At 44.8% G+C, this 125,494-nt stretch overlaps 1 protein-coding gene across 1 annotated transcript; it reads right to left on the reverse strand.

Annotated features, from left to right (window-relative positions):
• Window positions 1–37,308: 37,308 nt before the first annotated feature.
• Window positions 37,309–104,116, reverse strand: SLC6A5 (solute carrier family 6 member 5). The gene is made up of 18 exons (XM_064289448.1): window positions 104,005–104,116; window positions 103,336–103,635; window positions 102,401–102,657; window positions 99,185–99,718; window positions 96,450–96,588; window positions 93,584–93,715; window positions 93,051–93,224; window positions 81,535–81,676; window positions 79,446–79,578; window positions 72,274–72,408; window positions 69,752–69,855; window positions 66,797–66,921; window positions 60,354–60,466; window positions 59,469–59,600; window positions 58,168–58,267; window positions 49,527–49,627; window positions 44,590–44,757; window positions 37,309–42,307 (listed from the first exon to the last, which is right to left on the reverse strand). Exons 1-18 carry the CDS (start codon window positions 104,114–104,116, stop codon window positions 42,152–42,154), a joined length of 3,057 nt encoding a protein of 1,018 aa, XP_064145518.1. The 3' UTR covers window positions 37,309–42,151.
• Between the last annotated feature and the right edge of the window lie 21,378 nt (window positions 104,117–125,494).

A 125,494-nucleotide genomic window follows, 5' to 3' on the forward strand; every position in this document is an offset into this window, starting at 1 on the left:
CAGCCCTTGTTATTATTAGTCACAATAAAACATCATCTTGAGCGAGACAACCATAAATCTCCTCCTTGAAAGATGCAAGCCTAGCACATAGCTGATGCTAAATAAAGCCAATATTCCTTTCTCCTCAGAACCATTTGGCTCTTCATTCCTCTCATCCCACTGGAGCATCATACTCTAGAGTCTGGAGAAGTAGCCAAGACTCTAGATTAAAAAAATCACGGCACAGAAACCCAATTGCAAGACTAACAATAAATTTTCCAGGAGACAAAACTCCTAGATTATTCTGATGAAATGTTTGCATTTTGGTGCACGTTTGACATCATTACACAACAAATAAAACCATGCAATTGACTTCATGGACTATCATGTTTCAGGCAGTTAAAGTTCTTTCCTTCTTTCGGGGGAAGGAGCATTGCTTCATTTTGGAGTATGGAGTGGTATATTTTAGAATATGCAGGGAGAAGGAAAGGAAATCTCCCCACCAAAGTAGAACTTTAAACATGACTCTTCAGCCATATTAGGAGGGGCACCTAATTTCCGCTAGACCAAAGGTTCTTAACCCTGACTGGCAATTCGAGTCAGAAATGGAGCTTTTACAAGACTATCAAAGCCTTGGGCCCTATATTAGATCAAATCATAATTTCTAAAGGTGGGTGTCTTCTCTAGAGCAGCGAAACCAGCGAAGCATAGAGAGAGAGAGATTTGCACAGTTGTAGAGGCTGGAAAGTCCCAAGTCCGTGGGTCAGGTTGGAGGATTCTTCTGACTCACATAGCTGCAGGGCTGGTGAACCCAAGAACAGCAGATCAGACAGCAGGGCTCTGGCTCACAGGCTGTGGAGGCCGACAAATCCTAAGATCAGAAGGTAGTTCAAGTCTCAAGAACCGGAGGTCATATGAGGATCCAGACTGAGCAAAAGTCAGTGAGTTTTGCCAAAAAGTCCACATATATTGGATGCAGGTCACACCCTCAAGGAAACTCCCTTTCAACTGATTTGCTGATCACAGCAGACTCATCATGGAGGTGATTACATCATTATATAGCTACCGAATTATATCATAACTGCCAAACCACTGAGAATCATGGCCCAGCCAAGTTGGCACACAACCTTAAGCATCACAGTTGGTCCTTAGCATCACTATTTTTTCAAGTTTCCCAAGTGATTCTAATATGGAACCAGGGCCAAGACAGGAAGCCCTTTAAGAACAGGGACCATGACTGCCTTCTTCAAAGCTGTATCCCTGGCACCTAGCATTGTGCCTAGCATTTCGCTGATGCTAAATAATGGATCTGTTAAGTAAATAAAAGAACACCAAGTGATTGAACACTGACCCTGAACAAGCCTCCCCATCTCCTTGCTGGTTTCTCACCACATGCTGTTTCATCTTTTAGGCATTCTGGAACTTTTTCTCTAGAGCTACGCTGGCCCATATGGTAGCCACTAGTCACATGTGACTACTTAATTTAAATTTAAAATCATTAAAATTAGATAAAATTTATTATTCAGTTCCTCAGTCACACTAAGCATAGTTCAACTACTCAATAGCCCCATGTGGCTTGTGGCTACAGTATTAGACAGTGTTGATACAAGAATATTCCCATCATCACAGAAAGTTCTATTGGAAAAAGCAGTTCTAGAATAATCAATTCCATTTTTAAGAGCTGCGAGTGACTTTGGTGATCTAACCCAACCACCTCCCTTTATGGCTGGTAATGAAATGTAATGATAATGAACATAAGGACAGGAACATGCATCCAGAAACTCAACTGCATAAGATCAAGAAGGGAGAAGTCAGAGTTCAGCAAGTGGAAAAAAAAAAAAAAAACTACTGTGAGGCGTTGATTCCAGTAAGTTTATTATCAATTAGTACTGTGATGGGGCTGCCAAAAGACCAATTCAGCAACCAACTTAATTAACAGAAACAAAGGAACCTGAATAAGGAGAAGATTCTCTGCTGTGTCCTGGTCAGATCATATTGGAAGCACCATGTTCAGTTCAAGACATCAAACATCATTACAAACATAGACAAATGGCCAGGTACTCAAATGAGAGAACATGATGGAAGGATTCAAAATGGTGTCCTACCAGGAAACATTAAAAAAAAAAAAAAAAAAAAAACCAGGAAACATTAGGCAACCAGAAATGTTTAGCACCGAGAAAGGAAGGTAGGGAGACTGTGAGAGCTATCTGCAAATATCTGAAAGGGTATCTCATGGGAAAAGGGGTTTGAATTTCTTCTTTGTGGTCATAAGTTCTTCTTTAAATCATTTTTTATTCATTATCTAAACAAATATTTATGGAATGTCAACCGTTAAGTGCCAGGCACTGTGTTGGGTACTGATTTACAGTGAAGAATCAAAGAAGTAGAGTCTCTGCCTTCATGGAGTTATTTATGATCTACTGGAGGAGAAAAAATTAACAAAAACAAAAATAAATATGTAATTTCAGTCTGTGACAAGAACTCTGAGGAATTTAATAACAAGAAGAAGTGACTGATAACAAAATGGGGACCCTCAAAAGTACGGTGGACAGGGAAGACCTTGCAGAAGCGAGATTTAAGCAAAAACCAGAGGATGAATAAAAGCCAGATGGAAAGTGCAAGAACAGGGAGATCTTCCAGGCAAAAGGCAAGTAGGAATGAGGACCTGGGTCAGGGAAAATCTTGAGGTTTCAAGCAGCCAAAAGGCAGCCAATGTGGCTGCAGTGATTAAGGTGAGACCAATAAAAGGACCTTGCATTAAACCAAAATTTGTCTTTCTTTAAATTCTTCTTAACAGAGTAGTCCAAAAATATAATATGAGCTTCCTCATAAAGTAGTAGTATCTCTATCACTGAGAGTAATGAAGCATAGAATTAGACTAATGGATTGTTGGACAATTAAGAATCCCCTTAGAGAATCTTCTCTATGCTGAGGTATGTATTTTAAGAATTCAAGAACCCTTGAGCCCAAGAATTCTACTCCTAGGTATTTTGCCTTGAGAAACTTTCATGTACCTGGGCACAAAGGCATGCATAAAGATGTCTCCTGTAGCCCTGTTTGTCAAAAATCTGAACCAAGTCAAGTTTCCATCAACAGGGAACGTATGAACACATAGTGGTGTCATGCAGCAGTTCAAACTAATAAACTAGATCTACATGTCGTCAAAAAATACTGTTCAGTAAAATGATGAATTTCAGAATGCTCCACACCGTATGATACCATTTATGTAAGTTTTTTTAAACTACACAAAGCAACATCTAACATTCGCTGAATGCTTATTATATGCCCAACACTGTTTTAATATAGTATATGAGTCAACTCACATAGCCCACAGAACAATCCTATTAAATACATGCTTTATTATCCCCATAGTACAAACGAGGAAAGTTAGGCACAGAGAGGTTAAGGGACTTGTCCCAGGTTATACATCTAGTAAGGGTCAGAGCTGGGATCTGAACCCAAGTAGTTTGGCTCCAGAAGCTGTTCACTTAACCACTACATGTACACTCTCTCTGCTATACACTGTATTATATATGGATATATATAAATATCGTAAAAATATAAGCACATAGACCGAATACTCATCAACCAAGTTAGTAATAGCCTCTAGGGAGGTCAAAAAAGGAAAGGAACTGGGAGGGAAACATAGAGATTTCACTTATTCTCTAATATTTTATTTATTTTTAAAAGGGGGAGCTCTAAGCAAATATATCAAAATGTTAACATTTGTTAATTCTGGGGGACAGCTACAAGGTTGTTGCTTATATCATCCTTTGTGCTTGTCTGTACTGTTCTTTGTCAAGCTGAAGAGTCTATGACTTGGTAGGCCCAGAGAAGTTAAGTGACATACCCAGGGGCCAACGGCAAAAGAGCCCAGGCTAGAACCCAGGTCCCCAGGCACATGGCTCCACGCCTGCTCTACTACCCAAGCTGCCAGGCGGTCTGCGTGCCTTATTTTTTAACAGACTGTAAGCATGAGGGCTGAGCCAGCCTAGCTTATCAGTATATCTTGGCTCCACTTCATGCACGGGCTGCATCCATGAAAAGTTGTATTTAAATAAAATATTTGCATATCAAATCATATTTTTTCTACTGATTTACATTCTAATTTTGGAGCTGTGTTCCCACAGAAAAGAATACAGTCCCACTATGTTAAAATAAATCCCAATTAAGAATCACAGCATTCATCAAAGAACACTGCAGTCTAGGCAGATTTAATTTTTCCACAATGCTCTCTCAAGAAAACTGTTATCCAACGGCCAGAGTCTACATTTCAAATGGGTACATATTAAAGTGTAGAAAAGTGTAGGCCCATGATTAATTCTGTTTTTCTTGCACGTTCTCTTTAAAACACATTACCAGGTATTCAAGTCCAGGTACGCAGCAGACCCCGCCAAGTGGAAGAATCATGAAAATTCTATTAAATGGAATTCACCAACTGACAAGACAACCATCTGTCCTAGTTGATTTAAATACCTGCTAAAAGGTATCTTAGCAGATGTTCTTTGCTGCCTCTTTAGAGAAGCTATATCTCTACCACATTGCAATTATTTATGCATTCACACTGTCAGGAAGTAGACAAACACAACCAGGAGCTAGAGTGGGACTAAGACATGGATTCTGCAGGCACAGACTCCTGGGTTCAAATCTTGTATCTGCCACTACAGCCAGTGATCAAAGATGAGTTACTAGACCTCTCTGGATCTCAGTTTTCTCATCTATAAAATGAGTATGAAAATAATATATACAGAGAGGACTGGTAGAATGATGAAATGGCAAGTGAATTTTAGGTACTTGATAGAATTTGTCTTTTTAAATTCTGTTCAGACAACAGTTATCCACTCTCTTTAGGAAATAACTACAGTAGGTAATTGCAAATACACGCTCCTTGATGGAAAAACAAAATAGAATATTTTTCCCAAACTTAAATACACGAATTTTTTAAAGTTATATAAACATACTTTGGAGCCCTGGTGGCGCAGTAGCTAAAAGCTACGGCAAACTACTGCTGCTAACCAAAATGTCAGCAGTTTGAGCCCACCAGCCATTCCTTGGAAACCCTATGGGGCAGTTCTACTCTGCCCTATGGAGTCGCTATGAGTCGGAATCAACTTGACGACAATAGGTTTGGTTGGGGTTTTTTTTTTGTTTGTTTTGGTTTAAACGTACTTTACACTTAGTTATTTACTTGCTTATTGTCTGTCTCGCTATGGGAACAGGACTTTGCTGATTTGCTCACTGCTATTTTTTTATATCCCCTCATGCCTTGAAAGAGTGCCTAGTACATAGTTGTCATTCAATCAATTCCTCCTCGTGATAACCCCATGTGTTACAGAGTAGAACTGTTCCACAGGGTTTTCCTGGTTGTAACCCTAATGGAAGCAGATCACCAGGCCTTTTCTTCCACACTACCACTGGCTGGGTTCAAACCACCAACCTCTAGGTTAACGGTTAAGCATAAATCGTTTGCACCACTTCAGGAACTTCTAGTACATAGTAGGCAATGTCTAAATATTTATTTAATGAAAAAAATGTATATTTTCCAAATAAATACTCAATAATTACATTAATTAAAATTTCAATTCTTATCACTTACAATAAATGTGCATTATCTAAATTAATCCTTAGGGGCCTGGGTGGTACAAACAGTTTGTGTTCGATTACTAACCTAAAGGTTGGCAGTCTGAACCCACCCAGTGGTGCCGTGGAAGAAAGGCCTGGCAACCCACTTCTGTGAAGATTATAGCAAAGAAAATCTTACAGAGCAGTTCTACTGTATGAGATTGCCATGAGTTGGAATCACCTCCTTATGAGCATCTTGTATTATTACTCAGTGTCAGAAGAGGAAACAAACCCCAAGAGCTAAAGTAATTTGCTCAAGGTCAATCTGTTAGTATGCAATTGGCTCATATTCTACTAGTTTCAAAAAGAATTCTTAACTTTTTGCATTCTCTCCTCTCTCCCCCTCTCTGCTTTCCTTAATGTACTATTTGGTGGGAGAAGGAGTATGACTGAAAGAATAGATTTCAGTGCAGACGTGAGAAGGATGCAGATTTGGGGGATAAATACAGTTATTTGCTCTATGATACACATTTAGTCACATAACCATTTAACAATTCTTCTACAATAAACCAATGCAGGTGTTAATTTGCCCCAGAGAGGGATTTAAAAACCCACTCCACTCCTGCAGCTTACTTGAGATTTTACTTCAGCAAGAACAAAAATGACTATATTTGGGAGATGCCCGTATGTAAATTGAATCCACTAATTGATTAAATGCGAAGTTATACTAAATCACTCCACTTAAAGTGAGGTTGACTTGTAAGGGCTCCCAGAGGTAATTAGGGACTAGGCGCATCCAATCAACAGAAAAAACAATTCAGACTTGGGCAAGAGCGGGTGGCAAGAAATCTGGAAGATTGGCATTAAGCAAACCCTTTGGGTAACTCCATCTTACTCACATTTTCTAAGTATTAAAAGCTATAGCTCAAGCCTCAAGCACTGTTTTGTGAAAACGATTACACAAGGGCAGTGCTCCTGTGATACAGAAACCACGTTATCTATCCTGTCCACCTTTCAAGGACTGGTTCAGGCACCACCTTCCCAGGTCTCACCTCCTCCCCCAGTGAGAAGGAATTTCTCTCTTGAATATTCTCAGGACTTTATCCACACCTCTCTACAATGCTTCTTCTCTTCTCTGCATTAAAGTTTCTGGGGACATGTTGTGTTTGCCCTTCTAGACTGTAACCGCACTGAGGCCAGGATGTTTGCCTTATTCTTCTGCATCTTCCACAGCATCCACCTCAAAGCCCAGAATGCAAGTAGGTACTAGATGCCCGGATGTTCTTCTCCAAGTAGCCTGTACTAGCCCTTGTTGAATCCCGACGCATAAAGCAAGCTACTTGACAGATACTACCTATTCTTTCTTTAGAAACTCCTCTGGAACAGAATTCCTGAACGGTGGCACTTTCCCGGCAAGAAAAAAAGCAACACATTAAAGAATTTCTGCTCATGCATATTCTAATTCACTCTTATAAATGAAACACCAGTGGACACATCCTCCTAACTACTTAACACTAAGACATTGTCAGTCAGGGTGAAGTACAGTTTCAAACTCTCAGATCTTCTCTGAGTCCCATTCAAAGCAAGGCAGAGGTATTCCAAAATGATGTTCGAAAATCCAATGCTGGTTTTTAGCTTACAGAGGATCTATGCCCGTCTTATACATAGCCACTCATCCCTAATAAAAATACCATTTCTTTCAGGCAAGGAGAGAATAAAAATCTTGCTTACTCAATTATTTGTCATTTGCACTAAACAAGGACATCAGTGACAAAGATAACCCTAAAAAGCTAGGCTTTAGAGTTAGTACTGTAGGAATGTTTCCAATTAAGTGAGCTTTCTATTTAATTCATCAATATTACTAACAGACTAGCATTGAGATGAAGGTTTTCACTCCCTGAGCACATATCACCTCACAGCTGGACTTAGAATGGTGAAACATGAGAAGAAATGAAAATAAATGAAGGAAAGAACAACAAACTTGTTTTTTACACTTTTCAAGGTGCTTTCCCATACATTATGCCATTTAATTCTTACAACCAGTCTGAGTATTCTTCCCATTTCCAGACAAGGAAACTGAGGCTTAAAGACATTGAAACACATGCCCAATGACAGTCCTAAGTGATACGACCTGCCCCCAGCCCTCATTTCCTGCACCCCACCCAATCCTCCACTTGTCCCACTATTCTACTCTACCTCTGGAGGTTAAAATACGCCATCAGTAATACACAGGCAGACAATGCAGATAGGGAGGAAAAGCCATGGTTATACCCCATGGAAGAAACGTCTGGTGATCTGCTTCTAAAAACCAGCCAGTGAAAACCCTATGGATCACAACTGATCGTGTGACTGGCACAGGACAGGGCAGCGCTTAGTTCCATTGTGCACAGGGTCACCATGAGTCTGGGACTGACTAAACGGTAGCTAACAATAAGCACACACCCCATTTTAAAGAGAGCTCACCATGTACCAAGCACAGTCCTAGCACTTCATATGTATGAAATTATTTCATCCTTCCTACAACCACATAACGTAGGCACTATTATTATTACCCCATTTTATCAATGAGTAAATGGAGGCACTTCGAGGCAGAGAGTGTAAGTGGCTTTCTAGTGACTACTGTGCATTAACCTTGAAGGACAGGATTTTGCAGCCTGTTCCTATTAACTGAGCTGGAGTGAACAGTAAAATCTCTCAGTCTCTCTAGACCTGTGTTGTTCAGTATGGTAGTCCCTAACCATATATGGCAATTGAGCACTTAAAATGTGGTATGCTTGAGTGAGAAACTGAATTCTTATTTTTTTTATTTTAATTAATTTAAATTTAAAGTGAATATTCAATAATACAGTTTTCAAGACAATGAACATCAGTCAGTGAAAAGCAATGATCCTTGAGAGATGGGAAACAAAAGAGATGAGCCCCATAAGTACACCATCTGCCCTGAGAAAGTTTCCAGGGGGATCAGGTAAAAACCAGCAGTCTCCTTAAGTTGAGGAGAGGGAGCTGGGAGTCTGGGAGACCAAGGCAGCTAGATTTCACAGGACAGAAGACATAAGAGGAGACAGCAGCACAGAGAAATATAGATCTTCCCTAAGTGCTCATCTGGGAACTGATCAAGGCAGGAATGTGAGGGAGCTACACAAGACCCAAAAGTCCACAGTGTCCAGCATACACACAAGGCCAGGAAGAGTACCTATTCTCACCAGCCAGACTAGAAAATCTCCCGATTCATAGGATACTGGGTAGAATATGCAGAAGGGTCTTACCTCAGCAACAGGAAACAATTAGCACTACTCTAGTGCTATCTAATAAATCTGAAACACAAGATTCAAAAGATTAAATTGTTCCCCAGTAACTTGACTATGTCCTAGAGCAAGCCTCAAGAATATTTATAACAATACAACAATATCCAGCACCTAGCAAGGTAAAATTTACAATGTCTGGTATTTAATCAAAAAATTACAAGACATATACTTGTGTGCCAGTGTTCAGTGTAGCATTACTCACAACAGCAAAATGTGGGAATACCCAATGTGTCCATCAACAGATAGATAGAGGAACTAAATTTGGTATATAAAGACAACGGAATATTATTTGGTCGTAAAGAGAAATGAAGTTCTGTTATATGCTATGACATGAATGAACCTCAAAAATACTGTGCTAAGTGAAACAAGTCAGACACAAAAATACAAATATTGTATGATCCCACTTACATGGAAATATCTAAAATAGGAAAACGCATTGAGACAAAAGTTTACTAGTCGTTACCAGGGATGGAGGAAAGGGTTATTGCTTAGTAGCTGTTGAGTTTCTGTTTAGGCTGATTAAAAACCTTAGAGATGCAGATGTGATGGTTGTACGTGATGACTGTAATTAATGTCACTGAATTGTACACTTAAAAATGGTTAAAATGCTCAAATCATTCCCAAAGCCAGCTCTTCAGACAAAGACTAGACTGGACTATAAGACACAAAATGATGCTGGTGAGGAGTGTGCTTCTTAGCTCAAGTAGACACATGAGACTATGTGGGCAGCTTCTGTCTGGAGGTGAGATGAGAAGGCAGAAGGGAACAGAAGCCAGTTGAATGGACATGGGAAATACAGGGTGGAGAGAAGGAGTGTGCTGTCACATTGTAAAGAGAACAATTAGGGTCACATAACAACATGTGTACAAGTTTTTGTATGAGAAACTGACTTGAATTGTAAACTTTCACTTTAAGCATGATTTTAAAAAATGGTTAAAACGGCAAAATTTTTGTTATATATATTTTGCCACAATAATTTTTTTTTAATTACCAGACATGTAAGGAAGTAGTAACATACCACCCATAATGAATAGAAAAATTAACCAATAAAACTGACCCAGAGGATAATTTTGAGGCCCTGAATCCCAACAGATTTTGCCCTGCTAGATTTCAAAATACCTTGGTATTGGTGACTCTTTTTTCCTTTCATTTTCTCCCTTTTTGAAGGGAAATGTCAATAACTAGTACCCTATACCCATACCACCATTGTATTTTGGGAGCAGATAACTTCTTTCCTAATTTCACAAGTCCGCAAACAAAGATGATTTTTTTCCCCAAAATGGGTAATACCCAAAGTCTTGTCCATACCTTATTTAAATGATGAGATTTGGAATTTTTGAACCGGTAAGATTTTGGACTTTACCAGCTGATGTTATAATGGGTTAAGATTTTTGAATATGTTGAAATGCAGTAAATGCATTTCGCACACGAAATGGGCGTGAATCTTTGGGGGCCAGAAGGCAGACTGTGGTAGCAAGAATAAATTTGCAATTTTTAGAAGCCATCTGCTTCTGAAAGACAACCACAGGTGCCCTGGTGGCACAGTGGTTAAGCACTTGGCTGCTAACCGAAAGGTCAGCAGTTTGAACCCACATGCAGCTCCACGAGACAAAGATGTGGCAGTATGCTGCCATGAAGATCACAGCCTGGGAAACCTTATGGGACAGTTCTAACCTGTCCTACAAGATCGCTATGAGTTGGAATCAACTCAACAGCAATGGGTTTGGACGGTTTTCTTTTAAAGACGTCCACAGAGTCTGTGGGTGGCACAAACAGTTAAACACTCAACTACTAACCAAAAGGTTGGTGGTTCACACCCATCCAGAAGCACCTTGGAAGAAAAGGCCTGGCTCTCTGCTTCTGAACGGTCACAGCGTTGAAAACCCTACAGAGCACAGCTCTTCTCTGCAACAGTGGGGTTACCATTAGTTACAATCAACTCGACAGCAACTGGTTTTTTTTTTTTTTTTTAAAGATGTCCACACCCTAATCCCCAGAGTCTGTGAGTACATTACTTTAGATGGTAAAAGGGACTTTGCAGATGTGATTAAATTACAAAATTTGAGATGGGGAGATTATCCTGGATTGCCTAGATGGGCCCGATGTAACCATAAGGGTTCTTATAAGGGAAAGACATCCTCAGCTCAAACTCCCATAATAAAGTTACTCCACCCACTAAGAAAGTTTAATATCCCTCCCCATTGTTGGAGCCTGGCAGATGTCCCAGAGGCAGCTGCCGGAACACAAAACACACAGATTAGAGAACAGAGTTACAGCCCAGGGAGCCCAAACGTGTGGAAAAAGTGAATGAGTGAATGAATGGCGAGTAAAGCACACAGCAAGCCTTCTACAAAGGAAAATTCAAAAATGTTTATTAATTACCTGCTATGTGGAAACCCTGGTGGCGTAGTGGTTAAGAGCTATGGCTGCTAACCAAAAGGTCTACAGTTCGAATCCACCAGGGCGCTCCTTGGAAATTCTATGGGGTAATTCCCTGTTCTATAGGGTCGCTATGAGTAGGAATTGACTTGACGGCAACGGGTTTGTTTTGTTTGTTTTTTAATGTGCCATGCACACTGCTTGGCTCTGGGGATCTAGGTGTGATCTAGATAGGCACCACTCCTGCCTTTGTGAAGCTTACAGACCAGCCAAGCTTCTACAGCAACATTGTTGACAAAGTATCAGCAGTCTTGCTCAGATTAAGAACTGCATGGAGAGTAGCAGGAGCCAGGGTTAGGGAACCATGGTTTCAGAGGACAACTAGGTCAATTGGCAGAATAAAATCTATTAAGAAAACATTCTGCAGCCACTTTGGTGAGCGGTGTCCGGGGTCTTAAACACTAGCAAGCAGCCATCTAAGATGCATCAATTGGTCTCGATCCACCTGGAGCAAAGGAGAATGAAGAACACCAAAGACACAAGGTAATTATGAGCCCAAGAGACAGAAAGGGCCACATTAATCAGAGACTACAACAGCCTGAGACCAGAAGAACTAGATGGTGCCCGGCTACCACCAATGACTGCCCTGACAGGGAACACAACAGAGAATCCCTGATGGAGCAGGAAAACAGTGAGATGCAGGCCTCAAGTTCTCATAAAAAGACCAGACTTAATGGTCTCACTGAGACTAGAAAGACCCCAGAGGTCATGGTCCCCAGACTTTCTGTTAGCCCAAGACTGGAACCATTCCCAAAGCCAACTCTCCAGACAGGGATTGGACTGGACTATAAGATAGAAAATGATACTGGTGAGGAGTGGGCTTTCTGGCTCAAGTAGACACATGAGACTATGCGGGCAGCTCTGTCTCGAGGGGAGATGACAGGGCAGAAGGGGACAGAAGCTAGCTGAATGGACACGGGGACTACAGGGTGGAGAGAAGGAGTGTGCTGTCTCATTAGCGAGAGAGCAACTAGGAGTACATAGCAAGGTGTATATAAATTTTTGGATGGGAGACTGACTTGATTTGTAAACTTTCACTTAAAGCACAGTAAAAATAAAAATAGAAAAGCTGCATGGACACTCAACAATGACCGAGCAGAAACAAAGAGAAAGGTAATCTAGACTGTATTATCTTAACCATGCCCAGTTTACAAACTTCACCAATTCCTTAGTAAGGAGTAAAGTGTTTTTGCTATATATAGTTTTGCTATATATCATTATATAGTATCTGTAGATGTGCAATACTGTATATCCTTAACTAGGTTTCAGTTAGGAGTCCCTGGGTGGCACAAACAATTAAGCGCTTGAATGGCCAAAAGGTTGGTAGTTTGACCCCCACCCAGAGGTGCCTCAAAGACAGGCATGGCGAGCTGTTACCGAAAGATCACGGAGCAATTCTACTTTGTACACTGGGGCTGCCATGAGTCAGGATTGACTAGATGGCAACTAACAACAACAGGCTTAAGTTATCTACATAGTAAATATGTAAATCTCATCCCATAATGTTGGTTCAGTCTTTCTAAAGCAATCTTTTTGTTATCTTCATAAGAACCCTGCCAGGCATTTTCATAGAGGAATATCCGGGCTGCTTTACTACTGTATCCGATGAGGTCACTCCCCCCCCGCTTAAACCTTCACAACGGCCCCCACTGCTCTGAGAGTAAAGCGCAAAACCATTCACATGGTTAACAGAAAACCAACCAAACTCATTGCCATCTACTAGATTTGGACTCAGAGCAACCCTATAGGTCAGAGTAGAACTGCCCCATACAGTTTCCAAGGAGCAGCTTGTAGATTCAAACTGTTGACCTTTTGGGTAGCAGCCAAGCTCTTAACCACTGCGCCACCAGGGCCCCACGTGGCTGACAGGCAGGGGTAATATTTACAATAGTTAACAATAAGTTCATGCCACCCACCTATCAGAATGGACACTGGTCATAAATCATCAGTACACCCAAACCTGCGCGCTCCAGCTGAGTATCACTTCTACCTATAGAGTTCTATATACCCTAGCCCTTGCCTGCCTCTCCAGCCACTCGCGACCCTTCAGCCATGCTGGATATCTCTCCGTTGGTTTCTGCCTTAAGACCTTTACCCGTACGATTTCCTCTGCCTGGAATTCTACAAGCCCTCCCACCCCCATCCCACCCCTTCCTATACCCAGCTTTCTATTCAGTTTTTCAAGCCTCTGCAAACATACCACTTTTTCAGGGTAGCTGTTCCCTGACCATCACCGTCTCCCTACCCCAGTTAAACCAGATGTCACAGTATGACCCTTATTTGGCAGCCTGTATATAACTTCATTAAGTATAGCAATTGCAATTCAATAATTATTTGTGTAATGATCCTCTAAATCTTGTAACAGTCCTGTAAGGTAGGTACTATTATTATAGATAAGGACACGAGGCACAGTCAGGCTAAATAATGACCCAAAGCCTCAAAGCCAATCAGGGACAGGGCTACAATTCAATCCCAGACAATCAGGCTCTGGACCCCATGTTTTCAGAACAAGTTAAAGGCTACATTGCCTTTATAAATGCTTGTTGAATGTTTTAATGAGTTGTAGTCAAGTTTCTGGTGGGCAAAATCAAGTAAGCTACATCCCTGAGAGAATGCAACCATAATATATCCCCTGTCTTTATGGTCTACCCATTAGATGAGATGTAGATACAGCTATAGACACAGAAAATACCTGAAGAAATATTCTGTAAAACTAATACAACAGTCAATGGTTTTCAAGGGCTTGGCAATTTCATTTCACTCATACTGTCACCAAAATCCCCAAGGTAATATTTCACTGCCAAACCAGATATTTTACCACCTTGTCTTCCGGTGTCCGCTGTATCCCTGTGAACACTCCCCGTGTATCTCAACATGCTCCACATTTCTGAGCACTTCTCACAGCAATAATGTAAGAGAAGGAGAAGAGATGGTCCCAACAAGCACACACCATATAAACACTCCCCAGACAGCCATGCCTCCCCAGCCAGCACCCCCATTCAAAGGAACAGGTGCCTTTACCTTGAAACAAAAATGCTTTGGTGGCATTATGCAGTCCGGACACCTGAGTGACTCCAAGGGTGGTGTTCACAAGGTCCAGTTCAGTGATAATATCCATCTGAAGGTCAGGGTCCATCCCAAAGCCTACCACTGCAAAGGGACAAACAGCTGTTTCAGCTTAAAATGCAAACCGACAGCAGCTAACAACAAGAACAAGCAGCGGCAACATGGAGCAGAGGCTACAGAGACAGGGCGCATGCAGCAGGGAAGAAATACAGGGAAGTCTGTGATGAGAGCTTGGAGACCCTCTCCCAGGAGGGGAAGGAAAAACAGCTCTTCACTTTATCAGCCCACTGATAATGTAGTTTCTTTGCGCCTTTCACTGCCCCTGTGCCCCACTGGAGCCCTGATGGTGCAGTGATTAAGTGATACGCCTGCTAACCAAAAGGCAGGCAGTTCAAATCCACTGGTTGCTCCTTGGAAACCATATGGGGCCATTTTACTCTGTCCTCCAGGGTTGCTATGGGTTGGCATCGACTCAACGGCACCGGGTTTTTTTTTTTTTTTCTTTAAATTCCCCATTACAGGTCCATAAATGGGTTATTCAAAATTCTTGGGGCCAAATATATTTTAGAATTCAGAATGCATCACATGCCTTCAAAAAGGTAATATGGCCTATATGCTACATTTGGTGTGACACCCTCATAATCAAACACATTCGTATTTCTGGAGCAAAAAGTATGATGTTTTCATCTAAATTGGGTTAAAGACTATAAATAGCCTCGTAACAGCTTAGGTCAAGTTTTCCGCCACCAAATGAGTTCAGCTCAGGGTACACTTTGCTGTCAGGTGAGTTATGAAGAAACTCTGGGCTTCCGGGCTTTTTTGGATTTGAGGTCTGTGGATACAGGATTGTGGCCTTGCTTTCCTTGATTCACAGACCGATGCACTAAGGAAACCTGATGCCAGCACCACAAGTAACTACTTCCCCTGAGCCTTTCCTATTAATCAGGTCTCAACCACCTATGATACAGAGGAAGGAAATGCAGAGAAGCAGCAGAGGGACTGGACAGGAAGACAAATTCCTGGAATAATGGCTGTTTATTTCCATCCAAGGGGATTCCTGGATGGAAAGGTAGATACCCTGACAACTGTGGTGGCAGAATCTTGGCACAAGGCATGTCCCCAAGCCTCCTATTTCCTTGTCTGAGAAAGGCAAATCCCTAAGGCTGTCTCTCACTCATGGGGTGTTTTGTGGAATGATTCACTCATGATTGCAAAGTGGTTTCCAACTACATATGTATATTAATACTGCTAGAGATGGCTCTAAGGGACTATGCTAAGCCATTCATAAAGGCTGTGTCTCTCAACACTTAGCATCTCAATAGTGCAATTCTGATTGCACGGTTGGAAATGTTTTAATCAGCAACAGCTGTCAGCTCCTGCCTGATGGTAATGCAATCGCTGAGGCAAGATTTGGAGACCTCATACCCAATTTGTCCCAGAGAGATTGCGTAAATGATCACCGGGACTTAATGAGCTATCACAACCTCAGCCAGCCTTCCACCTTCACCCCCTGACCTTTTGGGTTTGGGCAGAAAATCTACCCACTTCTTACTCTTTTCTTACCAAGAAACAGGAACCACTGCAGCAATCTAGGCTTCTCTCAAGAGAAGTCATCCTGCCCAAGGCAGACAAAAGATTATATTAAAGGCACAGTGGAGTTTTACAAGTACCTTCTCAGTTTTTGTCAGGCTTCCTACCCTCTCTCTCTCTTCTGAACTAAAGGGATACGTTTTCCCCTTCCAAATACAACCAGCTACGGGACCAGTTTACCCAAAGACCTTCCATTTACTCTGCATCAATTCATCCAGCATTTTTTCACTGGACATTATTGCACACTTGCTAGGTAACGTACACGTCGCTAGGAGACACAGGACACATCTATGTCCTTATGGAGCTTGCATTCCTGGGGGCATTCCTCAACGATTAGAGGAAGGTCTCAGGGAATGGGGAGAAGCTTTCTGGGCACAGGGAGCAGTGGCTGCAAACAAGGAACACACCTGGACTATGCAAGGAATAGAGACAAGGCTAGTGTGGCTGGAACAGCACAGGCAAGGGAGGGAACGGTAAAATAGGGGTCCGAAAGGCAAGCAAGAGCCAGATCATGTAAGGCCTTATGATGCACAACAAGGAGCCTAGATATTATTATCCTCGCAATGGGCCATCAATGGAGGGTTTTAAGGCGTGTGTTTTGGGGGGAAGAGAGGTGGGATATGCTCTAACTTATATTGAAATATGATCCAACTTAAATTTCCATCCTACCTGCCCGAAACTGCTGATCCCACACACAGACTCAATTCACAAACCCTGAGCAAATGACTACTCTGTGCAAAGACGCACTGAGGTAGATGGACTTCTATCAGCTCAAGTCATAGCACTAGCAGTCCTGTTGAGACTCATGATGTTTTGCTCCAAGTGAGCTTAGACATCGGCAGTTCTGTAATTCACCTTGAAAAGACAGGAAAGGAACTAATATTTCAATTTAATCTATAGTGTTCTACACCTATAGGGCAGAAATTAAATCAAGGGTGATCTTAGAGAACCTCCAAGCTATTCCTTCTCTGGTCAGGAATTTGGAAAGTAGTCTGGGCAATGTGTCTTTCAGCTCCAAAGAACTTTCCCTGACACAGTGGAAGGAAGCACTCCAGTAGCCCCAGTGCCTTGCACAGGACCTGACCTATTAAGTGGTTAACTGATTAGTGGATGCACGATTACGCTTTGGTTGCAATGACCTCAGAGCAATCTGCACATCTAGGGATAGCATGAGAGGATAGGATGGCATGTGAGCCAGGAAACTTTCTAAAGGGACCGTGGTTGACTGAATTATTGACCTCAATTCTTTACTCCTCCCTCCCGTATCCACAGCTTTTGTCATGTGGCTTTGCAGTTCCTTCCGCTAGAGTTGGAGTAAACCTCCCCATCCCTTGGCTTTGAGCTCAGCCATGTAACTTGTTTTGGCCACTGGGATGTTAGCAACATAAAACAAGCAGAGGCTTGAAACGTGCTCGTGCGATGGGGTTTGTCCTCTTGTACTTCACAATAAGAAGAACATGGCCTTGCTACCTCATTGGTCCAAGGAGGATGGGACACATAGAACAGACACCTTACCTGAGTTTGGGACCAAGCCCAGGCAAACCTAGTCTAGATCAGCCAAGCCCAAACCAACCTAAAGGCACCTAAACCAGAATAAATGATTGTGGCTTTAAACCACTGAGTTTTGCAGCGGTTGTTATGCAGTGTCACTGTGGCAATAACTGAGTGACACAGGGTCTGAAGACTTACTGGGATGGCCATCCTTAAGATACCCAAATCTCTCAGGCTAGGGACTCTGCAAGTGGACAATCCTAAAAGGCACCAAAAGAGACACTGCAGAACACCCAATGGTGAACTTGGGTTCCCACCCCCAAGTGAGCATAAAGCACCCTCAACCCAGAAAGTGTTGTAGGAAGAGCACTAAACTAGCCAGTTTCAGTCTTGTCTCTTCCCTCTACTAACTCTATACCCTTAGAAAAAAAATCTCACTTCTCAGAGCCTCAGTTTCCCCATCTGTAATATGGGGCTGATAATGCCTGCCTTTCCCAGGCTCATGAGGTTTCAGTGACAACTATGTGAGAACTTTTTGCGGTCCTATCTGGCACAGACCTCGTACCCAGCCAAGGTTTGCTGCATCTGTCTTTCATTAAGACCAGCTTTCCCGACACTTTGAGAGCTGTGGTCCCCAACTCCACTGGAATTATACAAAAGGTACAAAAGGCCCACCTCTTCCCAATTTCTCCTCAAGTCCAACTGACCTAGAAAGCGTTCTCACCCTGAGTTTGCTTTGTGAAATCTACATACGTAATGTATACTCTCTGCCCCTTCCTTCCTCATGACCTGCAAATGCAGGGGCCTCCCTGGCTTAAAGATAGCCGTATTACTCTTATTATGAAAACATGCCATAAAAACAGAGCAAGAGTAAAGAAATCAATTAGGCTTCCAGAGATACTTTTCTCTCCACCTTTAATCGGTCCCCTTCCAGATGAAAATGCCACGTGCCACTAGCAGGATGTTGTAAAGGACAGCACTTTGTGCACTGCGTGGGGTATCAGAAAACCTATAGATAAGGCAGGTTTACATGGCCTCTCCTGAACCTCATGTAATGTAAGAATGTTGGTTCCATTAATTTTTTTTTTTTTTTTTTAGTGTTTCTGCTTCTTGTCCAAGCATGGCACACCTTCCCTTTCTAGGGAAACTCTACTAAAATTTTCTACTTCGGACATAACTGCTCTACAAATGGCTGAAGCTGGCAACTGGAATTAAGCAAGATGAAAAGCTTCTGGGGAGGGAAAACAAAAACCCCTGGAAAGCAGCAAAAGCAGTGTCACAGAGACACTTGAGGCCAGGCTCTGGGATTCAGAACCTCCTCTCTAATCTCCCAGGACACCTGCTGCTGCTGCTGCTGCTGTTGCTCCTGGCTCTTCCCCAGCCCTGCCCAGGGAGCACTCAGGTCCAATGCCCAATAGGTCTACCTTCTGGATCCGAGGCCTAAGCTCCAGGGCAAATGCTCCTGAACCTGGCTCACTTCAAATCTAATCTATCTCATTGTCCATGGAGGCAGCTGTTTTCCCCAGTCCATGCAGTATAAAATGACACTGGAAAGGTGCTCCAAGGCCTCATTTAACAGCAGGATTTCACAACCACTTGATAGGATTTGGAGCCCTGTTGGCACAGTGGTTAAGCGTTCATCTGCTAACCAAAATGTCAGCAGTTCAAATCCACCAGGCACTCCCTGGAAACACTATGAGGCAGTTCTACCCTGTCCTATAGGGTTGCTATGAGACAGAATCAATTCAGCCACAGTGGGTTTTGATTTGGGTCTGGGTGGGATCCTTGGGCTCCTACAAAGTTTCTTAATATCTTAATATCCCAAAATATGCTCTATACGTCCTCCAAGTTGGCCAATATTTTACATGATCACTCGAGACTAGGGACTCACATTGACAGCTCTATTACTTAATTCACAATTAATGGACTGAAGGGTGCTTTAAAAAGAAAATCTTTCCTTTCCAGCAGGTGGCAGCAAAAGGCATTCGCTTGTCATCTAGGGGCTTTGCTGCTACAGTGACTCCCCCTCCCCCTGTCCTGACCACCAAAACAAACTGGAAAACTATGGGGGAATGATCATTGAGTTTTATATCACTCACACTTCCAAGCCCTTGGAGAAAACTCATGACACAGTTTGTTATCATTGTAGCCTTCTAAAATTTCATTATTAGTGATATACCTGAGAATGCAAAATTATTTTTCACCTAAAAAGAACTGGAAAACAGCGCCTCCTACCTTGACTCCACTTTACACTCTAAAGCAAGTTCCCTGAACAATGAGCAATTTAAGCTGCAGTGTTTCCTGGTGACACCTGTCATTAGATCTTTTCGTATGTAACTACTACTGCACTGCAGTCCTGCTTTAATTAAAATGTGCCTGATATCATCTATTCATTTCCATTAAAAGGTGGTGATATCTGAGCAGCTCGCTAAATGAAAGTGAAGCACATGTTTATTTCATCTTGGACTGCTAACAGCCCAGACAACAAATGTGACACTTGACAAATAAACTTTGCAAGGAGATGTTTGGATCCTGATAAACTAATCACCAGCCAGCCTTTGCCACCTAAGGAGAGGTCAGATGTGTGATGGTGGGACTGTGGTTTCTACACAAAAGCAAAGGGACTGCCCCCACAAAGCTGTTGATCATACTCCCTCCAGCTACAAGAAGTTATAAATGAAAGAACTGAATTATAATCCCCCTTGGTCTCTCTGATTCTTCTGACCATTTCTATGGAAGAAATATGTGGCTTCTGGTGCTCAAATTGTGACAAGTGGCAGAGAAAACTCAAGCTCCCTAAGTAACAGTTACAACCAATGGGTCAGACCCTTTCGGGCCTGCCTGCCTTTGCAAAAGCTGTTTCCTCTGCCTAGAATGCCCTCCTCAATTTGTCTACCTGGAAAACACCATTGAAAACTTTGTTTCATCTGGCAAGACACAACTCTCAAAAGGCACCTCCTAAATAAATTCTTCCCGGACCATCACCATCTGCTCCTCTGTATTTCCTTAATGCAAACTTCCGTTCTGACCCCTGCAACCCTCATCATGCTGTAGAGTAAAAATGCTTTCCAGTTTCCAGCTAGAGTCTCAGGTAAGCTGTAAGTTTTAGAAATCGAGGACCACATCATTTCCTCTTTGCAAAAACAATCCGCGCACCCAGGAAGACACTCAACTGTTTGTTGAATGACTGGATAGATACATGAATGAATCTTCTTTGTGGGAGAAAGATGTGGCAGTCTGCTTCCCTAAGGATTTACAGCCTTAAAAGCCCTATGGGGCAGGTGTACTCTGTCCTTACAGGGTCGCTAAAAGTCGGAATGGACTAGATGGCAATGGATTTGCTTTTTCGGTTTGGGGGGCTGGGAATGGGAAGCAGCCTGTGCTCTTAAAAAACTCCTCCACAAGCAATGCGCCTGGAGACTGTTCATTCCCGGATGGAAGCACTTTGGGACGACTTTTCAGGAGCATTGAGAACAAAGGATTTGGGCATGTTGGGTCATGACCTGCACTTGGAGGTGTGAAATGGTCGATAGCCTGCCCCCTCCCTCGTCAAGTTTCTGTCTTCTGTTCCTCTGTAAGCTGGATGCATCACTAGATGCTCCCTCCCAGTGCCGGCCGGTAGCCCATCCTCTGCACTAGCCTCGCCTGTCCTGGTCTTCCTGGGATGCTGTCCTTCCAGCGTGTTCTTGGTTTTAAAAAGATTAACCCATCCCTATGTACATGAACTAATGAAACAACTATTCTAGACTGAACTGAGCCTTGGCGTCTCCGCAGCCTGGGCAGCTCGGATGGAGACACAGCGAAGGGAGGAGATTTCCTTTTGTCCCTCGGAGAAGTCCACACCCCTACGCTCTCCGAAGCAAAAGGGAAAGCCGCTGCCCACTCAGTCCTGGGGAAATGAGAAAGGCCGGCAAGAAGCTCCTAGACGCCCAACTCTCGTATTGTCAAACTGACTACCAAAGAGGGAAGCCTGGGGCACAAGCCGAGGGAACTTTTGAGCCGACCAAGCTCCGAAGCCCCTCCCCAGCGGTCCCGGGATAAACTTGCTCCTGAGCCTGGGATCCAGAGAATGCCTCTCGAGAAGGGAAATGAAGGCGTAAAGGAGGACAGGATGTCGACACATCGCTTCTAGGGTGCAAAGAGGGCAGCATGCGCTGAGGGTGGCTGGCATTGGAGACCCCATCGGCGGTCCCAATTTTTGCAATTTCCTCTCATCCTCCCCGCATATCTCAGCCCACCGCAGAAGGCTGCTGCGAGCCGGCCTCCCGAGCCCCAGGAGACACCGGGGGTGTAGGTGGACGGGAGATGAAAGAGATGCGCTTTGAGTCCCCAAAACTGGGTTTTCGGCGGCAAAACGAAGTAGGGACTTCAGACAATTATGCTAGTTATCCTTGCTCCCCCTTCCGAGCCCCCAACCTGCGATTATACCAAGAAAGAGCTGGCTTGGAGCTTGAGAAAATCCACCCGGATTGTCTCCACTGCTCCAATTCCCCGGAGAATTGTTCGCGCAACCCTTGGGGGCCGACGGGGAAGAATATTCCCGTGGTTCCCCCGGGTAGAGTCGGGAGATGAGAAGAAACCGCTGAATCCTGGGGTTCGTCCCCAGCCGTCACCCCACGCAGCGCTGGCCCTGGCCCGGGTCGCGCCCGCCGGCCGGAAGCGCACCCTCTGCGGTTGCGTCTCCCGGGGCTGCCCCTTCCCGGCCCGGCGGGGCGCGGCCAAAGCGGTTCCAACACACCTCCCAAGTTCACAGCTGCGGGGCTCGCGGGCCCGCCCAGCTTCAGGTTTCCACTACCCGGGACCCGGAAGCCGGTTACAAGCAGCACGAGGGTGCGCCCGTTCGGCCGCGCCCCTTGCTCGTGCGTCCGCTGCGCCGCGTCCCCTGGCAAGGGGCACTCGTCGGGGACATCTTCCAGCCCGTGAGCTCCGCTTCTCACCCTTTTCCCCGAGCCGGGCCGAGAGACCCGAGGGACCAGACCACGCTGCACCGCCCTCCCACAGGGCAGCGCAGAGCTCGGCTCCAGGTCTTCCGACTCCCGTGTGGGCGCTTGGCACGCCTGCGGGGCTCCCCCTTTCCCCGAATCCCGACCCAGCCGTGCTTACCTGTCCTGGCGGTGAATACACAGAACCACACAACTAAGATCACATCCAACGGCATCGTTCCCGAAGGTCCCCGCTAAGCCGGGAGCGTCGAAGCCTGAAGGAAACAAATGCGCCTGGATCCTGAGGCGCGCGGGGCTCGGAGCCGACAAACTTGCTAGCGGGCGGCGGGGGAGGTGGCTTGGCAGCGCCGGCTGTTGCGCTCGGGGATCGCGCCCAGGAAAGCGGCCCTGGCCGCCCCGCCCCCAGCCCGCCCCCCACCGCGGGCGGCGGCGGCGACGGGCTCTGACCCGGGTCCGCGCTGCGGCTGCGCTCGCGTTGGGGCTGAGGCTGGAGCGCCGGGCTCGACCACTCCGGCAGGTTGTGCTCGGCGCTCGAAGCCAGTTGGATTCACCTCTTTTGCCCACTGAGCGGCGAGGACCGGAGTAGCAGGCGCGGCAGCCGCTACCACCGGGAGCACCGAAGCGGGAGTCCCGGGACCTGCGACCCAAAGGGAGGAGCTGGAGGCGCGCGGCGTCCCCGCGGCCTCACGCGATCCAGCCCTGCCGACTTGCCACCCCTCCTATTGCGGTCTCTGCCTCGGCGTTGCTCTGGGGGCTGCCGAAGTTGGCACAGCTCATCCTGGCTGAGTCCACGAGCCGCTGAACCCTAGCGAGTGGGTCTTTTTTGTCAGGAACCCAGACCCAGGCGGCACCACCAAGTGCACCCGGCCCCTCCCTGGAAAACAATTACTTAGGATTCGCCCTGGCAATTGGGTGGGGTGAGGTGGGTGCGGACCTGCGGGGGGGTGGTGGCTGAGGCCCAGTTCACCACCTGTGCCTTCTGCCTCCTCTCTCCGTGTGAACCCCTGTGATTGGGTCCATGCTTTTAGGGTGCATGGAAAGGGTGCTGAGGCGGGGGTGGGGGAGTGGGAGCAGAAAATGGGCTTCCCAGCAGAAGCAAGCTACAACTGAGGTTTGGGGAGTATATGCAAACCTTCCCGTTCCGCAGGGCAAATGCTGCCACATAGGGGAAATTCTTAATCATTCTTTTTTTCCTTGCATGTCTTTCTTGATGGTTTTGTCAAAAGTACCCCCTCTTCTTATATAATCACATTTTGGGCTCTACTGCAGTTCATCTGGGATGCAGCCCCTCTCCCCTGCCCCCAACACCATTCCCTGAAGAGAAAAGCTGGCCTTTGTTTTTGGGTGTGTGCCAGAAAAGAGAAGGGGTCTTATTTCCTATGAGACCCCTTCTGGATCCTGGCCTTCCATATAAAAGCTCCCAGGTTTGAGATCTCCCTCCTACTTCTTATTTGTGGTACTTTCATCCAGGAATATTATTTATAACTGGGATGCAGAGTACTGAAATCAGAGATGACAAAACCTCTGATTTATACCGGTTGAGCCCCACGTGATTTAAAGCTCCCCAGCTTGCTTGCTTGCTGGCTCTTGCTCTCTTTCCACCCGCCCCCAGCCCACTTTGGTACCGCAGTAGGGATCCCAGAGGAGGAAAGGGAAACTCCATCTAGTAGCCTTCCTTCATTTCCTGAGAACCGATTTCAACATTCCAGAATCCTCTTCACTAGTAAGGATCTGCCCTTCTCATATCTTGCACCCCTAGTTCACATATCCCAAACCCCTACATGACTTTGATCCCAGGAGCCCTGATAACCCATTGCCATGGAGTCAATTCTAACTCATAGCAACCCTATACCAAAACCAAACCCAGTGCCATTGAGTCGATTCGGACTCATAGTGACCCTATAGGGCAGCGTAGAACTGCCCCATGGAGTTTCCAAGGAGTGCCTGGCGGATTCAAACTGCTGACCCTTCGGTTAGCGGCCATAGCACTTAACCACTACGCCACCAGGGTTTCCAGCGACCCTATAAAAAAATAGAGGTCACTAAATTAGCAGCGTAGCTTATTAAGAAAGTAAGTTTTGCCTCCACGCCCTTTTTTCTGGATATTTCTACATGCAACCCTCTATTCCACTTTGCCCTTCATATCGTGGCCCCTTGGCGGGTGAAAAAGAGTGAACAAGCAGGTTAATTCCAGCTTCTTACAGCTGAGGTGGGAGAAGGGAAGTCAACAAAGAACTGGACTGTGCACTCCCGAACTTGAGCTGAAAGATGAAGAGGTAAACCGATGTCAAGGCTCAACAGATCCTCCAGCTCTACAGAGATTCAACCCAGGCCCAGAGGGGATCTGCCTGCCTTGATTCTGTGCTTTCATGACAGAGCCTGGACTTTTCCCATCTGCCTGGAGCATGTTACATGTAAAAGTAACAATAAAACCATACACATCGCAGAAAATTGGATTCCCCAAGTCTAGTTGTGGACAAGGACACAAAAACTATGTTAAGTTGTAAGAACATGCCTCTTCTCTCTTCTGCAGTTTGAAATATACCTCAGCATCATGGCTTTGAACTGTTGTTTTGAATGCCCTTTTATTGTTCTCGGAATTCCGAGAATCCCAGAAGTCACAGCAACCCCAACAAAGGGAAAAGGTGGTCTGAGTGAGAACTTTTTGTGCTCTCTATCCTAAAGTCGGTGTGCAATTCATTGGTCCTGTGGGATGGGCCTTTTAGCTTGTTCCATGATAAAATAAAGCAAGACATATGTAGTGCCATTGCTTTGCAGGGTCACATCCGTTAACAGTAACAAAAGTTAATCTAAGCAAGGTCATCAATCTTTCCCAGACAACTAAGGATTTCAATGTCCTCCTATAAGTGCTTTTTTTTTTTTTTTGCCAATTCAACTTCTTGCAGGTGTACAGTTTATTGACAGTAATTACAATAATTGGCTTGTAACCCTACCTTTAATCAATGCAATATTTCCATCACTGTTAGCCCCTCTTTCCCTTTCTCTCCCACTCCTGGTAACGACTTATAAACTTTTTTCTCTATATGTTTGCCTTTCCTGGTGTTTTTTTATAAGGGCATTTCTTGAATGGGGATTTTGAGTGTGTAGGTTTATTAGGCTAAGGTAACCTTTATAGAAAAAACCAGTTGCCATCAAGTCAATTCTGAATCAGGATGACCCCTTGTGTGTCAGAGTAGAACTGTGCTCAGTAAGGTTTTCAATGGCTAATTTTTTGGAAGTAGATTGCCAGGCCTTTCTTCTGAGGCAACTCTGGGGGGGCTCAAACGGTCACCCTTTCAGATAGCAGCAAAGTTCATTAACCGTTTACACCACCCAGTGACTCTCCTTCATAGTACAGTCCCAGCAAATTTCTGCAGTGGCAGTGGAGGGAGCACAAGGCCGTGTATGTGCTCAACGATGGGATATTGCAGTGGGACCTATGCTCAGTAGAGGCAGCAACAAGACTTGGCTCACCCATTGCCATAACCCAAGTCCACCCAGGCCTTCAGAATAGACTACATCCATAGTTTCTCCAGGAGCCATTAGCTTCCTTTGATCATCCCTCTGCCTCTTCTTCCTGATCCTTAACTACTAAAGAGCCCCACGGCTCAGCTCTCAGTCCTCTTCTCTTTCCAGCTACACCCACTCCCTACTTGTGCTCATCCAGCTGCAGGACTTCAAATACTACCTACACGCAAATAACTCTCAACTGTGTATCTCTAGCCCCAACCTCTCCTCTGAGCCCCAGTCTTACATCTCCAACTACCTCATTGACAACTTAAACGTAATAATGGCCACATCATCAAAATTTAAAACTTTTCTACTTTAAAGGACACCATGAATAAACTAAAAAGGCAACACACAGAACAGGAGAAAATGTTTGCAAATTATACATCTAATAGATACTTGTACCTAGAGTATATACTAAACTATTACAAATCAACAATAAAAGACAAAGAGCCCAATTTAAAAATAGGCAAAGGGTCTCAACAGACATTTCTCCAAAGAAGATGTACAAATGAAAACACATGAAAAGATGCTCAACACCATTAGCCATCAGGGAAAAGCAAATCAAAACCATAATGAGATACCACTGCACACTCACTAGGATGGCTATAATCACAAAGACAGATAATAGCGAGTGTTGACCAGTATGTAGAGAAATTGGAACCTTCATACGTTGCTGGTGGGAATGTAAAGTGGTGCAGCTGCTTGGGAAAATAGTCTACTAATTCCTCAAATGATTAAACATAGAGTTATCACAAAATCCAGCAATTCCACTCCTTGATATACACCCAGGAGAAGTCAAAACATATGTCCACACAAACACTTGTATATGAATGTTCATAGCAGCATTATTCACTATAGCAAAAAAGGAGACATAACACAAATGTTCATCAACTAATGAATGGATAAATGAAACATAGCGTATCCACACAATTGCATATTATTCACCAGCAAAAAAGTGTAGTACATACCACACTATGAATGAACTTTGAAAACATTATGCTAAATGAGAAAAAGCCAGTGACAAAGGACCACATATTGTACCATCGCGTATATACAATACATTGCATTGGGCAAATCTGTTGCCAAGGACCTCTTTAAAGTGTTAAAAAGCAAAGATGTTACTTTGAGGACAAAAGTACACCTGATCCAAGCCATGGTGTTTTCAGTCACCTACATGCATGCGAAAGCTGGACAATGAATGAGGAAGACAGAAGAAGAATTGACGCCTTTGAATTATGGTGTTGGCAAAGAATATTGAATATACCATAGGCTGCCAGAACGAACAAATCCGCCTTGGGAGAAGTACACCAGAATACTTCTTAGAAGCGAGGATGGACAAACTTCGTTTCACATACTTTGGACATATTATCAGGAGGGACCAATCCCTGGAGAAGGACATCATGCTTAGTAAAGTAGACTGTTAGCAAAAAAGAGGAAGACTTTTAACAAGATGGATTGACACAGCGGCTGCAACAATGGGCTCAAGCATAACAATAACTGTGAGTATGGCGCAGGACCAGGTAGTGTTTTGTTCTATTGTACACAGGGTTTCTATGAGTCAGAACCAACTCAATGGCACCTAACAACAACAACTTATACATAAAATGTCCATAATAGGTAAATTTATAGAGACAGAAAGTAGATTAGTGGCTGCCTAGGTCTGTTCCCAAGGAGCCCTGGTGGCACAGTGGTTAAAGTGTTCAGCTGCTAACTGAAAGGTCAGTGGTTCAAACCCACCAGCTGCACCAGGGGAGAAAGATGTGGCAGTCTGCTTTCGTAAAGATTTACAGCCTTGAAAGCCCTCTTGGGCAGTTTTACTCCATCCTATGGGGTCATTGGAAACCCTGGTGGCGTAGTGGTTAACTGCTACGGCTGCTAACCAAGAGGTCAGTAGTTTGAATCCACCAGGTGCCCCTTGGAAACTCTATCGGGCAGTTCTACTCTGTCCTATAGGGTCACTATGAGTCGGAATTGACTGAACGGCAGTGGGTTTCATTTTTTGTTTGTTTGTTTGTTTATGGGGTCACTATAAGCTGGAATTGACTCGAGGGAATAATGGGTTTGGTTTGGGTTTTAGGTCTGTCCCCACCCTTTTCCAATCCACCATAATTTCTTCCCTGAGCTATAGGCTCGTAAGAGTTCTCTCTGCCTCCACTCTTGTCCCTGACAATCAGTCTCCTCCTAGCAGCCATAATCCAGTTTTTAAAACATGTATCAGATCATGTTCCTTGCTCAGAAATCCTCCCTTCACATTATGTAAAAATCCAAACATCTTATAAGACCCCTGTCCATCTTCCCAACTCTCTCCCCACTCTCCCCCTTGCTCACTCCAGACCAGCTTTCTTGCTGTTTCTCAAACATTCCAAGCTGATACCCTTCTTATGTTCTTTGTACTTGCTGGCCCCTGTGTCTGGAACACTCTTTCTATGAATCTTTGTATGGTTTACTCTTCATATGACTCAAGTCTCTGCTCAAATGCTGGCTCTTCAGAGAAGCCCTACCTTAAGAAGCTTCTCGTTTCACCCTCCTCTCTGCCCCTCTCCTCTGCTTTATTTTTATAGTGCTTGTTATTGTCTGAAATTATGTGATTTGTTCCTTTATTTAGTTATTGTCTGTCTCCCCCATTATAAGGTAAGCTCAACAAGGATAGGGATTTTGGCTTTCTTGTTCACCACTGTATCTCTCCATCTAGAACCGTGCCTGGCACATGTTAGTAGCTCAATAAGTACTTGTTGAATGAACAAACCAGTGAATGCTCTTTCAAGAAGCAGCATGGGGAGCTTGGCCTTGGTCGTCACCAAGGAAACAATCAGGACTGTATTATCCCACTGGACCACAGAGCTGCTCTACTTGAGGCAGCCAATCACACAAGGAAGATGCAGAAAGACTCCTTTTTATTATCCAAACTAACTCCATGAGCTAGAGGCAAGTCCAACCTGTCCCATATAAACCAGTTGCCGTCAAGTCAACTTTTGACTCATGGAGACCCATGTGTGTCAGAGTAGAACTGTGCTCCATAGGGTTTCCAATAGTTGATTTTTCTGAAGTAAAAGGACTGCCAGGCCTTTCTTCTGAGGTGTCCCTGGGCGTACTCAGACCCTCAACATTTTGATTAATGGCTAAACACGTTAACAGTTTGCACCACCACCCCCCCGCCCCCCACCCCGCAAGCCACTCTTCTTTGTCCAAACAGCCATTCAACTACTTCATGTTTATAGAGTTTGTGGGCACATAACAAATTTCCTTGTAAAACTGGAGAAAATGAGAGGAGAATGCCAATTTGCTGACAGCCTTGAAAAGTACAAAAACACCCAAGTTGCCTTCACAAATCTAGCAGCCCCAATGCTTTCTGCAACTGTGCAAGCCTGACTTGGGTAGATATTTTCATTTCCTAAAATTCAAGTGCAATCATAAAGAGTAGTTGAGGGAATGCATTTTTGCACATACCTCTGTTTCTATATAAATAAAAATGTATTCTCTACTCTAATTACTATAATCGACTTCAATGGCATCCAAATTAGAGGGACCCATACCCATATTTTTTTTTCCTCTTCTCTTAAAGCTTTTTTTTTTTAAATAATTTTTATTATGGTTTAAGTGAAAGTTTACAAATCAAGTCAGTCTCTCACATATAAACTTATATACACCTTACTTCGTACTCCCATTTACTCTCCCCCTAATGAGTCAGCCTGCTTCCTCCTTCCAGTCTCTCCTTTCATGACCATTTTGCCAGTTTCTAACCCCTCTACCCTCCCACCTCCCCTCGAGACAGGAGATGCCAACATAGTCTCAAGTGTCCACCTGATGCAAGTAGCTCACTCCTCATCAGCATCTCTCTCCAACCCACTGTCCAGTCCAATCCATGTCTGACGAGTTGGCTTTGGGAATGTTTCCTGTCCTGGACCAACAGAAGGTTTGAGGACCATGACCACCGGGGTGCTTCTAGTCTCAGTCAGACCATTAAGTCTGGTCTTCTTATGAGAATTTGGGGTCTGCATCCCACTGTTCTCCTGCTCCCTCAGGGGTTCTCTGTTGTGTTCCCTGCCAGGGCGGTCATCGGTTGTAGTCGGGCACCATCTAGTTCTTCTGGTCTCAGGATGACATCGTCTCTAGTTCATGCGGCCCTTTCTGTCTCTTGGGCTTATAATTACCTTGTGGAGGGACCCATATTTTGTTAGTTAACTATTATTCTGCCCTGCAACTTCAAATATTTTTTCAGAACAAAGCTAGGTATAAATCAGTAGGACGATAGGTAGAAAAATCTATAGACAGACATATAAAGGCATCACATAATTCTTTGGATGGATGGAACCTCTCTAATCTATAACGTCAATAATCTTGGATGAGTTTCAAGTTTTTCTGATGACAAGAACCAAAACGTGCACATATCCAGGTTTTCAAACATGCTAAGTAGGCACATGTTGTTCATTCCAACAGACCAGGAAAAAGAAGGCAAGCTACCATCTAACAGGCCCTAGAATCAGGCCTAGCCCCAAACCTACACAGAGCGATAATGGTGAAGTATTGTGCATACATCAACTCATTATTCCTCAAAACAACCCAATTACATAGGTAGGATTAGAATCCCTATTTTACAGATATGAAAACTAAGTCATTTGCCAAGGAAGTGGCTGATTCAAGATTCAAACCCAGACAGTATGACTGCAGAATCTGTGCACGTGATCATCAAGCTCTACTGCTTCTCCTGGGGATAAAACTGTGAATTGAATCTCCTTATTGAAGTCTGGTCAGAGACCAATAAAGAGCAGTCCTTTTCTCTGCCTGAGCTCTGAATCAGTTGAGAAATAAGACGAAAGGGTCAGCCGGAGGCCAGAATATCCCCTTTATTAATATAGAGACAATGTTGGAAGAGCATAGGCTGATGTACAAGCCAAAATGGACTGGCCATCTGTCCTCCCTCCAGGCTGAACCTTGGCACAGCCATCTGCTCCCACCGACCTGGATGAAGAGAGAAAGAGACCTCATTGAGAAATGAGGACCAATGGTTGTCACCCTCCTCTATGGGGGATGGGGGTAAAAGGCCAGGAGTGTTTAAGGAAAATCCCTCACCATGGAAACCAAAAGTATAGGGAAGAGACAATGCCCTTGATGAGCTTTTAAACCTGGATCAGCTCCTTCTATCCTCCAGCGGTCTTGGGTTGCCCACAAAGAGCTCACCCAAGTCTTCTTTTCTAGGCTTTAAAATGATTCTTTATTCTTATGAGAAGTCCCATGTGTTCAGTGCTGTTACCACTGCTTGACTGGAAAATCTGGAGGAAGGTGTCCTTTTAAACTCACACCAACATGGGAAAGATAAATCATTCCTTTTTTAGAGCATGCCTTTCACAAGCAGACAGCCTGACCCAAAACACTGAACATCTGACTGGTCAAATTTCAGGCCACAGGATGCTGCAGTGGGAGAGAGATTTTTGAGCAGAGAAAACCTACTCCAGTTACTTTAGGTAACACCCTACTGTGAGACTGGCCCTGCCCATCCACTTAAAACAGAAATGGTCATTTCCAATGTTTTAAGACTGTTTTCCAGTCACAGGCCAGAAAAATTCTCCTAGAGAGGCTCCCTGGGTCTCCTTCTGGGGCAGTTCATTAGCTATCTGCCTCAGTAAGGATTCTATCTGGTTTCCTCTAACAAGCAAATGAAAGTAACTTAAATAAGATAAATGTTTAACACTCTCTAATGTTAAAAAAAAAAAAAAAAATCCCTGGTGGCACAGTAGTTAAACACTTGGCCACTAGCTGAAATGTCACAGTTTGAACCCACCAACCACTCCATGGCAGAAAGGTGTGGCAGTCTGCTTCCATAAAGATTACAGTCTTGGAAACCCTGTAGGGCAGTTCTACTCTGTCCAGTAAGGTCACTATGAGTCGGAATCAACCTGACAACAATGGGTTTTTGGTTGGGTTATACAAAAGAATTCTAGAATTGGATAGTCCGGGGTAAGCTTGGTGGCTCCATGAAATCCTCAAGTACCCAGGATCCTTTTAGATCTTTGCTCCACCATCCCTGGAATGTAGTTCTTAACCTTATGGTTCAATATGGCTACTGGTACTCCAGCCGTTACTTCCACATTCCAGGCAGGAAAATATGGAAGGAAATAAAGATAAAGAAAAGAACATGCTTAGGAGTTCCACACATCATTTCCACTTACATTTGGGGAAAACCTATTCACGCGGCCATTCCTTATGTCTCTGTTAGCTATTGCTATGTAACAAACAACTACAAAGTGTTAGTGGCATACAGCATTAAGCATTTATTCTCATATATCTGCAGGTTGGCCGGGGTTCAGCTCATTCAGGCTGGCCTCAGCTGTGCTGTTCTATTTCAGGCTGCAGTGGCTGGGCTGATTCTACTTTGCACTGCACTGATAGCCATTTGTGTCAGTCAAATGGCCCTGTCTTTCATCTCCCTTAGGCCAGTGGGCTACCCAAGACACATTCTTCCCACGGGAGCCACAGAAGCACCAAAGATTGAGTAGAAATAGGCAAGGTGTCTTAAGGCCTAGACTCAGAACTGGCACACTGTCACTTTTGCTCCTGTGCCATTGGCCAGAGCACAGATGCAAGGCCAAACTCAAAGTCAAGCAACAAGAAGTACAGCAGTCTGACCACAATGAGTATATGGCAAGGGTGCAGATTCAGGAAGGGGTGAAGAAATAGGACCAGTAGTCAATCTACCATACCTGGCTGCAGGAGAACTGGGAAATGTCACCTTTTGGCTTCAGGGTAATGTGCCTGGTTAAAACCAGAGATGCTATTTAAGAAAAGGAGAACAGAAATTAGGAGGCTATTACCAGTCTTTGCCACATTCCCTAACATGGTACCAGCTTTGCAAAATACCAATGCTGACTTAGTGCAAATTCTTACCCTCGGCACAAAATACTGCTCTTTCTACCCTCAATTCAAGATCCTGTGTGTGTGGAATTATGAAGCACTCACACAAAGGCAAGAAAACAGAGGGAAGAGGTGTGTTGAGATTGTCATGTGCTCAGCAATGCTTTCTCCTGCCAAGCAGGTGGGCCAGAGTGATTTTTCCTTAGTATGGGCTATCTCAAAAGCCCGTCAAGAAAGTGCAAATTCAAGCAGCCTTAAAAAGTAGGGCCCAAACCTCTCTCTCTGCATCTCTCCTAAACATGAGCAGGAGGTACCATGTGTTCAAAATGACCAGCTGATTACACAAATGAGCATCTCTCACAAATATCCCCAGAATTCCTCAGCCTCGATTTCCTAAGTGAGAGGAGAAGACAAGAGGAACCCAGTTATGGATTAAAAATATTCAGCTTCCTAGAGATCCCAAGCCTCTCTCCCAATGCCCCCAGATGTCCCAGCAGCTCCCCTGGACTCTCCAACTTCATGACGTAGCAAGTGACATGGTAACACCTGGCAGGGCCAGAGGCTTCAGGACCCTGCTATGACCTCACTGCCATGTCTGTGCCTATTGGTTAGTGTCACCCCCATGCTTCTTGCTAAAAAATTTTAATATCCCCCTGTTGGTCCCCATCACTTGAGTTAGAAAGATTCCTTGCCAAAGGCCCCCTGTATTTCTAGATTTGTGACATGATGTCTTGGAGTTCACTCTAAATGGGGTGAAAAAGCTGGTTTCTTGCACAGTCAAACCAGTGCTGTTGACTTATCTCCCTCCTCTGTCCAATCCATTCTTGACACATTGACCAGGTTAATTTTCCAAACTCATTCTGCGGATCTGACTCTAACTATAAACACCCAACATTTACGTGGGGTATTACTATTCGGAAAACAATTTCGCCTGTAACTTATAATTAAATCCTCATAGTAACTACGGAGGAGTCCCTGAGTGACAAAAACAGTTAAGTGCTTAACTACTAGCTGAAAGCTTGGCTGTTAGACCCACCCAGAGGCACCTCAGGAGAAAAGCCTGGAGATCTGCTTCTGGAAAGTCACAGCCTTGAAAACCCTATGAAGAGTTCTACTTTGCACCCATGGCGTCTCCATGAATCAGAATCAACTCAACAGCAACTAACAACGAACGACACCAACTATGTGAGACGGCTATAAGTTTTCCAAGTTTACAAATGAGAAAGCCGAGGCTCTGTTACTAAGGGACAGAGCTGACATGTGAACCCAGGGTAGTGCGTTTCCCCTGTTCATAGCTGCTTCTGTCGGGAAACACCTCTCCACTAGTCAATAACCTTTAATGGTTCCCTGTGGCCTGTCAAACAGCATCTGAACTCTTTCTGTTGGCATTGAAGGCCCTAGATTGTCAAGTCCTAAACTACATTTTCAGCCAGAGTCCTCACTTCCCTCCAGCATATACTAAATTTTCCATTTCATCTATCACTCGTTCGTGAAATGGTCTGTCTTACTCCATGCCATCACTTACTTGCTTTCATCTACTGGGAAAGCCCATCCCAACACCCTCCTCCTGGCCAAAATCCTCTCCATGTACCAAGGCTGTGTTTCACCAAGACCTGCCTAATCATTTCAACCAGAATTTTTTTTTTTACTCTGTATCTTCTCAATATGTTCTTGTCCTAAGTCTTTTTGTGACATTTGGTACTTTCCACTGGGTTACAGCAATGTCTCCACATGTCTTAAATCCCTGCTCACTCTGAGTAAACTGGAGGGAGAGACCCAGTCTTACTCAGGCTTTGTATTGTTGTTTTGTATTGTTTGCCATTCTAACACTCAGCTCTGTTCTTTGGACAGAGCCAATACTATTTGCTTATTTAATTTAAAAAAAATGTATTTATGCTCTACCGTGTGCCACAAAGTGTTATCCTGGGAATATGTAAATAATGAAGACACTGAGTTTAGTGTGGAAATAAATAAATGAGTGAATGAATCAATGAATGAGGAAAATGTAATGCTGTTTCAATGTCAAGCTACATTGTATTCTGGCCATTATTTTCTCCTAATCCTACAACTGTCTGGAGAAGTTCCCTGAAAAAGGGAATGGTAATAAGTCAAATGACTTGAAATATCAAAGTTCTCATAAAATGACAGATTAAACTAAAAGGCCAGGAAGGAGAGGCTTAAATTATGCATGGACTCTTTTTTATACAGTAGGATGGTGCCGAGAAGTAAATCCAATTTTGTTAAAGTTGAACCATTTTAAAGGCACTAAGGTAGATTTCTGTTGTAAAGCGCTCATATGGTGAATCTTTTAGACAGTGACTACTCATCCCACGGCTGTGCTTTGAAAATTCAGTTCCCACGAAACAGACGGCTATAGAGGACAGTTGTATATGAGATACGCTGGAATAAATAACCTTAGAGGTCTCATACAACTGTGGGATTCTGAATCTCTGGTTCCAGGAGAGACATCCAGGGAGAAGAGAAAGGAAGTATGAACTAAGTCAGAAAAAAATCAAAGGGAGTAAGCTGGATAAGAAAATAGCAGGGAAGTTCAGGGGGAGGAACAGTTGCCTAGCAGGTAAAGGTGAGAAGATGATAGATGGGATGGAGAAAGCCAGGATAGTTACCAGAACAGACACCAGGTTAGCTCCTTTCAGCTAGATCCTTGTACCACTTCTTTTTAACAAACCAAAGTAGATTGGCCCTGCTTTCCCACATTTTGTCCTTGTCCCCATTAAAAACCCACTACCACTGAGTCGATTCTGATTCCTAGTGACCCTATAGGACAGAGTAGAACTGCCCTATAGGGTTTCCAAGGAGCGGCTAGTGGATTTGAACTGCTGACCTTTTGGTTAGCAGCCGAGCTCTTAACCACTGTGGGAAGACTATTTAAAAGGGTTACAAAAACACAACAGAGCAGTTCCAAGTGAAATTCCACGGTATCTTAGATTTATGTTAAAACAGTCCAAATAAACAAAGTTTGGAGATTATAAAAGGGGTAGGTAAAGTAAGCTGGGACATTAGTTGATAACTGTTGAAGCTGAGTGATACGTAGATGGAGTTCATTACTCTATTCTACTTTTTTATGTATGCTTGAGGATTTTCAAAATAAAAAGTTAAAAAAAAAAGACAACTGATTTTCAAAATAAAGTTTACAAAAATGCAACTGAGCAAAGGAATCTCAGGAAGGTAATCAAGGTGATGAGCCAACTCCAAGCTTTGATACCACAGAATGGTCTCGTCCCCTTTCGAGAGCACCATTGTTGGGAATACAAGAAGTTACGCTGACTTGGGTATTTGCCGCTCTGGTACCTGCTGATGTGCAGTGCTGTGGCCAATCCTGACTGAGTGCATAAATCTCATTACCATACACCCTTTCCAGGCTGAAGCTTGACCCAGCATGGACGTGTGTGCTTTTGGCATGTGGATTTCATCATCACCTTTGAGGATGTTTCTTTTCCCACTGGGAATGACCCTGATCATCCTATTGCCTTCCAACACTGAAGCCAAAGATGGAGGCAGACTCACACTGAGTGTATCAGTTCGAGTAGGACAGAATCAAGCTTCTGGGTTGAAATGACCACACAGGAGAGACCAGAGACAGTCTCTACACATAACGGAGTTATTCTCAGAGTTCCATTTCTGAGCAGGGAACTTGGTGCCTCCACCCACTTAAAAGGGGAGGAATGGCACTTTGTATGTTTGTTTGTTTTATATGGGTAGTTTTTCTACTAGGCTCTGAGCTTCTTTTGAGATCTGGGACTGTTTTATTCAGTTTTGCCCAGCACCGCCACCCATCTCTCAGTTTATTGGGCTTGCTATGATCCTGGAAGCTATGCCACCCGGACTTCAAATACCAGTAGGGACACCCATGGTGAACAGGTTCAGTGGTGCTTCCAGACTAAGACAGACTAGGAACAAAAGTCTGGCAAGCTCCTTCAGAAAGTTAGCCAATGATAACCCTAGGGATCACAACACAACAGAATGTTGTCTGAGATAGTGCTGGAAGATGAGCCCCCCTAGGTTGGAAGGCACTTAAAATACACAGTAGCCACAATTTGGACTCAAGCATACCAACGATCATGAAGATGGCACAGGACTGGGCAACGTTTCATTCTGTTGTACATGGGGTCACCAGGAGTCAGAGCTGACTCAGTATCAACTAACAACAACACAGGGCCTGCACAATGCAAGAGCTACATAAATGTTTGGTGAATTGATATGAAGTTGAAGACTGGCAAAGTGAATATTAACACACATCCAAGGATCTAAATTGCTGAGTTCATATTCTCGTTCCTTTTCTCTCCCTCTCTCTCATCACCCAATGAAGAGTAATTAATAATTCAGCAAACAGTAGTGTATTCTAATAGGTAAGACTATAACAACTTAATTGATATTTGTTTCTGCAGCAGCACAATATCTCATTTTCTCAGGAGGGCAGTTTGCCATTGCTGTTCCAGCTTTCTAACAATAAAATGGTTCAATCCTGTGGACACCTGCAGCCATTTGTTCAGAGAGAGAGATGGCAGGTAGTGGGCCTGTGCCAGACACAATACTGTAGTCATCATGTTTTAAACACTGACATTTATTTAGGGTTTTGTGAAATCATACATTATTAGGATAAATTCTAATTTATATCAGTATATGATAGGCAAATATATAATACAATAAATTGCATTTGTACACACAAATACAAAATTTGAGGTAGGGCCTCAAGAATAATGGTTTCTTAAATGAATAATGCACAATATATAATACGTTCTCTATAAGATACATATGACGCATCGTTTGTAACATAGTATATTTTCTTTATGTATAGTTAATGAAAAAATATAAGGACCTGATTAGGGAGCATATCTTTATTCAGAGGCAACAGTACCCACATAAGATGCTTGCATTCATGACATTAGCCGAGTATACAATTTAAGAATTAACCTATTCCACAGTAGGTCCATAGTAAAGTGCAAAAAAAGAGAAAAAACAAAAGTGACAAAACAAAAAACAACATTTCCGAGTCCATTACAAAGCACCATCCTAACAACAGAATACACCTATAAGGCAAATGGTTACCTGAAGATGTATTGAATCCACGGCAAATCAAACCACTGCTTGGGTTTTGGAGGTGATGAACATCAAATCTGAAAAACACTTTCTCTTTGGCTGCAGGTTGCTCAGAGGTGACCCGAGCAGAGACCACATTTCAAAAATACTTGGCCTTTCTGGACAGTTGAAGCAAAACCTGGGAAACGCAGGAAGCTTTTGCTTTCACAGATCCTGGGGTGGCCATTTCGTGGAGAAGTAAGTATCAAAACTAAATCTCTCAAACCTTTACCCTCAGCCTGGAAATTTCTTGCATGATACCCCAGTGCAAAACAGGGAAAATGCTCATTGGCTGGCCTTGGTCCTTTGTCCCTGCAAGACATCGTGCCAGGCAGGGTACCCTCACTCAAGTCATCTACCTCAAAGACCCATGTCGCAAACTCAAATCCAGATGCCATAGCAGCAGTATGATCTTGCCATCATGCATTCAATGAGCAACAGTTGTGCAAGTCTCTGGGAAGAGGACAATGACCGATAGTCAAAGGAACAAAGAGGAAAGAAAACTCTTAATTTTCGGCATGGCAAAGCCATGCTGCCAGGTGAAGACAGGCAGGAAGCACTGAGGCACGCGTAGATAACAGAATAGGAACATCACTACAGGAAAACTCAACTCCAATGAAACATTGGCATAAAGACAACCCAAGTCTTATCCATTTAAAGGTGGCTCTGTTAAACTCCTCTTTTTAAAGTGCTGCTGTTCCTCCCGGAAATACAAGTTGATGACATTGCTTCCATATTAAAAACATAGAAATTTCAAAGAAATTGGGGTCATGTGAGATTGTGCACTGACCACAGATTTCATGCAATAAATAAGAAGAAAAAAGAAAAAGACCACAATTTGACACATTTGTATAGGATAAACACCACCTTAAAGAGATTAACAATTAGTAATTCGCATGACAAACATTTATAAGAAGCCACAACACCAAAAGTTAATAAATATACATTTTTTTTTTCTCCTTTAAGGATATTACAGGGTTACTGTTTTTGACATATGGCTTTTTTTTTTTTTTTTTCTTTTTCTCTGACTGGGTTTCTGGCATTCGTTCGTGTTACTGAAATCACCGCACAAGTGGAAAATGCTCCGTTCTTCCGCAAGATGAACCAATGAGTCTTTCCTCTGCAACTCGGGGTTTTGTTCTTTTTTTTTTTTCCTCCTTAGTTTGAATGGAAACTCTCAGGTGGCAGTTTATGACAATACTGCTCGTTTTATTTTTACTCATTCATTTTTCTTCCGCCAATTGACTACGTGTTTTAATAGCAAAGAAACATCCATTTGGTTGTGTGCATCTGAGCTCTTAGCATTCCAGCCGGGTCCACGGGAGGTGCAGCAGAGTGGACGAGCAAAGACCCAGCGCAGCCCTGCCAGGGACACCTCCACATTGGACGTGACTCTAGATGTGGAGAAACTAAGGTAACAGTTTCTGGTAAGTTCAGAACTTTCACCTGAGCGTGTCCCTTTTAGCAACTTTTACCTAATACTTGGCAACTGTAGGGAAAAAGGAGAAAACAATAACAAGAAGAAGACCAGCCACTCAGTGAGCAGTACCGGGTCTTCACTGGACAAATCCTAATTAACAGAAATGTTGCTGCTGCCAGCCGCAAAACAGACTAGCTAGCGAAGAGGGCTCCATCCCCACCATTAAATAAACTTTCAGTTTCTACAAAACAAACCCCGCAGCATCCGTGGATTTGTTTTTGTTTTTTCCTTCTTTTAATCACAACAGCAATAATCAGCGGAAGCTGGATTGGTGTCCAGCATCAGACTCAAGTTTTAGCCAAGAGGCGAGACAGGAAAGCCAGAAACCATTCGTCCTGACACAAACATAGCAGTCCCATGAGAGAATGCTAATTGATTTAAGCTCTTTTCTTCAAACTTCAAACCAGAAAGGCTACAGAAAATGTCCAGGCCTAAAGCATTCCTCCCCGCCTCTCTCGCCCCACCAGATATCAGTTGGAGAGGCTAAGTTTTGGTGCCACTATGTGACATCTGCTACAGACATGAGGGCTTCTCGTCAATATGGCTCTCTTGCGGAAATCAGTGTTAATGGCAGACAAGTCACTATAGGAGACACTGGGGCAGTTGAGGCCACAGCTCAGCTTCCCAAAGCTAAGTCTCTCAGGGCAGCTCAGGGTTCAGACTCTGTGACAGACAGCAAATTCTAGCTTCGGGAGACAGACAGGAAGTAAGAACAAGGAGGAGGAAGTACAGACATACACCACAGACAAAAGACATGAAAACCTAAAATTTAAAACCCATCTTTGTTTCCCTTTCTAAAACTTTTCACAGACTGCTCTTGAAAATTGGAAGTTCATGTCAGTGTTGGCAAATGACAGCCATATTTCCCTAGAAAAGGAAGAACTCAGTAAAATGAGTTGAGACTTTTTTTTTTAACAAATGAAGTCATTTCTTAAAAAAATGTTTACATTAAGGTCTATCGTTAGGGGTCGTTGTTGCTGAACAGGATGAAAATATCACATCAATAGACAAGATCTGAACTGAAAATGTTGCCTGAGACCCTGTAATATGAAGACAAATAAATAAAAAAAGATTGACATGGTCTCCCCTAAAGGAAAGAATTTTAGGTTTAGATATTATTACCACAAGGAAAAAAAAAAACAAAAAACCTCAGACTACACTATTCTAAACTCACTGTCTCTACAGTGGTTCATAAGGTATTAATAAGGACAGAAAATACCACTACAAGTATACACTACGTGAACACAGAGCACGTTTTTAAATTTTCATATATGCACGTTCAGGATACAAGAAAATAATAAAGGTTACAGCTTAGCCAATCTCCACAGACATGGAGATTCGTTCTCATTAGAGTGCAGTTACAATGAGTACTGCGAATAGGGAATTCTTTTAAAATTGAATTGGTTAAATATAGTCTTAAAAGCTATAGTCTTAATTGGCTCACTGGCTACTTACCTAAGCAGTTTTATCATAAATTTCTGTAAATACAATGACCTAAAATGGACTACCAGAGCAGTGACTATTATGGCTGCTTTTTATTAAACTCTCCATTTCTTTGATTTCTCTATGACCACAGCTGGCATTTACTGTAAATGAAAAAATTAAGAGTAAAAATTGAGAAGTTATCTGTCTTTTAAGAGTTTGTGTCCTATATATATGATATATAGACAGAACCAGAGTAAATCTTGTTTTCCCAAAGGTTGAAAGACAAGGAATCTACAGCTTACAGAAAGACATTTACAAGAGAAGAAAGATGGGATCATGACATTGAACCACAGTGCCAAATGCCATGTACAAATGAGAATGGAGCTCTACTGTGAACACATAAAATTAGGCACAATTATACGATGGCTTCTTGTGTAGAGGTGGGGGAAACGATCAAAAGAACTCACAAGTGTGATTATTCATAAAAAGGAAAGAAAAGATGACGAGTGGAGGAAGAGAAGCAACTCTTCACTCAGACTTGCAGAGTGCAGAGAGGGAAGCATCTGAGTCCTTGGTGCACTTGAGACAGCTGGTCCAAATGAAGAATAGATCTCCAGTTGTGAATGTAACTACTCCAACGGTGTCCACATCTATTGGCCTTGTCTTCCATCTAAAACATTTTCTAACCATAGCCGAACTTCTAAATATTCCCTGTCCTGAATGCTTTGAGTCTCAATGAGGCCATTATATTGCTCAGTCTAACTCTACAAGGCTGACAAATCCAAATTAATGGTTTTATAATTCTGCTATTCTATATACATGCCTTGGAGTCTCTGGGTGGTGCCAACCATTAACAATGCTCAACTGCCAACTGAAAGGTTGAAAGTTCAAGTTCACCCAGAAGTGCCTTAGAAGAAAGCCTGGTGATCTACTTCCAAAAAATCAGCCACTGAAAACCCTATAGGGCACACATGAGGTCACCATGAGTTGGAGTCAACTCAGTGGCAACGGTTGGTTGATACATGTCCTACCAGCACCACCCAATGACAACACACAGTGGCTATTTCTCTGCTGACCAAACCACAAACCACCCATACCTATGTGTGACTTCACTGCAAAGGCCTCACCTAGTTGATGCACCCTTGCCATAGAAAGCACGTGCTCAGGGGACCAACCCGACAAGAAACTGACATCACAGAGACAGGCACACAGCACTTCAAGTGGTCTGTCTAGCTCTTCACTACAACATGAGGTACCATGTCCTAGGTTTCTATGTAACCTCTCTCATGCACAGATGTGAACCAAAATGTGGGAATAAAGAAGAAGAAAAATGGGAGGGAAGCTGGGAAACATGTTAGGAGGAGGCAGATAGGAAAACCAGGATCAAGTCTGGACCGTCCCACGCCATCAGACTAGCATTGGGTGCCCAGTTCCAAATCCCTCACTGGCAGTTTGAGTCCCAGGGAAGAGGTTCCCAAGGGGTCAATCATGTTCTTGTAACGCTCCCCACGGTGTTGCGCTAAGAATGGGCCCCAATCAGGCTGCGGCGAGCACACCAACTTCAGCCTCTGCAAAGAAGCCAAAGACACACAGGGTTACAGAAGTCATGTACCTTCCCCATCCTCCCGAGATCCACCCATCCCCAAACTGCTTACCACCGCATTTGCTAGAGTCCCTGCTTGAGCCAAGAGGTCCCCCACCAAGAGAAGCACTTAACAAGATAAGCCCCATTAATTAACTAGGCCAGGGACGTTAAATAGAAGACTTAGTTTGCTTCATTTGAAATTATTTACAACACCCTGCCAGCAATATTACAATGTACCGCTGCTCAGTGTTTGCCCTGCACAAAATTAATCGAGATTAAAGGGCCCAGATTTTAATGATACATTTTTTTTTCCCCCTCTGAATGAAGAGAATCTGCAAGCTTCTCCCTCGGTTGCCAAACACAGTCTGCATAGGACACGTGCTCAATTACTTTTGTTCTGTAGTCTCAACAGTGGGTTGCTATGTCCAAATAATTGGATTTTGTTTAGCGTATTTCCCAAAAGTATATGTGACTGAAAAAAAAAAACCCAACCCCAAAGATACACTGCCAAGAGGGAACAAAGATTTTAATTATCTGTTAACAAAAATACACACTTCTGACTTGGTTCAGCAGTGTGAGTTCTCGCAGGCAAGCTAAAAATAATGGGAATGTCTCTAATCCTTCAACTGAACTTTTTATGGAAAATAGAACTTGACTGGAATGTTTTATAGAAAAAGGAAAGAAACCATATCTCTGACTATGTAAGAGGGAACAATTACATGTTTATCACCTATTAAGGTGAAGCTGGTTCTTATAGCTGTTAGTTTAATCTCCCCTTAATCATCAGCTTGCAACCTTTGTGTCCCAGATCAACCATAATAAATTTATAGAGCACACTCATCACTTTCGAGAATTCCAGCCTAAGACCAAAGTAGCAGAGGCTAAACCAGCTCCTGTTTAGAGGGAGCGAATGAGATTTCTGGGTCAGCGGGTAGGGAGGTTCATTTGGGTACAAGTGAGCCATCTCTGGGGGTCAGTAGGGCCATGGTAATTTACCTCAGTGGGTATAGCAATAGAATTTCTGAGACCAAAAACTGGAATACAGCCTTGGGAAGGGGGTTCCTTGGTCTCTTTTTCACCAACTCTGTCTCCATCTTTAGCCCGATGGAAACACAAGCTCCCTCCCCTTCGTGTGGGCCTTTGTGTTATGCCTTTACTCACCTGCCTTATTCTCATCCCCTTCTCCCCTACAAGCCTCAGCAGGTTGCTTCAAGGTCCTCTTCCTTTTCTCATATGGCTGACCAAGAGGAAGGCCCTAGAGCTGTTCTCTGCCTTCTACAGGCAGTTCTTTCTTTACCTTGGTCAAACCCACGCTTGTCAAACCGCAGCAAGCATCAGAGTGTTGAGTTGGCTTGTTAAACTACAAACTCCAGGGGAAGCTGAATTCCACTTTCCCATGATTCTGGTTCCGTGGATCCAGGCCAGAGCCCAAGATTTGCATTTCTAACAAGCTCCCAGGGGACGCTGATGCTGCTGGGCCCTGGACCAAACTCTGAGTAACACTGGTCTAGCCCATAATGCCAGACCCCTGGATCTCCAAGAGGAGGCTAAGCTGACTAATCCTAGTCCATCTGAGCAACTTACTGCTCATCCATAACGAAAGCCTGATCACATTTTACTGTTGGCTCAACAAGTGGCAGTACCCTTCCCGTCCCCTCTGGAGTGACGGTAGGGATTTCTCGCATTAGAAATGAGAAAGAGACCAGCAAGGGATTGATTGACAAAGCTAAGTCTCACCTTGCCCTGGCCATCTCATTACATTCTATGGGAAGGCAACATTCTAATTGGTTTAGATCCCTCAGCCATCACTCAAGATACAACAGGAAGGGGAAGTGATTTTAAATGTAACTGCAATCCCAGAAAGGAATTTGTGATGGAGGAGGCTCAGATGGAGAGTCCCAATCAGGAAAAGGGGAATCTGATACATTAAAAACAGACACTGGGATTTAAACTGTGGATGAGGGAGAGAAGGGGAAACTCCAGGGAAAGAGGAGACACCCCGATCATTTATTCCTCAGCTTTCACCGCACTGAGGAATGGCATAATAACAGCTCGCCCGAGGATCGAGGATCAGCTGAGCCCCTCCATTACAGGAATAATACATAATAAAAATGGGCTTAATAGAAACGGTGGTGACTGTAATCACTGAATCACCAAGTTCCCCTCTTGAATAAGGTTCCTGAATCTTCTGTGTTTTAACGCACAGAGCTTCCAGGGGCTCTCCCTTGGGAGGGGGTGGCAAGGGAAAGGAGCTGACAGAATTACCTCAATAAATCTGCCAGGGGCCAGATACATTTTTATCACAAACATAACTGGGATCCAGATAACGGAACAGGCGAGCATTAGCCATCCAAGTACCATGGACCAGTTGGGGTAGCGGTAAGAGCCATAGGTCATTGGCTCCCACTGGTAAAAGCTGAAGCAGAGGATGAACTGGGAAGAAAAGAGAAACACACCAGTTAGAACAGTGATGCGAATGGTTCATTCATTCAGCAGGTGTGTATTAGGCCCCTGCTATGAGTTTAATTATTTCATTTTATACCCGTAACAACCCTGAAAAGAAGATATCTCCAGTCCCATTTTCCAGATGAAGAAACTGAAACTCGAAGAAGCGAGGCTCACACACACGCAAAACTGAATCAGTTGCCGTCGAGTTGATTACGACTCTTGACAGCCCCGTGAGTGTCAGGGTAGAACTCTGCTCCACAGGGTTTTCATGACTGTGACATTTCAGAGGCAGATTGCCAGGCCTTTCTTATGAGGCACTTCTGAGTGGTTCAAACTACCAACTTTTCAGTTAGTAGCTGAGGATTTAACTGTTTGCACTATCCAGAGACACCTGAAGATCACAGACTTAGTCAATTATTGGCCCTGCACTTGCCACCCCAGGGGAACTGAACAATAAGTATGGGTGTATATAGAGTCGACAGCCTGAGAAGACAAGTTTAAGGGGTATTTATTCACCAAGGTGACTAACGAGTTGGGGGGGGATGCTAGGTGTTTTTTTGAGGAAGGGGTCTGATGTGTACTTTCTGTAGTGGATAATCAAGTTTGCAAGAAAGAAACCCATCAAGTTTATGTGTTTAAATTTTTTTTTAATGAATTGAATCCCCTTTTCTTTTCCCTTGAATGGAAAATGGCCCACATCCAGGAGTTGCCTCTAAAGCTGGCTAAGTAAGACCCAGAGGTCCCCAAGCAGTGCCAGAGCCTGAAGCACGACCCTGTAATAAGCCGTGGGGCTGACACAGTCATGCACTGCCCCCTCTCCACTGACTCCAGGTGAACAAGCATCATCACCAAATGGTGGGCCGAGAGCCCAGAGACCGGCAGGCTAACCTGGACTCTGCCACTAATGAGCCGGGGGACCGTTATGTCTCAGACTTCTCTGCTATAAAATGGATGTATTTCTCACTGCATATACAGCAAGGGGTTTTCTGGGAACAAAAGCCTGGTATTTACTGGAAAGTCATCCCTCAGCTTTAAGGGAGGTTGTGATTTATTTTCTGACCGTTGTCTCCGATCACTGTGCTCTCTGGCTGGCGGCAGCAGTGAGAATCCCTCTGAAAACTTGCTTCCTGAAGAGGACAAGGGGAACACGTGTACTGAAACCAGTTGAAAAGCCTTTGAGTCAACTCAGACTCATGGTGATGTCATGTGTCAGAATAGAACTGTGCTCTGTAGGGTTTTCATGGCTAATTTTTCTCCCAAGTAAATTGTCAGGCCTTTCTTTTGAGGCACCTCTGGGTGCACACCAGACTCCGACCTTTCAGTTAGCAGCCAGGTACATTAACTATTTGTACCACCCGGGGACTCCAGACTGAAACCAGAGGCACCCAAGAGGCTGAACAGGGTCTCGAACTGCTCTCATCAAGCCTTTGGAGGGTATTTCCCTGAGAAAATTGTGCGGTTCCTTGTATTCATCCTGCCCACGGCAGCAGCAGCCTAGAACAACTTAACTTCATAAGTCCTTTCCCCACTTTCATCCTACCTGAAGCAGTAAAATAATAGCCCAAAAATGATCGGAGGGAATTATGTCAGGAAAGACAATACATGGAAGTGTTTCGGAGCTGCGTGAAGCACTACACAAACGTTAAGTCATCTCTATTATCACTGCAAAGCCCAGGCTGCTGGGGTGAGTGATTATTTCAATGCAACAATAATTCAATAGATTGATCCTAAGCAGCACAAGCCTGAAGACAACTATTGAAAAAGAACGCTCCTCCAGGAAGAGACGTCTACTCTAGGCCTCTTTTTACACATTTACCCCAAGAGTTATAAGCTTTATTAACTAGCCTATTGACAGCGTGGCCTAATGTAATTATGGTAAGTTGCTCCATTTCGTTTGCTATATAAATAGAATCTGCTTATGTTTGTGCATAATTCAGTAACGTGATCTGACTATATATACAATAATTGCATGGAAAATATTTATAGCTCTATAAATCCCCAAAGGGACATATAAACATGATCAATTTTACTTCAGGGGCTTTAAGGGAACTTAAACCATAATCTCAGCCCATACCAGCACACCACAAATATCCATTTTACAAAAGTGCAGTTGGCAAAAGGTAAGTGTTGGATTTGGTCCTTTCACACCCATTTGCAGTTGCACAAAGCCACATCAAACCAATCTGTAAAGGCTTGTTCTTCTCCATAAACTTCCTACTGACAAATCAGCTTTGATAAAACTCTTACCCTTGGATGGGCCTGGCCATGAAGAATGATCATGGAGGCCCTGAGTCAGGTTCACCCTGGCCTTTTGTCCATGGCCCTGGACAGAGACTCAACAGTTGACAGTGATGATGAAGCTGACCACTTCTCGTTGTCCCTAGCTTCCAAACAAGAGAGCAGGGACATCTGGCTCAGGAAATTTCCTGTGACTTCTCCACAGATTTCTGATGTGAGTTTCATAGTGGAAATCAAGTAAAGCACAGCATAGTTAAGTAACTTTCTCAAAAAAACAGTTAAGTCCTTAGAATTTTCTTCTCGGACTTTCTGCCCGAGAAGCAGCTTCCCATAAAAACCCACTGCCATCGAGTTGATTCCAACTCATGGCTCCATAGGGTTTCCAAGGCTGTAATCTTTATGGAAGCAGACTGCCACATCTTTCTCCCGCAGAGCGCTGGTGGGTTTGAACCACCAACCTTTTGGTTAGCAGTCTAGCCTAACCACTGGGCCACCAGAAATTAGGACTATTTTAATCCAAGACTGACAAAATTCCACTTGGAGATGAAATCACCGGGGGTTTTAGAAATGTATTAGACCATGGGCTTACAGCCTAGACAGCCCTGGATTCAATTCTTTGATCTGCCACCTGCAAGCTTTGTGACCTTGGGCAAGTTCCTTAACTTCTCCATCTATAAAGTGGGGAGCCTTACCAGCTAGAAGGCAGGTGGTCAAGCTTTAGAGACAATGTAAAGTACCTGGCTCCTAATCAGCCTCAACAAACAGTAGTGTTGATTATTATTATGTGGTATGTTTTTGCAGAATGTAATAAAATTCTCTGAAGCTTAATGTCTCCTAGGATAGGAGGAAAAGGAAGGCAGAATCTAGAACAGATTCTGACTTTGATGGTAGCCAAGAATAAATAACATGTGGTAGTCCCTGAGTGGTATAAATGGTTAACGTGCTCAGCTGCTAACCCAAAGGTTGCAAGTTCAAGTCCACCCAGAGGTGCCTCAGAAGAAAAGCCTGGTGATCTACCCCTGAAAAATCAGTCATTGAAAACCCTACGGAGCACAGTTCTACTCTGACACACAGGGAGTCACCCTGAATCGGAATCCACTCTATGACAACTTGGTATTTGATTCTGATTTTTTTTTTCCTGGTGGCGACTCGGGCAAATGGCAAAGCTCAGCTGAGATGGGAAACACCAGAGGTGGGAGCGTCTCCGTCAATCAGGTGTTCACAAATTTTTGTTCTCACCAGTTTGGTAAACCTGAGTTCTTCACGCACACACTCAGTCCTGAATTCGGGAGACTAAAACCCTATCTTAATCCTTTTCAATTCTCATGCACCAAAATTGGTGGGCTTTTCAAACAAATTATAGCCTCTAAAATGGGGTACAGGTGTTGGCCTGAGTACAACGTTGGCCACACCAGTGTAGAGAAAGATAAACGCTGAATGGTTTTTCTGTAGAACCTTCTTACTTTTCAGAAAGAAATTGAGGTGCTTTTGCTAAAACTCACTTCTGTGACAGTAAAAGAAAGTATTTATTTTCTTTATAATTTTACTCTCATCCTGTCCGGTTTTCCTTTAGAAAAGCTCCCACTTTCTTGAGAGTGAAGCAAGGATCTTAATCTGGTTTCTAGTGCCACCTACTGGCTATAAGAGGTAATACAGTCAACTTCCTGCAGCCTTACGGAGATCATGCCCCAACCTGCCAGGAAGGAGGAGGGGGAAAGGCAAGGTCTCCATCAATCAATGACTGTGGTTGGGGATGGAGCGGGACAAGGCTGACAGTCTATGGCACATTAAAGGAGGTGACAGGATGTGAATGTAAGTCCTTGTGCTGATTTACTGACACATGAAGGGCTCTGATCTTTAAGAAGAGGAATGTCAAATGATCTCAAATGTCACCATCACACTTTGAGGATGACAAGATTGTCCTCAAAAGCAATAAAAATTAACACTAGAAATCTAATTAGTGCTATGTTAGCTGCAGAGTGGCTACATTTAGTAGTTACGAGCATGAGTTCTAGAGCCAGACTGCCTAGGTTCAAATCCAGGCTGTGCTAATTACTGGGTGTATAATTCTAGGCAAGGTACATGACTAGACTTCAGTTTCCTCATCTGTAAAATGGATATAATTATAATGCCCACCTCACAGACCTGCCATGAGGGAGAAGTGAAGCAATACATATAAAGCATGCACTTTGAACAGGGTCAGGAACATGGCTAACACGTGGTAAATGTTAGCTGTGATTGGCATCTGCTATCAGTCTATGAGGCAGCTAATAGAGTGGGAAATGTTCCCTAGGGGTGTCCCAAAGACCTGTGTGCGAGGCCCAGTTCTGCCCTTGCTAAGCACCTGAGGTGAGTCACTTCACCTCTCTGAACCTCAGTTTCCTCATTTCAAAGACAAGAATAATACCCATCCCATCAATTTCCCAGGCTCCTAACAGCCACCCGCCTCGTTCAAACATAAAACATTATATGCACATGCAAAGTTCTGTTTGCACAATAAAGCATGCAATCCTCACGGTTAAAATGGTTGGGGTAACAAATGCCCAGCAGACTTTCCAGAAAATGTTTGGCTGGAATCCAATCATCATCTCTATATCTTCACAGAATCTTTGCAAGCCTGCAAATAGACAAGCAGAAACTGAGCTTGAGGTGCAATGGCAGGGGGTGAGGCAGGGTAGGAGGCAGGGGCTAGAGGCCCTCACTCAAACAGCACTGGCTAGGGATGGTCCTAGCCTGCTATGCAGGGAACCACCAGATAAATGACTCACTGCCAGGAAGATTAGGGAAAATTGAACATTTAAATGGATATTAAATACTCTCTGCAGTGAGGTTCAAAAATGTCATTCCATGGTGACATTAGAAAAGCTCAGTTCCAGTCCAGCCTGGGCATCGTAGCACTGCCACAGCCTGACATACTCACATGTGTGGCTGTTTTCTGAGGTGGCCTTAGGTGCTTAGCTACAACCCTGGCAAAACCAATTAAGATTGTGGTCAATAAGTGGAGTGTATTATGAAAGCCTTGGGATTTAAAGAAAAAGTCACTGTACATTGGTTTCTGTCCCCCACCCTCCCAAAGACACTGTTCCAGTGAGTCAACCTCTCTCTGCCCTATGTAGGATGGTAATGGCTGGCAAAAACCAACGTAACTTCCAAGTGGCCTTTGCCCACTTCACTGGAACTCAAAGTATTGCTGTCTTCTTGGTCACCAACCGACTAAAGTAAAATGCAGAAGAGATACTTTTTCTAATGGCCCTACATAACCATCATCCCTGTACACCCTTGTTTAAGTAGGTTTTTAAACCATTCCTTGGAAAGAGATGTCACTGGGGAATGTTTAGAATTGAGTGGTTTCTCGCATTCTTTCCTGGGATTGCCGGAGCATGGCTTTCTCAAACTGTGGGATCACAGAGCCTGAAAGGCCCCCGAGGTCATTTCCTTTGTGGTCAGAAGTTATGACCAGTGGTTTAGCAGTCTTGGCCTGAACACTCATCATTTGTTCATCCTCTGGGTCATTTATTGAGAAGTGGGCACCCTGCAGGTCAAGAGAGGCTGAAGTGTTCTTCAGGAAAAGTTCCCACTTCTCTGACACCTCCTCCCAATGAGAGTAATCCCTTGTGCATCCTCCTCAGGTCTTCTAGGCCTTGGCCACTTGCTCCTCTCAATCTGGCTTTCAGCCTTCTTGGGTTTCTGGGTCCTTTGCCCTCAGCCCCAAGAGGAGCAGGTGAATTCAGCCATGGAGCACTCCTCTTCCAGGTTCACCTGTCATCTCTTCCCTTCTGCCATCTCCTCCCTGTGCACCACCTATGCCAGCTGCCTTCATGAGACCAGAGCCCTCGCCAACACCTGCTGCAGTCCAGACTTCTCCTGTCCTTTTTCCTCAAGGCCTGCTCTCTGCTACACGGAGAAAGTTCAGATGTGATAAGTGAAGGCAATCTCCTGCTGAAGCAAAAAGCAGAGGCTGTAGTATTTCTTCCAGGGAACAGAAGAGTTAACCCCAGCTCCATAAAAAAGTGGTCCTGATGATATTCTATATCTTGATCTGGGTGCTGGCTACATGAGAGTGAAAATACATTGAGTGGTATACTCAAGATGTGTGCTGTTTCTTATATGTATGTTATACTTCAATTTTAAAGTTTAATCCCCCCCCCAAAAAAATCCACTCTAGTGACCACCTCCAAAATAATGGACCCAGAAACCTCTCCATGGGCCTCAGCTCCTAACATTTGCTTCTGCTCCATGCCAAGCCCAGACCCAGAACTTTAGCCAGTCCTTATGACCATTACTGATCTCCAGGCCCCCTGACAACAGCCACCACAGAGGACAGTCAAGTCTCGGACTTGTTATGGCATAGTCCGTACTGGGAACAGTGTCAGGAACTCACCAAAGGCAACTGTTCTCAACTCATTCTAAAACTTCTTGGGTTGCAGGTGAGCTTCCTGTTCTGCTTTAAGTTAAATCTGATTGTGGCGAACCACAAATGTAGTCATGTAGAAAGAGCACTGGACCAGGAGTTAGGATCCAAGAGTTGAAGCCCAGCTCTGCCTCTAACTCGATGGGTGACCTTAGGTAAAGGCATTCCCCTTCTCTGAGCCTTTGTTGGTTCACTAGGGGGACTGGGCCAGATAAGTTCTTAGGGCCCTTCTGAAGAGTTCAGTCCATGAACACGAGAGGCTCCAGGTTGCTTCCTCGTGTCCATAAACAAGCACTCCATGCTTCCAGCAGCTGACCTGACCATCTTTGGATATTTTTGTTTCCTTTAGTGTTATCAAAGACCTTCAGATGAGCAGCCTCAGGACACTGGGCCCTCTGGGCATAAATGAGTAGAGAGAAGCAAAGAAAAAGAAGAGCTGAGGCCCTCAAAAACATAACCAAGACACTGAAAGCAGACCTCCAATCTTAGAGAGAAAAAAAAAAAAGATTCTAGAAATTTCTGTAATCAGAATCAATTCTGCTGCCCAGGCACTCTTCTCCACTCAAGAGATGGTGGCCCCAGATGGCTTGACTGGGGAAACTGAAGCTATAGCATTCAAGGTTAGACCTGAGGAAGACAGAGATAACCTCCTATGGAGAGGAAGGGTTACAGGAAAGTACTCACGTTTCCCCAGAAGGGACAGAGAGCTAGACTCAGAGCTGTAGGAAGGGACAGATGATGCGTGCTCAGTTTTTAGCAACAGACAGCTTGATGCAGAGGAGTGGTCCTGGGACTGAGAATGAGAAGGCTTAGGTTCCAGGGCCAGCTTTGACCTTGGCAAGTCATTTCCCTCTCTGGGCCTCCCAACATGAGGTCTCTGGACTGGCTGGCCTCTGGGTCCTTTGATTGTTTTTGCCTGTTCTGCCAACTTGTCACCTAGCCCTACAGATGCAGCCAGGGGCACCAGCTGGGAGTTGCCAGGCAACCATCTCCCTTCTTCCCCCTGCACATTCCCCAGTCAGACTCTCCAATCCTTCTATCATCTGCCCCATGCAGCCTCAGCCCTCACTGTACCCTGGCTCCCACCCAAACTCCCCAACTGAGTCCCTTACCCAGTCAATGGTAGTTTTCACTTTAGGCCTTGTTTATATGGCCTCACCTGCCTCCTCTGTCCTTCTCACTAATCCAAATCCTTCTTGCCTTCAAGGCCTAACTCATGATAAAGTAATTGTTTATGGAGCCTTGAGCATGTCCATAGAGACTTGCCTATTGCATGATCTTGAGCCTGGAAGGGTTAGAGAGCAAGTAGTCAGGCCCCAGAAGCGATCAGGGCAACAGCTACTCAAAAATGAGTGAAAATTAGCAGAAAAGCAGCCTTGTGGCTCATTGTGGCTACATATCTAGACTCAACAAAAGCATTTGGAGCTCAGAAATCCACCCGTAATGAACTTCACACAACCAAACAATATGGAATTGAGAAGCCAAGGACTTGCTTCAATCAACTGATGACTTTCTTTAGCCTGTGGAGCTTTGTGGCTTTTGCCTTTATAAGCCCCATCTTGCCCTTGGTGTGGATAGAGTCTTCATAGAGCCACTCTTCCCGCTGTGTAGCCAAGGCTGCCTTCCTGAGCATATAAACTGTGCAGGACACAGCAAAGTACTCAGCTCAGAAAAGGGCATCATACTTGCTTTAATGCTCTGCTGTCACGTCTTGAAATTCTTAATACTTTTTTAACAAGGGGCCCCTCATCTTCATCTTGCACTGGGTCCTGCAAATGATGAAGTTAGTCCTGTGTATGCACGTGCTGTTTTATAGACTGCTTTATGCCGTTGCTGTTGGTTGCCATCACATTGTCTGTGACTCCTATTGGCCCCATGTACAACAGAACAAAACTTTGCCTGGTCCTGCACCATCTTCACAACCACTTGTACACTTGAGTCCAATGTCGCAGCCTCTGTGTATTTTGATTGCCTTCCAACCTAGGGGGCTCATCTTTCAGCACTATATTAGACAATATTCTGCTGTGATTCATAGGGTTTTCATTGGCTAGTTTTCAGAAGTAGACTATTGGGCCTTTCTTCCTAGTCTGTCTTAGTCTAGAAGCGCCACTGAAACCTGCCCGTCATGAGTGACCCTGCTGGCATTTGAAATACCAGTGGCATAGCTTCCAGCAACACAGCCACACGCAAGCCACCACGGTACAACTGAGAGACAGGTCATGGCGGGCTCTATACATAGAGTCTCCAGGTTATTCTTTCACAATTCATCTGAAGGTCCCGTCCCTCAGAACCAAATCCTTCCGTATTCACGTAGGTTTCCTCTTTCCTGGTGGCAATAAACTCAGTTAACATTCACGAAGCCTCAGTCTTTCTTTTCTTCTCTCTCTCAGATGCCACCTTCTCAAGGCTTCCCTGACTACTCTGGTCCTCTTTTATCTCTGAGCAGCGAAAGTGCTCACAGCCAGAGCTGTGTGGTTTAGCACTTGCCTTCTTCTCAGTGTTTTAAGTGTGTTTGTTCTTCCTTCATAGCCAGTTGGCAAGTTGGTAGTTAGTTGACAAACTCCATGAACGTAGGAAATTACCCATACCCTCCCCTCTTTCCTAGGAGCTTATGGGATATACACTAAGCACTCAGTAAATACTTGTTCATTGTGTGAGTTACTAACGGACTAAAGTTTTATTCCTTCTGTTTACTGAGCCCCAGCAAATGAAACTGGGGGGGCACTGTATCCTAAAAAGAAGGTGCAAAGTGATTTCAGCCAAGGAAATAAATAAAAAGGGGGCACAGAGAAGGGGGAACATAGAGGGAAAAATTAAGCTTGAATTTGTAGAGTTTTCAGGGGGAGAGTTTTTTGGGTTTTTTTTAATTGGTTTGTTTCTTTTATATTTAAAAATCTTGATGAGTTCGGTCAGCCAGATGGGCAATGAGAACTGAAAACAGACACATTCCACCATAGGAAAGCCGTTGTTGTTGTTGTTGTTAGGTGCGGTCGGGTTGGTTCTGACTCATAGCCACCCTATGTACAACAGAACAAAACGCTGCCCCATCCTGAGCCATCCTCACAATCGTTGTTATGCTCGAGCCCAGTGTTGCAGCCACTGTGTCAATCCATCTCATTGGGGGTCTTTCTCTTTTTCACTAACCCTCTACTTTACCAAGCATGATGTCCTTCTCCAGGGACTAATCCCTCCTGATAACATGTCCAAAGTATGTGAGACCTAGTCTCGCCATCCTTGCTTCTAAAGAGCATTCCGGTTGTACAAAAGCCATTGCCAGGTGTGACTCAAACATCTTTCATAAGGATATGGGTGGAAGTGGTCTGTGGGAGGGGTGTGAAACAAATAATTGATTGAGGTGGAAAACAGAGTGCAACAATTTAACACATTGAGGCTGAGAAAAATGCACAATGTGGAGCCAGGCAATTCACAGGCAGGAAGTCTTCATGGTGGCTGTTCCATCATGTGGTTCCCCCCAGCCAGAAGGTCCTGTATTGGCTCCCAGTAAAACGCAAATCACTTTTTCAAAGTGACTCTGCTTACATAAAAGTTGTCAAAGAGATAGCTCCTAACAAGGATAGGCAAATGTAGTCTGAGACCAAAGTGGCTACCAGGGGTGGGAAATGGGAGAAGAGGGGAGCCATTGTTTAGGGAGCAGTGAGCATTTGTTGTGGTGATGAGAAATTTGGCAATGATTATGGGTGGTGATTACACAACATGATTAATGTAATTGGTATCACTAATTTGTACAGCTGAAAAACATTGAATTAGCCAGTGTGGTGTTATATATATTTTCACAACAATAAAAAAAGAGAGAGAGAGCTAGCTCTTTAACCACACTCAGGGAGTTCCATCTCTAAACGTGGATGCCCCAAACCTGGCTCTGAGCCTGTGAGGAATATTGCCTTGAGAGCCTCAATCAACTATTTCAATCTAATGATCAAACCTGAGAATTATATCCATCACATTTCAAACCTTTGAGCAACATCCTCTAGAATCTAGACATTAAAAGTAAGAAGGAAATAGAAATCTCTGCAGTTCCCTTGCTTATGTTTAAAATTCTGCAGCCATGAAGGGAATGCACCAAACTAGTCAAGTTCGTTTTTATTCTCCACAGGTTCATATCTGATTGCCTTAAACTAATCCTGCACTAGTTTTGAGCCTCATGGCCTCAGAAAAGAACGCATTTTCCTCCAGGGTGTAATTTATATACTTTTGCAGGCTTTTCCTTTCATCTCTGACAATTATGTTAGCTTATTTCAAACAGTTCTTCCTGAGATTCGCTTTTTAAAATTCCTTCATCCAGAACCAAATTAGAAATTCGCACCCACACCTGGAATTGCAGAAGTCAAGTTCAACCTGAGCTCAGCGCAGAGCTACCTGATTCTGGAGGCTGGCCCAGCCCCAGCACCCTTAGAGACCACAGGGTTTTCCTGGGTGATGCCCAGGAAAATTAGCAGAGCCCAAGGACTGAAGCACTCAGGATTTATTTTTTTTCTTCAAAACCAAGAAATGCACTACCAGCTTCATACAGTGATAGGGAGGAAATATTTTACTTCTAAAAACAGAAACGTTAGCAGGTTTCTATTGTAATAATGCTTTCAAAGCACAAGGAGTAGCTCTATTCCGCAGGACAGAGCTGTGCAAATGTGTCTTTTGTGGCAATTATCTGCGGATACAGGTAACGGTGGAGGTAATGAGATTGCTACCTGCAGCTGGGCCAGTGCTGCAAATGAAGGGCTTCCCTGCCTTTGCCAACAGACCATCTGGTGACCTCGGCTTGCATTTGGACCCACAAGGGGTAGAGTTTCCAGTGAGGGACCTCCAAGGCTTCTCCTTCCTCTCCATGGCCAGGGTTTTGGTACCTGGGCAGAAGGTTGAGATTCACTGTGGCTGGCTTCACTGGGTTTCTACCGCTCTCTGCTCAGGTAGAAATCACCCGGAAACCTCGTGTCCTAACTCTGACAGCAGGTCTTCAATGAAAGCCTTACCACAGGGACCAGGCTGTCTTAGCAGCCCAAAGTGCTAGCCATTTGGTCTCTGATCCCATTGGGGAAGCTGGCACACCTGCCCACTTCTCTTGCCTCAAACTAAACCCTCTCTGTGGTGCAAATGTGATCTCCAATCCGAGACAAATTCCCCTTCCATCAGCATCCAGAAGTGACTGCCCCATCTTCCTGTCTGTGGGTACCCAAGTTTTACATGGGAGATTTCTTTTTTACATCTTGATACCTCTCCACCTCAGTTTTAATTAGTTTTTCAGGAAAGTGAGATGCTACGGAGCAACTGTTAGGTGTGAGGCTATCAAAGATATTAAAAGCAAGATGCTCATATCAAGGACATCTGGTGGTTTGGGAGAGCTTTGCTGGACTGCCAGCTTAAAGGGCAGAGCTCTGCAGGCCCCTCTTCCTTCGGGCTCCAGATAGCATATTTGTCCCTCACTCATTTTTTTGTTCCTAGTGATACCCTGGATTTACTCTGAACTTGCAGCACATTGCTATCTCTTTTTGGTTTTGAAGTACAGTTAGATAGTCTGAACTGGAATTTTTCACCTTTGTGATATTTGTTATGGAGGCCTTATCTATATTAAAACCAATTGCCATTGCATCAACCTCAGCTCATGAAGACCCCATGTGTGTCAGAGTTAAACTGTGCTCCATAGGGTTTTCAACGGCTGATATTTTGGAAGTAAATCACCAGACCTTTCTTCCAAGGTGCCTCTGGGTGGACGCGAACCTCCAGTCTTTCAGTTAGAAGCCAGGTGTGTTAACCTTTTGCACCACCCAGAGAGAGGGAAGTCTTTGAGCAAGCTCCTAGGCACAAAGAAGCCAGCAGGGCCTTGATCAGATAGGACTCCCTTGTGCTGACTGTCCAGTGCGTACAAGGGGCCCAGGAGATCACCTGGAGAAATCTCCAAGCACAAATACTTCCGAATGAAGGGCAAAGATGGCATCTGCAAGTTCATCACTCCTGTTGTTCTTGATAATGGCGCCATTGATTATGGAATGCAGGTTGCTATGCTGATTATATAAAAAAAAAAAATCCATTGCTGTCAAGTCCATTCCAACTTACAGCGACCCTATAGGACAGAACAGAACTGCCCCATTTGGCTCCCAAGGGGTGCCTGGTGGATTCAAACTGTCAACCTTTTGGTTAGGAGCCATAGCTCTTAACCACTGTGCCACCAGGATTTCCAAGGTGATTATAGGAAGGGCTAAACTATTAGGGAACTGGAAGTTCGTTCCTGGGAAAAGCTGGGATTGAGATATTGTATCTACAGTCCCATGATGCTCATAAAGTTTCCTAAGCATCTGTGAGCCAGGGGATCACTATTCTCACTATAGTATCCCCAGACAGCCCATGAAGCTACCACTTCACCTCGAGCTACCTGCAGACTGCAGCTACCAAGACCAGGAAATAATTTCACACCTTCAAGGCAGCCCTCATCTGGCCATTGTCCATGACCATTAGCTGTTCACATGACAGATCATACCACAAGGCATGTCTGGGTCCTGGGATGCAAAGGTTTCTGAGTTTCGCTACCAACCCCCTTACGTTTCCTCCATTAAATCTGGATCACAGTGGTCCTGAGGCAAGCTTGGAAATAAAGCTTTATGTTTCCAAAACAGCCACATCTAAATCCTTTCATCATCTTATTGTATATGGAAAACCTGACAGCCATGAGTATGATATGTGATACTCCCAGTGATAACATTTTACCATAGCAGTAAGCACGATGATCCCCTTACCGTACACATAGGAGATCCCCACGAGCTCAAAAATTGCAATGATGACAAGGGCATAGGAGGCAGCATATGTGTCCACAAGCTGAAACATGTAAATTCCACCCTAATGGAAAGAGAAACAACCAACATTCAAATGTCTGGAGCTGCGCTCTCTCCCCACTGATAACAGCCAGTCCTTTCTACTCTGAAGAGAGTCAGGTGCAAGCAGGAGTTGAAGGTGCCCTCCCTCCCCTCTCCCTGACAGCAGTAAACTCACCCCAAGTCCATTCCATGAACTGCAGGCCCTGTCATGTAAACAAACCAGTTCCTAGAAAGACTCGGAGCTAATCAACAGAGCAAGCACAGAAGGGGATCTAACAACTTATTCGTAAGAGGCAAAGATCAACGTCTGAAGATGTCTATGTGAAAGCAGATGAAATGATTGCTTTGTTTTTTGCTTTAACCAATAAATGATCATTTCCATCTGTATGTCTGTACTTGATTGACCTTCATATGACCCTTAAGTGTCTCTGGGCAGTCCTCACGCATCTACTAACACATATACACGTGTGTGTGTGTATACATATATATATATAAACCTGTGGCTTATATATATATAAACCTGTGGCTATAGAGTCGATTCCAACTCATAGCGACCCTATAGGGCACAGCAGAACTGCCCCGTAGGGTTTCCAAGAAATGGGTTGTGGATTTGAACTGCTGACCTTTTGGTTAACAGCTGACTGCTTAACCACTACACCACCTGCCCACTATTCAGGATTGGTGGAGTGGTTAAGAGCTCAGCTGCTAATCAAAAAGTTGAATCTATTAGCCGCTCCTTGGAAACCCTATTGGGTAGCTCTACTCTGTCCTGTAGGATCACTAAGAGTTGGAATTGACTCAACGGCAACAGGTTTGATTTATATATATTTGTGTGTGTGTAGTATATATATATATTTACTAAGACACACAGGACTGCAAGAAAATCAGGTTGGCTGTAGACCCTTGTATATGAAAAGTAATCACCTAGAAGTTTATCTGGTCAGTAAATTTGGATTTTCATGCATTCTGTCTTCTTAAAGTAGGACACACCTGCCTCACTGGCTCAAGAAGGCTACATCTCAATTATAAAAATGCTAGAAACATCACTAGTAGCCAAGATGACATATTTCCCTCTGCAGTCAGCATCCCTGATGACCTGGTGCCATCCACATGGAAATGGCAGCTATTTGGCTACGGCTATGAGGTCTAAGAGTGAAAGGATAGACAGACATCAGCCCTCGCATTCACCCTCACCCCAAGCCTGTGACCAGCAGGCAGCTTACCTGAGTGATCATTGGAAAGCCGAAGATGAAGAAACAAATGCAGCAGCCCAGAGTAAAGACTGGCTTGTGTGTGCGCAGATACTTGGGGAACTCATCCGAGATGGAGGTCACGATGGTCTCGATGGTGGCAAACTAGAACAAGGCCAGGAAAGGAGCCTCTGAGACCAACTGCCCAACCCAGAAGTTTCCAAAAGGCCCCGTGCTCTTCCCACCAGAGAAAGTTGTACTTGCATTAGATTTGGTTTAAGGGCTCCATTCCCTTGATGGGACTAAAGGGCCTTTTGGGGGTGCCATCCCCAGGCCAGCCAGGAGAACAAGCAGGATGCGAGTTTTAGAAACTGCGCTTCTCAGACCCCACAGACAGCACTTGTACGCATCCGGACACTTTAAGTTCCACTTTGTATTCATGAGATGTAAATTCCTCTTCTCCAGTTTACCTCTCATTTGATCTCCTACAGGAGGAAAAGCCTCTTTGCACCCAGCTACTAAAACCTGAGAGCCTGTCAGCCTGATTTGTAGTCATCTCAGCCCCACAGCAATTTCCCTGAAGTTGACTTATTCTCCCTTATTTGGCCCCACAGAATTTGCTTTGGCAAAATGACACCAAAGCAGGAATTAGTACACAGGCTAAAACTTGTTAGGGAGAAAAAAGAGAGGGAGAGAGGAGAGTCACCCACAAACACAAGAATGACAGCCTGCCCCTCCAGAGGTTGATGACCCCTGGGTTATCTTGAGCCCTGGACAGGTATCTCACCATCCCTCCACTGCTCAGGGAAAATGTCAAGGTGCCTAATCCCACCCCTCTACCCCAGGCTGGGCACAGGACCCAGAGAGGTACTCTTCAGAAGGAGCCTGGGAAAGGGACCAGTCGAGTAAGAGGCTCACCATGGTGTCAAGTCCAAGAGTAAGGAGCATCAGGAAGAAGATGATGGCCCAGAATGGAGAGAGGGGCAGCCTGGTTAAGGCTTCCGGGTAAACCACAAATGCGATGCCTGGCCCTGGAAGAAACAAGACAGAGATGAGTGCGGACAGTCCAGCTAAAGGCCCCCTCTTCCAGTAAGTCCTGAGAGCCCTCTCTCCACTGAGTTATTACTTTTCATATGCTGCTTTCTACTGTTTGCTACTCTTTTACTCATCTCTGTCCATTTCCCAACTCAGGGAACTCAGAGGAGGGTCAAAAACAGTGCCAAAGCGGAGGCTTAGGGGCAACTCTACCTGACTCCAAGGCTAGGCTGTCGTATGCAAATAACATGAAAAGCCCCATCTCTGAACTGGGTGAGTTGGGAAAGAATATAATTACCCTCTAGAGCAGTGGCTCTCAACCAGAGGTGAGTGTGCCCCTTAGGAGACATCGGGCAATGTTTAGAGGCATTTTTGATTCTCACAGCTGGGATGAGGTCATTACTGACATCTAGTGGGTAGAGGCCAGGGGAGTTGCTGAATAGCCTACAATGCACAGGGCAGTCTCCCACAACAAAGAATAATCTGGAGCAAATGTCAATAGTGCTGAGGTTGAGAAACCCTGTTCTAAACGGTAAAACAGGCACAGAATAGCATTATTTCCATTTCCCCTTTCAACTACCCTTCCTCCTCTGTATCCTTCCGTGAGAAGCCATTCACAGAAAACATATCTATCTAAGCCAAAAAAACCAAACCAGCTGCTGTTGAGCTGACACCAATTCATGGTGACCCGGCGTGTGTCAGAGTGAAACTGAGCTCCACAGGGCTTTCAATGGTTGATTTTTCAGAAGTAGAGCACCAGGCCTTTCTTCCAAGAAACCTCTGGGTAGACTTGAACCTCTAACCTTTCAGTGAGCAGCCAAGCTCATAAACCCTTTGCATCGCCCAGTTATCTATCTAATGCTTTTAAAATCTTGACCTACAAAAGAGGACCCAGTGTCACTGACATCCAGGCTTGGTAAGACTAAGACTATATTAGTCCACAGGTCATTAGTACGGCTGGAGTCACAGTGAAGCTTGGTGTAGTGGTTAAGAGAATTTGGGCTATAAGAGTCAGACAGATCTGTGTCCAAATCTTGACTCCATGACTTAGCAGCTATGCAACCCTAGACAAGTTACTTAATTTCCGTCAGCCTCAATTTTGCCCATCTGTAAAATGGGGATAACAATAGCACCTCACGGGGTAGTTATGAGGAACAAATGAGAAAACACAGGTAAAGCACCAAGCCCTGTGCTTTGCACATCACTGACACTCACAGGATATCAGCTTTTATCATGAGTGGACAATGATCTCTGAAGTAAGGCGCTCTGGATTAGGTTTTCCCAAGAATACTGCATGTAGTCTTTGGTGAAAGGTGTCAGAACTGCTATACAAAAACTCTGCCAGTGCTTCTGACCTGCCTCATGACCTCGCTGGAAGATTACTGTTACCAAAGATGGCTAAAGGCTCAGCAGTTGTGAATTTCCTTGTAAGTAGTAAGGGAAAGGAAATAATAATGGCCAGAGAACATGGCACAGAGTAATCCACCGCCAGTACATATCTGGAAACGAGAAATTGCAACACCTGGAGCTTTTATAACACAAACATAATCCTACCTTTTGAAACTGGAATTTATCAAGTTATTAGTTCCTAACGTTGCCGAGGCCTCGAGGTATTTAAAAAATAAAGCCTGGTATGCCTAAGATACCAGAGCTTTATGCATTTATCAAATAGACCGTAGAGCCAGTCTCGGAAGGCTTCCTATGTGAACCATAAAAGGAAGTCTGTATTAAGCTACAGTTCAAAATAGGTCTCAAATGCAGAACACGAGGAAGACAGTTCAGGGTTCTGGCAGCAGCTGGATCCATAAAGCCGACAAGCAGGTCTTGAAATGGCCACTATTAAGGCCCTCTACTGCTTGCTTTAATAGGATTCTACCCTTTGGGCTTTACTACTTTTTTAGGAGGGGAAGAGATTTCAAAATATTAGGCCTGGTTCAATTTCAGCTGCTCCCTAAAGTACCCAGGTGAAGGCATAATTTTCAAGCTACATTACAGCAAACCCCGTTTATCCAGGGTGGCTGGGGAGCAGAGTCTTCTAGTGAGTAATATTGTTGGATTTTAAAAATACAGTTTTATAGGGTTTTGTAGAGTTCAGGTTGCTTTTCTTTTTTTTTTTTCCTCGAAAGATGGCTTTCCTGAGCCAGAGCAGGGTCCTCCCACCCCCACCCCCCCCATGAGTGTATGGGCCTGTGTGATAGGCCAGGTGCAATCTCCTTCCTCTTCCACTAGGAGGCAGTACACCTAATGGCTGGCGTGCAGGCTCCGGAACCACAGGCTTGAATACTGGCTCTGACTCTTAATAGCTGTGGGACCTTAGGCAAGTCACTTGAAACCTCTGGACCTTACTCATAAAATGGCGATAATAATAGCTCTTACCCTGGTAGGGTTGCTGTGAAATTTAAGCCCACTGATACACGTAAAGAGCTTAGAACAATGCCTGGGCATAGTAAGAACTCAATAAAACATGTTGTTGTTAGTTGTCACTGAGTCGGCTCTGACTCATGGCTACTCCATATACAACAGAATGAAATATTGCTCAGTCCCCCGTCATCTTCGTGATCATCAGTATGTTCAAGTTTATTGTTGCAGCCATTGTAGTCTCTTCCAACCTAGGGGGCTCATCTTCCAGCACTACATTGGACAATATTCTGTTGTGATCCATAGGATTTTCATTGGTTGACTTTAGGAAGTAGATTGCCAGGCCTTTCTTCCTAGTCTGTCTTAATCTGGAAGCTCCCCTGAAACCTGTCTACCATGGATGACCCTGCTGATATTTGAAATACTGGTGGCATAGCTTCCAGCATCATAGCAACACGCAAGCCATCATGGTATGACAAGCTGACAGACAGGTGGCAGTCAGTAAACATAAAAAAAATTTTTTTTTTTTTTTATTCTTTCCATAAGAGCGGCCAAGGGGACTGTGGTGTCAGCAACTTGGACAATGACAGCCTCCTTTATCCTGCTGTTGCTGCTGTTGTTAGGTGCCATCAAGTCAATTCCAACTCATAGCGATCCCACGTGACAGAGTAGAACCACTCCTTAGGGTTTCCTACGCTGTAATCTTTCCAGGAGTAGACTACCAGGTCTTTTCTCCTGCAGAGCAGCTGGCAGGTTCAAATGGAAGACCTTTTGGTTAGTAGCCGAGCACTTAACCGTGGCGCCATCAGGGCTCTTTTCCTTTACCCAAGAGAGCTACGAAGGCTAAACAAAGAGCCGTGATCAATGAAATATATCAAGGCCCACAGCACACATTAGGTATCCACTGTGTGATTGAAATGAAATTCTGGGCTCTCTGAGGACACACCACCTGAACTCCTGTGCCTTCAGGCAGAAGGCTGGGATCTAGGGAACAGATTGGTTGCAGGGATGGGGCAGGGGGGAGCCCTATTTGCAAGTATTCATTTTGATCAGTAGGGTCTCTGAACTTCTGGGGTAAGGGAATCAGGCAGTACTCCATGCGTGGTCAGGTTAACCTAGAGGCACCTCCTCTACCTGGGAACTCCCAACAGAACATACCCATGTTCTTCTACTCTGGGCCTAACCTAGTCTTTCCGCTGTTGGGTGGGCATCTTTGCAGAGCTGCAGGTCGGATCCTGAACATGTCTCTCTTCCACAGGCAGCGATGCAGATGGCCGGGAGACGCCCCTCTAAGGCTGGCTTCCCTGGAAGCTGCTCTTCTGGAGCAGATCCCTGAGAACAACCTGCACCCTTCCCTATGCCTACTGTTAAAGCAGACGACAGCTTGGCCTCATCAACAATCCCACCCTCAGCCCCCTCCCCCAAATTCTGATGGATTTGGGGTGATAATTTTGACAGAAATGCCTCCCTTAGAAGAGAGGAACAAACTAAATAGAAGAATGTTGGGTTATTGAAGCTGTTTTTGACTAAAGACCAATACTTAGTTACTAATTTTGGGTCAGCAAATATATGCTGGATGTCAATATGCCAACACTGCCCAGCAAAGAAAGGGTAGGGCTGGGATTTTAATGAGGGTCTGATCCGAATCTCTGTATTCCACAGAGCCTCTATGATGAGACAAGCCTATGAATCACATATTAGATTGTATGAAATTCCAGGTGAACAGGGAGTGCTTCCCACAGGGATCTGAGAGAAAGCCTCATGGGCCAGTCCCCTCTCTTGTGGGGAAGAAGGCTGACTGTCCCTGTGCTAGAGACGATGAGAAACCTCCAAGTATTAACACAACGGATTAGAGCCTGCTACAAGTACTTTTTCTCCTGATAAGATCAGAGGAAATAAAAAAATATATACCAAAAAGGAGAAATTAGAGAAAAACACAGGCTGCTTTTTATATGCAGGAAAAAATTCTGTTTGGGTTTCAGCGACATGTGCCCCCAAATCTCTTTCCTGGGGCAGAAAAGAGCCCAGAAAAGCTCATGTCTCTGGCAGCTCAGCTACTGTTCACAATGAGCTCAGGAATGCCACAGAAATAGCAAAATGCCTCAGATCTGCTAGAAAGTGGGCCAAAACCTACCTGTTCCAGCTGCTCTGCTGGGAGGAAATGAGGTTACGGGTCAGCTGGGGGTAGGGCTGCCACCCCTGAAGACAAAGCCTTCTGAGGAGCCCCTCACTCCTCATTCCCTCCAGAGGAAGTTGGTGGGTTCTCCACAGGGGTTGGGGGTATTCACTCAGCTCCAGGGGACCCTCCTATTTTAATGCCTTGCTTAAACCTCCCTTGGGGTTTAACATGCACCCCGGGGAGGGATAATTACACCCCTGGAACAAGCTGGCTCTTTAACTCTTTGAGGCCCCCAGTACACTGTCAGTGTGCTGAGGCTGTAAGTAATTCATTATTCTTGGGGAGACAGAAGAGATCAGGCAGCCTACCAAAGGGGTGACATTTCTTGGGCTTAGTTCTCTCCTGCGCTCAGATCTGAGCCATTATCTGAAAAATGCAGTGAGCTCCTTGAAGGATAACTGCACAAAGAGCCCTCTCCCAGGTATACACTCTGGATTATCTAGGGCTCCACACTCATGTCCCCACAGCACCTGGCAAAGCAAAGACACACAGAGGCATCCCATAAATGTCTGATTAGAGAGTATGATCATAATAACAGGTAATTAAAAAAAAAAATCAAAAATGAGTTGCCCTTGAATCAATTCCAACTCATGGAGACCTCATGCATGCAGAATAGAACTGCACTCTGTAGGGTTTGCAAGGCTATGACCTTTCAGAAACAGATCGTCAGGTGTTTCTTCCAAGGTGCCTCTGGCTGGGTTTGAACCACCAACCTTTTGGTTAATAGTTGAGTGCTTAACTGTTTGCACCACCAAGGGACTCCATTGTCTCTGGTTATAACCACAATTAAGTGTCCCGATCACCAAAAACTAATAAATGCAAGTTTTGTACAAGGCTGGGTGGCAACAGTATTAGATACAAATATTAAACACTCTCTCTGCCAAATGCTGTGCTAGAAGTATGGAATAAAAGAGAAAAATGAAAGCTCTTTGCAAACTCAAAAGTACCATACTAATGTTAGTCCTAATACAGGGCTCACTTTGCATACAGAATAACATTTATTCCACATCCTCCCACCACCACCCTTCAACCTTTCCATTCACTGGGGAGAAATTGCATGTCTGCTTTGCTAACTAAGCAGAAGGCCCTGAGAGCACATTCAACCTAAAAATCAGGAAAGTGCTTTGTAAGGAAAAGGCAACTCTGAAGTCAGTGCTCTGATTAAGCCTTAGTGCTCAGTTTCTCCAGGGCCCTCTACAAAGGATGCCGGCCTGCCAGACTGCGCCTACATCAGCTCGAGGGCACTGGTTTGCCTAATAAGTCCTCCACCTGTACCTAATAGCTATAAGCCATATTTACTCAGGCTAGAGCTGAATTAAAAGCAGCACTGATGACACTGTGGTCAAGTACTCGGCTGATAACCAAAAGGCTGGTGGTTCGAACCCACCAGCTGCTCTGTGGGAGAAAGATGTGGCAATCTGCTTCTGTAAAGATTACAGCCTTGGAAACCCTGTGGGGCAATTTTACTCTATCCTATAGGGTCACTCGTCGGAATCAACTCATGGTTAATGGGTTGAGAGCTAAATTAAGAATGGGAAGGGAAGATGGAGTAGGGGGAAGCAGGAAAGGGGGCTTTTAAAGCAATCACCCCAGGCAGGGACTAGCCAGTGCTAGCCTAACAGTGAGCTTCCCACTCAAGCCTGCCTTGGTCTGTCTGAAAAGGGGGACTTGGGCTCCCCTACCCTCCACACTGTTCCAGAAGCCCAGTGTCCCAATGTAGCATAAATTAGAAACTCATGAGGTGAGCCTGAAACCTGCCCTGCAACAGCAGGGTAACAATTGTACCTACCTTGGTCCGCCACGTTTTCAATATTGACTTTGCGTTCATTGGCCATGAAGCCGATAACAGAGAAGATGACAAAGCCGGCAAAGATGCTCGTGGCACTGTTGGTGCAGGTTACAATTAGGGTGTCCCTGGAGGAAAGGGACCAGAGTTTGCCATTAGGTTTGCTTTGTGAGTGGGAAAGGACAAGAGATAGAAGGCACAGACACGTACCTGTGTGTATGAGTGTGCATGTGTACACATGTGTACAAGTGTACACACTGTATGCATGTCCATGTGAGGGCAGAGAGCCAATTCTAAACATGCATCCACTGTGGGTTGGGCCTCATTTTCCCTTATTCACAAGGAAAGAAACAACCAGAACCCAGACTTCCTTGGGCTGATTTATAAAGCAGAGACTCAAAATGATCTGCCTTGCTGCCCTGTTTCAGAGCCTCTGGGCAAAGCTCTGGCTCCGAGAGTGTAGAATTCTGTCCCCTCTTTTCAGTGGCAGGGAAATGTCTGTCCCATAGAGCAAGAGTTGATGGGATATGGCCTTGAGTGGAGGGAGGGTCCAGGACAGGAACCACGTATGAGGGAAAGGAAGATGGTAGGACCATGAAAAGCCCCCAAGTGAGTAAGTGCTGCTGGGGTTGGCGCACACAGAGCTAAGAAGGGCAAGAGAAAAGGGAGAAAAAAGAAGACAGGTATCATCGCCTTCATCCCAGGGCCCCCTGCTGACAATATGGCTCTGAATTCCCCAGCCTGCCCTGCCCAGTCATCCCCTGGCTCCAAAGAGAGATCACAGCTAGATGGAGCCTCAGGGCTACATTGAAATTCTCTTTCTCCTGCCTGTTAGCTCTATGACCTTGAGCAAATTGCTTCCTTTCTAGTCTAGGTAAAATGACAGCATGAGCTCCCTCGTCATAGGTTGTTGTGAGGACAGAATGAGATGATGCCCACACAGCACAGAGCCTGACACGAAGTAAGTGCTCAGTAAACAATCCACCTTGTTCAACACCTTAGTTTACCAGCGAGGAAACTGAGGCCCAGAAAGGGGAAGATAACGGCCTAATTAATGATGGGTCAGGATTTGAATGCAGACACCCTGCCCCTCTGCCCTGGGTTCTTTCCACCACACCACACAGCTTTATTTCTAGTAGAGCACAGAGCAATGCTTCACCCCCTGCTGGTGTTCAGACCCATTCTTCGGTCACCAATTAGTGAGTCTTAGCCTGGCTTTCAAGGCTCTTTCCAATCTGGTCTCAACCAACTTTCAGGCTCCATTTCCTTCTACTCCTGAGTGCACAGTCCTGCTCCAATCCCATCTTTCTGCTCCCTCCACACAAACTCTGTCACAGGACATTCTCAGGCTGTTTCTGCCACCTGGAATACACTCCCTTCTCCCTTGCACCTGCTGGAATTTGACCCAGAATGAATCTCACCTCTGTGAGACCATCCCAGCAACCTAGCCCACAGCCTAGTTGCAATCTTTTCCTCTAGCTTCAGAGATGCTTGAGGGAAGTTCGAGCCTTAATCAAAGTTCTTGCAACATCAAGTGAATGAATGTATTCACTGGAGATAAACTAGGATCCCATGGTGGCTTCTGTGGATGGATTATGGATCCAAGCATGTCCCTGAGCATGTTGTAAGCTAGTCGTTAAACCAAAAAAAAAACAAAAACCAAACCCGTTGCCATAGAGTCAATTCTGACTCATAGCAACCCTACAGGACAGAGTAGAACTGCTCCATAGAGTTTCCAAGGAGCGCCTGGTGGATTCAAACCGCTGACCTTTTGGTTAGCAGCCACAACTCTTAACCACTATGCTACCAGGGTAGGACGGCTTAATGTATAACGTGTAATGTATGGGCTGCAGCTGCCCTAAAGAATGGAAGCTAGGCCACACCTCTCCAGGTACCAAGTGACCAGAAGGTATTTAAGCTGAGGGGCATCCCCTGTCTTGATGTGACCAGCACTCACATCAGCTCTCATCATCACCTTTTACTCCTAAACAGGCCCTGTGAAGTGCCTGGGACACTGGAAGCTGAGCCAGGGTGCCTGAGGCTGCCCCAGTACTGTTGCTGTGTGCACAGCTGTCTTCCACATTTCATACACATCCTTTCTTAAAGTCCAGCAAACTTGTGTTCGATAAGCCTATTGTGTCTTGTGAGGCTGAAAGACAATCTGAGCCCAAAACCCGCACCAGTCATCCTGTACCTCATCACCTAGACTGCAAGCTATCTGAGGGGAGGGATATGCTTTGAAACTCTCTGTATCTCTTTTGGTTCACAAAATATCTCATCCATTATAAAAATAACAGTGACAGTGATAGCTGTTGTTTACTGAGTACTTACTAATATATGGGCTGCAGCTGCCCTAGAGCATGGGAGCTACTATTATGGACCAAGGGTTGCACTGAGAACTTTGTATAGATCGTCTTACCCCTCAACAAAATATTAGAATCTGCATTTTATAGAAGATGAAATGGAGGCTCAGAGAACAGAAGTATGCCCTCCCTTCTCCAGTGTCTTGGGGTCTTAGTAAATGGTGACGTCATACTTTAACTGCATGTCTGTCTGACTCCAAAGTGCTCTTTCCTCTGTACAGTGCTATCTCTGCCGCGTGACGAGTGACTATACTTCCTAGGTGACTACCATCTGACTGCATCCACAGACTAGGTGGCTCACAAATGACTATCACAGCACAGAGTTGGCTGCACAGCAACCTCCAGAGAGGCTCAATCCCATTTTAGAAACAGTCACTCAGCCCCTACTATGAGTCACCATCAGTAATGCAAGGTGAGGTCCAGGCCCCCGGAAGCCAGTGGCTACACCTTAGCAGGAGGCTTCTCCTTTGCTGGAGGCAATCTCTGGCTCTCCCTCAGACGAAGTGTGAGGATGTGGATTCTCCGGCCACTGTGTGTCCCAGACCCTATTTCCTCTCACCAGCTACCTCTCAGCTTTGGAAGCCCCTCCACATACCTGTAGCAGTTGTTGTGGAATTTGTTATAGGAAGAGAGAGTGATCAGGCCTCCCCATGCAGCAGATAAAGAGAAGAAAATCTGAGTGGCAGCATCTTTCCACACCTGGGAAGCAAAAGGGGAGAAGATTCAAGGTCACTGAGAAATAGGCTCTGGGGGGAGGTCTCCCATGCGCAATGCTGCATCCCCAAGAGAAAAGCAGTCAGGGACAAGATGATTTTGGACACCAACACAAATGAGGAACATACATCATTTGCACTGGAAGCTAAAAAGGCAGCAAATTACCTGGGAGATTTTAATTCCATTGTAATCAAAGGAGAGAAGCTCAATAAACTGCAGGCACATTTCATGATTCAATTTCCTACCACACAAAGCTATTCAGATGGACCCCTGGTGGCATGATGGTTAAATACTCGGCTACGAACTGAAAGGTTGGCGGTTTGAACGCACCCAGTGGCTCCGCGGTGAAAGACCTGGCAATTTGCTCCCATGAAGATTACAGCCTAGAAAACCCTAGAGGGCAATTCTACTCTGTCACATGGGGTCACGGAGTCAAAAATCAATTCACTGGCACCCAACAACACCAAAACTCTCCAGAAGGGGAGAGCTCTTTCTTTAGGTCAGTATCTGTCAAGAACCAATTTACAACAGCAAAATAAATTCATGAGTACAAAATAAAACTCTTGTTAATTGAAAGTCCCACAGATGAAATGAACTGCTAGTAATAGAAGCCAAAGTTTATTAGTGGTTACGAGGGGCAGGTGGGAGGGGGGCATGGGGAGGTATTGCTTATGGGGGACTGTTTCTGTTAAGGGTGATGAAAAATCCTGGAAACAGTGGCGATGTTTACATGGTGAATGTCATTAATGTCACTGAATTGGACAAGTAAAAATGGTTGGCATAGCAAATGTTTTGTTACATATATTTCACCACAATTTAAAAAAAAAACCTGTTATTGAAAATATGAAACTCAGTAGTCCCTAAGGTTAGTAAGGCAATTTCTGTGCTTCAGAGGAGTGGACTTCATAGTTCCACATTGTTCTTGAACTTCTCTGACAACACCTCTTGGTTCTGTTTGAGGGTTCTTCTTAATTGTTCTCATAAAACTCCAAAGGTTTTGGAGTTTGAGCTATTGATTTATATGATGAGCCTCTCATCATTTTTATAAATTAAATCCTGTTTCTAAATTGTGCTTTAAAATGCGAAGAGAAAGCTCAAGTAACAACGCTGTAGTTTTATGTAAAGGTGGCCACACATCCAGCTAAATGGCCATCTCCCAGTCTCTAGCGGGTAGAGGGGTACAGGAAGGGAAGATAATCATATGATTTATTTTCTGGCCAGTGGTGTGAAAATTAAGTGTTATGTCGGGTTTCTCCACTTTAAAAGAGAGGGAGGGTGCCTTTTTCTATGATCACTTCCACGCTTCCTGCTATGTGGAATGCAGATGGGATGGCTGGACTGCTAGCAGCTACATGGGAGCTATTCACTGAGAATGGTGGGGCAGAATGACACCATGAGTCCGGATAACACCATGAGCCACCCAAGTGGCCCTAAACTACTTACCACTGGACTGTTTCTGCATAAGAGTTAAATAATCTTTTATCTTGTTTAAGCAGCAGTAATCAAGCGTTTTCTGTTACGTGCAGTAAAACTTAATCCTAGCTACATATTTTTAATACGCTTTAGAAAGGTATTTTTTAGAAAGGTAGATTTTTCTTTAAAGTCAGAAAACCCTCTTTTCATCTAAATAATCGCCTCCTCATATGGAGAGGTTTTTTTTTCACACTTAAATATTTATTTAAAGAAATAATTCTAAGATACTAAATTATAAAATATTTCAAACATACAGAAAATCCCTAAATATATTATTTATGTGTCCATCACCAAGAAAGAGCAGATTTTAATATTTTGCCAGACACACTATATATTTTACCTTTTGACCTTACTACCTATTTTTTTTCTTTTGAATCATTCGGAGTTTTGCGTGTGTGTGTGTATGCTTAGAATTTTAGAATGAGATATGCCGGTACCGAATGTGCAAAGAAAAAGTTCAAGTGTCTGCTGGCCCTGTGTCACCTGCCAGAAATACTCAAAGGTGTCTGAGCCCTTTAAAATAGAATTGCTGTGGTCTAAGTGCTGTTGTCTAAGTGCTGTTATTTTCCAATCAACAAAACTCTACTCCCGACAGACTATAATTAGTAACAGATAAGTGGTGTAAGGTGGCCCAAATCTGCTAAGGGGATTTCATTCTTCATTTCAGCCTCCAGAGCAACCCCAGATGTAGGACAACTAGTCCAGGAACGTGAAAACCCCTAGCTGCCCAGTTCTCATTAAAGATTTCCTCAGTGCATCACAAACCAAGATTATCATGACGTCGTAAAAGCCAACAGCCACCATCCACTCCCATGAGGTCCTCTGTGGAAGGAAGCCTGGCCCTTCCTGCCAACAGTGTCCCAGAGTGTGATGCCTCCCCCACGGGTAGCCCGTGCCTCTGTCAGGGCTATCAGTGTAATGTAGGCCCACCGTGGCATCCGTGAGCTTCTCCCACTTGGGTGTGATGAAGTACCAGATCCCAGCTCCAGCTCCGGGCAGGGTGACTCCTCGGATGAGGAGGATCACCAGCACAACATAGGGGAACGTGGCCGTGAAGTACACCACCTATAGAAACCAGAGGACAGACAGACTGGAATGAGACAGACCTGCAGAGTGTGCCCATGCAGAAGTAGCATCAGCCAGGGCAAGAGTGGGATCTGTGACCTGGGCACATGCTCCTGCCCATGAGGACATCAGGGTAGTTTTCCCCAAACTCTGCCAGGGCTGTGGATGCGGAGAGGTCAACGGAATCAAATGTGACTCAGACAGAGCCAGAAATAAGTCCTCTGGGGGAATTCAGGGCTGGGGGATACATCGGCCTACAGTGCAGAATGCTGAGGGTAGGTGTCACTCCCCTGCTCCGACCCAGCCACTGAGTGGACACTTCTCTGAGGAAGCACTGAGGGAGGTAGGCTATATACCTCCTCTCGTTCTCAGCTCCTACCCTCAATCCCCTGGTTGAAGCCCCCAAATTCCACCATTAGAGATTAATGCCTTTAGCTTAAACCTTCCATCCTATTTATATGGCTCCATAAGTGAGGCAACCTGATTCGAGAATTAAGACACATTTAGGTTTAAATGAATCACACCCTTGGCTCTTAGCAGTTGTATGACCTTGGGCAAGCTACTTAGGCACTCTGAGTCTAGTTTCTGCATCAGTAAACTGGGCATAATAGCACCTTTCCCACAAACAATCATGAGGATTAAATGAGTTATTGCAGGCATAGCACCTAGAATAGTGCCCAGTTTATTACAGATGGTCAACAAATGCAGGTAAGTTCAGCAAGCACTTATTGAGGGCCTACAATGAGCTGGGTGCTGTGCTAGGCACTAGATGCATAAAGATGAAGGGACTCATGCTAGAAGCTACAGAGACATGCCTGGATAATAAGCTAAGTGCTAAGATAAAATTACACACAAGACACTAGAAAAGTGCAGCAAAGGACACTGTGCCCAACAAAAAGATTCATGGAGATGACACTGAGCTGGATGCCAGAGGCTGTGTGCAACCTAAACAAACTGAGGCAAGATGGGAAGGTGAAGGAAGAATGTGGGGCAGGCAGATGTGTGAGAACAAAGCAGACATCACCCGCTATCAGGACAGCATAAAGTTGAGGCTAAGAGTGGTGAAGGGAAGGCTGGAGACATAGGTGGACACCACATCATGGAAGGCCTTGAATTCTAACCAAAGGATACTCTTGGGTTCTGGAAGACAGGCCATGACCAGAGTCAAGAAGCATTTGGGAGGTAACATCCGCAGAACCTGGAGACTGGTTGGATGGGGATGGGGTGAGTGGTACTTTCCTTTCTTATCTGTCAATCAAATCTCAGAGTAGAGAAAGCACCTGGGATATGACAGATGGCAGAAGGGCTCCACAGTCACACGGGCCTGAGTTCAAATCCTGACTCCATCACTTACAAGCTGTGTCATCTTAGGAAGTGACTTAACCCCCTGAGTCTAAGTGTCATCACCTGCAAGGTGATGCTAACAACAGTATATTCCACATGGACTCTTGAGACGAAACATGGCACAGGCCAAGGGGCACCAGAAACAGAAGTGCCCACTTTACAGTCTTGCCAAGGACTCAACAGTCTTAAGTTAACTAACACTGTCCACCCACAGCTCACAAGCAGGTTGCAACCCAAAAGTGCATTAAAAGATACTTGGAAGGATGAGGTTCAGCTCCCATCCTGGCCTACCAAAGCCTCTCTGACCCGTAGGGCGGGCATATGCAGAAAAATAAGCACTGCTAGCTCAGAGATGCCTCCATTTCCACCTACAGTCTTCCATCCTGGGGCACATGCACACCTGCCCACTATGGGAGGGAGACAGACACCCCCACACACTGGATGCACAGCCTCCAGGACCTGGTAGTGAGTGACAGGCACAGGGATTTCAGGGGACAAGGACAGATCTGGGGACTCAGGGGAGGGGGTTGGATAGGGGTGGGGTTGGAGTAGGGTTAGGGTGGAGATTAGGAGAGAACCTCCTCCCCTTGTAACTCCTGGGACCACTTCGTTTATTCAAACAAATATACACATATATATGCACGTACATATATATTTAGAGCACTTAATTTGTGGCGGGCTTGGTTTTAGGCCTTTGGAATACATCAGTGAACAAAACAAAGACTTCTGCCCTCCAACAGCTTACATCCTAGCTGGGCAGACAGCCAACCAACAATAATCATAATAAATGTTGTTTATGATACATTAGAAAATACAGTATATTAGGGAAAAAAAAGCCAAATAGGGTAAAGGGGATGGGGAATGCTGGGCAGGATGGTTGGAGAGATTGCCATATTAAAATGGTGGTCAGGGAGGCCTCGGTGAGAAGGCGACAGAGACCCGAAGGAAGTGAGAGTCAGCCAATTGGATATCTGGGAGAACATTCCAGATCAAGAGAATAGCTAGAGTAAAAGTTCTAAGAAAGGAGCATGCATGACCTCTGGGAAGAGCAAGAGGCCAGTGCAACTAGAGGAGGGGCTGAGGTAGGAGAGGAAGACAGAAGGGTAGGGGTTGAGAGATGGGCAGATCACGTAGCATCCATGGGGCATTATAAGGACTTTGGCCTTTACTTTGTGGGAGACAGGGAACTACCACATGGGTTTGTAACATGATCTAACATTTCCACAGGGTAACAGAGCCACTATTTTGAGTGTACTGCAAAGGTGCAAGGGTAGTAGCTGGAACAACTGCCAGGAAGCTATGGCACGAGATGATGGTGGCTCATACCAAGGTGTTATCAGAGAAGGTGGTGAGAAACAGTCAGACACTGAACATATTTTGCAGGAAAGGCCATAAGAATTCCTGGCAGCTTTAAGGTGCAGTGTGAGAGAAAGAAAGGAGTCATGGATGACTCCAAAATTCTTGATCTCAGCAACTAAAGGGTGGAGTTGCCATCAACTGCAATGAGGAAGTCTGTAGGTAGGGAAAGATTACGAGTTACTTTTTCCTCTAAACCCAGTTACTCAGCCAAGGCCAAACTCTTCCCGTTTACAGACCCAGGGATGGGCTGGCCTCCTTCACTCTCCATTGCTACCACCTCTGAACAAGGTTTGCCTCTCCCCTGCGCCACAGGAGAAAGCAGGCCAAAGTCTCTCCCCAACCCCTGGCCTTGAAGAACTTGCATTGCTAGGAATGGAGGGGTGGGAAGGAGCAGGAGCTAGCTCCCTCCACTTCCTGCCAAACCTGCCTCTCTCCTTCCCCTTAAAGTCTGAAAGGCAAGCAAAGCCCCTCTACAGATCAGTGTTATGAAGCTCAAGGGCATCTGACATCTCAGGGAAAATCACCCAACCCCCAGGCTGTCCCTGGCTGGTGTCCCAGCCACCAGATGGGGCAGTGGAGAGAAAACAGTACAAGTGCAGGACATTGTCCTGACCAGTCTGACTTCCCCAACCCCACCAAGAGAGTAAGGTGGAGGCATGGGGAACAACGAAGGTGCACCCTTTCCACCCCCTGACCACCAGTCTGGTGAGGAAGTAAGGATGGAAAATGGAGGTGAGGGAGGTAAGAAGACATAGCAGCAGGGGCCTGCAGCAGGAAATCCCCAAGACTGGTACCTATCTAACCAGCTGAGACAACTGTTCCCACTTGACTACTGGAGACTGTTTAAACATGACCATTTCTGGAGCTCCCTCTGCGGACCGGGGTGATTAAATCCCATTTTGCAGAGGAGGAAACTGAGGCTCAGGTTAGGCATCTCACTTCAATACCTCACTCAAGGTCACCTAGCTTGAATCAAGATCCATACCGAAAGCTTTCTAACTCTGAAGCCTACACTCTTTCTGCTAATGCCATGTTATGGGCCATATGATCAGAAATGAGTGTGTGGCAGGGCCCAGGCTAGGGTGAGAAATGAAGCACTTAAGGCACAAATTTAACAAGGCACTCACTCTCGGGTGCCAGCCCCGCACTCGCAGGAACCTGAGAATGAATGTTTCCTTAAACTCTGCACCCTAGGCACCTTGCTAGCCTCTCCCAGGTCCCAGCCCTGGTGTTTGGATGCTGCATTCACTTTGTACATGGCGACGTGAACTGAGAGGGTCCACTGTTTGGCTTCTAAGTCCTGGGGATGCCTCCATTGTGAGCCAGGTGTACACAGGAGCTTATGCGCAGCTAGTTTCCTTGTGTCAGGGGGCTTCAGATGCACCTGTCTCAGGATGTACTGTCGGAGCAGAGCCTGCCGGCCTGATAGCTCACAGTAGCCTCCTCACGCCCGGAGCCCTGAACACATGGTAAGGCCCCACCAGCCTGTGCTAGCTAATTAAGTTAGCTTTGTTCTGTTGCACTAACTCTCAAGCAGAGCAGCCCCTGAGGTCAGACGGCTGCCTTTGACCTTCAGGTTGCCTGCTGGTTACTCCTGCCTCTGGACTTCTAGCTGCTCAAAGGGCTCTGTCTCAGAGGACGCAATCCTCCATTCTTGTCTCCTGGGGGCCTAAACAAGAGCGACCAAGCTAATCCTGCTTCCGGAGAGGGAGGCTATCTCTGTTGCTCAGAAATGACAGTGTTCGTGGGATTTCAACACAAAGGAGTCCATTCTAACGAGCAGCTTCAACAAACCATTCACTTGGGCTTCTAAATAATGTTCCATAATTAATGTCTGCACGGCCCCAGGCAGAAGAATAAGTGTGATTTGTTATTTCTGGTGGTATTCTTCATTTAAAAAAAAAAATGATCATTGATTACTAGTTGGAAACCTTTCTCAGTCAAGCTGAGACATGCGTTAGCAGATGGAAAAGAACAACCAACCTGTTCAGAGCTGCTCAAAAACTCCTATTCCAGAAATTCAGTAAAATCTCACACCAAGGACTAAATTCTAAATCAGTGGAAGGAATTGGCTGTAACATCATTCCAAAAAAAAAATCCCAGACTAATAGAGCTAAGAAGGGATCTTCAAACCAAACCCGTTGCTGTCAAGTTGATTCTGACTCATAGCGACCCTATAGGACAGAGTAGAACTGTTCCATAGAGTTTCCAAGCAGCAGTTGGTGGATCCGAACTACTGGCCTTTGGTTAACAGCTGAGCTCTTAGCCACTGTGCCACCAGGGCTCCAAGAAGGGGTCTTAGAAATATTTATTCTAACCCTTGATTTTGCAGGTGAGGAAAATGAGGCCCAGAGCCATCCTGTGACGTGCCTGAAGTTACACAGCGAATGATGGCAGAGCCGAGTGGGAGTGCAGAGGCTCTGATTCAAGGTGGTGGGGACCGTGCCCCTACTCTTCACAGATATTGGCTCCATAACTCTGCATTTTCCATCTACTCCTAACATCCCCTCCTTGAAAGAGAATGCCATAAAATGGAAAGAGTCTAAGTATTAAGTGGGTTCTGCCACTTAAAAACATGTGACCTCAGACCATTTACTTGACTTTGATGAGCCTCAGCTTCCCTATCTATAAAATGGGAAGAAAGGTACTTTGCAGTGACAGTCCTGCCAGTGAGACTGTGTGGTTGAGCAAGTACTTGGCTACTGTTGCTGCTTAACTGCTTAGCTGGCCCTTTTGGAACATAGAAGCCCCATCCCAAGCTCAGTTTCAAGCTGCGAAAGGCAAGGAGCCCAGGAAACCTCAGGACATTCTGGATATTGTCATAAGAGTTATGTTAACTTTTCCCATCTTCCTGCTTCCTTAGAAACACAATCTATCCAGTCTTTTAATACTCATTCAGAGCCGAAATGGCCCTTGGGGTTACCTAATCCCAGTCCTCATTCTACAGAAGGGGAAACTGAGGCCAGGGAGGAAAAGTAGCCCCTATGCTCACCCAATAATTGTGCAGAGAGAACAGTGGCAGAGCTAGAGGACCTTAAACATCATCCAGTCTAATCGCTTTAACTTTAGAAATAAGGAAATTGAGGACTCCTGAAATAGCTAAGATAAAAAGAATTTGCTTTTCATTTATCAGTAAAATAATAAAAATAAATAAAAGCCATGAGCAAATTAGAAGTTCGGCCACGTTTCATGGCCCAAGTGGAGATGTTCCTATACAGCACACACCATGCAAAGCCTCCGAGAGCTAGAACCCAGCTCTCCTCACCTCCAATCCTGTCCTCTCTGGTTGGCTTGATTCTCCTCTCATTATGTGATATAAGTGCACTATCTGCCTCAGGTAATCCTGACAAATCTGTCAGAGTCCACTGTTCAAGTCTCCACGGTACTAGATGTCAAGGTAAGAGCACCTGAAAGAGCTGTTACCACGAGACACCCACAAGGGTGCTCATGTGTGCAGGTAGAAGACAGAAAGGTCTATGTTGCTAATGGATGCCAGGTTGAGTGCGTGGTGAGAGGTATGAGGCATGCCTGGGGGTTGCGGGGAGAGAGGCAGAGACCAGCCTCCCCACAGGCTCTGATCCCTCTGAAGTTATATGTCTGTAACATTATTGCAGCAAGCCCTGGCCTGACCAACTGGACCAAAAACTCAACTCCATAACCTAGGATCCCACCATTACATCCTCATTCCTTAGGCCTTAAAGCTGTTTTCATTTTCATCCTGAAAAATGCAAACTGCCCTTGGGGTGCTTAAATATTATTGTTGGCATGGAAGTGATTGGCTAACCCTGCAGTGGTGACTGGCTGGGGACATGCTGGGTGGAAGGTTCTGGGCTGGGGGCTGGAAGGAGAACAGGAAAGGGAGAGAACATGGTGGCTGGGAGTGAGGAGAAGGAATCCACTTCAGTTTTGATCTTTTTTCAGTTTCTTGGCAGAAGCAATTACTGAGCTGGCAGCCAGGCCAACAGGCAAAAAGCCAGTGGCACTAATTGTAAAGTTTAGGGAGAGTTACCAGATCTTATCAAGGAGTTCCCATCTGTTAAAAAGACATGGCAGCTCCTGATGGGAAAGGAAGGAAACCAACACAGCGTGCCCACCATACACCAGGACTTTGAAGTATGATCATCTCATTGAATCCCCAAAACTGCCCCACAAGAGTGGTGCTATCATCTCCATTCAACAGACAGGAGTGGAGTCTTGCCCAAGGTGCACAGCTATTTAGGAGCAGAATAAGAACTAGCACCCACACCTCCAAGCTACATGCTCCCCAGCACTCTTTTGCCTGATCCACTACTGGGTGACCCAGACCTTTCTCTTAGATAAGTAAAAGTTCTTACTTTTCCTGAACTCTTGATTCCTTTAGCCAGGGATGCGTACACAATGACCCAAGCCAGGAAGAGGCAGAAGGCCAGTGGCCACCTGATCTCGCCAGGATATTCGATCCCTGCAGAAATCTTCAGCACAAAGTACCTAAGAGTTAGAAAGAGGAGGGGGGAAGGAAGAAGGGAGGTGACTGTATGCAGGCTTTAATCTCCCAGCAGAGCAAGCAGCCTTGAACAAAACTCCAGCAAGTTCTTCGACCTCCCCATCAGGGACCTGATCATAACAGGTTGTGAGGGATTTACTGATCTGGGCTCTCATGCACAGGTGCTTGTAGAGAGACCAACTTGATTTACCCTGCCCTTAATTAGGTGCTTTGAGGCCACTCATGGCCCTGGGCAGCCTTCTGCCTGTGCTAGAACCTCAGTCCAAGACCTATATCTGCTCCACCGACTTCTGGAGCTGCCCACAGGAAAGTGCAACAAATCCAACAACACGGGGGATCCCCATACAGCCCCTCAACAGGCATTAGCAAGGTTGGTTTATCTATCTAAGGTCACTAATAGAAACTCTATATTGTCAAGGATGGTTTTTCTGCTTTTGCTATATTGCTCTGCTTTTTTATGAGAATGTACTCAGATAGCATTTGTATAATTTTAAATTTTAAAAAATAACTACATAGTGGAAACTGCTTACTCTCGACCAAACATGCTGCTCTGCATTTTCATTCAAGTTTTGTTGGCCATGGTCTCAGGCTGAGGTAGGCTAAAATGTAAACAGGGCTGGCTGGACCTTATTCGAGAAACATATTCACAGACAGACAACCAGCTGCAAACAGAAGGGGGCTGCTGGACATCTGGAGCAGCTGCTGGCAACCTGTGTAGATGCCAGAGAAGTCCTGACCTGCCTGGCAACCCCCACATCCCTGGGGCAGGCAGGTGAGCGGGACAACCTTGCTCCTGAGGACAGGAAGGCATCTTCAGGGTCACTGAGGCCTGAGAACAGATTCAGACAATCCGTTCAACAGTGCAATAATCTAGCCACGTATCCTGTATGGAACTGCTGACCTTGCAAGTCTATGTTTTTCTGTGACTCCAATTACCTTGTGAACCTGAACAAAGGGGCAACCAGAACGCAGATGTTGCATGACCATGAAAGGACAGCACACAAAGTTCTGACCTGCCGTGGGAAAGGAAGGCAGCAGCATCACTCCTGGTCTAGCTGGAGCGCTATTCTCCAACCAGCTAGCGAGGGACCCCTAGAGAGGCTGTTCTGCAGCTCATGACCATACTCTTCAGAGGAGGGACACCCAAGCTCTGTGGTGCAGACACAGTCTCAAACCCTGGAGCAACCTGGGCTCAAGAGTTGAGTGGGACTAGCCAAGGGATGAAACTGGACTGGGATCCAAGGTAAAACCTTGGGGACCATATTTCTCAAGCAATGAAAAAATCTTCCCATTCCCACCCACCCCCAATTAAGTAAACCACTTAGTCAACAATTCTATAGCACCTTGCCCTTCTGAACTACTCTACGCTTTAATAAATAAGGAACTTAGGAAGAAACTTCTTGAGGATACTTCCTCTTGGAAACTAAGACTGGTCCCAGAGGGTTAGTAAAGATCACCAGAAGCAGCTTTATAAACCATTTCACCTTATAAATCATTTCACCTTATCTAACCACATGGATCGTGTGAGCAGATTTCATCTCATCACCAGGTCAGACTCAGTTTGTGCTTGGAGTGAATTCAAGACCTACCCCCTCCGAAATCTATGGTTGTTTTCTTTTTTTAAATAATTATTTTACTTTTTGTTGCTGTTGAAAATATACACAGCATCTATAGGCACAACTCATTGAGGCTGATTATCTTCTTTAGGTTGTACAGGTTGGGTATGGTAGTTATTTTTAAAGGGATTATTTCATCATTCAACCTAACTCTCCCTCCTGTTCAACCATGTACTGTCTGAGTTCCTGCAGGAGAGAAAACCTGGAATAGGAATTAATAGTAATTGGGGTAATTTGTAGACCTTCTGGTCTGCAAACTGGGTGGTCATTAATTCCTTGGGTTTCTCTTAGAAAGTAAAAAAAAATAAAAAAAGAAAGTCTTACTTGAAATACTCTTCACTCCCACTGACAAACGTCTTATTAGCCTGGCTGGTGAAGTTAACCATTGTCAAGTTGGGGTAGGCAGTCATGCAGAAAGTCGAGTTCTTGATCTGTATTTTGGGGTGGTCACTGATGACACAGGAATCTGTTCAGGAGAGGATGGTATGGAAATACAGTGAAATCAGGACAGGAAATACGCACGTGTCTCTCTCTGGCAATTTATAAGACACAAGCCATAAAGACTGTTTCACCACTTTAAGCATGTCAGCTCAAAAACACATTGGAAATGCTGTCCATAATCCCCTCAGCAATTTCCACCTCTTCTCTTCAAAGCCCTGCATGGTGTCCCAAGGCCTGGCATCTCTTGGATCTGTTTTATTTAGATATCCCCAGGCCTACATTTGTTTGTTTGACTTGAATTCCTAGGACCATCCTACCAGTTGCCATCAACTCTGACTCATGGTGACCCCATGTGTGTCACAGTATAACTAGGCTCCATAGGGTTTTCGATGGTTGATTTTCCAGAAGTAGGTCCCCAGGCCTTCTTTTGAGGCATCTCTGGGTGGACTCGAACTGCCAACCTTTAGCCAACCACATTAATCATGTGCACCACCCAGAACCCCTACGGGGCCATCCAAATGCCAAAAAGTAATGACTTACAGTTAGCTTTGGATTATCTATGCAAACAGATTGATAGTCTTAAATAATGTTTTTTAAAAAGCCAAAATATTGGACAGTGATTTTTGGAAAGTATTCACTAAGCAAAGTTAGATGTAGATGAACCACAGAATTATGTTTTATTCCTCCCAGTACCCACAACAGGGTTCTCATTTATCAAGCACTTCCAATGTGTGCTGTGAGTGCTATGCTAGGTACTTCACACCCATTATCCCATTTAACCTTCACAACAGCCCTATGCTGTAAGTACTATTACCTCCATTTTTTTAATGAAGAAACAGGCTTAGAGAGGTTAAGTAACTCTGCCAAAGTCACACAGCTAATGGGGAAGAGAATCAGGATTCGAATGCCTATCTTTCCAATGCCAGAGTTGTGCCCTGAACCACTACAGGCAACAAATGACTTAGAGTAATGAATTTAATCAGAGATAAGCAAACCTTTTGAAGGGCTACTGCCACAGAAGGCTGACTAATAGGGTCACCCTGAACCCACTGCCTGGCACCATGGCCTGCATACAGTGAGTACTCTAAGACACCTGTCCCTCATGGTTTCTAGGCTCACGTGGGTTAGTGCAGGCAGTGGCCATGCTGTGTACTTGTGAGCCTAACACAGGACCTAACATAGCATCTCTAGGGCTGAGTTTGCCACCCCCCGACTCCCCGGGGGACATTCACCAATGTCTGGAGACATCTATTGTTGTCACAACTGGGAGAGGGAATACTAGTGGTAGCTAGTGAGTCGAGGCCAGGAAAGCTGCTAAACACCCTATAATGCACGTAACAGTCCCCACGACAAAGAAGTATCCAGTCCAAACTGTCAGTGGTGCTGAGGCTGAGAAAGACTGAGCTAGGCGGGGATGGGGAGGGGGAATGAACCATGTGAGTCTCAGTATGTCAGGCTGTGACAGATAATTACTATCTCATGAAATTCTCATAAAACTTATTTTCAAATAGCAAGAAGCTGAAGTCTTTCTGACCATTTTATAACGCCTCTCTGAGAGCTTTACAAACAGCCCTGGTGACACAGTGGTTAAGCAGTCGGCTGCTAACTGAAAGGTCTGCAGTTCTGATCCACCAGCTGCTCCAAAGGAGAAAGATGTGGCAGTGTGCTTCTGTAGAGATTACAGCCTTGGAGACCTTGTGGGCAGTCCTCCTCAGTCCTATAGGGCTGCTATGAGTCAGAATCAACTCAGTGACAATGGGTGAGTGGACAACTTTGCAAATACCGATCACTTGATTAAAAAAAAAAAAAAAAATCCCCATTGAGTCAATTCTGACTCATAGCAACTCTATAGGACAGAGTAGAACTGCCCCACACAGTTTCCAAAGAGCACCTGGTAGATTTGAACTACCAACCTTTTGGTAAGCAGCCATAGCTCTTAACCACTACACCACAAGGGTTTCCAATTACCTGGTAGATGTTTTAAATAAAGAGATCACCCGAATGCATCCCAAAAGACACTACAGTGAGAGCTGGAACTTGACAGGACTGTCCTGTTTTTTGGGGTCTCGCAAGTTTTCTGCCTTTGACAGGGTGCAGTCTTTACCACTTTTCTATCTTTCTCATTAATGGGAAATACTGTGTTTGAGTTTTCCTTCTCTGACAGGTTTCCACCTTACACAGGTTCCAGTTTTCCAGGTTTTATCGTGTTCTGTAAAGCACTGGATAATGATAACAACAGCAACTAACACAGGGTGCTTATCATGTCCCAGGCACTGTTTTAAGTGCTTTATATTCATCAGCTAATTTAAGCCTCACAACAACACTAAGAGGTAGGTATTGTTATTATCTCTGTGTTACAGGTAAAGAAATTGAGGCAGAGAAAGGTATAGTTGCTTGCCAAGGTCACACATCAGAGCCAGGACTCTTTGGAGTCCACACTCTGAACCAGTCCACTCTGAGTAGAAGAGCAAGGATCACAAGCTCAAGCGCCTACAGAGTCCAGGCCACTGATATAAACAAGAAAAGCATAAAGCAGAGGTAATAAGGAGTGGTGAGGACTGTGGCAAACCAGAAAGTACTCCAGTCAATTGGTGCCATGCTTTTCCAGCTGTTCTGGCAAAAGATGCAGAAAGTCTCATATTTACATGAAATCTCTCTGTTTTTAAATGTTAGAAACCAGCTCAAAATTTTTTAAACACCATACCAACCCATACCTATTGCTGTCAAGTCAATTCCGACTCATAGCAACCCTATAGGACAGAGTAGAACTGCCCCATAGGGTTTCCAAGGCTGTAATCTTTTCAAAAAAATTTTTTATTGTGCTTTAAGAAGCATAAGTTTACAAATCAAGTCGGTCTCTCACACAAAAACTTGTATACACCTTGCTACATTTTCACTTTTACATACTCCCAACTGCTCTCCCCACTAATGAGACAGCCTGCTCCCTCCCTCCACTCTCTCTTTTCGTGTCCTTTTCACCACCTTCTAACTCCCTCCATCCTCTCATCTCCCCTTCTGGGAGAAGATGCCAACATGGTCTCAAATGTCCACCTGAACCAAGAAGCTCACTCCTCACCAGCATCCCTCTCCATCCCATTGTCCAGTCCAAACCCTGTCTGAAGAGTTGGCTTTGGGAACGGTTCCTGTCCTGGGCCAACAGAAGGTCTGGGGGCCATGACCACCAGGGTCCTTCTAGTCTCAGTCAGACCATTAAGTCTGGTCTTTTTATGAGAATTTGGGGTCTGCATCCCACTGCTCTGCTTCCTCAGCGGTTCTCTGTTGTGCTCCCTGTCAGGGCAGTCATCGGTTGTAACCAGGCACCATCTAGCTCTTCTGGTCTCAGGCTGATGTAGCTTCTGGTTTATGTGGCCCTTTCTGTCTCTTGGGTTCATAATTATCTTGTGTCCTTGGTGTTCTTCATTCTCCTTTGATCCATGTGGGTTGAGACCAATTGATGCATCTTAGATGGCCACTTGCTAGCGTTTAAGACCCCAGAAAAGGCTGTAATCTTTACAGAAGCAGACTGCCACATCTTTCTCCCTCAGAGCAGCTGGTGGGTTCAAACCATCAACCTTTCCGTTAGCAGCCAAGAGCTTTAACCACTGTGACACCGGGGCTCCTCTTAAACACCACAGGCCAAACAAAAACCATCTACAGCCTAGATCCAGCATGTGGACTCTCCATTTAGGCCCTCCGTGGAAAAGGCCCTCGTGGAACAGCAAAGTGGCTAAGACTACGGGTTCTGGAATTCAACTAGCCCTGAGGGCTTGGATGACTTCCTTTATCTTCCCAAGCTCCCATTTTCCGATAAAAGTTGTATCTACCTGGCAGATTTGTTGAGAGAACCAAATTAAGTGAGGTCAGGAATGAAAAAATTTCACATAATGCCTAGCACTGAGATGATACTCAATATTTAAGCCCTAACTCAATCAACACTGTTATACTTTTTATGGGATGGGCATCGCTAGTCCTCAACAGCATTTTCCACAATCCCGTTTGCCACCCGTACATTACCTACTCCCGGAATATCCCAGAATGCTGGGTAAAGATTAAAACAATGATCAGAATCTCTTCTCTCTGATTAGTTTTTTAGACCAGGACTTTTCAACAGCGGTGCTACTGGACTATTGGACCAGATAATTCTTTCTTGTGGGGGCTGTCCTGTGTGTGCACTGTAGGATATTTAGCAACACCCATGGCCTCCACCCACCATGCCAGACACACTCACCCCCCCAGTTGTGACAACCAGAAATGTTGCCAGACATTACCAAACATCCCCTGCAAAATAGCCTTGGGCTGAAAACACCATGGAGCACAGTTCTACTTTGACACACATAGGGTGGCCCTGAGTCAGAAGAGACTCTATGGCAACTGGTTTTCTAGTTCGAGAACCATTACTTCACAGTCCTCAATGTACCTTCCTACCCAGTATTATCTTCTTTAGGGTAATCAAATAACATGGAATGTCAAGGCGATTCTGACCTAATAACTTTCAAATGTCTACTGAAGAAGCATTGGTTTCCCCCAGCAGCGACTTGAACGAAAACAAAGCACCATTCATATTCCTTTTCTGTAAATAAGCACAGGAATTATTTCACACTCTCCTGCCAAAGAGCACACCCATACCCTAAGACTAAAGAGATCACTAACACACTGGCAAACGTCAAATCACTTGTTTCCAAAACTGCTCCTGTGAACCACGCGGGCGTCCTCCCTAGAGGGCGTCTGTGGCTGTCTATAGGTCAGCGCTCCCCACAGTAGCACAAGGTCACCGCCCTGCGGCGCTGCCCCAGGCTCACGCTTTCTACACGCTCACTCCTTGCAGCCTCATGCCTCCTCCTGCAATATCCCCTTTGACCACTGGGCGGCAGAAGCATGCTTCCCAGCACACAGCGCCTTCAGGTCTCAACCAAAGGAATGATGGGCCTTCTCATCGGAGAGCTCCGCGGCCCAGCAACCCTGAACAAAGAACAGCGATAATGATAGTGCTAAATTGGAAGCTGTTGGAATGGGATTCTCTTTACTCTGGCAATTATTAATAAGTGAGAGCACATGAAAGACCAGGGAGAAAAGGAAACATTTAATTAAAGTTCTAATGAAAATTAAGCCAGTCCAGAAATAGAAATAGTATTTAAGTTGTTCCTATTTTAAGTGACCCAGCTAGCTCCTACTGTCACAAAACAGTCGCTGGTTTCACTTAAACTCATTGCTGTCAAGTCAATGCCAACTCATAGCAATCCTGTAGGACAGGGTGAACTGCCCCATAGGGCTTCCAAAGCTGTAATCTTCACAGAAGCAGACCGCCACATCTTTCTCCTGCAGAGCAGCGGGTATCAGTTAGCAGCCAAGCACTTTAACCACTGAGCCCCAGGGCTCCTCTGGTCTCATTTGGCAGGATACAAATTAGTCGTTCTCCATAACAGATACTTGGAGGCTCGGGTTGCCCTAAAGAAGACAGTCTCTCTCACAATCTACACCTTGGAAATCTGTGGCAAACTCAACCCCTACCCACTGCAGAGCCTGGGCTTCTTTCTGGGGCTGGAGCAGGTACGCTGCACCTGGACGTTCATGTAGAGCTTCCAGGTAGTATGTCACTAGAAGTGCTGAAGGGGCAGGGGGCAAACATCTCCTGCTGTGACTGAGGATCATGATGGCAGGTGATTTATCCTCTCTCCTGGTAACAGTCCTTTTGCCTGGCTGTCATATGATATGGGTGGTTATGGAGTTGTGAAGGAGAAGGTAAACATGGAAGGTCATTTGCACAACACCACACTGGGGGAAGGAGTTTTTCCATTTCCTAGATAAGCCTTGCTCAGAATGTCTGTTTGGGAGAAAGCCTGGGGACATCAATTGTTTGGACTCAAACTTGTCCAGCAAAGCAGTGGGGCTCTAAAGCCATCTGCGTAGTTGCAAGCCAGGTCACCATCATCTTTTCTAAGTCATCGCAGGACCCAAAGGACCAGTACTTCCACGCAGGACAGCCTGGGCCCCATAATGGAAACACAATGGTGTATAGATAACATAGAAGAAAGCTGCAGGGTCTGTGCAAAGAAAAATGGAGATTGATGTCTCTTTCTTTTTTTTTTTTTAGCAAACAAGCCAAAAAAAAAAAAGTTAAAGCACTGGCTAAGAATGAGATCAGATCTGCCCAGCCTGTCCATACGCCCCAGGGAATAGTCAGGGTGAAAAATGTCCATCGTCTCTCTCTGCTCAGAGCTTCAGAGTGTGCACAGTTTGTACCAATCAAACGGGAGCTTAGCTATGTAATGTCTTTGTTTTGCCTTTCATGTTTCCTGAGTCATAAGTCAGGGTGGAAATCCACAAGGCCAGGGACAGGGTCTTCTCTGCCTCTTGTACTCCCATCCACATGCCTGGCCAAGTCAACATGACAACCAATTTTTTTTTTTTTTTTTTTTTTGCAGGGTGTTTTGCTGCTAACTGAAAAGGTCAGTGGTTTGAAACTACCAGCCACTCTGTGGGAGAGAGATGTGGCAATCTACTTCCGTAAAGATTACGGCCTTAGAAATCCTATGGGGGATTTCTACTTTGTCCTTTGGGGTAATGGACTCAAAAAAACGAAACCAAACCCATTGCTGTCAAGTGGATTCTAACTCATACAGACCCTATAGGACAGAGTAGAACTGCCCCGTAGGGTTTTCAAGGAGTAGCTGCTGAATTCCAACTGCCGATCTTTTGGTTAGCAGATGAACTCTTAACTACTGAGCCTGCGTGGTACAAACTGTTAATGTGCTTGGCTGCTAACTGAAAGGTTGGAGGTTTGATGTGCCTTGGAAGGAAGGCCTGGAGATCTACTTCCAAAAACCCAGACACTGAAAACCCTACAGAGCAGTTTTATTTTGACATACATGGGGTCACCATTAGTCAGAATCTACTTGATGGCAACTGGTTTGGTTTACTTTTTTCCCCCCTCTGACTATAACTCTGACTATAAAACAAATACATGTCCAACTCATAGTGACCCCATGTACAACAGAACAAAACACCGCCCAGTCCTGCACCATTGTTGCAGCCACTGTGTTAATTCATCTTGTTAAGAGTCTTCCTCTTTTTCACTGACCCTCTACATTACCAAGCATGATGTCCTTCTCCAGGGACAGGTCCCTCCTGATAACAGGTACAAAGTACATGAGATGAAGTCTTGGCATCCTTGCTTCTAAGGAGCATTCTGGCTGTACTTCTTCCAAGACAGATTTGTTCTTTCTTCTGGCAGTCCATGATACATTCAATATTCTTCGCCAACACCATAATTCAAAGGCATCAATCCTTCTTAGGTCTTCCTTATTCATTGTCCGGCTTTCACATGCATATGAGGCAATTGAAAACACCACGGCTTGGGTCAGGCGCACCTTAGACCTTAGTACTCAAGGTGACATCCATAATGGAAGATGCAAAAAATAAAAGAAAATGGCCCCAAATCTACCATTGTTAACATTTCATGTATTACCTTCCTGTATGTTTGCTATCCATATACATATTTTTAGTAAAGATAAAATTGTGCTAGAAATCTGTATCCACCTTCTACATTTCACATACTATGGTGAGGATTTTTTTATGAATTCTTTTTAATTCCTCTCTATTTTGCATAAGATAAAGAAAAATCGTGCCACTTAGCACTTGTTCATGAATATTTACTTTTAATGACTATAGAATATCTCATCATATGGAAGCACCATAGTTTATTTGATCCATGGATTTATTCAATAATAATTTGCATTCTGTCACACATTTAAATGTTTATAATATTTCCCAGTATTGTAAAATATGGCTGCAATGAACAATCTTATATAGTAGTTGCCTGCATCTCTGATTTCCCCTTAAGATAGATTCACAGAAGTGGAATTATTAAGTCAACCTACTGTTCAGATCAGCTTTCTTTTTACCTAACAGAATCTCAACCACAAATATCAGTTAAGGAACAGCCAGACTGATGGCACTCTGCTGGGATTGGTGCAGTTGAACCTGCTGCACTCTTCAAACATCCTGGACAGAGCAGAGGGTTGGGCCCTGAGACCCAAATCCCAGTGCTGGTCTACCTGGGGACTTACAGCCTGACACTTCTCTCTAAGCCTCAGAGTCTACTTCATCATATGCAGAGTAGTGATCATACCCTTTGGAACTCGCAAGCCTGTTGTTAGGAATAAAGGAGAGAGTGTTTTTGAATCTGCCTTGTAAATTGGGAAGCACTTAGCTTGGTGGTTAGGACCATGGCCTTGGGAGACAGGGAAACTTGAGTTCAAATCGCAGGGTCTGCCACACAGCTAACTCCATGGCCTTAAGCTTTGTTTTCTCATCTGTAAAATGGAAGTAATAACAGAACCTACATGTAGGCTTGTGGTGTATCTTAACATTGGTAATACATGTAAAAGGGTTTAACACGGCACTTGGCATGTAGCAAGTAACACTTGTTGTTGTTGTTAGGTGCTATTGAGTTGGTTCTGACTCATAGCGACCCTATGTGCTACAGAACGAAACACTGACCAGTCCTGCGCCACGCTCACAATCATTGTTATGCTCGAGCCCACTGTTGTAGCCACTGTGTCAGGCCATCTCATTGAGGGTCTTCCTCTTTTTTGCTGACCCTCTACTTTACTAAGCATGATGTCCTTCTCCAGGGACTGATCGTTCCTGACAACATGTCCAAAGTATGTGAGACAAAGTCTCGCCATCCTTACTTCTAAGGAGCATTCTGGTTGTACTTCTTTCGAGACAAATTTGTTCATTCTTTTGGCAGTCTGTGGTATATTCAATATTCTTCACCAAGACCACAATTCAAAGGCATCAATTCTTCTTAGGTCTTCCTTATTCGTTGTCCAGCTTTCGCATGCATATGATATGATTGAAAATACTATGGCTTGGGTCAGGCGCACTGTAGTCTTCAAGGTGACATCTTTGCTTTTCCAGGTAACACTAGTTATTATTAAATGTTAAGGTGCTGCACAAATATTAGTGGATACTGTGAGTAGATGAGGATGACATTTCTGAACCACCATCCCTCCTGGTGAGGTTAGCTGCAGGGCCACTGTCTGCCATGACCCAGGTAGGCCTTGAGAGAAGTCCTCAGGGAAGTGTCTTATGGGGCCTGAGTCAAGGCAACAGCCCCCCTTTAGCAGGCACTCCCTTGGAAAGTGACCTCCCTCCCAGGCACAATCTAGAAAGGACAAGAAGGGATTCAGGATAGCTTACGATCTTGAGGTATTTCTCTATTCCAGAACCCACACTCTGGAAAATGTGTTTTGCCTAGTATGGCAATCTCCTTCAGGAAGCCATTATGAATCTATGAACAGCTACCGAGTGGAATTCTCCTAGACAGCAGTTCTGCAGAGCTGACCACCAAGGCCAACAGGGAATGGAAGGCAAAGAAGATGAGACACTTCATTCCAAGAATGGCTAGTGGTAGCCTAACTAAGGGATGTGTGAAACTCCAGCCCAGTGGTTCTTCCTTGCTTGCACCTGGGGAACTTTAAAAATGACCAAAGCCTAGGCTCCACCTCCAGAGATTCTGATTTAATTGGTCTGGTACGGGCCTTGAGTCATGTTTTGATTTGTTAGTTCCCCCAGGTGACTCCAATGTGCAGCAGCCAAGGTTGAGAACCACTACTCTAACCTAAGAAACCACCACTACTGATATTGTTCAGGTGAGGACAGTGAGACCCAGAGAGGCTAAGGGGCATCTAGTCTTAGTCAAACCACTCATTAACCACACACCTGGGAGCCCCAACCAATTCTCACTCCTCCCCATTCCTGAGCTCTTCCACATCCACGGGGTTGGACTGGAATTTAACAGGCGAGTGTCTCTAGTTTTAGTTCTCTTTCAGTCTTATTCAAAGTCTTCCTAGGTGGAGGCTGGGTATGGTGTATATATGTGTGTGCGTGTGTGTTTGTGTGTGTGTGTAAAAATACCCCAGTATGAGTTACTGTCTCTAGGTATATGAATATTTTCTGGGGCTACGAGGGGGAAGAATTCACTTTTGATTCTCAACACACACAAAGGGTCAAATAATACGCTAGGTCTGAAGACTGCAGGGGAAAAAAGCCGGCTTAAGGGGCCGACACCAAGAGCCCATCATATAGACATCATAGGTTGCTGTTCTCAGGACGGACCCAGCTTAATGGTAATAACAGATCTGTGAAGAAAGCAGAAACTACCCCATAAAAATGACCACAGCCTTCAAAGATGATTGTTATTAGCACCTTCTAAAACCCATTGCTGTTGAGTCAAGTCGACTCATAGCGACACCATAGGACAGAGTAGAACTGCCCCATAGGGTTTCCAAGGCTGCAATCTTTACAGAAGCAGATTGTCACATCTTTCTCCCGTGGAGTGGCTGGTGGGTTGGAACTGCCAACCTCTCAGTTAGCAGCTGAGCACTTAACCACTGTGCCACCAGGGCTCCTTATATACCTTCTATTTATACAATTTTATGCTTTTCCAACTGCTATCGTATCCTTCATTTTCTCCTTACAGCAACTCCATGAGGTAGGGAGGGTAACTGACAGTATCATTATTTCCATTTTTCAGATGAGGAAACCTGAGCTCCAGAGAGAAGTTATTTACTACTGTATTCAGAGATACATACAATTAGTGGCAGAGATGCCTTACAGACAGGAAAGCCTCTCAGACATATCTACATATCTGCCCTAGTCCTCTTCACATTCATTCCCTTGCCCCTGAATCAGCAAGCTCACAGTCCCCCGCCCAAGTCCTCCAGACCAATCTTTTTCAGATCTGGAATGTTCTTCCAGGAATGCTTCCTGACTCCCCAGGTGGACTTGGTCTAGGACCTAGAGTATCACCTGGGGATCTTGTTAAAATGCAGATTCTCATTCAGGAAGGCTGGGGTAGGGCCTCTGCATTTCTAACCAGCTTCCAGGTGATGCTTGTTGCTGCTCTGAGGAACTGGGTTTGAGTAGTAAGATGCTAGAGGGTCTTGCTAAAATGCAAATTTCCCAGCCCCACCCAGATCTAATATAGCAGACTATCAGGTGGGCCTGCAAACCTATATTTTTAACAAACATCCTTGCTCTAGGTCATGGGAAACCCTGGTGGCATAGTGGTTAAGAGCTACGGCTACTAACCAAAAGGTTGGCAGTTTGAATCCACCAGGCACTCCTTGGAAATGCCATGGGGCAATTTTACTCTGTCCTATAGGGTTGCTGAGTCAGAATCGACTTGACAATGGGTTTGGTTTTTTTTCTAGGTCATGAGCTGTTTTAATTGTTAGAACTAAGTTTGGTTGTTTGTTTTAATCTCCTTGCCCCCAGCTCATAACACAGAGCCTTGGATGCATAATATTTGTTCAATTAATCACTGTTTAATGAAAGAATTAATAGTTCAGAACACACACACACACCCCTAAAGCAGGTACACCCAAACTTACCTAATAAAAGTTTGGTTTTATCTTTGCATTCTGGTGTGTTCCAAGGGTTGTTACAGGAGGCCCAAGGCAGCACAGACACAAAGGAGGCAAACAAGTAGAAAAGTGTGTAGCAAATAATCACATTGTAGTATATGGCTATTAGGACAGAGATGATCAGCATCGCGATGCCACAGCCTGTGGAAGCAAAAATTCCAGGGGTTCATTCCATTCCAAAGCCTATAAAATTCTTACAGTTGGGCAAACAGGGATAGGGGACCTAGGTCTTGACTCTCTTTTACAAATGGATCTCCTCATAGTGGAGTGGACTTTAGGTCTCCTGGGGACCCCAAGGCATTCAGCTAGGAACTGAACTAGGCAAAGGGTGGTCCTGGGCCATTCTGGGGAGAGAGGAGGCAGAGTGGAGTCAATCAAATAAAAGAAGGAAGAAGTGAGTTCCATGGATCACAAAAGCAAGTCTCCCTCCCAGGGGCAAAGTTGAGCAGCGACAGAGAGCAGGGTAAGGCTTGAGGAGCTAAGAGGCGGAGTGGACTCACCTTGTAGAGCTGGGATGGCCTTCCACACAGACACTGGTCCCTGGCTGGCAAACTGGCCCAGCGACACCTCTAGGAAGAAGATGGGCAGCCCAGCCAGGGCCAGCATCATCAAGTAGGGGATGAGGAAAGCACCTTGGGAAGAGAGAGTGGGAAGTGAGGGCCCTGGGAGGTGAAGGCAGGGCTCTGGACCACCTTGGGGCACAGTCCTCTGGGCTGGGGGCTGAGCTCCCTCTCTATGAACTTACAGAGGCAATTTAGCTCCTTTTCTGAAGAAGCTTTTGATATTCTGGCTCAACAACAGGTACCCCCACAGACGTTTAGGAGCCCTCCTCCAAAAAAATGTAAGGGTACTTACTCATTTCAATTTTCCACAAGTCCAAGGAGTTGTGTGGTGGTGGGTTGTTTTGTTTTTTTTAATTATAGTGCTTCAATTTCCCAAAATTAAGCCCTTTCAAGATTCATCAACTCAATGCCTTTAACTCACTACTGGAGTCAGATTTGGTGGGATCTCATCAGACCCTGAGCCTTCCCATGACCTGAAATCTGCTAAGCTAGACTCCAGAGCCCTCCTCCACAGTAACCCAAGTTACTTGCATACCTTTGGCCAGCCAGGAAAGGCTGCTCTGCTAGGCAGGTCCCCAATACTCATCCCTCTCCCACCACCACCACCATCACACACTCCACCTCCTTCTCCTTATGTGAAGTCCCTCCCATCCTTCAAGGTCAACACAAATGCTTCCTCCTCCAAGAAGTCTCCCTTCTGTCCTCCCACAATACTTTCTCCAGGCACTGATCACTTAACAGTATTTATGTGGATTGTCTTGCCTAGTTTGAAATCAATGTTAGTTCATCCTTCATCTCTTTAGCTCAAGGAACACCCAGCCTAGGGCAATAGTACCTGATAGGCCTCCACAGACTTGCTGAAGGTTCTCTAGGGTTCTTTCCCTTCAGGTTTCTTGGGAGTTGTTTGGGAGGGAGCAGAGGTACAGTGATTTTTGAAAAGGTTTTGACCGGCAAGCACTGTTAATAGGTCAGAGCCAATCCCAGGACGAAAACAGCCAGAGCCCAAAGAACTGTGCTGATCTTTCTGTAGCCTGCCCTTTCTGCTCACCCCTCTCAACTTCCTCTCTGGGCCAAGGGACCCTTGCTGCCCGAGGGTTCTCCAAGAAAGAAGGGGACTAAAAACTGGAATCCTGCTTTTTCATCTCCACATCCGGCTTTCAAGAAGGACGTGGATTGTGCAACAATTCTCTTTTGCTCCTGGGAAGGAGGGGGCGAGCTCTCCACCCCGCGCTGCGGGCTGCGGGGCCCCAGAGCCGCAGTGCGGAAAAGGACTGCCTTCCTCCTCCCCTCTCTTGGCTGCGCCCGGGGAACCGGAACCGCTTAGCCGAGCGTATAGCCTCGCACTTTGCAGATGCCTGGCCAGCAAAGCAGGAACACTTTCTCGGGCCAAATGCCCTTGGCTAGCACTCCTTTCCATCTCCCCACCCCGGGGGCCCACACACCCACCCCAGGAATCAAGGGTGAGGAGCCGCTCTCCCTGCAGTCGCTAGAAGCCGTACCACAGCTCCTCCCGCCCACTTCCCGCACCCCTTTTCTGGGGACTTCCTGCGGAAACCAGGCAGAAGCTGCCAGCCGGGGAGCCTCGAGTCGCTTGGCCAGCACCTGTCTCTGTTTCCAGGGCACCCATGATTGCAAACGCTCGCTCTACCGTCCTCATAAATAACTTGTCAATGTATTCTAATTTGGAATCGGGGGCGGGGGCAGTCACATATTTTTTCGTTTTAATCATCCCATGATGCGGAGAGGTTCGCCGGTGCGACACCTACTTGCTCACCCGTGTGCACCAAATTCCGCCTGGAGCGGACACGCGAGACAAACAACAAGAACGACTTAAGCTGTCAGTCAGGATAGGACGAGGGGGCGCGTTTCTGGCCCCTTTGGTTCAGTTGAGACGCTGTGGAGGGAGCTCTAGGTGCAAACTCCCAGATAGGGCCACTTTGTTGTCTTTAGCTAATGTGGGCGAGCTGCCCGGGGAAGGCAAGCAAAGGGGACCCTGAATGTGTCAGGTCCTTCCTCGTGGGTACAGACGAGGTTCAATGGGAAACTTGGGCTGCCGGGATCCCAATGGCCCAGCGGCTGGAGCGTGCCTAACTGGCGTCCTCCCCATCTCCAGAAACGGTCTTCCTCCAAAAGCAGGTTCTTCCACCCAGTTAGGACGAATGAAACGAAAACCGTTTTTGCTAAACGATTTTGCCAAAGTTAAAATGTGTCTTGTTTGCACCCAAGAAGGTCTGTGTCCGGGTGCTCCTGAGAGGTTTCCATTCCAGCCCCAGACCTCCGAGAGCACCACCCCAGCCGTATCCCCGTCGCACCTCCCGGCTCGACTGCATTCTGCGCTCCGCTTGACCCGAGCGCCCAGTCCCAAGGTATCGGGTTTCCAGGTTATCATCTTAAAACATCTTTAATGCGGGGCTCCAGGACTGCACAGCTACCGGCTCTAAAGTCGTTCAAGTGCGCGGAGGGCGGCCGCTCCCTGAAATACTTGACAGCTAAAAGTCTGAACTCCCCCGCCTCGGGGCCCTTTTGTCACAGGATCCAGCCCCCCAAGCCGGGCCAATGTGAGATCCCCTGGTCCCACCCCTTTCCTGCTGCTCATCTGCAGGTAGAAGCCTTCGAATCTAGTGTCAATCGCTCCTGCCCTCCGGCTTTGTACTTTTGCCAACGGGGAATGCGGGCTGAAGTATGAGGAGGCTGCCGGGAGCCTCCCCTCCCGGCCCCGCCCCCACCCCGGGGCTCCGAGTCCCCCCAACCCACGAATGCCCGCCCCACCTCGCCGCAGGCGGAAAGAGCGGAAAAGCCATACCTCCCCCGTTCTGGAAGGCCAGGTAGGGAAACCTCCAGACATTGCCCAGCCCCACTGCGTACCCCACCATGGACAGGATGAAGTCCAGTTTGCTGGACCAGTTCCCTCGGGCCTTATTCTCATCCCCTTGTTCGTCCTCCTGGGGGCGGAAAAGCAAATGGTCGGATAACAGCCCCGGGGCTGTTGCAAGCAGGCCCCGTTCTGCCCTCCCCCCTGATGAGGGTCCTTCCCACAAGCAGGCCCCCACTTTTCAACCAAGGATGCATAGGCAAGCAGGGTCCAAATTCTGAACAGAGGATGCATCTACAAGCAGGGCCTCACCTCTCAATACTGCACTAAGGATCTTACAGCAAGCAGAACCACTATTCTGACGTGAAGATCCATCTTAAACAGACCCTTGAGCCCCTCTTTCCCAAATCCTGCAGTCAGGATACACCAGCAAGCAGCTCTCCCCAAACCTTTAACCGGCATGTTGGTTGCAAGCAGACCCCTCCATCCCCAATCCCTCACCAAGAGTTCATTTGGCAAGCAGGCCCCCAATATCATGCCTAGAGTCTCCAGCAAGCAGGTCCCTAATCACCCCCTCCCCCCAATAAAACCCTCACTGCACCTCTTCCTCAGCTCTTTCTTCCTCTGGAGTCTGTCAAGACCAGAAAGAGAGCTGCAATATCTGAAGCCAGCCAGAGCCCCTGCCTGACTTTCTCTGCCAGTGCCTTACATGGGAAGCTGCTGGGTCGGCTAATTTAAGGGAAGCACCCTTCTGCACTGGGGCAAGGGAGATGGGCAGGAGGCAGACTTACGGGTAAAACAAGGGGGGTGGGGATAGAGAATGAGGTATGGCATTAAAACCTGGGATTCTAGTCTATACTGCTAACCAGCTGGGTAACCCCAAGCAAGCCACTTGCTCTCTCTGAGCCTCTGTGTCCCCATCTGTAAAATGGGTTTAGAATAACTGTCTCCTGAGGCACTTTCCAGCTCTGGCAGTCTACGAATCTTTGGGGCTCACTTCTCTCAGCTTACTCTAAGATGCTTTTTGGAGGCAGTATCTGGTTCTGAAATGCCTCATTATGAAGCAGAAAGATCTGGGGGTGAGTTTTCCTGAAATTAACCCTGAAAGTACGCAGGACACCTGGACACTACACAAAGCTTCCAGGGATACACACCACTGCGCAGCTTCCACCTCCTGAGTCACACTCTGCCTCCTATGTCAGTAACCTGGGACATCCCACACTGTTCTACAGGCTGTGACATCCACACTGTTCTACCAGCTGTGAAGGATAAAGAACAGCTGCCAGGAGGGATGGCAGGCTTGGAGAGGGAGAAGGTGGGTGTTAGGAAGACAAGAATCTGAAAATAGGCCAGGGCAGGGCTTGGGCTGCATCTTTAGGAGCCCAAGGGCCAGAGGGAGCCTCTTTAACACCCTCCATACATCTCTCGCTGCATGTAATCCTCCAGTCCCCTCAACCCACCCTCCAATCCTTCTAGGGCTGAGAAGGGTGGGAGTTCAGTTCCTTTTGCCGCAGTGCGGAGGTTAAGGAAGGCGTTTGAAATGAATTTTCTGCCTCCACCTAGGGTCACACTGTTGGGTACATGATCTCAGAGGCAGTTAATACACACAGACTAATGTTCCAGACATGGACAAGCAAAGGCAAGCAGAAAAGCCTACATTTGTGCTTTTTTCTAATTATTCTAAGGGTTGAACTCCTGCTATGGGGGCCTGTGGTGGAGTGTGTGTGTATGCGTGCACGCACATGCATGCAAACACTTGAGTGATTCAGGACACAAGGGCTAGATAAGCCCTGAATCCTATACAGGAGAATGTCCTGGCCCGGGCCCTGACTGCTGGACACACGCCAAGTGCGTGGGAAGTAGCAGAAGGCAGGCAAGGAAAAAGGGTAGAGCTGGAGTGGGTGAAACAAAGACAGAGGAAAGATAAGGTCAGAGAAGGAGGTGGGAAGACTGGAGGAAAATAGAAGACAAAGGCCTATATACAGGAGGGGCCCACCAGGAATACCAAGAGTTGCTGGTACCAGGGAGGGCTCCTTTTCCCTAACCCAGGATGGGAATTACCTCTGTGGGCTCATGTCTCTGGCTTAGCAGTAAAGTGTCAAATTCAGGAATGGATCCAGGTGTGTGGGACCTGAAGCTTATACAGTTGAGGTAGGTCCTCTTTAAGAAAAAAATTATGATAACAAAATGGGGTACTGGGCTTTTGGAAGTCCAGTGCAAATAACAGGGTCCTGAAGCTTTTGGTGAACCGATCTCTCACCGAATGAATTCTCATGATGTTAATTCTCAGTGCAAAGGGCTACAGGACTGTAAACTATTGTTCTTCACCACCCCGGGCTTTTCTCTATATTTAAAAAAATTAATTAAAGACCCAGTCACTGACAGGAAGAGGAGTCATGCCTGAATAGAGGATCTAACTGCCTCCACTGCTTAACGGGTCTGCACTCAGATGCCTACTGTCACTGAGTCTGGGAAGGGGCACTTAGTGGGCAGCTCGTGAGGTCCCGACCCCTCTGGGAGTACCACTGCAGCCTCAGCGTACTTGGTGCAGCCCTGAACTGCCGACCTCAGCGCAGTGCGAGCTTCCAAAGCCCCAAAGCTTCCTCCCACCACCTGGCACTGCCAACCCATCTCCCCAACAGCACACGTGCACCCGCCGCGGCCTGGCTCGCCACGCACGCGGCTGGAGATCAGGAGGCGGCGTGGGCCTAGAGCGCCCAGCTTACCTGGACGGCAGCGCTGGCCACGCTGCCTGGGAGTACAGACGTGATTCCATCCGTGCCCAGCACCACGGTGCTCCGGCTCATGTTCACCCAGCCCACGGCCGGGGTATTGTTCCGCTCCAGGGTACCCTTGCCCACACTCACGTTCGCATCCCCCTCCGGGCAGCGCAGGGCCGGGATCTTACAGTGCAGCGCGTTGCCGGGCCCGGCTCCCCCAGCCGGAGGGGCGACCTGTGCGCTGTGCGCCTCGCTCAAGTCCCGCAGAGCCGCGGAGGACGCTGGCGCCCGCGTGCTACTGAGTTTGCAAGCCCCCATTCCCAGTCGCTCGGCCTCGCAGGCTCGCGCGTCCGGAGACTGGAAAGTTTGGGCGCCGGTGGAAGCGGACGTGGGCACACGGGGCGGCGGCGCGGCAGCCGCGGGTAGCTCCTGCTCCGGGCTCGTCCTTGGCGCGCACAGGCCCTCGGGGTGACCCGGTGCCGCCGCTGCTTCCAAGCTGACGTCTGGTTGTTTATTCATTTCCTTGGGAGCACCGCAATCCTGCAAACACAACGTCAAGTTCGTGCAAAAAATAAAGTCACGGCAGCTTTAAAAAAAAAAAAAAAACCTGTATCTATATCTGCAAAGGTCCACAACTGGAATCCACACACAGTATCTAGGGGAGCAAATTGGAATCTGTTTTTTTTTTTTTTTTTTTTGCCAATAAAATACTACAACCAGTATTTCTCAATTTCCCCGTCTCTCCATACTTAAATGACTTAAAGAAGCTAATATTCTCCTCCCTGATAGACGGTGAATTAAAAAGGAGACAGAAATGGTTTGGGCTAGGGGAAAAGGGGAGGATAGAAATAGCCCTATAGCCATGCATTCCCGCCCTCTTTGGGTTTCACATCACGGCTGTAGGATGCCCGCGTGCCCATCACCATTGTAGAAAGATTCTTTAATTTTCCGCCCCATTTCCTTTGTCATTCAACAATGCACACTGCCTTTTTTTTTTTTTTTTTTTATAAGCCACAGGCAAGCTGCGGCCACAAAGCTGATGGCCTGGTCCCTGTGAGTGCTGGAGGCCAAATTGGTTGTGCGAATCCGAGTGCTCCGAAACCCATCCCCGGCTGCCAGGTAGCAAAGGCAGGGATAAAGATCACCACAAAATTACAAAATAAAAAAAGAAAAACCCAACAACAGTGATAATAATCAGACTTAAAACACAAGGCAGTAGTAACGGGTTTGTTCTCTTAAAGAACCTACTTTCACTTCCAGGTTTCCAGAAATGTGAACTAACGTGTAAAGTTTTTTCAGGCATAGCTATTCTCAGGAGTCTAAAATCCCTCATGCCAGGACACTCACTTGGGGACCAAAACTCACGACTGATTTTCATATACTTTCTTTTTCCTTCTGTTTCTCTCTCTCCTATTTTCTTTCAGAGCTTCCTAAACCTCAGCACCAATAAAAGTAATTATCCTACGGTAAGAATAATCACTATTTTCATTCCAACTGCTGGCCTCTCTTCTACCCACCTCCCCCTTCACAAATGCACAGATCAGAACTCCTTAACATTCACCAAATTTGAGTACCTTGGCTCCAGCCAGCATTCCTACCTCAGTAGCGTCTAGGACTCAGAGCAACCTGCCTCTTCATCGACACCTGGCTTTTCAGCACCGAGAACAGCGCCCGAAATCCAGCCTGTTAGGAGCCCCCTCCAACCTCTCAGTTCTTTCTACAGCCTCAGGAACCTCTTTATGAGCTTAGGTGAAGCTCCCAAGCACAAACATCTACCCTTTGGAGAACTGTCTTTCCCTCCCCCACCTCCCCAAAATACACAAAACGTTTCAAAAAGAAACATCCAAAACCCATCTCCCCTTTCCACCCCCTTGGCCCCCTCTTCTCTTAAAAGACCGAAAGCAAACACTCACCATGTCTGACACAGGCAACCGATTGAACCAGTAGGAAGTGAACCCAGCTATTGACAAGACTGGATTTGGCTCCGGCAAGAGAGGCGCTTTCTATATCTCCTTGGGAAAGGCCGGGTTTGCGTCAGCAAGGTGCCCTTCGTGTGACATTTTCTTGGTAATACAAGTTTGATAAATCATTACTCCCTTGGTTCGAGTTTTAAAGTGACAACAGCCGAGAGCGCTCTGGCCAGTTGTCACTGGGGCGGGAGGGGGCTGCGTGTTCCGCGTGACTCATGTGGGTCTGATTACTAAACCGAAGCCGGCGGGAGGGGACGAAAGAAGTTTGCCTCCTCCTAATTAAGGGAAACACGGGAGGGACACGTCCCACTGCGCCCAAGGCTAGACGCAGCCGCCAGCAGAGCGGATTGGGTTGTCTAGCTGGGCGCGAGGGAAAAAAAAGGGGGTGGTAAATCACTGCGGTGGCTGGGTCTTTCTCTTCCACTCGATGCCGTTGCTGCCTCCCCAAATCTACAGGCATCGGATTCGGCAATATCATTCCTAAAGCAATCAAGGATCCGCATGTAGAGCCATGACTCTGGGATGGCTGGTGCAGGCAGGGGTGCTGCAGGTACAAGGATGCAGCCCCCTGTGCGTAGGCGGACTTCAGGTTCCCATAGCCCCACCTGCATCCCCTCTCCCAGACATCCAGTCTTGGGGGAGTCCTAGGTTTCGGCTTAGAAATTTAGACCTAGTATTTGCATTTCTATTTTTCTCTGTTAACACTACCAAGAGAAAATCCTTGTAAAATTATAACTGTTCTCATAAGATCCTCTGAAATGTTTTGTAAAAATAAAAGGGAAATTATTTCCAACATTGACCTGGTTCTCAGGTCACTTTCAATGTCAAAGAAAACGCTTTCTTTCTTGATGGCCCCTTCAATAAAATTCATCAATCGGCCTGATTTGGAAGCGCAGGGTCTTAGAGACCCTCGAAATCCCACACCAGGAGCAGGGCTGGTGATCCGGGAAGCCAAAGGGGGACATTCTGCTGTATTACAGGAGGTGGGGGGGGGGGTGTGTGTGAAAACCACGGGGATAAAGAGATGAACTTTCCTATTGGTACAAAGCAAAGGTTATACTCACAAGAAAGGGAAAACACCTTTATAGAGGAGGTGTAGGCTGGAGACTGGGGGGAGAGATCAGCAAAAACGCTCTCCAAGGTTGCTGGCCTGTTTCGGAGAACCGCTGGCCTGGAGGATGAGAAGCTACAGAAAGCACTTTGTCCTTTCCCCGCAGCCCGGCCCACTGCCTTGGGGTCGGTGCAGTGGCACTAGGCTGGGCAGTCCCCACGCGGCAGGCGGATAAAGTCTGGGCGGCCGCAGGCGGAGGCTGCAGCGGCAGATTGCGGCGGGCGCCGGGGGCACTGCGGCGACCCCTCCCGCCCGCTCGCGAGCTGCCCTCGCTCTCTCAGATGCCTCTGCTCGCTGGCTTGCCAGCCTGGTCCTTCCGCGGCAGCTGGCTGGGGACCTGCGATCTGCACTATCCTGGGGGTGGGTAGTTTCCCTACGGAGACCCTCCTTCCGAGCCACTGTGAGGGTTTCAAAAAAAAAAAAAAAAGTGAGGGTTTCAGGCCGTTTTAATCGTAGTTTTGAGCTAACATTTATTAAACTCTCAATATGAGAGTTCACATCAACCACTATGCAAACGGTTTCCATGACTTGCTCCATTTAGTGTTGACAACAGCTTTTGAGGAATTATCCCAATTTTAAAACTGAGGAAACGGAGGCTCAGAAAGCCGCTTTCGAACCCTGGATACCCCTAGGAAGTCTACACCCTTAACCACTCCACAACGGCCTCCCACAGGACCACGCCGAGGGAATCCGGGCGAGGGTAGGGAGCCAGGGCTTCGGTGGGCCCGGGGCAGGGGGTTGCAGTGGGCTTCGGCTAGAGGAGGGGCGGGCGATCCGGCCGAAAATCCCGCAGGAGCGCGTGCTCCATCCAGCTCAGGCGGGAGGGGAGAAGCACCGTGAACTGTGGGAGCCACGGTGAGAAACTAAGGGAGTCCTGTCGGGCGCTTCTCCCAAAAACAAAACAAAAAAAAAGCCTAATTTCCAAGGAGCCATACCGGGGTGCTAGGGTCAAAGCAGGCAGACCTAGCAGACCTTGGTCCGGAGAGAAGCCAGGACGCGCGCCTGGCCTCTCTCCGCAGGTCCCTTCCCAGGGCCCTGGGCAGACTTCCCCGATGGCTAGTCACGACATCGAAAACCTCCAGCCAGTTTCCCAATTTGCATTTGAGCCGCCCCCGCAGAGGGCCGCATGCCTACGCAGTGTCCACGGGGCGCGCGGTCCTCGCTGGCCCCCGAAGGGGGCAGAACTATGTAGAGGCGCCCTGGGCCTGGCGGCCTTCTCGCTACTCCCTCCCGCCCGGTCCCTGGCGCAGCTGCCCTGAGTCCGGGTGACGCCGCGGGTCCTCGCTCGGCCCCCAGGTCTGACGTTTCACTCCGGAGGCCCTCCCCACTCCAGTGCGCACTTGGGTTCCCGCGTGGGGCCCACTGCGCGTCAGACCCTGCAGGGGCAGGTGACGCGCAGTAAAGGCTGCGGGGGTGGGCGGAAGTCTGCATAACTCCGACTCCCCACCTCCCTCCACCTCAGGCCGCAAGATTCTAGAAAGGAGGGGCAGCGTGCAGAACGGAGGGAGGGTCTGGAGCTGCGAGGCCTAGCGGGGTGGCTCTGAGGCCAGCGTGAGGGCGGAGTGGGGGGGCACCAGAAGGGCAGGAGAGTCGGAGTGAGTGGATGAGGGAGAGAGTGCAGGGGCAGGAGGCCAGGCCAAGCCCTTGGGCAGCTCGTCGTGCTTACTGGTGTGTGTCAGCGCTGAGGAAGCGCAGGGGATGAAGCCTTCGCATGGAAAAACAAAAAAGGCTCAAGCCCTCCGGACTCGGGCCCCCGCCCCCGCCCTCCGCGGCCGCCTGTTTGGAGTGATAATCGCGCCCGCACGCCACCAACGAGAAGGCCGTAAATCCGCATCCATCACCGCGGCAGCCAGCCATTCGGCCGGAATTAGCCAGTCACTACGGCCTTAATTACTTTGTCAAAGATGAAAAATAGTAATTGATTTTGTCCTCGATCACTTTGTTCCCCCCCTCCCCAGCCCCACTGCTGATAAGCAAATAAATAGCTATTTTTGAGAACCTGTGTCCACCCAGCAGTGTGGGAGTAGCCTGCTGGAGAAGAGGCTGTCCCGTGGCGGCCCTGACGCCAGTCTGTGCCGAGACACAGGGTGGGGGTGGAGCGTAGCAAGCCGGAGCCTAGGCAGCAGAGGGTCTGGAGGGCGGCCTGTCGGATTCAAGTCGTTGCCCTCCGTCTCACTGGGGAAAGAGCCGGGAGGGAGAGAAATCCGTGGCCTGACGGCGCCTGCTTGGGTGTTAGCCGGTCCTTTCGGTACCAGCCTCCCCTGGTCCTCTGGGCGGCCTGAGAGAAATACCTGCCAGGCCAATTCGACCGAAAGGCAAAGAAATCTGCCCAAGGACAGCGGGGCTGAGCCAGGATTTGAGGCCAGGTCCTTGTTGACTTGTCCACACCATCACACGGGATACAATGTGAGCGCCTGTGTCTGTGTTCAGGTGAATTTGATACGGGAACTGTAACACCTAAAACTTGTATAGACGATGGATGCGGGGACTCAGTGTGGCTTGCAGGTGACTGCTGATGTCAAGAAGCCATGCAGTATTTTTGTTCCACTTGCCTACTAACGTCCAGTTCCATTGCAGTACTGTTCTGTGCTACAAGTATGGGTTCTGCAGACAGACTGCACCACCTCCTAGCTCTGTGACCTTGGAGGAAATTCCCAAGGTATAAAATAAGGATCATAAGAATATTAACCTATCTCAAGGGTTGTTTGAGGATTGAATGTGTTATGCATGTGAAGGACTCACATTGGGGCCAGCTACCTGATATGTTTGCAATAAATGATTGCTGTTATTATTCAGTCTGGATAAATCCTTTGTTTCAAGCCCTTCAGATTTAACAAATAAAACAGCTCTCTTTCCCGGGTTCAAAAGTTCTAAAAAGGGTAGACTCACACAGAATAGAAAGCCTTACAAAGCAGATAATCACTGTGCAACACTTTCCATCCTCATTCAGCAGTTTGGTCACCCAAATAAGAAAGCTTCATTAAAAGAAAATTAGGAGCATGCTGCAAACCTGCTCTAACCCAAAGGCTGCTGTGTGTCCTCAGGCACCTTTTGCATAGATTAGGGTAGATTCTCAACATAAACCACAAAAGCTTAGAGCACTATAATCGGCCTCACTGTCCAGTTCTCATCTGGACCCTGGGTGCCAGGGAGACACAAACTAATCAAGGCAAGATTTCCTCACCAGAACATTTCAGAAGACTCCACACTTGGAGATCAGTGGTTCAGCTAAGTAACTAGTCTGCGTGCAAAATGTGGGTCCAAAATCTCATGACTCAGACAAGCGGGACACGGGTTCCTGAGCCAGCAGTAGTGTTGATTCTCACTTCACTGCAGTAAAGCACAGGGCAGTGGCCGCTAGCGCAGAAGCACGGAATTGTAGAACAACCTGAAAGGGACATCCAAGGTTGGCTGTAGTCCCACATCTTGGCTTTACCGGTGAGAAAAGGGAGGCCCAGGGAGGAAAAGGGAGAGCTGAAGGTTACTTGGCAAACTAGAAAAAAACAGTCCGGTATCAACTGTTACTTAAGGAAATAAGCATGCTGTCATTTGATCCAGCAATCCCACTCTTAGGAATCTATCCCAAAGAAATAAAACTACAGTGCAAGGTTGCTTATTATAGCATAGTAGATCAAGTGAATGTCTAGGGAGAAAAAGGAAATGTCCACCACCAGACTACTAGTATATCTACAGCATAGTGTGATATATATAGCTATTAAAAAAGAAAGAATTAGAGCCACGCAGTGGGCTTGGAGAGTTTTTCATGAAGCATTGGATGAGAAAAGCCAGATACCTTAAAATGTGTATAATATGATCCCATTCTTGTAAAATAAGCAATGACTAAAACCCCTGGTGTATGTGTGTGTTCTAGATAAATGTGGAAGGACACACACTAGGCAGCAACTAGGAATCCTGGTGAGCAGTGTGGGCATTGATGTGAGTGGAGCAGAGACAAAAGAGGGAGGAAGAGGCAAGCTTAAAAAAAATGAAGAAGAAAAAGGGGGGGTTGAAAAAGTCATCTTTATAAATTTGTGTAAATATATGTATGTAAAGAAGTGTCTTAAAAGAAAAAAATCCAGCACCAGCACCTCATATCTTAATGAGAACAGTCACCAAACAGGCTACTTTCATTAGAAAGTGTTCATCCTAAATCTATTTTATTGTCTTTCTCTGAGGAGTAGAGATCTGAACAACGAATTCAGTTGATCAAGCATCCGGGCTATTAATATTTAGCTAATCCTCCTTCCAAAGGTCCTGGTGTTTCTATCTCCTAGCTCTTCTAGGGTGGAACCAGGGCCTAATGAAGACCTTTGAGGGCACGGTCATGGAAAATACTATGACGCCCTGCTGTCCCCACCCCTGTCCTTGTAAAAGACACTGAACTGTAGAGTAATTTCAACTAAACTTACACTAAAATGAAAATGTATTATTTCTAATTTTTCCATAATGGCAACACTGGTGTTTTTCTGGGAAATATGATATTTACATTTTCCTCTGCTCTCCCCCCCTCCACTTTTTCTGGTAGCTCTGAGTCACTGTTTGCACATATTTAGCGTAACTACTTAATCTTCTTCCAAGTATAACTCTTCTGTGGCTAGTCACTTGCTCAAAGTCCCCAAACCCCAAAATGGGAGATACTAGCCTTGCAAGAGAAGTCAGGTCTCAAATATATTCATTCTTGGAAATAGGAGATTTTTAGTAGATGGGATACAAGACAATTGATATTCTGTGTCTTGCAGTGATGGTAAAGAGGACTCCCTCTCTTTCTCTCTTAAGTGTTCTTTTTCTCTCTGGCCTTCTCTGGCTGTTCTAGTTAGTTGGGGGAAACTTCCTGAGTCCAACATCATGCAAACCCAGCTGGGATTCCCACAAGTAAAGCAGAACAGATGTTGGGAAGTTTCACCGTGTAGTATAGGTAGATTATGGAGATGACCAAGGTTACTGAGTCAAATCTTTAAGAAGGTCCAGAAAGGCACAATGGTAAGGATGACTCAAGACCTTTTACACTAGTAGGAACTGCTAGGCAACACAGATAAGCTTCAGGATATTGTGACTTTGTCTTCAAGTGGTACTCTTGTAAATTGCATTTAGGAGGCTAAAGACATTGCCTCCAATTTTCGCACTCTTGGCCTAATGATCTCCAGTATCCCGTACAGAATGAGACCATATCAAATAACAACCTGGAATAGTCCAACTCAGTCTACCATCTTTGACAGACCACCTAGAATTAATTAATTGTGATGGTAGTTGACCCCTAGGATTTCATCATTAGAGCTTGGAAATGATCCATGAACTTAAAAAAATAAAAAGTATCTCTTAGGGCTCTGAAATCCTAGTTCAGAGTGTTTCTATTTCAGGCTAAGCATCATCCTGGGTAGGGATAACATGGATACAGTGAAAATTTCCGTTTAGAATAAGACAGTCATGAGTTCGAATCCACATTCAGCCTCTTACTAGCTGTGTGGTCTTGGGCATTTACTTATCCTCTGAGCCTCACTTTACTTTTCAGTCAAATAGGGTTCTTATGGTGGTTAAATGAGATAAAGTGTATGAAAGCTTCTAGCACAGTGCTTGGCACAGAGTAAGAGCTCCTATCCTGAAATAGTGGGTTTGAAAATTAGTGTCTGAAATTGGAGTATTCTCTTAGAGTGTGACTCACTTCTCTAGAGTGAATTCCTACCCATACCTTAAGCCTTGTGGCTTTTTATGAACAAAATTAATATCTCCATTTTCTTCTCTAACACCAAGTGCATTGCAATTATTTATTGCACATGTGTCTTCTAGAGTTCTTTGCTATCCAATACAGTAGCCGCTAGCCACATGTGGCTACTTACATTTAAGTTAAATAAAACTAAATAAAATGTAAAATTTCATTCCTCAGTTGTATTAACTACACTTTTGGTGCTCAGTAGCTACTTGTATTGGACAATGCATAGGGCATTATATTACTGCAGAAAATTCTACTGGACGGCGCTCTTCTACGTGTTAAACTGTCAGAATGGCAAGATTTTTTTTTTCAGCTTTTATATTTCAAACTTATGTCTGGCATACCCAAACCCATTGCCGTCAAGTTGATTCCAACTCATAGCCACCCTATAGGACAGAGTAGAACTGCCCCATAGAGTTTCCAAAGAGTGCCTGGTGGATTCAAACTGCTGACCTTTTGGTTAGCAGCCGAACTCTTAACCACTATGCCATGAGGGTTTCCTATCTGGCATACAGTGGGCACTTAATGTTTCTGAATGAGTGATTTAAAGGTCATGGAATAGCCTCTTGACCTCTAACACAAGTCACTTTTCTGCCTTCTCTAAACTAATTCTTTTTATTTTTTTAATCAATTTTCATTTTTTTTTGTTTCTGTGATTATGAAGGCAATACATGTTCATTGCAGAAAATTTAGAGAAGCCCAAAGAACATAAAAATATACATGCCCACCACCCAAAAATGTATCTTATTAACATTCTGGTGTATGGCCTTCTAGAATTTCATATGTATAGAGATACAGCTTTTGTTTTTACAAATAGAGGTCATACTATTCACAATCTTTTGTAACCTATCCTTTTTCACTTATATTATGAATATATTATTGCTGTTATATTTACATTATCATTCTTAATTGCTGCACTGATTTCTGTGGTATGGACACACCACAGTTCAACTGATAACCAATTATTGTACATTTGGATTATTTCCAATATTTTTAATAAATAGTACAGGTAGTCCCTGGGTTACAAATGAGATCCACTCCTAACTGTGCCTTTAAGTCAGATTTGTAGGGAAGTGGGAACAGGTACATAAATCTCTTATTTAGCCTTACCTTAATGCAAGAAGAGTCCTGGTGGCGCAGTGGTTAAGAGCTCAGGCTGCTAACCAAAATATTGGCAGTTCAAACCCACCAGCTGCTCCTTGGAAACACTATAGGGCAGTTCTACTCTGTCTTACAGAGTGACTACGAGTCAGAATTGACTTGATGGCAATGGATTTGGTTTTGGGTTTTGAGTGCAAGAAAAAGCTTGAAGCCTTTCCAGTGATTTAACACCTGCACATACAGGAAGTGAAAGTGATTGTGATGAAGAATTGGTTTTGAGTAGAGGTTGGTTCAATCGTTTCAAAGTGAAGGCAAATTTATACAGCATTAAAGGGCAAATAAGTCCAATGTTTGTAACCTGGGGACTGCCTGTACTACATTATATACCTACCTCTGTCTATCTATGCATATCTTTGCTCACATCCCTAAATTGGATTCTGAGTACAGCTTCCTAAATATGGAATAGGAAATGCACATTTTTGAAAATTGGATCCCTCTTACCTGACCATTTTTTAAAATGTCTGCCTCAAGACTCAGACATGGAGTAGTATATGAAGAAATATCAAAACTCTGAATGGAGGGTGACAGTGCTCTGTGGTTTGTTTCCATTCACCTTCCGAATGGTGCCCAGCTATCTGTGAATACCTCTGGCTGTAAAAAAGACAGGAGAACAAAAAGACATATTATGTTTCCATAAAGACTAAACCAGCTTTCTCTTTAGCATAACGGAATTTTTTAATGAAAAGAATATTACTTGGTAAATGCAAATATTTATAATTGTCAGCATGCACAATATCCAAATTTTACAACTATTAGGACCAAACAAATAAGCCCATCTGTTTACACAGAAGTTAATTAAACAGTTGTGAGAAATAATGCAAACATTGTCAAAATGTGCAGGGTTTGTGAATGCGTCCTCTGCAATAGAAATGCCAGATTCAGGGCTCTCTCTGGTTTCTGCAGATTACATGGATGATGACATGCTTTTCCAAGTCATTAACTTGGGTACAGATTTGGGGCCAAATGAGAAGCTCCATCCAAACCATTCTAAGAGTCTGGGTGATTGGTGGAGCCAACAAAGGAAAGATCCTGTTATCCACCACTGTGGGAGCATTTGGGGAGTGCGATTGCCTCTGACAATGCATGGCTCAACGATTCCATTGTTTCATGAAGGCCTGGTTTCATTGATACTAAGAGAAAAAGTGGACTGCGTCCCCACATGGGCTATTAAGGTGACACTGTTAAAGATAATTGAAATGGATTTTTTTTCTTAGAGCTTAATTGTCATTTTTCACATTACAATGTTTTTCATATTACATTATTAAAAAATAAGTAAAAAGAAGAAGAAAATAAACAGCATCCTATCAGGACTCTTGCAATTGCAACAGACAGAAACCAACTGAAAATGAGCTGAAGCTCGACTAATGGATAGACCAAGATGTAGCTGACCTCGACTAGACTACATCCAGGGCTGTCCACAGCATCAGGACCCTCTCTGAGTCTTGGCTTCTGTCAGTTCGTGTGTCACATGTGTTCAGACTCTCATGTTGTAGGGGTCATACCACCGAAAGTTCTGGGCTCTTATGCTAATACATTATAATCCAAGGGGAAAGAGATAGCTACATCTCTACTTTCAGCTTGGCAAATTCTGGGAAGGAACTCTCTTAGTTACCTAGAGCTTCTGTAACAGAAATACCACAGGTGGGTGACTTTAAGAACAGAAATTTATTTTCTTATAGTTCTGGAAGTCAAAAGTCCAAATCCAGGTCTCGTCATGTCGATTCTTTTTATGCGTCTCTCTCCTAGTTTCTGGTGACTGCCATCAGTCCTTGGCATTCCTCGGTGTTCCTTGGCATCCATCTTTCCCCTCTTTTTATAACTCAGAAGTAATTAGGTTTAGGACCCACCCTACACTAGTATGACTCCATTAACATAACTAAAGAAAAAGCATCTATTTCCAAACAGGGTTATAGCTACAAGTATAGGGGTTAGGATTTCAACACATATTTTGGGGGGACAGAATTCAATCAATAGCAGACTTTAATAGACCAAATCCTGAGACAAAGCCTTTAGTACAGGTAAATTATTTGGAAAATGACTTCAGGAAGCACCAGTGAGGGAGCAAGAAAGAGCTACATGGAAGGGAGATGATCAATAAAGTGTGTGTGAATGAATGAATGACCAGTCTGGGCAACTAGAACTCTGAACCCCTAGGGGTGTTCTGAGGTACCACGTAGAATCAAATCAAACCAAACCTGTTGCCTTCAAGTCAGTTCTGACTCATAGGGTCCCTATGCCAGAATTCTCCCACCGGGGAACAGGGAAGCCAGAGTATTTGCCCATAGATTCCCGTTTTTTTATTGGCTGAGGATTGTTCCTGAGAATGTTAAACCTCCAGCTCTTGTGAGTACTCTATAGTTAGACTGAGCAAGTTTCCATAACACTGAAGAACAGCCTCAGGTAGAGAAAAGGGACTCGAGATGCGAAGCTGTCAACATGCCAGAAATTGTCCAAAACAACTGCAGGTGAAATCAGAGAATGGAGGAGGAGATAAGAGGTGGGGTATAAATAGCGGTTGCTATGCTCAGCTTCAGTTGGCTCCCACCCCTTAGACCAATCACAGAATCCCTTGATCAGTCCAAGCTTGACTATAGGTCCATCTCTTAGGCATGTTAGGGCAGCATGCCATGAATGAAGTCCCATCAAAACCGAATAGAGTAAGGGAAGCAACTTTCCAAAGAAAGGATGAGGTAATAAATTGCAGTTACTGGAAGAAGTGTGAGAAGGATGATGGACAGGCAAAATCATAATAACAATAAAATATTCACTTCCAAACTTTAATCCTCTTGTAGGGTAATAACCACTGAATGTTTTGATAAATATCCCTCCAGATTATATCTATTTAAGCCTTTGTCCTTCAAAAATGGGATGATACTGTCCATATATTTTATACTCTCATTTTTAACCTAACAATAATTAGTAAATACTTCAATACCTAGTAAGCACTTTACTATATATGAATACATATATCATAAAAATATCTAAAATACATCAATCAATGTATTTTATACCTTTTTTTAAAAGTACTAAGTGATTCTTGACTACAAGTGGGCTGGGAAGATAAAAAAACAAAATCCTAGCAGTACCTCTGCCCAGAGAAAAAAATTTAAAAGGTAATATTTCAAGCACCAAAGGAAGCTGTGTTACTTAGTAAAAAGAGAAATACTTTTGAGTAATAAAACTTAGAGTTGAATTCCAACACTCGTTACTTGCTATATGACCTTGGTCAATTTATTTAATCTTATAAGATCTCCGCATCCTTACATCTTATCTTTTGTGTAGTAAAATCTAAACAAAATAGCTACAAGCTATTATTATTATATCTATAAAGTGAGGACCACCCCCTTGCCTTACTAACAGCATTGTCATGAGCCTTGGATTAGGTCATACAGGTAACATACCCTGGGACACAGCACTTAATTAATTAATGATAGTTTGCTACTACAAATCCTTAACCTTATTTTAAGGCAGACTTTCCTGCCAGGCAAAGAAAGCAGCTGGACACCACAACAAGGCTTATGTCAAAAGAACCTCCCAAACATGAAGATTTTTACTGCGCTACATCCCCGAAACTGTACTAATTCAAAAATCATTTAGTATCATAACCAAGTCTTTTTAAAGAAAATTAACATACTAATTGGGCACGTACATCCTGGTGTAAACTTTATCACATTGCTTTCCTCCTTACACTTATCTGACATTTGCATTATCCATAAACCCTGGCTGGCAAATACAGACATGAAGAGACAGTTTGGTACCGCAGGCCATCTTGGTAGAGGACTCCAACAGTGGGAACTCTGAACTTCCAGAAGAGGGCATGATGTTCCAGGACCTGGAGGAGTCAGAAAAGGGGTACAGGAAGATGCCTGAGAAAGAGAAACTTTCTCCCCTGCTTTTTAGTACTTTCAATCACCGCTTCCCTAGAATTGCTAATAAGAATGGATGAATTTGTCCCAATTGATTTGAGTTCCAATTTCAGGACTTCTCCCTTGGCTCTAGATGAAAACAGCCTGGAATTAAATAGTGGAAGCCCTGAGACTAGCACCTAAGGAGTTTGTGACCTTGGATAAATTACTAGCTTCTCTGAGACTCTGTTTCTGCATTTGTAAAATGGAGATCATAAATCTTGTTTCATCTACCTCCCAAAGCTGAGGTGAAAATAAAATAAAATAATGAAACAAAAAGAACTTGGTAAATCGTAAAATACCATGCAATCATGTGAACTTGACTCTCTAGCATTCCAACATTCATGGACCTGAGGCCTAGAATCTGTTTGAATAATGCAGGTATCTGTGTATATATGTGGGTGTGGGGGGGGGGGTTCTTTAAAAGGAGCACAATTAGGAAGGTGACTTACCTAAAGATAGGGCCATTGATAGGCCCAGAATGAGAAAAACACCCTTTGAGCTGATTGTGGCAGTCTGCTAGCTGTATTCCCCGTTATTTGTTCCCTTCTTTTTCCATAATAATTGAGTTTAGCTGGGCTCATAGAAAACCAGTTAAAGAAGACATGTTCAAGTGTTCCTTGCAGCTAGGTGAGCTCTTGTGATTAAGTTCTTGTCAACAGGATGTGAGCAAAAATGATGTGTTCTCAGGCTCTCTTGCCTTAAAAAGCTTAAGCATACACTCCTCCTTTCTGTTGAACATGTGTCTCCCACATTTCCTGTTGACTGGGAGATGGTGAGAGCTGCAGTCACCACTTGGGACCTATGAATAAGAACCAAATGTTAAGAATGTCAGGGCTGCCTCCCAGCCCAGAACCTCTATCTCTTGACTATGACGTGAAAGAGAAATAAACTCTAATCTAGTTTAAGCTGCTGTCATTTGGGGTCTCTCGGCTACATACAACATCCAGCTGAAACTTCCCCAAGTAAGAGCAAGATGCCATTTGTCAAATTGAGGCAGTCCCCATGTCAGCCAACCAAAGGCTTCTCTGCCACCCTGACTGACTAAAAGACCAATGAACTGCTTTTCTTGAAAGCCATTTTCTGTCAGCGTGAGTTGCCAAGGTCACTTACAAGAGGCAGGCAACGCCTCAGATTGAGAACAGAATATGAGTCACCGCTACTACCCCGTTACGCTGTGCTACCGTTGAGCTAGGCTCCCAGAGGTAAAGCAGGGTATGTGTTCATTAGTCATACCCCACCCATAATGAGAATAGCTCTTTGCATGCCTGCTAGGATCCAGATGCTGAGTTGGACACTTTATATCCATAGTCTCAAAGAAGGAGGTATTTTTCAGACCAAGACTAGTCTTAGAGAGGTGGAGTGATCTACTTTAGACAACACAGCTAATATGCGGCAGAGCCTAGATGCCAGGCCAGTTGGTATCATTCCACTGCCAGTTCTTCTTCCACTATGTGTACTGCCTAGCTCAAAGCATGGTTTAAGGCTTCTTAAGCAAAGCTGGCTTCTGCCTAATGAGATGAAAATCCAGAGGCCTGGAAGCTACTTCTCAAAATCATTCACCACACAGGGGGAGACAGATGGCAGTGTGAGGACCTGTCTACAAGGATCGCTGGCAGGCAGACACCAAAAACTAGGAGAGAAACAACACGGCCTGGACCCAGATTTGGACTTTCAGCCTCCAGAACAAATTTCTGTTCTTTAAAGCCAACTACTTACGGTATTTCCATTACAGCACCACTAGGACACTAAGACATAGGTAAATAGAAGAGAAAATGAGGAGATGGGCCCTTTTGATGCACTTTGTGCCTTTCGGCAGGTTACTCTATGTTGAATTCCAGGGCCAATTCCTCACCCCAGTCCAACCACTAAAGCTGTGGGCTCTAGGGTCTGGAGGACAACGTAATTTAGATTAGAAATCTTTGGCCTACAAGTTCTTAGGAGATTTTATCGCCCACATGGCATCCTTAGCATCATGGTAGCAACCCAGATCAGGTCTGACTTCAAAGATATTCACAAAGATTTTGTAAATCCAAGATTACAGTACCGTCTTAGGTTCCCTCCAACCAATGTCATGCCGCCCACAGGTCACAACTCAGCACATAACTATTCACTTCCACATGGCTGAAGAGTAGGCTGTAGTACTCATTCTTTGTTCTGAGAGATTATTATTTCAAATAAGCTAAATCTTGACCCCTCAGGTAAAACTTAGAATTTCTTCAATTCCAGGTTTGTACATTATGCATGTTTCTATTATGTTCTCAAATCACATAAGGTATAAACCAAACCTGTTGCTGTCGAGTCGATTCCGACTCATAGTGACCCTATAGGACAGAGTAGAACTGCCCCATAGAGGCTCCAAGGAGTGCCTAGCGGATTCGAACTGCCGACCTTTTAGTTAGCAGCCGTAGCAGTTAACCACTACGCCACCAGGGTTTCCACATAAGTTATAAGTCACTATTATGCTTTTAAAATACATACTGGGCATACATGTTACATGAGTTTCCATGGTGGTTAAGAGCATGGGCTTTCAAGTCAGACCTGGTTTGGGCTTTCATCTCCCCCACTTACTAGCTCTATGACCTCAGGCAAGTTATTTTAACCTTTCTAAGCTTTAGTTTCTTTTCTTGAAAGTAAGGTAATAATACAGTAAAACCTGCAAAAGCTGGAACCTGTGTAAGGTGGAAACCTATCAAAGAAGGAAAACTCAAATATTTCCCACTAAAATGGGTGATAGAAAAGTGGTAGAGGGCACGCTGTCAAAGGTGGAAAACTTGCAAGACCCGGAAAAACAAGGCAGTCATGTCAAGTTCAGACTCTCACAGGTTTCACTGTAGGCCCTAACTCATGAATTTTTTTTTTTTTATTAACTTTTATTGAGCTTCAAGTGAACGTTTACAAATCCAGTCAGTCTGTCACATATAAGTTTACATACATCTTACTCCGTACTCCCACTTGCTCTCCCCCTAATGAGTTAGCCCTTCCAGTCTCTCCTTTCGTGACAATTTTGCCAGCTTCCAACTCTCTCTATCCTCCCATCCCCCCTCCAGACAGGAGATGCCAACACAATCTCAAGTGTCCACCTGATATAATTAGCTCACTCTTCATCAGCATCTCTCTCCCACCCACTGTCCAGCCCTTTCATGTCTGATGAGTTGTCTTCGGGGATGGTTCCTGTCCTGTGCCAACAGAAGGTCTGGGGACCATGGCCGCCGGGATTCCTCTAGTCTCAGTCAGACCATTAAGTATGGTCTTTTTATGAGAATTTGGGGTCTGCATCCCACTGATCTCCTGTTCCCTCAGGGGTTCTCTGTTGTGCTCCCTGTCAGGACAGTCATCGATTGTGGCCGGGCCCCAACTAGTTCTTCTGGTCTCAGGATGATGTAGGTCTCTGGTTCATGTGGCCCTTTCTGTCTCTTGGGCTCTTAGTTGTCGTGTGACCTTGGTGTTCTTCATTCTCCTTTGCTCCAGGTGGGTTGAGACCAATTGATGCATCTTAGATGGCCGCTTCCTAACTCATGAATTTGATGGAAGTAAACAAATAAATATAATAAGTACTTTACACAATCCTTGATATATAGTAAACCATTGATAAATGTGAGCTGTTGTTGATGTGATGATGATAATGACTTTGTCTCTTTGTTAAGAGTGATCTCTGGGGCTTTCACCCTCTCACGGAGGTGATTTAAAGTCTCTTTGTTAGAGCAACTTTGTGTTGTGACTGGGTCCCATTGGGGCTGATTGACACAGAAGCTACAAAAATGTTTTAAAAATATTTTTAAAGAAAAATCACTTCTGTGGCTTCAGCCCTGCATTATCTGAAAGATCAAATTCCTGTGCCCTTCTTCAAGTTCTTCCTGAAAGATATTAAGTGGGAATATTACATAAATTCAAAATTTCCAGCTATCACTAAAATGTATACTTTTTTTCTTTCTTTTCTCTTTCCTTACCTCCCTGTGTGATGAGAAAAAAACTCATATGGAAGAAAAAGTTACCTGACACAGAAAGCCAGTTTTCCAATTACTGAACTTCTTGCAAAGAAAGATGCCATAATTGCTCAAGGTGAAGGGAAAAGAAAGAGAGAAGAAAGTAAATTATCTTGAGGATCGTTGTAGAAACTTTCTGAAGACCTAGGGAGTATTTTCCTGTCTTACCTGTTAGACGTGAGGGAATAAAGCCAGAAAATACTTGTATGCAATCATTCTTGGGCTAGATTTTCCTTCCCTATTTTTATACGCACACACACCAAAGAATAATTTTGTCATGAGGTTACAGCTGAGTTGAGGGATAAGGATGAGTTATCTGAGAGCCCAGAGAGTAGGAGTTGCCCTGCCAACAGTGTGAGTGGCAAGAAACAGCATGGTAAATCAAAGTGAAACAAGAAAGGTCTTGAAGGAGCTGTTATCTGGAATCATTGAGCTTTGGTTCATTGTTAGTTCTCACATCCCATCTTTGATTACAGACTCCATCTTTAGAAGGCCAGATTTGGACAAGGCCAAGGTAAAATGCTTGTGGACAATTGGCCCAATACTGACTGTCGAATATCTTTTTGGCTGACTTAGTGATTTCTTTCTTAATTGAGTAAAGCTCACTAGCCAGGGGCCTTATGAGCAGATGGGTATTTTGTCCTTTGAGCCAATGATGGGAATTTTTCCTGCTGTAGCCTTCTAGTGCTTTCTAAGTTCCTGATTTTAATTCCTTTCACTGGCTTCACGAAAAAGAGAAAAGAATAAAGCCTTTCCAATAGGGATAATGCTTGATTGGTTTATATTTTGTATGCTGTCCACAATGTGTGAGATATGTTAATTTATTCAATAAACATTTACTAGGCAGTATCTCTAGGCCAGGTACTCCTGAGGATACAGAAATAAACAAGATAGATGCAGCCTCTGCCTTCATATCAGAGAAGATCACTGTGATAGGGTGTGAGTAAATTTATGATAATAATACTAAATTTTAGCGGATAATTATCAGGAGCCAATACAAAGAACATTACATACATTAACTCATTTAATCCCCCTGACAATTATATAAAGATGGTAATATTGTTATCCCCGTGTCATAGAAGAGAAAATGAAGGCACAGAGAGGATAAATAACATAACCAACACCACTAACTGGTAGGTGTAGAGCTGGGCTATGAACCTAGGTAGTTTAACTTCAAAGCTGGTGCTATTAGAAATTATGCTATAATTAAGGAGGTTCCAGAGGCATAGGGTGGGGAAATGGAGTTCTTTAACCTGGTTCAGGTGGTACAAGTGCTGGCTTTGCCGAGTCCTGAAGGATAAGCAGGCTTTAGCCTGGGAATACTAAGTGTATCCAACATAAATGCATTAAACTGTAAGGAAGGAAACCAAGCCAAAGTGGCTTAAGCAAAGGGGATTATTTTTTTACAGAACAAAATATCTGGTGGGAATTGGTTTCTGGCATTGGTACAGAGACTCTAGGATGTTGGTTCTAGTCAGCAATCCTTGGGTTTCTCCTATGGTTTTCAGCAGGTTCCAGGTCTCACAACCAATTTCTGAAAAGTAAGCTATGGGATCCGGAGGCTTAGAATTTTTCTTTGCATACTGTCATGGATTGAACTGTGACCCTCAAAAATATGTGTATTAATTTGGCTAGGGCATGATTCCCAATATTGTGTGATTGTCTACCATTTTGTCATCTGATATGATTTTCCTATGTGTTGTAAATGCTGTCTCTATGATGTTGATGAGATGGAATTAGTGGCAGTTATGTTAAATGAGGCAGGACTCAATCTACAAGATTAGATTGTGTCTTAAGCCAATCCCTTTTGAGATATAAAAGACAGAAGTGAGCAGAGAGATAAGGGGATCTCCTATCACCAAGAAACAACAGCCAGGAGAATAGCATGTCCTGTGGACCCAGGTTCCTACACTGAGAAGCTCCTAGACTGGGGAAGATTGATGACAAGGACCTTCCCCCAGAGCTGACAGAGAAAGAAAGCTTTTCCCTGGTGCTGGCATCTTGAATTCAGACTTCTAGCCTCCTAGACTGTGAGAGAATAAATTTCTCTTTGTTAAAGCCATCCACTTGTGGTGTTGCTGTTATAGCAGCACTAGGTGACTAAGACACATCCCTCCTCTTTATCAGAAACAGAAAATCCCTCCATATTCCCACAGTGACTTTCACTTATAAATCATTAGTCAGAAATGGGTTATCTGCCCACCTCTAGACCAGAGCTCCATCACTTGTCTGTCAGTTTGTTGCACTGTGCTGGCTTGCCTGTTGTTGTGATGCTAGAAGCCATGCCACTGAAATTTCAAATACCAGCAGGTCACCCATGGTGGACAGGTTTCAGCAGAGCTTCCAGATTAAGACAGATTAGGAAGAAGGGCATGGAGACCTACTTCTAAAAAAATTAGTCATACATACCAAAGTGTGTATAAGTTTTCATAAGAAAGACTGACTTGATTTGTGACCTTTCGTTTAAAGCACAATAAATTGAAACAAAAGTTTGGCCATTGAAAACCTTATGAATAGCAGTGGACATTATCTGATACAGTGCCTGAAGGTGAGCACCTCAGGTTGGAAGACACTCAAAGCATGACTGGGGAAGAGCTATCTCCTCAAATAGGGTTAACCTTAATGACATAGATGCAGTAAAGTTTCCCAGACCTTCATTTGTTGACGTGGTATGAGAATAAACAGCTGCAAACCTTCATTAATAATAGGATCATGGAATGCCCAAAGTATGAACCAATGAAAACTGAAGTCGTCAAAAGTGAAATGGAATGCATAAACATGAATATCCTAGGTATTAATGAGCTGAAATGGACTGGTATTGGCCATTCTGAATTGAATAATCATGTGGTCTACTATGACAGGAATGACAAATTAAGATGTGGCATCCCATTCATCATCGAAAAGAACATTTCAAGATCTATGCTGAAGTATGACACTGTCAGTGATAGGATAATATCCATAAGCCTGCAAGGAAGATGAGTTAATACAACTATTACTCAAATTTATGTACCTACCACTAATGCCAAAGATGAAGAAATTGAAGATTTTTACCAACTTCTGCCATCTGAAATTGATCAAACATACAATCAAGATGCAATGATAATTACTGGTAGTTGGAATGTGAAAGTTGGAAACAAAGAAGAAGGACTGGTAGTTGGAGAATATGGCCTTGGTGATAGAAACAATGCTGGAAATCACATGATAGAATTTTGCAGGGCCAATGACTTCACTGAAAATGCCTCTTTTCAAAAACGTAAATCTCAACTATACATGTGGACCTCACCTGATAGAATACATAGGAATCAAATTGACTACATCTGTGATAAGAGACAATGGAGAAATTCAATATCATCAGTCAGAACAAGGCCAATGGCTGACTGTGCAACAGACCATCAATTGCTCATATGCAAGTTCAAGTTGAAGCTGAAGAAAGTTAAAACAAGTCCATGACAGCCAAAGTACAATCTTGAGAATATCCCACCTGAATTTGGAGACCATCTCAAGAATAGATTTGATACATTTAACACTAATGACCAAAGACCAGATGAGTGATGGGATGACATCAAGGACATTGTACATGAAGAAAGCAAAAGGTCAGTAAAGAGACAGGGAAAAAAGAAAAGACTAAAATGGATGTCAGAAAAGACTCTGAAGCTTGCTCTTGAATATCGAGTAGCTAAAGGGAAAGGAAGAAATGATGAAGTAAAAAAGCTGAACAGAAGAGTTCAAAGGCCTTGAGAAGACAAAGCATTATAATGAAATATCCAAAGACATGGAATTAGAAAATCAAAAGGGAAGAACACATTCATCATTTCTCAAGCTGAAAGAACTAAAGAAAAAATTCAAGCTTCAAGTTGCTGTATTGACGGATTCTATGGGGAAAATATTGAACGAGGCAGGAAACACCAAAAGAAGATGGAAGGAATACACAGAGTCACTGTACCAAAAAAGAATTGGTTGACATTCAACCATTTCAAGAGGTGACGTATGATCTAGAACTGATGTTATTGAAGGAAGAAGTCCAAGCTGCCCTGAAAACACTGGCGAAAAACCAGCCTCCAGGAATTGATGGAATATCAATTGAGACCTTTTAACAAATGGGTTAAATACACCTATGACAAGAAATTTGGGAGACAGCTACCTGGCCAACCAATTGGAACAGATCCATATTTGTGCCCATTCCAAAGAAAAGTGATCCAACAGAATGCAGAAGCTATCAAACAATATCGTTAATATTATAGTCATGTAAAATTTTGCTGAAGATAATTAAAAAATGGTTGCAGCAGTATATCGAGAGGGAACTGCCAGAAATTCAAGCCAGATTCAGAAGAGGACATGGAACCAGGGATATCACTGGTGATGCCTGATGCCTGGCTGAAAGAAAATACCAGAAAGATGTTTACCTGTGATTTATTGACTATGCAAAGGCATTTAACTCTGTGGATTATAACAAATTATGGATAACATTGCAAAGAATGGGAATTCCAGGACACTTAGTTGTGCTCATAAGGAACTTTTATATAGACCAAGAGACAGTCATTTGAACAGAACAAGGTGATACTGCATGGTTTAAAATCAGGAAAGGTGTGCATCAGGATTGTATCCTTTCAACCATACTTATTCAGTCTATATGCTGAGCAAATAATCCAAGAAGCTGGACTATATGAAGAAGAATGGGAATCAATACTGGAGGAAGACTCATTAACAACCTTCCACATACAGATGATACAACCTTACTTGCTGAAAATGAAGAGGACTTAAAGCACTTACTGATGAAGTATGGACAGTACCTCAACCTAAAGGTAATAAAAATCTTCACAACTGGACCAATAAGCAACATTATGATGAAGGAAGAAAAGATTGAAGTTGTTAAGGATTTTATTTTACTCAGATCCACAACCAATTTCCATGGCAGCTGTGGTTAAGGAAATCAAACGATGTGTTGCACTGGGCAAATCTGCTGCAAAAGACCTCTTTAAAGTGTTAAAAAGCAAAGACAACACTTTGAGGACTAAGGTTCACCTTACCAAGCCGTGGTATTTTCAATTTCCTCAAATGCATGTGAAAGCTGGACAATGAGTAAGGGAGACCGAAGAATTGACACCTTTGAATTGTGTTGGCAAAGAATATTGAATATACCATGGACTGCCAGAGGAATGAACAAATCTACCTTGGAAGAAGTACAGCCAGAATGTTCCTTAGAAGAGGATGGTGAGACATTGTCTCATGTACTTTGGACGTGTTATCAGGAGGAATCAGTCCCTGGAGAAGGACATCATGCTTGGTAAAGTGTCAGCAAAAAAGAGGAAGATCCTCAACGAGGTGGGTTGACACAGTGGCTGCAACAATGGTCTCAGACATAGCAATGATTGTGAGGATGGCACAGGATCGGGCAGTGATTTTTTTCTGTCTTACATAGGGTCACTATGAGTAGGAACCAGCTCAAGGGCACCTAACAACAACAACAATAGGCCAGAGCTTGGGCTCACCTTTCATGAGACCTAGGGATTTCTAGGGTTGTTTTGACAAAAGAAAGAATGAATTTTGAGTAGGCAAACCATAGCATCTGCCTGAGCACAGAATTGTGTTCTATGCAGAGGGAATCACATGTGCAAAAACTCGGCAAGTAACCAGAGCATGACAAAAATTAGGGGTGGTGAGAGGTTTAATATGATTTCAGACAAGTTGTGACAGATGGCAAGAGATGAGGCTGGAGATGAGGCTGGAAAGGGATGGAGAACACTGGTCATGAAGGGCTGTGCGTACCACGCTAAGAAGTTTATACTTTGTCCTAAAGACGAGAGGGAATCAATGAAGGATTTTAGACAGGCCTGTGGCCCAAGATGACTTATTTAGAAAGATTATTCTGGCAGCTCTGTGAAGAATATTTGAGGAGAATACAGTAATACATTTTGTATGTCTGAGCAAAAGAAGCCAAGATTCTCCATGTATAAAATAGATACATATTTAACTAGAGACAAGTTTAGTAAGACGTTCCATTTCTTGACAAAAACAAAACTACTGTAATTATGAAAAAAAAAAAAAAGAATACTTGAGGGGAACAAGAAAGATGAGAGACAGCCAAACGCTGGCAAGCTGCTTCAGTGGTGCAGGTGAGAGATGATGGTGCCCTGAGGTCTTGCAGAGCCTGGTGATGGAGAGTGGCGGATGGCCAGACCTAGGAGGTAGAATAAAAGATTAGATGATTGGACTTGGCAAGAAGCATGATGAGAACTACTGATGAAATTTGCTGTTTTCACTAGTCAAAACAATATCATAAAAAAAAAAAAAAGGCATGACTGCTGAAACCAAGCCTTAGGAGTCAAGTTCATGGTAGTGAGCTGGCAATTACTACAGAAGGAAATGGGCAAAGTCTATTTGTTTTCGTTTTTGTTTTGAGTTTTATTTCCAGCTGCTATACATCTACATGTTGCTTTTGTTGTTAATTGCCATCGGGTCAGCTCCCACTCATGGCGACCTCATATATAGCAGAATGAAATATTTCCTACTCCAGCGCCATTCTCATGATCATTGGTATGCCTGAGTCTCTTGTGGTTATTGTGCCAGTCAATCTTACTGAGGGTTTCCTTGATTTTCACTGACCCTCTACTATACCAATCATGATATCCTAGCGATTGGTCTTTCCTGATGTGTCCAAAGTAAGTGAGCCGAACTCTCGCCATCCTTGCTTCTAAGGATCATTCTGGCTATATTTCTTCTAAGGCTGATATACTTGTTCTCCTGGCAGTCCACTGTATATTCAATGTACATGTACAAATATATAAAAACCGAACAAACCCATTGCCATTGAGTTGCCTCTGACTCATAGTGACCCTACAAGACAGAGTAGAACTGCTCCATAAAGTTTCCAACGAGCACCTGGTGGATTTGAACTGCCAACCTTTTGGTTAGCAGACGTAACTCTTAACCACTAGACTACCAGGGTTTCCAAAAAACTCATTGGCTGCTAACCCAATGGTCGGCAGTTTGAATTCACCAGCTGCTGCTTGGAAACCCTATGGGGCAGCTCTACTCTGTCCTATAGGGCTGCTATGAGTCGGTATTGACTCAACAGCAATGAGTTAACATACATATAAAAAAAATTGGTGACATCAAATAGTTCACAAGGCTTACAAAGGGAAACTGCAGTTCTTTGCCCCAGTTTACCTCACTAACAATTGCTGGTCCATACAGGCAACTACTTACTCCTTTAGCTATTTCTTCTGATATTTAACTCCATGCTCTTAACTGACAGGATTATTCTGCTATTTTTGGACTTCTGACTATGGAAGATAAGATTTAGTATCTCACCAGTTTCTCCTCTTCACCACCTTCCATCACACGTGTATAAACAAGAGGGCCCTCCTCTGAGTCTCCCAATATCATTATACCATAATTTTGTGTTAAATTAACATTCCGTGTTCACTTTATTGTGGTCACGTGAACATTATTCATACATAAGACATGCAGAACTTTATGATTACATTTTCTTTCTAGTACTTTTTTTGAAAATCAGTTGCTTAACTTTCTGTGAATCTATTAGTAAATCATCACTTAACTCTCTACTAAAAAAAAAAATTTTTTTTCTACTAGAAACGTAAATATCCTTTAAATACATTCAAATACATCAGCTTATCTAATAATACCATTTTTTTTTTTCTCAAATACATCCATCTGTGAGCCTTCAGGCTTCCTAGGCCTCTGTATTAGTTATTGCTGCATAACAAATCGCACTGAAATTTAGTGGCTAAAAACAATTATTTAGCTTACAATTCTGCAGCGTGACAATTTAGGCTGAGCTCAGCTGGATGGTCCTCTTGCTCTTGAAAGGACTCCCTCAGGCATGTATTGTTACCTACAGCTCAGCTAGGCAGCTCTATTTAGGGGAGAGGGTGGCTGGCTATTGGATGGCATTCCTCCTGATGTCTCTTCCTCCAGCAGGTAACCCTAGACTTCATGGCAGAGATGAGGATCTAAGAGAGAGAAAGGAAATATACAAGTCCTCGCGGCTAGGTTTGGAATTGGCTCACTGTGACTTCTATCATGTTCTAGAGACCAAACAAGTCACAAGGCCCAACCTAGAATCAAGAGGTGCAAATATAGACTTCATGTCTTGATGGAAGAATCTGCAAAGTCACTTTGCAAAGAACGTGGATACAGGAAGGTCATTAACTGGGGCTATCACTTCAAACAATCTTCCACAATCTGATATACAGCTTTTGTCCTGGATTTCCTTTCACCATCAACCTTGGAGTTCTTGACTTTATCCTGTAGCAGACCCCCTGTGTATCAGTCAAGCTTCAGAGACCACGCAAGTTATTTTAACATAAAGAATTAAATGTAAATAATTGCTAACTAGGTAAAACAAATTATTAACTAGGTAACTAAAAAGGCAAAAGTAGAACAATAAAGTATCATGAAGGTACCTACTGCAGGAAGCAGCTACAATTACTAGGGCTGGGGAACAAAGGAAAGC

Source organism: Loxodonta africana, chromosome 7 (genome assembly GCF_030014295.1).
Source record: "Loxodonta africana isolate mLoxAfr1 chromosome 7, mLoxAfr1.hap2, whole genome shotgun sequence".
Classification (NCBI taxonomy): Eukaryota; Metazoa; Chordata; class Mammalia; order Proboscidea; family Elephantidae; genus Loxodonta; species Loxodonta africana.

What these genes read in the sequence shown, in the direction of transcription:
- SLC6A5 (XM_064289448.1), bottom strand. Translation starts at nt 104,116, where the DNA reads ATGGCTGGCTGCCGCGGTGATGGATGCGGATTTACGGCCTTCTCGTTG. An exon ending in GGGCGGGGGCGGGGGCCCGA is followed by an intron (nt 103,636 to 104,004) that starts GTCCGGAGGGCT and finishes CTGCCCCTGCAG; the next exon opens with GGTCTGACGCGCAGTGGGCC. An exon ending in AGAAGCTCACGGATGCCACG is followed by an intron (nt 69,856 to 72,273) that starts GTGGGCCTACAT and finishes TTTGCTTCCCAG; the next exon opens with GTGTGGAAAGATGCTGCCAC.